Source organism: Phoca vitulina, unplaced genomic scaffold, assembly GCF_004348235.1.
Source record: "Phoca vitulina isolate PV1807 unplaced genomic scaffold, GSC_HSeal_1.0 scaffold1, whole genome shotgun sequence".
NCBI classification, from domain to species: Eukaryota; Metazoa; Chordata; class Mammalia; order Carnivora; family Phocidae; genus Phoca; species Phoca vitulina.
Genome location: NW_022589704.1, coordinates 68,308,129 through 68,452,307, shown reverse-complemented (window position 1 = coordinate 68,452,307; position 144,179 = coordinate 68,308,129). Strand labels below are relative to the sequence as shown.

General features: G+C 37.6%; 2 protein-coding genes across 2 annotated transcripts; both read right to left on the bottom strand.

Moving 5' to 3' along the window:
* Positions 1–18,327: 18,327 nt before the first annotated feature.
* Positions 18,328–27,648, bottom strand: GCG (glucagon). Its single transcript, XM_032423415.1, has 6 exons — positions 27,566–27,648; positions 24,438–24,538; positions 22,754–22,915; positions 20,958–21,095; positions 19,475–19,618; positions 18,328–18,802 (listed from the first exon to the last, which is right to left on the bottom strand). Exons 2-6 carry the CDS (start codon positions 24,527–24,529, stop codon positions 18,796–18,798), a joined length of 543 nt encoding a protein of 180 aa, XP_032279306.1. The 5' UTR covers positions 24,530–24,538; positions 27,566–27,648; the 3' UTR covers positions 18,328–18,795.
* Positions 27,649–50,641: 22,993 nt separating this feature from the next.
* On the bottom strand, positions 50,642–122,073 carry FAP (fibroblast activation protein alpha). Its single transcript, XM_032409389.1, is given in 25 exon segments — positions 50,642–51,267; positions 52,772–52,845; positions 53,108–53,180; positions 53,682–53,746; positions 54,788–54,887; positions 62,788–62,842; positions 67,965–68,159; positions 68,916–68,985; positions 69,454–69,552; positions 74,976–75,023; positions 79,131–79,255; positions 81,179–81,232; positions 83,013–83,083; positions 83,182–83,286; positions 89,278–89,322; positions 92,548–92,683; positions 95,067–95,170; positions 97,198–97,352; positions 98,257–98,377; positions 99,054–99,126; positions 102,489–102,541; positions 104,030–104,104; positions 105,048–105,142; positions 106,086–106,184; positions 121,983–122,073. Coding segments are annotated over 25 exon segments (2,283 nt in total). The 3' UTR covers positions 50,642–51,165.
* Between the last annotated feature and the right edge of the window lie 22,106 nt (positions 122,074–144,179).

The window sequence follows — 144,179 nt, the reverse complement described above, 5'->3', positions numbered from 1 at the left end:
GCTCACACCATGAACATTGGCAAAAACTACAAATTGAGTGTCTTCCCTCACTCCCCAACCCAGTCCTCTAGAGAATGGGTCCTCAAACACTTACCAAGATGCTACTGCTCATCTCCCACATTCAATTATTTCTATTAGTTCTCCCTTTAGACTATATTTCAGATCTGCCAGTGGATCCCAGATCCATTGCTACCTCCCTAGCCAAATCTCTTATGTTTCTTCTTCTTTTTATTATAAGAATTTTCAAACACAAGAAAAGTAGAAAGAATGGCATAAGAAACCTGTCACACAACCTCAAGAATTATCAATATTTTGCCAGTGTTGTTGTATCTATCCCCCTCCCTATTTTTGGTCATTTGTTTTCAGTGAGGAAAGGCTAGAGTAAACCCCATTATCATTCACCCATAAATTCTCAATATGCATATCTAAAGATGCATATATATATATATATATATATATATATATATATATAATTTAGATATACATACATTATCATGCCATTATACATGCCATTATCAGTTCCCCCAATTAACAACTATTTCTTAATATTATTTAACACCCAAAAATATTTTCAAATTTTCCCAATTTTATCAAAATGTATTTCTATTATTTGAATCAAGATCCAAGTGAGAACCACAACTGCATTTGATTGCTATGTCTTGGGGGACACGTGTCTTTATTAGGTAGGTCTTGTTAAAATTCTGTAACAGATCCGTTCCTTTTTTTTTTAAACAATTATCTGATAGAGACGCTGAATAATTTGTCCTATAGAATGTTTCACATTTTGCATTTAATGCACAGCTTCCCCCATATTTCTTAGTAACTGGTATTTAGATTAAGAGGTTTCATAGATTCAGGCTCAGTTTCTAGTTAAGACTAATCCAGGGTGGTTCTTTCTACTACATCAGATATTGTCAGCCTGATCCGTGCACTACACAGTTCTTCATCATATTTTCAGTTAATGGTTTTAGTATCTTTTGATGATGATTGTTGTCTGGATCTGCTATTTTATTAAAGACTGCAAAATGGTTAAATTTCAAACTCTGTAATTTCTTTTTTATTTTTTAACTAGAATTCTATAAAAAATATTTCATCAACTATTTAGTTACTCTGAAGAACGACCTGTGCAGGAAAAGTATAACAGATCCCTGCTTCTTTCCTTACATTTATCATTTTTTTTGAGTAATGGTGGTATCCTAGCAATCTTCACTGATAATATATATTTTAAAAATCCTTTACATAGAAAAAACATTCAACCTACAAAACAGTTGAAACAATAGCAGAATGAACACTCATATACTCTTCCCTTTCTAGGTACACTGATTGGTAACATTTTATCACGTTCATACCCCTCTTCCCTCAGCCTTTGAGCATTTCCTTATTTTCAGGCACAAGCTCGTCTTGCACATTACATCTCTCAGGGGAACCAAGCATTTCTCCAAGGAGCTCTTGATTTTTTGGTGGGAAATGGTATTTGAAATCCTCTGTGTGTGTGTGTTGTGGCTTTGTTAAATTAACATTTGTTAAGTAAAAACCCTGCGGTGTGGAATGGGGACCCAAGGTTCAAGAAAAGACCACAAAAGAAAGTGAAATAGAGAAGTTTATCACTCACAGGTCCCGGAGGAGGGGTACACAACATGCCTTGGAGAGGGCCACACAGGAAGTCAATGCAGGTGCAGGCAGACGGAGAGCATGAGGACCTGGGACACAAACCTTTGTTAGGTTTGAGGGTGGAGTGCTTCGGGGTTGTTGAATGATCAATTCAAACCAAAAGAGCAGGGTTTTGGTAAGCCTCATGGGGGTCTTATTTCGGTGGTGCACAGGGGGGAAAGCCCTGGGCAGTGGGGAGAATGTTTATCAAGAGAACTTTTAGAGTACACATAGCAGGGATTTGTATTTACTTGTAACTCTGCAGCTGCTATCTGGGCATGCACTCCAGGGAGGGCCTAGTGTATTATGTAGTTTAGCCAAACTCTCAGCAAATATATACATACATGTACACTTACATCTCATTCATGCACACACATATACTCATGCACACACACACATACTAATACCTCCAAGTCCTCCTAGTACTTGTTCACCTTTCTGATTCCGTAGTTGTTTCTCCTTTCTCATGCATGGAGAACCGGATTCCTAACAGTTTCAGAATTATTACACTAATAATACTACTAAAGACAAGCCTATCTTAATGAACTAAAATTCTTTCTTTTTTAAAATGACTATATTGTTCCCTACTTCATGGCTGTATCTTGATTCATTCACCCAGTATCCAATAGATGGATATTCAGATTGTTTCTGATTTTTTTTACAAAGAACAATCAATATCCACAATGAATAACCTTATTCATATGTAGTTTTAAAACTTTTGAGTGTGTATCTTTCTAGAACCAGGGCTGTTTGAGTCAAAGGACAAATGTGTAAGTAGTTTTGGTATATAAATAAGAGAATAGATCCAATTTCCAAAATGGAGAACTATTAAGATTTTCCAATTACTTGTGTCTATTTTAGTTACATTTTTAGAAGAAATTTGTCCATTTCATCTAATTGTCAAATTTATCAGGCATGTAATTTTACATAATATATTCTTATTACCCTTTTTTGGTCTGTAACATCTTTAGAGATGTCCCCTTTTATTATAGGTAATTTTCCCTCCTTTTCTTCTTGCTTAGTCTTGCTAGTGATATTTCAGTTTTAGTAATCTAGTCAAAGAATTTGTTGGCTTTGTTAATTTTTATTGCCAACTTTATTTATAATTATTTTCTCCCATCTTTTAAATTTTCCTTTATTTTAATTTTTGAGATTTGGTGTCCTTTTTGAGGTAAAAACTTAGGCTTTTGATTTTCAAACTTTGTTCTTTCCTAAAAAATCCATTTAAGGCTATATTTTAACCTTAAACACTGTTTTAGTTGTCTCTTCAGTCTATTTTTTGTATATTCATTATCATAGAGTTCAAAAACCTTTTTAAATTTCCCTTATGATTACTTCTTTAACCCATGTGTTATTTAGAAGTTATTGCCTAGTTTCAGGCAGTTATGAATTTCTAAGGTATCTTTTGTTTTTGATTTCTATCTTAATTCTACGGTGGTTAGAATCTTTGAAATTTATTGAAGACTTGATCAACATAAAGTTAATTTAGTAAATATTCTATGTGCACTTAGAATATTCATTCTATTGTTACAAAGCATGATGTTCTATAAATGTTAAAATTATTTTGTGATTTTTCAACTATTGTTCTGTCAACTATTGGCCAAGGTGTTTATGTCTTTCACTATGATTGAAATTTTCTCTACTTTTAATTCTGTCATTTTAGATCTCATCTATTTTTGAATAGATGCTTTTTGTTGCATAAAAATTTAGAATTGATATATATCCCCAATGGGATATTGATTACCTTATCATATTTAAATATTCCTCTTTATCTCTAATAATGCTGGTTTCTTTCTTTCTTTCTTTCTTTTTAATATTTTATTTTATTTATTAGAGAGAACGAGAGAGATAGAGCATGAGAGGGGGGAGGGTCAGAAGGAGAAGCAGACTCCCCGCAGAGCAAGGAGCCTGATATGGGACTTGATCCTGGGACTCCAGGATCATGAACCAAGCCGAAGGCAGTTGCTTAACCGACTGAGCCACCCAGGCGCCCAATGCTGGTTTCTTTAGAGTCTACTTCCTGTTATTAATATAGCCACACAAGCTTTCTTATGTAAGCATTTGCATGTTGTAAACTTTTAATAGTCTTTTTATTTTAGCTTCTTATGTCTTTATGTATAGAATAGTAATAGTTGGTTGGATATTTTTTTATCCAATTGGATAACTTAGGCTTCAATATGAATATTTAATTCATTTGCATTTAGTATAGAGCTAGTATAATTGGGATTATATCTGCCATCTTGCTGTGGTTCTCTTACAGTCGGTCCTCATTATTTGCTGATTCCATATTTGCAAATTCACCTACTGACTAAAATTTATTTGTAACCCCAAAATCAACACAGCAATTTCATGGTTATTCATAGACATGCACAGATTAGTGAAAAATTTGAGTAGCTCTATGCACACGTTCCTGAGATCAAAAAAGGTGATATTCTGCCTTTTTGTTTCAGCTCTCATACTGTAAATATGTCTTTTTTTGTGGTCTATTTAGTGTCATGTTCTTCACATTTTTTGTACTTTTGTTGGTGACTTCTCTGTTTATATAGTCCCAAAGTGTTGCCTAGTGTTCCTAAGTGCAAAAAGTAGCTAAATTTCCGGATTCATGAGATAATGAGTGACTTAATGAAAAAAAAAAAAGCATAGGGGATAGCACTGTTGCAGGACTGAAAACTAAAGAGCTGCATGGTCGAGTTACCCAGGGTCAAGAAAATGTTAAACCCTTCTCAGTTACTGCCAGCTGGCTCACATGTTTGGGAAGGAGATCTGGTACAGAAAATGGTAAACTTGTAAGTAAACAAGGCAGGTTGTAATCAGGGGACTGTAGAAAATTTTTTAAAATACCTGCTAAGTGTTATAAGGAAAAGAACTATATGGAAGAGGAGATTTTCAATGCTTATGAGAGAGAGTTGTTTTACAAGGGCACTGGCAAACAAACCTATATAAGGCAAGTGGTGTTTTGGTTGACAAAAATGGAGGCTTGTGGGAACTTAATTCTTTATTTCCCCTAGGAGTTCAGTATTCGTTAATTCAGTGTTCACGGTGATTTTATGTAACATAACTACAATGAATTAACAAGAATTGATGTATTTCTCTTGTTTTTTTTTCTTTCTGAAGGTTATTGATTTTGTATGTTTATTTTATATCTTCTAATATACTAAATTACCTTATTGTTTGTAGTATTTTTTCCATTTATTCTTTTGAGTTATTCAGATATACAAACAGATCATCTTTAAGTAGATATAGTTTTATTATATCCTTTTTTTGATACGTACTTTCTCTTACTTAATTACCTTAATTTTAAAAATTTCTTAGTACCTCCAAGACAATGTTAAACAGTAGCCAAAATAATGTGTAGCTTTTCCTTGTTTCTGAATCTAATGGGAATTTCTCCAATATTTATTTATTTATTTATTTATTTATTTATTTATTTATAAGATTTTATTTATTTATTTGACAGAGAGAGACAGAGTGAGAGAAGAAACACAAGCAGGGGGAGTGGGAGAGGGAGAAGCAGGCTTCCCGCGGAGCAGGGAGCCTGATGCGGGGCTCGATCCCAGGACCCTGGGATCATGACCTGAGCTGAAGGCAGGTGCTTAACGACTGAGCCACCCAGGCGCCCCCAATATTTAGCATTAAGTAAACTGCAAACTTTTGGGCTAGTATATGTTTTGTCATATTTAAAAATATCCATCAATTTCTATCTTACCATGGATGAGGATTCAATATTGTTATGTGTGACTTTTTGGCATCTATGCAGATGATATTATGGTTTCTCATGCCTATTAATATGATGAATTATATTAAGGGGCTTTCTAATATTGAACTGCTTTACAGCCAAAGCATAATTTCCATTGGTCATTACGCACACACACACACACACACAAACACACGCACACACATATTTATTGTGGTAAAATACACGTAACTTTAAATTTACCACCTTAACCATTTAGAAGCGTACATACAATGCAGTGTAATAAAGACATTCACGTTGTTTTGCAATCATCAACATCATCCATACCCATAACTCTTTTGAAAAACTGAAATTCTATACTTATTAAACAAGAACTTCCCATTCTCCCCTTCCCCCAGTCCCTGGCAACCACCATTACCATTTTTGTCTTTATGATTTTAACTACTCCAAATACATCAAGCAGAATCATATAGTATTTATCTTTTTGTGACTGACTTATTTCATTCAACATAATGTCAAGTTTCATCCATGTTGTAGCATACTGCAGAATTTCCTTCATTTTTAAGGCTGAATCACTTTTTTTTTAGGATTTATTTATTTATTTGAGAGAGAGGGAGAGCACACACAAGCGGGGGCTGGGGGGAGGAGCAGAAGAAGAGGGAGAAGCAGACTCCGCGCTGAGCAGGGAGACTGACACGGGGCTCCATCCCAGGACCCTGAGATCATAACCTGAGCGGAAGGCAGACACTTAACTGACTGAGCCACCCAGGCGCCCCAAGGCTGAATCACTTTCTATTATATGTATATGACACATTTTGCTTATCCATTCATCAGTCAATAAGCACTTGGTTGGTTTCCATGTTTTAGCTATTGTGAATAATGCTGTTATGAATATGCATGGACAAATCTCTTTGAGATCATGCTTTCAATGGTTTGGGGTATGTACCCAGAAGTGGAATTGCTGGGTTTTATGATAACTCTATTTTTAACGTTTTTAGGAACTGTCATACTATTTTCCACAGGAGCTGTACCATTTTACAATCCCAACAACAGTGCACAAGGGTTCTGATTTCTCCACATTATATTATTTTTAATGAACAGTTGGATTCTTTTTTTTACCCATTTTTTTTATTATTATGTTATGTTAATCACCATACATTACATCATTAGTTTTTGATGTAGTGTTCCATGATTCATGGTTTGCGTATAACACCCAGTGCTCCATGCAGAACGTGCCCTCTTTAATACCCATCACCAGGCTAACCCATCCTCCCACCCCCCTTCCCTCTAGAACCCTCAGCTTGTTTCTCAGAGTCCATGGTCTCTCATGGTTCGTCTCTGCCTCCGATTTCCCCCCCCTTCATTCTTCCCTGCTATCTTCTTCTTCTTCTTCTTCTTCTTCTTTTTAACATATAATGTATTATTTGTTTCAGAGGTACAGGTCTGTGATTCAACAGTCTTCGACCTCAGGCAAGGGAAGGGAAGCAGGGGCAAAAATGAACTATTGGGACTTCATCATAGCACACCATAGCACATACCCTCCCCAATGTCTATCACCCAGCCACCCCATCCCTCCCACTCCCCACCACTCCAGCAACCCTCAGGTTGTTTCCTGAGATTAAGAATTTCTCATATCAGTGAGGTCATATTATATATGTCTTTCTCTGATTGACTTATTTCGCTCAGCATAATACCCTCCAATTCCATCCACGTTGTTGCAAATGGCAAGCTTTCATTCCTTTTGATGGCTGCATAATATTCCATGTATATATATATATATATATATATATATATATATATATATCACATCTTCTTTATCCATTCATCTGTTGATGGACATCTTGGCTCTTTCCATAATTTGGCTATTGTGGACATTGCTGCTATAAACATCAGGGTGCACGTACCCCTTCGGATCCCTACATTTGTATCTTTGTACCTAGTAGTGCAATTGCTGGGTCGTATGGTAGCTCTATTTTCAACTTTTTGAGGAACCTCCATACTGTTTTCCAGAGTGGCTGCACCAGCTTGCCTTCCCACCAACAGTGTAGGAGGGTTCCCCTTTCTCCGCATCCCCGCCAACATCTGTCGTTTCCTGACTTGTTAATTTTAGCCATTCTGACTGGTGTGAGGTGGTATTTCATTGAGGTTTTGATTTGGATTTCCCTGATGCCAAGCAATGTTGAGGACTTTTTCATGTGTCTGGTGGCCATTTGGATGTCTTCTTTGGAAAAATGTCTGTTCGTGTCTTCTGCCCATTTCTTGATTGGATCATTTGTTCTTTGGGTGTTGAGTTTAATAAGTTCTTTATAGATTTTGGATACTAACCGTTTATCTGATATGTCATTTGCAAATATCTTCTCCCATTCTGTCGGTTGTCTTTTGGTTTTGTTGACTGTTTCCTTTGCTTTGCAAAAGCTTTTTATCTTGATGAAGTCCCAATAGTTCATTTTTACCCTTGCTTCCCTTGCCTTTGGCGATGTTTCTAGGAAGAAGCTGCTGCGGCTGAGGTCGAAGAGGTTGCTGCCTGTGTTCTCCTTTAGGATTTTGATGGACTCCTGTCTCACATTTAGGTCTTTCAACCATTTTGAGTCTATTTTTGTGTGTAGTGTAAGGAAACGGTCCAGTTTCATTCTTCTGCATGTGGCTGTCCAATTTTCCGAACACCATTTGTTGAAGAGACTGTCTTTTTTCCATTGGACATTCCTTCCTGTTTTTTTGAAGATTAGTTGACCATAGAGTTGAGGGTCCATTTCTGGGCTCTCGATTCTGTTCCATTGATCTATGTGTCTGTTTTTATTCCAGTACCATACTGTCTTGATGATTACAGCTTTGTAATAGAGCTTGAAGTCTGGAATTGTGATGCCACCAGCTTTGCTTTTCTTTTTCAACATTCCTCTGGCTATTCGGGGTCTTTTCTGGTTCCATACAAATTTTAGGGTTATTTGCTCCATTTCTTTGAAAAAAGTTGATGGTATTTTGATAGGGATTGTATTGAATGTGTAGATTGCTCTAGGTAGCATTGACATCTTCACAATATTTGTTCTTCCAATCCATGAGCATGGAACGTTTTTCCATTTCTTTGTGTCTTCCTCAATTTCTTTCATGAGTATTTTATAGTTTTCTGAGTACAGATTCTTTGCCTCTTTGGTTAGATTTATTCCTAGGTATCTTATGGTTTTGGGTGCAATTGTAAATGGGATTGACTCCTTAATTTCTCTTTCTTCTGTCTTGTTGTTGGTGTATAGGAATGCCACTGATTTCTGTGCATTGATTTTATATCCTACCACTTTACTGAATTCCTGTATGAGTTCTAGCAGTTTTGGGGTGGAGTCTTTTGGGTTTTCCACATAAAGTATCGTATCATCTGCAAAGAGTGAGAGTTTGACTTCTTCTTTGTCGATTCCAACGCCTTTTGTTTCTTTTTGTTGTCTGATTGCTGTGGCTAGGACTTCTAGTACTATGTTGAATAGCAGTGGTGACAGTGGACATCCCTGCCGTGTTCTTGACCTTAGGGGGAGAGCTCTCAGTTTTTCCCCATTGAGAACGATATTCACTGTGGGTTTTTCATAGATGGCTTTTATGATATTGAGGTATGTACCCTCTATCCCTATACTCTGAAGAGTTTTAATCAAGAAAGGATGCTGTACTTTGTCAAATGCTTTTTCTATTGAGAGGATCATATGATTCTTGTTCTTTCTTTGATTAATGTATTGTATCGCATTGATTGATTTGCGGATGTTGAACCAGCCTTGCAGCCCAGGGATAAATCCCACTTGGTCGTGGTGAATAATCCTTTTAATGTACTGTTGGATCCTACTGGCTAGTATTTTGTTGAGAATTTTTGCATCCATGTTCATCAAGGATATTGGTCTATTAATTCTCCTTTTTGATGGGGTCTTTGTCTGGTTTTGGGATCAAGGTAATGGTGGCCTCATAGAACGAGTTTGGAAGTTTTCCTCCCATTTCTATTTTTTGGAGCAGTTTCAGAAGAATAGATATTAATTCTTCTTGAAATGATTGGTAGAATTCCCCTGGGAAGCCATCTGGCCCTGGGCTTTTGTTTGTTGGGAGATTTTTGATGACTGCTTCAATTTCCTTAGTGGTTATAGGTCTGTTCAGGTTTTCTATTTCTTCCTGGTTCAGTTTTGGTAGTTTTTACATCTCTAGGAATGCATCCATTTCTTCCAGATTATCTAATTTGCTGGCATAGAGTTGCTCATAATATGTTCTTAGAATTGTTTGTATTTCTTTGGTGTTGGTTGTGATCTCTCCTCTTTCATTCATGATTTTATTTATTTGGGTCATTTCTCTTTTCTTTTTGATAAGTCTGGCCAGGGGTTTATCAATCTTGTTAATTCTTTCAAAAACCAGCTCCTAGTTTCATTGATCTGTTCTACTGTTCTTTTGGTTTCTATTTCATTGATTTCTGCTCTGATCTTTATTACTTCTCTTCTCCTGCTGGGTTTAGGCTTTATTTGCTGTTCTTTCTCCAGCTCCTTTAGGTGTAGGGTTAGGTTGTGTATTTGAGACCTTTCTTGTTTTTACTGTTACTGTATATTGTCTGTGTTCCTTTCTGGTCTCTGTTACTTTTAGGCTCTCTCTTTGCTTAGAGGACCCCTTTCAATATTTCTTGTAGGGGTGGTTTCGTGTTTGCAAATTCCTTTAGTTTTTGTTTGTCCTGGAAGCTTTTTATCTCTCCTTCTATTTTCAATGACAGCCTAGCTGGATATAGTATTCTTGGCTGCATATTTTTCTCATTTAGTGCTCTGAATATATCATGCCAGTCCTTTCTGGCCTGCCAGGTCTCTGTGGATAGGTCTGTTGCCAATCTAATGTTTCTACCATTGTAGGTTACAGATCTCTTCTCCCAAGCTGCGTTCAGGATTTTCTCTTTGTCTCTGAGACTCGTAAGTTTTACTATTAGATGTCAGGGTGTTGACCTATTTTTATTGGTTTTGAGGGGGGTTCTCTGTGTCTCCTGCATTTTGATGCCTTTTTCCTTCCCCAAATTAAGGAAGATCTCTGCTATAATTTGCTCCAATATACCTTCTGCGCCTCTCTCTCTTTCTTCTTCTTCTGGGATCCCAATTATTCTAATATTGTTTCATCTTATGGTATCATTTATCTCTTGAATTCTCCCCTCGTGATCCAGTAGTTGTTTATCTGTCTTTTTCTCAGCTTCTTTATTCTCCATCATTTGGTCTTCTATATCACTAATTCTTTCTTCTGCCTCATTTATCCTAGCAGTTAGAGCTTCCATTTTTTTTTTTTTTTTTTAAAGATTTTATTTATTTATTTGACAGAGAGAGAGATAGCGAGAGCAGGAACACAAGCAGGGGGAGTGGGAGAGGGAGAAGCAGGCTTCCTGCCGAGCAGGGAGCCCGATGTGGGACTCGATCCCAGGACCCTGGGATCATGACCTGAGCTGAAGGCAGACGCTTAAAGACTGAGCCACCCAGGCGCCCCTAGAGCTTCCATTTTTGATTGCACCTCATTAATAGCCTTTTTGATTTCGACTTGACTAGATTTTAGTTCTTTTATTTCTCCAGAAAGGGTTTCTCTAATATCTTCCATGCTTTTTTCAAACCCAGCTAGTATCTTTAAAATCATCATTCTGAACTCTAGTTCTGACATCTTACTAATGTCTGTATTGATTAGGTCCCTGGCCGTCAGTACTGCCTCTTGTTCTTTTTTTTTTTTTTGAGGTGATTTTTTCCGTCTTGTCATTTTGTCCAGAGGAGAATAGATGAATGAGAGAACAAAATGCTAACAGGGTAACAACAGCCCCAGAAAAATATACACTAAATAAATCAGAAGAGACCTGAAACTGGGGGAAAAGAAAGGGACAGAAAGAAAAAGAAAAAAAAAAAAAGAAAGACAAAGAAAAAGATAAAAACAAACAAACAAACACAAAAAACAGAATATGATCAGAGTAATCAGGCTGGTGCATAGATCAGTGGTACACACTAGATTTTGGGCATATTTTGGTCTGTTAGAAGAAAGTGCCTCCCAAAATTTTAAAGAAAGAAAAACTTATATATGTACAAAAATAAGGGTTAATACGATGAAGGGATGGAATATGACTGTAAAGATGAAAATTATAAAAGATTTCATAAAAGGAATTGATAAGATAAGAAGTTGGTTAAATAAAAAAAAGCAGGATTTAAAAAAAAAAGGGAGAGAATGTGATCATGTAGGAGACTAGAACAAAGCCATACACTAGAGATTTAGGGTATATTTTGGTCTGTAAGAAGAAACTCTATCCCAAAATTTTAAAGAGAGAACAACTTATATACCTGTACCAAAAATGAGGTTAACTACTATGAAGGGATAGAATATGACTCTAAAAGTGAAAAATAAAAAAAGACTTTTTAAAAACGGGATTGATAAGATGTTGGTTGAAAAAGGGAAAAAGAAAAATTCAAAAGAAAAAAAAAGAAAAAGAAAGTTAAAAAAAATTAACTTTGAAAGACTAAAGAATCATGGGAAAAAAGACATGAATTCTATGTGCTGTATTCCCCTAGCGCTGGAGTTCTGCCATTCTCATTGATCGCTAAACTTGGTCTTGGCTGGCTGTTCTTGCTGATCTTCTGGGGGAAGGGCCTGTTGCTGTGGTTCCCAAATGTCTTTGCCGGAGGCGGAATTGCCCCGCCCCCACCAGGTCCGGGCTAAGTAATCTGCTCGGGTTTGCTCTTGGGAGCTTTTGTTCCCTGCAAGCTTTCAGTGCAGCTTTGGAGGACGAGAGTGAAAATGGCGGCCTCCCAATCTCCATCCCAGAGGAGCCAAGAACTCAGGGCCCACTCCTCAGTGAGCCCCCAGAGAAAAGCAGTCAGTCACTCCCGTTTCCCCGGTCTCCGGCTGCACTCTGTGCTCACCCGGCATTTCTATCTCTGGCACCCGCCCCATGTGGAGTCTCCAAACCCAGCAGATCCCTGAGGTGTGCTCCCCACCACTCCTCTCAAGGGAGGAAGGGGACTCTCCCCAGATCTGCCACTTGTTGGGTCGCTGCTGGAAGAGCAGTGGCCCGACTGTGCCACGGATCACAGTTTATGGCAACCCAGTTTATGGCAACCCTGAGCTGAGAGCCCGCACCTCGGCTCCATCTCTGCAGCCGCTTTCCCTGCTCTGATACCTGGGAGCTCTGCCGCACTCAGGCACCCCCGGTCTTTCTGTGACCCCAAGAGTCCTGAGACCACATTGTCCCAGCGAGGGTTCCACCCCCCGCTTAGCCACTGGAGTGACGTCCCTCAGCAGAGCCGACTTCTGAAAGTTCCGATTTTGTGCTCCCTGGCTCTATCACCTGCCAGAAGCGGCTGATGGAAGCCCCCTCCCCCGCCGTCTATCCTCCCGAATATTGCCTTGGATTCACTTCTCTGCACGTCCTACCTTCCAGAAAGTGGCCGCTTTTCTGTTCAGAGAGTTGCTGCTATTCTTTTCTTCGATCTCCTGTTGAGTTCGTAGGTGTTCAGAATGGTTTGATCCCTATCTAGTTCAATTCCTGAGACCAGACGAAATCCAGGTCTCCTACTCCTCCGCCATCTTGCTCTGCCCCCCCCCAGTTGGATTCTTTTTTTAAGATAATTTGAATCTAGGTTTATAAGTGAAATTCATCTGTAGAATTCTGTGCAATTTGTTTTCATATTTGATTTTTAAAAAAAACTTTTTTTAAATTATTTATTTATCTTAGAAAGAAAGAAAAGAGGGGGAAGGGCAAAAGGAGAGAATCTTAAGCAGACTCCACACTGAGTGCAGAGCCTGACACTGCGTTTGATCTCACAACCCTGAGATCATGACTTGAGCCGAAATCAAGAGTCCAACACTTAACCAACTGCGCTACCCAGGTGCCCCTTGTTTTCATATTTTAGTATCAATGTTATACTCATTCATTTTAGAAAAAGAATTTACAAGCTTTTTGTGTTTTCAGTATTCTGGGATAGCTTAAATATAATTGATTATCTGATGCTTCAAGGTTAAGTAGAAATCCATTGTGAAATCATCTGGTTTTTTGTAGGGAAATCATGCTTTTTGTAGGGACATCTTTAAAACTTTTCTCTATTCTTTAGTGGAAAATGATCTCTCTAGAGTGTCCATCTATATTGGGAACAATTTTGGTTAACTGTATTTTCCTATAGTTTTATTTTTAAAATCCATTTTTAAATGCATTGACATAGAGTTGTTCAAATTAGTCTCAATTTTTAATTTTTTTTTACTTTGATAATTATTTACCGTTATCATTTCTTATTATGGTATTTATGTTTTCTCTTTAAAAAAACAGGGTTTTTAGTTATTTGTCAATTTTGCTGATTTTTCTTCCAAAGAACCTGTATTTTTATTTCATCATAAGTTCTATTATTTATTTTCTATCTCATTATTTTGCTTTTTTCTTTATTAATTTTTTTCCTGTTTACTTTGTGTCTTTTTCTAGCTTTTTGAGTTGCATGTTTAATGTCTTCAGTGCATGTTTTTGGTAATTGATTACAAATATTTAATAGTAAGAATTTCCCTTGCAGCTGTGCTTTAATAATGTTCTTTCATTCTGATGTATAACACTGTCACTGTTGTTATTTTCTATAAGCTCTGACAATTTTGTATTGTAATTTTTCTTTCACCCAAGAATTGCTTAACATTATGTATTTTAATGTCCAGGTGTAAAAAAAGCTTTTAAAAACAATTTTTAAAATTTGTTTCTAGTTGTGTTGCATTGTGGTCAGAGTACAATAATTGTACAAGTATTGATGTTTGCCTACTCTGTGGTCAATTTTTGTGAATTTTCCATTCCATTTTGGAAAACATGTATCCTCTTTCATAGAATTCAAAATTCAATTTAGATTACTGATTATGTTGTTTAGGTCTTTTGTATCCTAATTTTTTTACATCACTGCCTCTATCTTGGGTTAAGAGAGAAGGGTTAACATTTCCCATTATTAGTGTATTTCTGACTATTTCTTCTTTAATCTCATGTAGTTTCTGCTTTGTGAAAGTGGTTGATGTGCCATTGGGTGCATAAATATTAATAGCTGTATGGATCTTTATTATGATTCATAACATTTAGGATTTTAAAGTGTTCTTCTTTTCTTTACTTAATATTTTTTGCTCGAGATTTACCTTTGGATCACAAGAGCACAACTTTGCTTTCTTTTATATCTGCTTGGTTCATTCAATCTGAATCCTTGACTCCTTGATTCCCATTATTTAATTTTAGTTTTATAATTAAAGATATAGAATGCTTATATGAGTTCTATCTCATTATTCTCCAATAATTTCTTTGTTGGGTATTTTCCTTTTATCACATTGAATTCAGAGGGAGTCCAGGGTTTTGTAAACCTGCTTGGACTTCAGTTAGGCCAACAAAACCCCAAACTAAAAGGTGACACTCACTAAAATAAGGCTTGGGCATCTAACCCTGACTGTGGTAATACGCCTTCTGATTTTAATTCCCTACATAATATTCATTTTTTCCCTTTTCTTAATAAATATAACCCTGATTTTGTATGCTGCTGACAGATAACATTTCCCAGCCTCCCTTCTAGCCAGGATGTGGTCATGGGACACATATCTGGTCAGCAAGACATGATTGAAAAGCTGGGGATTTTTGAGATGTTTCACTTTTTCAAAACTGTGCATTCATTCTTGATTATTAGTTCTCATTTCCTATATGTCTTATTCTTTTTTTTTAAAGCTTTTTTTTTTTTTTTAAGATTTTATTTATTTATTTGACAGAGAGAGACACAGCGAGAGAGGGAGCACATGCAGAGGGAGTGGGAGAGGGAGAAGCAGGCTTCCCGCGGAGTAGGGAGCCTGATGCGGGCTTGATCCCAGGACCCTGGGATCATGACCTGAGCTGAAGGCAGACGGTTAACGACTGAGCCACCCAGGTGCCCCTCCTATATGTCTTATTCTTGTTTTCTTCCTCTTCCTCCTCTTTCTCCTCCTACTCTTTTTTCCTCTTCCTCTTCATCTTCCCTGGAAAATGAACAGGAAACTGGGAGGTGGACCAGTCATTATTCAATCTTAAGGTGACCATGGGAGGAAAGCCATTTGTTAATGATGGCAAAGCAGGAGGTTAAAGACTATGTGCTGTTGCTGACATGTTTACTTTTGGACTCCCTGCCTCTGGACTTCTTGTTTTGTAAAAAATATAAACACCTATGTAGCTAACTCTCTGTGACTGGGTTTGTATTACATACAGTTAAACATATACATAACTAATAAATTGAACTTCATTTCTACACTCACATGGCTTCTTCCTTAGCTTTATTTCCCACTGTCATCCCTGAGTTTGCCTCTTGAACTTAAGGGAAGATTAATTTTCTTTGCTTTCGACTTTTGGCATTCCTTTGGGCTTGACTCTCATTCTCTGTCGTATCCTCCCCCTTTCCATTCATCTCAACCACATGACAATTTTCTTAGCTGACTACTTCTCCTTCTTTGTATGAGGACATCCCATGGTTCTGAAGGCTGCTGCTTAACTGGAACATACAGAGATGGTCTCAAGCTTTTGACTCTGATATAATGAGAATACAGTTTCTAAACCAAATTTCAGTTCCAAATGGAGCTTTTTAAGTCATTCATGGGTACATTGGTTCTGGAGTGGTAAAGGCAACAATTTGCATACAAGAAAACATGGTAGACATTCCCCCCATCAGGTCCACAGGCACTTTCAATGCCCCAAGTGCTAAACCCACACCTCCCTCAACTCTGCCTGGTCCCTGGTATGTGCTCCTTAGTGCAGTGTGTGGGAGAGCCAGCTCTGGTAAATGGAGTGCACTCAGAAAATGAAACCAGGGTCTGTGAGCAAGGGAGAAATCACAAACCAGCTGTAGCGCCACCTTTTGGAAAACAAAAGCTAGGTTTTCAGTAGCCAGCCTGGTGAATCTTAAGAACCAGAGAAGACACAAAAGCTTAAGAATTCTTCCACAAGAGGAACTAAGAAGTGTGGAGGGGGTGTGCCCATAGAAGGTCAGAGAAGCCCCTCATATAATAGGACCAATGAACTATATATCCCCCCTGAAGGCAACTAGTAAAAATTTGAGAGTGTGTCTACTACCTCGAATGTGAAAGCAGCAATGCAAAACTCTAAAAGCATGAAGAATCAAGGACACATATCATCACCAAAAGATAATAATCCTCCAATTGTTGAGAACTCAAAGACACAGAATTTTGCAATCTAGATTATAAATTATTCTAAATTGCTGTTTTGAGGTAACTCAATGAGCTACAAGAAAACATGAAAAGACAATTCAACAAAATCAGGAAAGCAATATATGAACAAAATGAGAAATTTAGCAAAGAGATAGAAATCATAAAAAGGACGAAACAGAAATTCTAGAGCTGAAGAATTCAGTGAATGAAATGAAAAATGCAATAGAAAGCATCTACAGAAAAGTAGCTACTACAATTTAACAAATACAAAACATAAAAAAGGTAAATTGTGACATCAAAGATATAAAAGGGGAGGAGTAAAAGGGTAGAGCTTTTGTGTGCAATCGAAGTTATCAAGTTATCGCTATCAAGTTAAAATAGACTGTTCTTTCTATGAGATGTTTTTATATGAGCCTTATGGCAACCACAAAAACCTAGAGTAGATTCACAAAAGATAAAGAAAGGGGAATCAGAGCAGAAAAAGAGGACGAGCTTTACCTAATCCAGAATGGCTACTCTGATCTTTGTTGTTAAGTAAAATGGTGATCCAGGTACCTGTGTAGCTCCCAAGGATGGGCTTGAATCTGGACTTTAGTCAGAGCCTTAGATGGGAGATTTAGGTTTCAATGCCACATGTTGGCAAAATGTAATGATAGTAGGATACATAATACCCAAATTTCAACAATGGGCAGATTATCCAGACATATAATCAACTAGGAAGGGACTCCTGGGTGGCTCAGGCGGTGAAGCATCTGCCTTTGGCTCAGGTCATGATCCCAGGGTGCTGGGATCGAGTCCCACATCGGGCTCCCTGCTCAGCAGGGAGCCTGCTTCTCCCTCTCCCTCTGCTTGTGCTCTCTTTGTCAAATAAATAAAATCTTAAAAAAAAACAAAACAACAACAACTAGGAAATGTTGAACTTGAACCATACATTAGACTAAATTGACCTAAGACATTTCTAGAACATTCCATCCAACAGCAGCAGAATATACATTCTTCTCAAGTGCATATGGAACATTTTCCAGAATAGGTCATATAATAGGCCACAAAACAAATATCAGCAAATTTAAGAAGACCAAAACCATATCGACTATAAACTATCCTCTCTGGCATGAAACTAGAAATCAATAACAAGAGGAGAGCTGAAAAATTTACAAGCATGTGGAAACTAAACCACACATTCCTGAACAACCAATAGATCAAAGAAGAAATCAAAAAGGAAATTAAAAAAAAATCATGAAACAAATGAAAATGGAAACACAGCACCCCAAAATGCATGGGATGCTGCAAAGGCAGTTCTTAGAGGGAAGGATAACGTGACAAATGTATATATTGAGAAAATCGAAAGATCTCAAATAAACAACCTAACTTTACATCTCAAGATCTAGAAAAACAAGAACAAAGTAAGCCCGAAGTTGGCAGAAGTAAGGAAAACAAAGATCAGAGTGGAAATAAATGAAATAGAGACCAGAAAAACAATAGAAAGATCAACAAAACTAAGAGCTGTTTTGTTTTCTTTTTTAAGATAAACAAAACTGACTAAGAGCATGTGACTCCTCAGAAGGAGGGAGCTGGTACTTAGCTCCAGAAGAGAGTTGTCTTGTAGCTTTAATATTGCCTGATGATCTATTTTTTTTTAAAGATAAGCCAGAAGTCAATATATTTATATAAAATACATCAATTTTTCAATGTTGGCCCAAAATGTTAAAGCACTGTGCAGCCATTCAAATCATGAAGCCATGTCTGAGCACTAGATTTGGCTCATGGGCTATGAGCTTAGGAAGAAGGGGTGTTTGGAAGGAGTGGGGTCACGAAGAAGGAGAGAAAACAGACAATGGTAAAGAAGCTTGAAAATTTTATTTATCCACCTTTGATATATTGAAAGCGGAGCACTTTTATGACAAACGTTTTAAGAGGAATGTCTTTCCAGTTTTACCACTGTGGCTAGTCCTCCCTTATCCTACCATTACAATGCAGATATATTGTGATTGAAATAATTTATATGTACAAATTATACCACAGAAAAATAATTTCATTGTTGATGTAAGCAGGTTAGGGTACTTCATCCAAAATAAGAAAATGAGAGAATTCTGCATTTTCATATTTTAAAGTTGGTATTTTAGCAATATTTTGACAATGGTTTATTCCATGTACAATCTTTGGCTACACAACATTAAAAGAAAATTTATTTATTGGCATGCAAAGCAATATGGTTTCAGAATACACCTCTTAAATTTACAGAACTTAAAATTTCAAATATCCCACGTGGCTGGCAGGTGATGTGAAGATGATGTTGAAGAGTGACATACTTACTTCCTAGAAATTAAAAAAAAAATGGCAGTGATTTAGCATAGCTCTAATACTGAGATGATATAGTTAATTTATCCAGGAAATATTTCAGTGATACACTTTGATAAAACTTGTTTATCCATCTTTTCATCTTACAAATCCCTTAGTCTTTTGAACTCTTCAAACATTTGCATTCAGAGATGACTTATCCTAAAGTCCCCCTATCAAAAATATAAAGTTTATGAATAATTATCAAAAGCATTTATAGCTTATCAAGATAAGTGGTTAAGTTTTGGTGTTTAGATTTTTACTACGATGCTTATTACATTCAGTATCTAATACCGTGCATGCTGGTATTTTACTTTGTGCTACAATGTCAACATATATAGATAGCAATTTTTAATGTGACATTGATATGCGAATGACTTAACATCTCCATGTTTTATTCATATCTGTGTTCCTGATTCCTTGCCCCTTGTTGACACACAGGAAATGTTTTTGGAATAAATGGGTGAATGGAGAAGACTGTAATGGTCAAAAATGAATATAGTAATGTTTTCTTAAACGACTCCTAATTTTGATTATATACCAAGAGACTAAATAAAGACCCTCTCCCCCACATAGGGAACAACCCGTGGCCTGTCTGATACTATTTATGGAAGTTTTGATGGTTTTCAGAATTAACCAAAGTACAGTCACCTCTCGGTAATTTTGGTCTGAAGCAGCCAGTTGATAAAGTCGCGGGTGGCAAGATCATCAAGAACTGTGTTCATCTCATCAGAAAAAGAGCCGTCGGCGTGTCGGCGGCGTAATTCTTCAACAATGGCGACTTCTTCCGGGAAACTGAGGAAAAAGGGGTCAAATGAGTACTTGGTTAAATGTTTTAGGGTAAGTCCTTATTGATTGCCTATCCCTGGTAACTCGCGTGAGGATCACCGAGAAAAGAGTTTCTATTTTCCAGGGTCCTACTAGGAAAAAGCCTCACAGAAACCTGCATGTGGGAAAGGGAACGATTTAGGTCGGAAAGAGCAGAGCTGAGATCTGAAACCAAACCTGTGTAGCTTCATACCCTTTTCATAATTCCAGGCTACTTCGAATGGCAGCACAGATGTTATTACTGAGACTTAGTTTGTCTATAATTCAGAAAAATGTATTATGTCTCGTAAAACTAGTGATTATTTGAAGAGCCCTGCAAAGTGCAGTATGAAGGGATTAAAACTTAGTCTATGTAACATTTTCTTTTTGAATGGTTTAGTATAGCAGAATTTTTGGCATTATGTTAAAACACTATAAAATATCCTCAAGTATAAGCGACTATTTTACCATTAGTTTTATCAGTTTGATCATTCATGTTTTAAAAGTCAGCGACAATACTAGTTTCCTTTTGTCTTAAGATCTCTTTAAGTCTCAGTTAGCTTGTTTTAAATCTCACTAAAACAAAACAAACCAGAGTCGAACATGAATTCCCTGCCTCTCATATTTCAAGTGTCAATCAAAATGATCAGGAGAAAATGAGATGGTTCAGGAATCTGTTTGGTTGTGGTAAGTTCCAAGAAAGTCCCAAAAGGCTTTAGCTTCATTTTCAACTTTGACGATTTAGTGGTTGTCTATATGACAGCCCTATTAAAAAATGGGCATATTGTTAAATCGTTGGGTGTTTCCACCTACCCGTACCTTGAGTGGCATTTCATTACACATCTTAAGTTTTGTTCCCTTTTGTCTTCATCACGTTTTTACCTGAATCCTGACACACACGTATATGTGATCCTACAGGTAAATATTTACAGTCAGACTTTCAGTTTTCACTGCTATGTCTTCTTTTTCCTTATCTCCAGTTTTCCCAAGACAGTTCCAGTTTAAGCTTGTCGTCCTGGTACAGTTATCAAAAGCATTCTCTTTGTTATCAACAGTGTCCTGGGTTGACAAATGAATACCCTAATTATAACACAACTATACTAGAGGATGATTATTAATTATAAATATTATTAATATTTGCTATCAAAAATAAAACAAGACGACTTTTGTAGACTGTCTCCCACCAATTCAAGTTATTTCCTCACTTTGTGAGACTATACTAATTGCTTCTGTAATCCAGATCCATATATAGATAACTGTAGTCTAAGTTTTCAGCATCATGCAAAAAAAAAAAAAAAAAATGTTAAATAAGAATGTACAGACTTACTCTCGCCTTCCCCGGCCTTTCACCAGCCAAGCAATGAATTCCTTGGCAGCTTGGCCTTCCAAATAAGAACTTACATCACTGGTAAAGGTCCCTTCAGCATGTCTCTCAAATTCATCATGACGTTTGGCAATGTTATTCCTGAAAGAAATGTGAAAGTTAAGTTGAAGATCTGTCTCTTTAGCAATATGGTTCTCACCTTTAAGCAGTGCAGCTTTGGGTTCGGGATCCTATGTAGAAGGGGCTTAGGGAGATCCGGGAGATGAGGGTGGCCAGGGGATCATTCTGAAGCTACATGAATTACCTGGATCCAAGGTTGATGGGACAGGGCTAATAACAATTGAGGCGGCCTAGAGCCCCTCCACTCTACCCAGCACACCAATTTTCGCCTCCCCTGCTTGTCTGTGCCATTGATTATTAAAGCTGCATTTACTTCGGTCTCGATATATGTGGGCTCTGCACTGTGCTGTGCTACTTGCAAGCGAGGCAGCTGTTTGTTATTAGTCCATACGGGGTCAGAGTTAATGGAAATGATTCAGGGGAAAGCAGAGGACTATTTCAAAATATTGTCAAAAGGACCACATGATAATGGATTAAAGGAAATGGGTGATGGGCCGCCATGAAGAAAGCTGAGAAGAGGACTCCATTTCACCTTCAAGCGTGTGCAGAGAGCTTTGTGTAGGGGGTGACCAGCTGCCCTCAGTTTCCCCTACATATATTGCCCCAGAAGGTTGATCTTAAACACCCAACAGAAAACCGCCTGAGAAAAAAATTGTTTCCCGTTAGTTTATCACTTGTGGCATTCCCTTTCTAGAAATGAGGACAGTTGTTTTCATTTTCTCAAACTTGTGATTTCCCACATTTTACCAATGGTCTTATCTGTAGTCCTTGGCAGGGACTTCTCCCAGTGTCTGCTCTGGCCGTGACCGCCATCTTTCCTGCAGCTGTAACTTCCACTTTAAGAACTTTAGGTCAACCACTCTGTCGCTCCTGTTTCTCCTGCTGGCTCTGTTCACTCTCTTGCTCTCACCTCCTCTCTCCCTTCTCTATTCTATCCAGACAAATCTATGCCCTTTTCCTGATTTTTAGATTCCTTTAGCTACTTTGTATGCATAACTCCCTTCCCTTTGTGGGCCACCCTCCAAAGAAATTGTGAAATTCCACCATCTCTGTGAAACCCTTGTGGATGATTTCTTCCAGTAGCCTAGATGTAGCAAAAAACCCAACACTGTCAAAGAAAATCCAACATTAAAATGTATGCCTTACGATAGGCTTGTGTTCTTATTTGCCTTCTTCTCTCTTTATGCTGTGCAGCTAGGCTGTGATTTTAAATGTGTATCTTGGATTGTATTCTACAAGAAAAAGACTGCATCTGTTTCCAGTCCTTACCATGGATTAACTTGGCTAGAGGATACTTTGAATGTGATCACAGTCGTGAGTTTGAACCCTACAAGGGAATGTTGAATTTGCTCTATCTTTTGGTCAGAAATTAGATTCCTAACCTTGCAGGTCCACAGAAGTCAGCTTCCGATTTTAAAGGGAAATGGGCCAAGACCCAGTTGGGAATATCATTTAAAGTCCATGTCCCATTGGAGGGTGGGTAAGAGGATTGGAGGGGTGGGGGGACATTCAGAGGAATAATACCAAGGATAGCATCACCAACCTTGAAAATCATCAAAGTTGGAAGAGTTTATGGGCATGATTTGATGAGCATGATAAAAAAAAAAAAAAGGAGAAATTTAAGACATATTTATGTAGTACATTTGTGTGCAACTTTTGGACCAGGTTCAGACCCTTACTTGTTCCTCTTGGTGCTCATCAACCACTGCACGAAATCCTGAGCACGCCTGGAGTCCAGATACTTGCTGTAGTCACTGGTGAATGTGCCCTGAGAATGGCGCTTGTCTTCATTCATCTGATCCGGATCATTGAGCGGGTCTGTCTGAGGAGCTGGGAATGATCTGTGAAGAACAGTAATTGGTGCAAGTAAATCTCTTCTCAAGAGTAGAATCACTTGAACAGCATCTTCTCTACAAAATACAGCACTTTATGAAGCTGGAAGGCAGGTGCCTTGAGTATTTCAGTGGGTAGTTCAGAGACACCTTTAGCTTGCCATGGGAATTCCACAGTTTTATTGGAATTGAATACACTCTGATTCTGAATTCTAGTAGTAGATTTTTCAACTGGCTTCTTTTTTTCTGAAATGGGACTAAAGAAATTTTTTTTTTCACTTAATGCATCTACTCATGATTATGCTAATAATGACAGAAGAGATCAATATTTTAAAAGAGTAAAACTCTCCACCTCATTTGTTGGGCAGCAGCAGATTTATGTCCCTAATTGTGTTTATGCATATATTAATATAAAGAAGAAGCTCAGTTACCTGGTTATATGGTAGCTAATGGTGGAAGAAAGACAAACACTCAAAGACAAGAATAAGTGTACTTGGTAATTTGAAACTGTATAGTGGATCATATGCATGCCAATAATCAACAGTTGGTTGGCATGGCAAATATGGGGAAATATTCAATGTGATTAATATTCAGAAATAGAAATGAGATACTATTTTTACCTGTCAAATTAGCAAAGATTAAATACTGGGGAGGATAGTGTGAGAGAAGTATTTCTATACTGCTGATGGGAGTGTGTATGTGTGTGACTTTTCTGGAAAGCAAGTTGGCAAGATAATATAAAAAATTTAGACTCATTCAAAACCTTTGACATAGTAATTCTACTACTAGAAATCTATCCTTAGAAAATGGTAAGAGACGTAGGGGGAAAATGTTATTTGCAGCATTCTTTGTGGGAAAACTTGAAGAATTCTTAAGTGTTCAATAAAAGAGGAATAGCTAAGTAAATATTATACATTTATGAGATGAAATAGTATGCAGCCATTAAAGGGTCATACATTTAACAGATATTTTTAATGATGTAAGAAAGAACTAACAATATAATGAAAGAGAAAAAACATAGTATCTGGGATATATTTATATACAGTGCACATAAAATACAGGAAAGTAATACACCAAATTTTAGAATGATGAATAGTTTTCTCTGAATAGTGAAGCTTGAGTACTTGAAAAAATTTTGCATGTTTTAAAATATTTTCTATCATGAACACATATGACTTTCCCAATTAGCAACTAACCATTATTTTTTAAAAGGAGTAAAAGAGACACAAAATTGGTATGAATAATTAAAATAATCTACTCTACAATGTGTAATGAATGGATAAATAGGATCAGCTGAAGATTTAAAGAGCCGTCATTTCCTGTGTAACGGATTTTCAACATTGCCCACCCCTTTGGTTATGAGATAGCACATACTCTGATCTATACTGCAATAAAGACTTTATCACAATGATACCTTAAACATTTGGAAAAACGTACAGAGTATTTTACTGAGACCTAGTCACGATCATAGTTTTTACAGACTCTATTCTAACATTAATGTTATGTTAGTTCAAGCCTAGGGATTGCATACCTGGATTTCTCCTCTGTGTCTTGAAGGGAACGTTGCCAGCTACCTTGTACCAGCATTACAAACAATCCGGCCACAAAGTAAATGCTTTTCATTTTTGCTGCCTGTGGGAACACAGAGTCAGGGTCTGGGGTTGGGGTCAGGGGGGAGGCCAGCAACCATATTAAACCTGTCAGATTAAATTAGTTCGATTTTGACTAAGTAAATATTACAAATAGAATAAGCTAGTCATCGATTTTACTCTGACAATTTTTCCAGCTTAATTTCAAATAGTAGAGTATATCTTTCCCCAGATTTTGTTTGGTGACAAAAAGGATACAAAAGATATGTTCCCCCAATTAAAAAAAAAAAAAAAAAGATATGTACCACCAGCTAAGCTTTTTTATTAGTGTAGGACACTTGTGTTAATGATTGGAAGGCTCATTTCCAGACTTGAAATTAAAAATGTCCATGATAAACATTTAAAATATCTCCTGTAGATGGTATGCTACATATGGTTGCCTGAATGGCACCTTCCATAATGCCACCCCCTTCACTATCAGTCTGGCTTTCAATTAATAGTCCTCCTCTTCCAAGCATTTACATTATACTGCATTTCAACCATCTTAAAGCAGCCTCAGGCTACAACTTGGCATACCAGCTGTCGGTTCAGATGTATTATTCATTTATATTTTAAATAGTGTAACTTGGTCTAGACTTTGTAATTATAAAGCGACCAACAGATTTGAGGTATTTTAGGGTGCTTTGACCTGTTCTAAATTAAAGGGAAAAATCATTTTAAAGACAAGCAATTTGCAACAAGAACTAATGCTTCTGGCAACTTGAACAATCACAACCAAGAAACTAAGAGATCACTGTCATAAAGAAAATTAACGCTCGCTTCTGAAGTCTTGGAAGTCCCCAGGTTGTTTTATAATTGGACTTAGTCCAGGACATGTCATTCACTGCTACTGACACCCTAGGCCTGGTTGTATGATACACCTGATTGCTTGTCTTCATAGCTCAAGCAGATGCCCTGTGAAGCCACTGGATGCCAAGGACATGATGATGAAGCGTGGATGGGGTGGGGATCAATATGAGTGCGGGGCGGCCACATGCCCCACAGGGCAAGCTCCTCTGTTCACTGCGTGGAAACTTTGCACCCGGTGTTTGTCATGGACTTCTCTCTGCTACTTTCAAGACCAACCGTGTTTACTTTGAGAAGTGGGGAGTTCAATCCAAGTTTGATTATGCTTATCCATAAATAATTTGAATGAATATTTTTAGCACATGGCATTTGGTTTGAAATAGGATTTTACAAACATTATCATTTTAAACTATTAATCTTTTCTTTAACATCCTCGCCATATTTACTATCTGTCTTTGGCACTAAAACGTGGAGACCGTAGTACCTGCAGTGGTATTTTTTTTTCTTTCTTTGAAATAGTGTCTTTGTGGATTAAGTGGTCAATTAGACAAAGCAGCACAGTAGGAATTACATATTCGCCCTTCTTCATTCATCAGTATTAAGTTACTAATTTGACATTTTGCTCTGCTTCAGCTTATCTAGTCGGCAAACTTTGGAAACTTTGTCATATTTGCAGACAGCGTCTTCTGATGATAATTCTCAACTGTAAATTCAGGCTTTGGGGAATTTAAAAAAATTAAAGCAAGCATTTCTTTTTAGGGTTACCTTACTTTTAAAAGGTCAGTTTAGTCCTAAATAATTCCTTCTATGCCAAGTTCCTAAAGATTTGACAGTATTTTCTAGTATGTTCTACGGAGGCAGATTTAGAACAGGTGGGATTCTGCCACTGTGGGAACTAACTGAAAGAGAAGCAACTGTATGGAAGTGGATATTTGAAGTCCTCTACAGGCAATAAAATGAGTGCTACTGCAAAAGGAACTGATTTTTTAAAAATTTCTTTTATTCATTTAGTGGAAGCCTATGGAATTGTGAAAATTTTAAGAATAAGATTAATTGTTTGAAATCCACTACTGAGAAAGCAAATATTTATGTTATTTTAGGTCAAGCTCCTACTCAGTAAGAGAAGAATTTTAATCACCGCCCCCTTTCGGTAGTCTAAGGAGAGAATCTGCAGTTTTTTAAGAACCACACATTTCTACGCAAATTTAAAGGAAAATACCATAACAATAGTATTCTTTGTGTAGGAAGTCCTTTAGGAAGATAAACCTTAGACCTCGGCAAGGTGACATTTTATTATATCCCCAAATATATTGGTGTTGTAGGCCAAAAAGTACTTTTCAAACTGGTTGGCTCATTTCCTCTCATAGGTCCTTCCTATGTGGGGCAGAAACACACCACTTTATCATTTTTCCATTGAGGATCTTTATAAAATTGTTCTTTGTCCTTAAGAACTTAAATAGGTACTTTAGAACATCTGGTTTTTTTCTAAAGAGATTTACTAAAATTTCATTTCAGAATGTGTACATTTTAGATATATTATTTATTATTATTGGTCTTTAATACATAGTAAGGAGTTATTAATCTGTGGTTTTACTCCGTTCCATCCAAAGGCTTCCCAATAATTGACTATATTTTTCTCTGCACCAGATATGCTATGTCTCGTTTACAAAGAGCTGATTTCATGGACTTCGATTTTTTTTTGATAGACTTATCAGAAATTTGAATATTTGAAAGATGATGTTGATTCTGCTCTTTTAGAAAACCGTAAGTTTTCATTGGTAAGGAGCAATTGCTGTTATAGCTTCTCTAATGGACACATTTCTGCTGAATTTAAAAGGCGCCTTCTGTTCAAAGTAATATACACATTTATCAAACGCAAGGAAAATATTTATTTTTCAAAATGTTACCACTTAAAAATTCAGTTCTCATAACAGTTAAATCTTGTAACAAGGGCATTGATTCGAATCTTTGTTTTTCTTTCTATTTTATATCTTTGCATTGAATTATTTATCCAATTCACTTTTCAGCATCACTCTGTTGAAATAAATATATGTAAATGCATTTTTTATCACTTTTTCATTTCCATTCTGCCCCTTGAATTATTAGCAATAAGGTATAAGATGAAAGAACAGGACTTCATTCATCATACTTTGCTTCCTTAAAAATACCTAACTGTACCCCAAACAGGATTTACAGTCTTGCAATCCCTCACTAGTAATCTTACCTTCTGACACCGTGACTGGAACAGAGCAGGTGGAGAGAGAGTGAGCCCTCTTTTCGGACCTCTGGATGTGCTTTGTCCTGAGCTCTGTACTCTACAGCAGAGCACACTGCATTTATATACTCTCAGCGTTGTTCAGACTCACAGATATTATGCTGACAATATAAATTTCTCATCTGTAAATAATGAGTTTTTGTTACAAACGATTTCACTCGCCCACTCACTTTGCTCATCCGCATTCTATGCTTATATTGGGTGGGGCCTCTGAGACCAGGAAACTTTTTATTTACTCTCCTGCTTTTTTTTGTTGTTATTGGGAATGGAAAGGGCAGTTTGGAAATTCACCCTTCACTCTCAGTCAGGCATGAAAATCACTTAAGTACTCTAAAGTGAATTCTGATGCCGAAGACAAAAAAAACCCTTGAAATTACATAGTTCATGGCTAACCCCACTTTGAGCAAGGCCTCATTTGAGGGTCTTACAAATCCTTCCTTTTGCTGTCTAGTTATGATGACTTTATCTGAATGCAATAATTAGTTAATTCTGTCACCTACCCAAATAATAAACCATTCACTGAACACACACTTAATAAGAATCTTCTCATCCCCACCCTATGGAATTAATTTGTATTATTTTGGAGGGGAATTTTAAAAAATATCAATTAAGACCTAATGTATCCTGTTGTAGTAAATTGGATTCAGGCAGAAAGGATAAAGTAAAATGAGGATTAAACATTCAAGATAGGTGATGATAATAAGACAGGGACTAGTATTTCTTTTTTCTTCTAATGGATATATAAAGACTAACTGTGTTGATAAGAGACCCAGACACTAATTCACAAAAGAACGAATTTGAGGAAAACTCTTGACATGAGATGCATACTGTCACATTTCCTGAGTTTTGTGATCCGTCACTTAGGACTTTAATGATCTATAGGATTTAGCAGATGTGTTTGGCCATCTTAGAGAAAGAGAAAAATGCGAAATGACCTGGACAGACAGCATGAGAACAGTGTCAGTGTAATTAGATTTTGGTCTGGCTGCTATCAACAAACTGGGTGACCATGGTCAAGTCACACACTCTCCTTGTGCCTCAGCTTTTTCACCTGCAAAATGAGGGGATTGGTTACATGACTCTTGTAAGATGAAACTGTGATTCCATATGACAAAATCATTGCAATATCTCCTAGCTAGATTCCAGTATTTGAATACCATCAACTGCATGACAAAGCTGATGACTTGTACGGAAGTAAATCATGGAAGCAACCGGAGAAACATTCCTAGTGAACTTAAACTCTTCAATTGTGGATTGGACCCACTGTTGGATGTAGAGCCAGTTAAAGGCCATGGAGATCAGTTCTATGTGAAATTGGGAGACCCCAGGAAGAGGGTTTGTGCTGGTGGTTACTGATGGTGATTCAAAGTGTGGTCCAAAAACCGACATCACCTGGGAGCTTGCTAGGAATGCAGACTTCTCGGGCCCAAGCCCAGACCTACCCAATAAGAATCTGCATTTTACCAAGATCTCCAGGCAATTCATATGCATATTAAAGTCTGAGAAGTATGGTTGCATAAAATCTATACCTCGTTTTCTTCATCTTCTCCCCAGTGCTTGCTGGTATTTTCACCTGAGGATTTCTTCTTAGCACTGCCAGCAGGGGGGGAGAAAGAGCAGAGAAAGGTGGCCTTCCTCAGGACAGTATGGATTAACACTTTTAAATACAGTAATGGCTTGAAAGTGTGGATAAGTTTACTATCGAATTGTTCTTCCCTCTTCCCTCAATCCTCATGAGTATACTGGCTATATTTGTATTAATTGTTTGACATTCAGTTCTGTTTTTTCTCTTTGCCTATTTGAATAGATGTCTCTTCACCCCTCTGTGTCTGTCTTCTTTTCAGATGTTATCTGCTTGTGGAGCAGTGCTAAGAGGGGGGCTCTGTGGACGATGTATATAAAGCCCTTAACACAGCACCTGGCTTGGCTCTCCCCCAATATCTTACTACAAAACTTGTTTCCCTCCACTGCACTTGCTTTCTGTTATTTCAGAAGGGACTATTCCAAGTTCTTTGAGAAATTTCCTCTAGCTTCATCTCCAGCCCACCAACACTGATTCTTGGCAGTCCGCAACACCATTAATAATAAGCATTCTGGAAACGCAGAAGCATTCCAAACCTCATTGTACAGAGCACCGTTCTCCTACATAGCAGGGGCAAAGCAGGCTCCTGAATGGACATCGTATTATCAGAAATTGAGGCAAACATCAGTGCAATTGTGGACTTGTGGATCTTCTTCCAAAGACTGTCCCAACACCAGCCTCCACTTGGCCTTCAATTCCCATCATTGTAGTTATTTGGTCATTCAGATATGAGGCAGAGAAAGTGGGGTCCTTGTATTTAAATGACTAGTGTTAAATAGTTTGTTTGGAAGAAGGGAAATTCTGGGATATGTCATCTAGAGTTCTCCCATCAGACTATGGGAGGTATCTGGTGGCTGCCAGGGAGCACTGCCACATAATAGCTATGATACACCTTCTTGAAAGATGAATTTGACTTGATATAAGTAATATAAAACATAATTATTCTATGGAGTAGTACAAAAATGTGCATCAAGTTTTAAGGTAAAATAAGGTGTTTATTCAAAGATTTCTTGCTTTCTTTATGATGCTTAGGACCAGGGATAACTTTTACGGGCTTAAGACCTATGCTGTTACATGAGGCCACATGTTTAGAAGGGACCTGTGCTTGGCTTAATACTCTACTCTGATCATCTTGAAATTCTTAATAACTTTTTTTTTCTTAAAGATTTTATTTATTTGACAGAGAGAGACAGCGAGAGAGGGAACACAAGCAGGCGAGTGGGAGAGGGAGAAGCAGGCTTCCCGCCGAGGAGGGAGCCCGATGCGGGGCTCGATCCCAGGACCCTGGGATCATGACCTGAGCCGAAGGCAGACGCTTAACGACTAAGCCACCCAGGCGCCCCAGAAATTCTTTTTTTTTTTTAATTTTTTTTTTTTAAAGATTTTATTTATTTATTTGAGAGAGAGAGAATGAGAGACAGAGAGCATGAGAGGGAGGAGGGTCAGAGGGAGAAGCAGACTCCCTGCCGAGCAGGGAGCCTGATGCGGGACTCGATCCCGGTACTCCAGGATCATGACCTGAGCCGAAGGCAGTCGCTTAACCAACTGAGCCACCCGGGCGTCCCAACGTGCCCCAGAAATTCTTAATAACTTTTGAACAAGGGCTCTGCATTTTTGTTTTGCATTTGGCCCCACAAATTATGTAATGGGTTCTTCTTAGGACTTCACCTGACAAAATCATGGAGTATAAGATATTTGCATGTTTATTTTCCTCAGCTGTTCAGAATAGTTGGGTTGAAATGTTTGAGAATGGCAAAGATCACTACACTCTGGTAGTAAGACTATGGACAAGGGGATCTCTCTTGCATTGCTGTTGGGAGTACAACATGTTACAGCATGTTCGGGGGCACAATTTGACAATATTGCAAAATTACAAATACCTATAATCCTTGGCCTCATAAGGCTAAAACACCATTCTGAAAGTTTGTCCCAATTTTATTACTACATATATATGTAATGATGGAGGTACAAGGCTCTTCATTGCAGCATTATGTATAATAGTAACAAGTTGGAGCTAATCCAAGGAACCATCAATAGAGCAGGGTTTAGAAAAAACAACGAAGAAGCTTTTTATTCACCAATATAGAAAGACTCTAAGATATGTTGTTAGGTGAAAATCGGGAGGTGATTATGGATATATATAGTAGGCCACTTTTGTGTTAGGAGAGAGAATGGGACAAATATATGTTTATTTAATCATCACTACATTTAAAATAATTGGAAGAATGCACAAGAAACTAATGAAAGCACTTACTTGCAAGAGGCAGTATGGAACAGTGAGGTAGAGAGAAACAGGGTGCCAAGAATACTTCTCAATATATACTTGTTATACTTTGGGGTTTTTTGTCCACTTGATTTAATTATCTATTCAAAATAACAAAAAAAATATGATATAAAAAGAAGTGACAGCACAACCACTTTGGGAAGAGGTTAAACTTTAAAGCTAAATGAACAACTACCCTTTGACCTAGTAATTTTACCCAAGAGAAATGAAAACATTTATCTACAAAAGGACTCATACAAAAATGTTCACAGCAGCTTTCGAGCTATCACTAAAACTGGAAACAACAGAAAGTAAAATATTAGACAAGTTGCGGTATGGAATTTATACAGTGGAATACTACTAAACCACGATAACAAAAAAAGAATGAAAAACTGGTACTGGCAGCAATGTGGATGAATTTCACAGGTATTGTGCTGAGTGAAAGAAGCTGGACACAAAAACACTGGATACAGTATGAATCCATTTTTAGAAGTTAAAGAACAGGCAAAACTAAGGTTAAAAAATCAGATTCATATAAATTTGATTTATATAAATTTTAGCTAAAAGAAAAAAATTATATAATTTAAAAAGAGGGGGTGCCTGGGTGGTGTAGTCGGTTAAGTGTCCAACTCTTGGTTTCAGCTCAGGTCATGATCTCAGGGTCCTAGGATTGAGCCCTGCATCGGGCTCCTTGCTCAGTGTGGAGGGTGCCTGAGATTCTCTCTCCCCCTCTGTCTGCCCCTCCTGCTAAAATAAAATAAATAAATAAATAAATAAATAAATAGGCAAGCAAGTAAGTAAATAAATAAAAGAAAATATTTAAAAAAATAAAAAGAGCTGTTGGTGGAAGTATAAATCATACTAGCATGGCTGGATATTTATAATTGTTGAGTTGGCTGATGAGTAAACAGGGTTTATTATGTGATTCTGCTTATACTGTATAAGTATGAAACTTTCCAAAACAATAAGTTAAATGAAAACTGCAATAAAGTAAGTTGTGGGGTGGGGCATTAGCACCAATTAATCAGTTACTTTGAAAGTTAAAGAGTTTGACCCTTTACCCTGTAGGACAACATCACGTGAAATAATATCCACATTATAGTGGTCCCAGAAGAAGAAGAAGAGAGAGAGGGATAGAAAAATTATTTGAAGAAATAATAGCTGAAAATTTCCCTAAACTGGGGAAGGAAACAGACATCCAGCTCCAGAAAGCACAGAGAGTTCTAAAGAAGATGAACCCAAAGAGAGCCACACCAAGAAACGTTATAATGAAACTGTCAAAGTTAAAGAGAGAGACTGAATATTAAAAGCAGTAAGAAAAAAACAACTTGCTATATATGAGGGAACCCCCGTAAGATGATCAGCTGATATTTCAGCAAAATTTTGTAGGCCAGAGGGAGTAGCATGATATATTCAAAGTGCTAAAAAGAAATGTTCCATGTACACTAGAAAAGAATATATATTCTGCTGCTTTTGGATGGAATGTTCTGTATATATATATATTAAGTCCATCTGGTCTAATATGTCTTTTAAGGCCAATGTTTCCTTATTGCTTCTCTGTCTGGATGATCTATCCATTGATATAAGTGGGGTATTAAAGTCCCCTACTATTATTGCATTGCTGTCCCTTTCACCTTTAAGGCTTGTTAATATTTGCTTTATAGATTTAGGTACTCCTATATTGGGTGAATAAATATTTACAAATGTATATCCTCTTGTTGGATTGACCCCTTTATCATTATGTAATGCCCTTCTTTGTCTTTAATCATAGTCTTTACTTTAAAATCTCTTTTGTCTAATACAAATATAGCTACACCAGCTTTCTTTTTGCTTCCTTTTGCATGGAATACCTTTTTTCATCCCTTCAGTTTCAGTCTGTGTGTGTTGTTAGATCTGATGTGAGTCTTTTGTAGGTAACACATAGATGGGTCTTGTTTGTTTGTTTTGTCCACTCAGCCTTTTAATTGGAAAATTTAGTCCATTTACAATTACTGACAGGAATGTATTTATTATCATTTTGTTGATTGTTTTCTGGCTGTTTTTGTAGTTCCTCTCTGTTCCTTTCTTCTTGTCTTGTTTTCTTCCCTTGTGGTTTGGTGATTTTCTTTAGTGTTATGTTTGGATTGCTTTCTCATTGTCATTTGTGTATCTACTATAGATTTTTGGTTTGTATGTATGTATAGATTTTTATTTTGTTTCTTAACTAATTATTATAATTTTACTATTTTCTTTTAACTTTCATATTAGATTTATAAGTGGTTAATCCACTAACTTTATTAAATATTTGCATTTACCAGTGAGATCTTTACCTTTATATGTAGTTACTAGTTTGTGCTTTTTCTTTTCAGCTTAAAGAAGTCCCCTTACCATTTCTTGTAAGGTCATTTTAGTGATGATAAACTCTTTTATTTTTTTGCAGAATAGATAATATATTAGGTCAGAAAACAAGTCTCAATAAACTTAACAATATTGAAATTATATCAAACATCTTTTCAGACCACAATGGTATAAAACTAAAAATCAATTAAAGGAAGAAAACTGGAAAAATCACAAATATGTGGAGATTAAACAACATGGTACTGAACAACCAATGGTTCAACAAAGAAATCGAAGGAGAAATTAAAAAATACCTGGAGACAAATAAAAATGGAAATACAACAGTCCAAAATCTGTGGAATACAGCAAAAACAGTTTTAAGAGGGAAGTTTAAATATAAGCCTACTTCAACAAACAATAAAAATCTCAAATAAACAGTCTAGCTCTACACCTCAAAGAATTAGAGAAAAAAGAATAAACAAGGCACAAAGTTAGCAGAAGGAAGGAAATAATACAGATTAGAGAAGAAATAAATGAAATAGAGACTAAAAAGACAATAAAAAAGATCAATAAAACTAAGAGCTGGCCTTTGAAAAGATAAGCAGAATTGACAAAACTTTAACTAGATTCACCAAGGGGAAAAAAAAAAGAGGGCTCAAAAAAATAAAATCAGAAATGAAAGAGGAGAAGATGTAAGATACTAAAACAAAAATGAAGATACAAATAAATGGAAAGATATTCTATGCTCATGGACTGGTAGAATTAACATTATTAAAATGTTCATAGTATCCAAAGCAATCTACAGGTTCAATGAAATCCCTATCAAAATTCCAATGGCATTTTTCATAGACCTAGAAGAAATAATTTTAAAATTTGTATGGAACTGTAAATGATTCTGAATAGCCAAAGAAATCTTGAGAAAGAACAAAGCTGGTGATATCATGCTCCCTAATTTCAAACTATACTACAAGACTATAGTAATCAAACAGTATGGTATTGGCATAAAAAATGATAACATAGATCAATGAAACAGAATAGAGTCCAGAAATAAAATCACGCATATACGGTCAATTAATCTATGACAAAGGAGGCAAAAATATACAAATAATGAAAATACAGTCTCTTCAAGAAATGGTGTTGGAAAACTCAACAGCCAAATGCAAAGAATAAAACAGGACCACTATCTTACACCATACATGAAAATTAACTCAAAATGAACTTAAAACTTGAATGTAAGACCTGAAACCATGAAAATCCTAGAAGAAAACACAAGTGGTAAGCCCCAATATCTTGGCAACAAGTTTTTTTGGATCTGACTCCAAAGGCAAGGGCAACAAAAGCAAAAATAAACAAATAAGACTGCATGGGACTACATCCAACTAAAAAGCTTCTGCACGCTGAAGGAAACCATCAACAAAACAAAAAGGCAACTACTAAATGGGAGAAGATATTTGCAAATCATATGTTAATATTCAAAATATACAAACAACTCACACAACTCAACGAAAGAACAACTCGATTTAAAAAATGGGCAGGGGATCTGAATAGACATTTTTCCAAAGAAGACATACAGATGTTCAATAGGTACATGGAAACATGTTTAACATCACTAATCATCAGGGAAAAGGAAATCAAAACTATAAAGAGATATCACCTCACATCTATCAGACTGGCTATTATCAAAAAGGCAAGAAACAACAAGTTTTGGAGAGAATGTGGGAGAAGGGAACCCTTGTACACTGTTGCTGGGAATGTAAATTAGTGCAGCCACTATGGAAAACAGTACGGAGATTCCTCAAGAAATTAAAAATAGAACCACCATATGATACAGTTATTCCACTTCTGAGTATTTATTCAAAGAGTATGAAAACACTAATTTGAAAACATACATGCACCCCTATGCTGACTATTAGTTACAATAACCAAGATATGGAAACAACCTAAGTGTCCATTGATAAATGAATGGATTCCACACACAGTGGAATACACACACACACACACACACACACACACACACACACACACAATGGAATACTACTCAGCTATAAAAAAAGAAGAAAATCTTGCCATATGCCACAACATGGATGGACTTTCAGGGTATTATACTAAGTGAAACAAGTCAGGTGGAGAGAGCAAATACCATATGATTTCACTTATATGTGAAATCTGAAAAACAAAACAAATGAACAAAGAAAATAAAAACAAATTCACAAATATAGAGATTATATTGGTGATTTTCAGAGGGGGAGGGGATTGGGTTGGGGCAGGCGGAGGAGTGAAGGGGCTCAGTTGTAAGGTAATGGATGGTAACTAGACTTGTGATCACTGTGTAGTGTATACAAATACTGAATTACACTGTTGTACGCTTGAAACTTATATAATGTGAAATACCAATTTAACCTTAAGAAAAAAAAAAAGAGTTTGACCCCTTAGTTCCTAAGTATGAGCTAGGTAAAATAAATGTGGTTTGGAGACAGATGGTAGCAACAAAACCTGGAGGTGAAATGGTAGCACAGGACAGGACCTGGATAACAAACACCTGCAGGGAAGGCAGGGCAAGGGAGCCACCATTCACAGGTAAGGAAATGATGATTACAGCTCCCTCCTCCTCTATCTTCTCCCAGGCCTGTCCTGAGGGTATGTATGCCTCTGCTGTGTTATATAAGACTCAGGAGTGACGGATAAAATTGCCTTGAGTTTGAGGTTCCTTTTTGCTTCTCAGCATATGCCACGCTCTTCCTAGATGAGAACAATCTTTTCCACAACAAGGGTCTTCTGAAAATAGGTGTGAGCCTTCAAAAATAAATAAATAAATAGATAGATAGATAAATAAATAAAGTATACTACATGAGAGAAAAGTTCACATTAATTGAGGTTTTTTTTTAGCTTTGGAAAAAAAAATGTATAGTCATTTGACCATAGCCTTTGAAAATGTAAACATTGAGTACATGGAATGTGATAATCAAATGTCTTTACCTGTTTATGAGTGACTTGATGGGCTCGGGCATCCAGGGGCCGTAAAGGAAGAACTTCCAGGGATGTTCTGAGTTTGCCAGAGGATGTGAGAAGTATCCTTACTGAGGAACATTGAAGAAACAGTTTGTGACCCATCCATCTGGAAGGATTCAGAGGAAGCCTGCTGGGTCAGGGAATATTCAGTAGTAAGATCATCGGACAGTCTTCCTGCCCTGAGGCTCGGGGACCCTGTAGAGAGCCCCCGCTCACAAGTCTGAGCAGGGGACTGTGCATACATGGCTTTGCATACATTGATTTTATCTTTTGCTGGATCCCTGGTATAATGAGATGTTTAAAATTGTTCTAAGTTTCAGTTGTTATTTTTATTCATAAAGGGAACAAGAAAGAGAAAGAAAACAAAATCACATTTGTACAAAATAATCTTATCTCATAATTTATAAGCAGAATATATATTTATATGTATAAATACATATATATCATTGAATACATGTGTTATGCTTCTATTTTTCGCATATTGTAGCTATAAAAAACAAACCATATGTCATTACATTTATCCAACCTCTTGCTCATCTGGAAAGACTTTTTTCTTCAAGCTTCTAAGAGTCTTTAATGTGAACCAATTAAAACATTGCAATTTTTCAAAGGCTTCTGTAAAAGAAAGTAAGTTCAGCCATTAGAAAATTAAAATTTGAAATCTGTATCCTAAAAAAATGCATAGAATGCAAAATGGAGTTATAAACACTTTTTTCTATCCATTATGCCTTATAAGCAGACTTGCCCCCTGCCTGAAACTTGCTCAGTGCTGCCAATTCACATTTTATCTGATGTATTGTAAAGATATGCCCTGTTTTTTGGTGATACGAAAATAATAAAATCAGAGTGGAGGATAATTTACAAAGCCCTGTAGGCTATTATCCTATTTTAAAATGAAGTTTTATTTACTTTATTATAATTTGTTGTTTAGCTATTTTATTCTTCAATCACAAAGAATTAATATTTACAATTTCTTTTTATAAGAAATTACCAAAAATAATTTGTTTCTGTGCCTAGAAACAGTTCTATGACCCAGAAGTCTTCAGTACTGTGTTCTAATCCTGACTCTTTCTTGGTGAAAAAGAAATCATTTCTTTGTTGGCACATTATCAGAGGAAGTAAAGACTGGTTTTTTACTTTTACTTTAATGAAAATCTTTTTGTCTTCATAGAGCCTACCAGAGTATTGATAGTGGATGCTTTCTAATGCTGCAGAAAGATGAATTCTCCCCATGTCATAGATCTGGTCCACGATCACTAGTATCCTTCTCCCTAAACACTGATCTGCTAAACTCTGGAAGTGAAAGACCCTGGCTCTTACACCTTTTTTGGGCATCTTTCCTCTCAACACTAGGCACAAGGCATAGCAAAAAAGGGGATTCAATGCTATCTCAAAATTTGGTTTGATTTCGTAAGCACATTAAAAACATTTAATGTTTTGGGTGCCTGGGTAGCTCAGATGGTTAAGCGTCTGCTTTCGGCTCAGGTCATGATCCCAGGGTCCTGGGATCAAGTCCTGCATCGGGCTCCCTGCTGAGCAGGGAGCCTGCTTCTCCCTCTGCCTCTGCCTCTCTCTCTCTCTCTCCGTGTCTCTCATGAATAAATAAATAAAATCTTTAAAAAAAAAAATCTAATGTTTTTTCTGGGCACTTGTCCTATATAAATGTATCATTTAGGACAGTTGATGTTTATGAAAACAATCAAATATAAATTAATTTCAGGGCTACATTTGACTGAACACGTGAAAGTGTCGCAGCCATTCCTTCCAGTGGTTTACCATGTAGCACCAACCGCCTTATTAGGAGATAACTTTTTTTTTTTCATTTTTCACTTGGAATTCATATAGCGTCTTAATTGTAGGCAATCAATTTAGAAAATGACAATAATATGAATGAAATAGAAAATATTTCTATTGTTTAAAGTCAGTATTTTAGACTTGAGAAATGTGGGGCAAGTCCCTTAATATAACAGAAATAGTTGCCATGTACCAAATGCCGACTATGGGCAAAGCTCTCCGAATATATTATTGTCTAATCTTTACAAGACACAGTAAGTTAAATTTGTTTGACTCTGTTTTACAAATAATGAGATGGGGGCTTAGAATAAGCAATCAAGTTGCTTAAAGCCACATCTGGATCTGACTCCAGACCACACTGCCTTTCTAGAGAAAGACTGAAAAGAAGTGGTGGGAGTCCAGGCAAAATCTTGTAACCTCAGCAGAATCTGCCTGGACTGCTGTCTGAAACCATTCACAGCTACCAGGTTGGCTAAAATAGCACGACGTCTAAAGATTAAACAATTGGCAATTCCAGGTATTTTAGAGTTTAGCTTTTAAAGTGTATGAGTCAGTAGTTTTTAGTGCATTCACAGTGTTGTATAACTATCATCACTGTTTACTTCCAGAACTTTTTCATCACCCCCAAAAGAAACCCTGTGCCCATTAGCAGTTGCTCCCATTGTCCCTTTCCCAAATCTTAATGACCACTAATCTATTTTCTATTTATATATTTGCATACTCTGTACATTTCATATAAATGGAGTCACTCAAAATGTGGCCTTTTGCATGTGACTTCTTTTACTGTACTTCAAGATTAATCAACATTCGGGCACCTGGGTGGCTCAGTCAGTGAAGCGTCTGCCTTCAGCTTGGGTCATGATCTCAGTGTCCTGGGATCAAGCCCCACATCGGACTCCCTTCTCCATGGGGAGTCTGCTTCTTCCTCTCCCTCTGCCTCTGTGCTCACTCACACTGTCTCTCTCTCTCAAAAAAAAATAATAATAATAAAAAAAAGATTAATCAGTGTTGTAGCGTGTGTCAGTATTTCATTCCTTTATACGACTGAATAATATTCCATTAAATCTCTATACTACATTTTGTTTAACTATTTGTCAATTGATGGACATTTGAGTTGTTTCCACTTTTAGCTATTATGAATAATGCTGCTGTAAACATTCAAGTATGCAGTTTTTGTCTGGACTATGTTTTTAATTCTCTTAGGTGAAGCAGAATTCTAGAAGAATTCTAAAGAAGAATTGTAGAAATAAAATTCCTAGGTTATATGATAACTCCATGTTTAATATTTTGAGGGCCTTCCAAACTGATTTCCAAAAAAACTGGACATTCCACTTTTTTAAGAATCAGATCCATAGTTTAGGATATGTCACACAATAGAATTTCACCCTTTCAAAGTGCTGCAGATTTCACTTTCTGATGAAGCTGGGAGTATGAAAAGAGCATGGGATTCAGAGCAAGACATAAGAGTGGGACAGGTCTTGGTAAGGAGAAAAGCCCATTCTTACTGTTTTCCTGAAAACTCATGAGGAGGCAGGAAGGGAGGGACCAAGAAGGTGGCATCCTGAGATTAGGTATTTGAAAATGTTGCTTTGGAAGAGCCGCTGTGCCTAGAGCAGTTGAGCAAGAAGTTGGAAGAACAGAATTTAAAAGTCAGACAAGGGAATTTCTATTATTTGAGAGGTCTAAATGTTTTGATTGCTCGGGGTACCTGGGTGGCTCAGTCGTTAAGCGTCTGCCTTCGGCTCAGGTCATGATCCCAGGGTCCTGGAATCGAGCCCTGCATCAGGCTCCCTGCTCCGCAGGGAGCCTGCTTCTCCCTCTCCCACTCCCCCTGCTTGTGTTCCCTCTCTTGCTGTGTCTCTCTCTGTCAAATAAATAAAATCTTAAAAAAAAAGATTATTAAATATTTTGATTGCTCATGAGGTGTAAGGTATGGGTTTGTAATGACTGAGGGTGGTAGTGAATCTTACGGGTTTCCTCTCTTCTGTGTCCAGAGGTGTGGTGGTGCGAATGGCAACTGGTTAAAATAGATTTAACAAATTTTAATTTTTCTTTAATTGAGAATGAAAATATTCCTTGCATTAGCAATGGGGATGGACCAAAATAAATATTCATAAAACACCCAAGAGCCTAGTTTCCTGGAATATCCTCTTCTATCGAAAGCTTGAGTCTACTGATTCTAGAAATGATACCATAATTATTATAAATTACTTATACTGAAAATTATTACAAATGAAGTTTTCCAAACAAATTTTTAAAAAAATTATCGAGAGGAAATTCACGTAACAAAATCAGATCTTTTATAGTGAATGATTTAGTGGCATTTAGCATATTCACAATGTTGTGCAACCAACCACCTCCATCTAGCACCAAAACTTTGCCATCACTCCAAAATAAAACTCTCTATTATTAAGCAGTTTCTCCTTATTTCCTCCTCTATCCTCTGGCAACCACCAGTCTGCATTTTATCTTTGTGGATTTACCCATTCTGGATATTTCATACAAATAGAATCATACAATAGCCTATTGCGTCTGGCTTCTGTCCCTTAGCATGTTTTTGTGGTTCATTCATGTTTGTAGCATGTATCACTACTTCATTCCTTTTATAACTAAATAGTATTCTATTGTTTATAGCTACCACAATTTGTTCATACATTCACCCACTGATGGACATTTGAGCTGTTTCCCCCTTTGACTGTTGTGAATAGTGCTGCTGTGAATGTGTTTGTACATATATTTGTTTGAGAACTTCAGTTCTTTTGGGTATATACCTAAGAGTGGAATTGCTGGCTTGTACGGTTGTTCTACGTTTAACGTTTTGAAGAGCTGCTAAGCTGTTTTCCACAGCAACTGAACCACCACCAAAGTGCATCCTTGCCAATGCTTCTTTTCTTTTCTTTCTTTCTTTTTTTAATAGTCATCTTTGTTGGTGTGACGTGGTACTTCATTGTGGTTTTGATTTGTATTTCCCTAATGACTAAGGATATTGAGCATCTTTTCATGTGCTTGTTGGCCATTTGTATGTATTTTTTGGAGAAATGTCTATTCAAGTCCTTTGCCCATTTTTAAATTGTTATTGAATTTTAAGAGTTCTTTATATATTCTAGATACTGGACCCTACAAATTGTTATATATGTATATATTGTATTTATATTCAGAGCATATATGTATATATGTATATATTGTGTTTATATATACATATATATGCATATGTATATGTAAACATGTATAGAATACATATAAAACATATATATGTATATAATATATAAAATTCTTTTTCAAAAAAGAGTAAAATTCTGATGAAAAATTTAAACATTTTAATAAATTACACATCTTAACAATTGCATTCATGGTTTCCATGACTTATTTTCTGGGAAACATGGCACATGGGTGATGTGAATATTGAGTAGCTATTTATAAGTTTTTCCACAAATTTTTAACACTTTGCTAAGGATAAATTCTTAATATTCATGAAGAGGAAATACCATGCAAAAGGGTCTAAGTCTACATCAAAGAACTGATAGGAGGGTTTCCTATAACGGGTTTCACTGGGCATGGCTTTTTCTTCAGAGATTATGTAAACAATATTTTATGGCTCCTGATACTGTATCTTGAAAAAGTAAATAATAAAAGTACTCCAGATATGCTGACAGTGCTTTGGCAACCCGGAAGCACACAGGATTTTTTTTTTTTTAAAGCATACCATTGATAGCTACCAACTCAAAACAGGGGAGAGATACAAAATACTTATTTTACATGGACTCTTTTAAATTTTACTTTTTGCTTTTCTAAAAACCTAATCTGGAGGAATAAAGCCTTAGGTTTACACGTTCATTGTTCTTTATTTCTGGAGCCTCTGCTTTGGCAGCCTCAGTACTGTTGGCAAGACACAACTGATGCCAACTTGGAGACCATTCTTGTGTGATATTTTAGAAGCTTCCCCATCATCCTGCCCCCTTCTGTAGCTCCGTGGCCATGGTGTGGGAGTTGGTAGGAGAACAGGTGTGGGAAGACACAGAGCAGGGGTAACATTAGAGAAAAGTCATCTAGAGTGGAGACGAGGTGATGGGAAGATTGGAAAGCTAACATCATTCTGAGTCCAGACACGAATTAGATTTACATATTGGATGGCTTGCCTGTACACACACAAAACTTTACGAGGGCCAGAAACAAGATGCAAACCCTGTAGAAGTCACTAAGTTAGAGAGGGAGGCACAGAACTCCATTTTCAAAGCCACCCTGCAAATATTTACTTAAGCAAGCACTTAAAGGCTACTTCATTAACTGCACTTAAATTCTAATAATGACCAGTAAGAGCCCACTACCAGGGTTGTGTTTATTTATACTCTATATTGAACATTTGATTAATGATGGCCATGTTACAAAAGAAAAGGCATTCCACATCCTCCTTCTGGAATGGCGCTGCCCGTATTACATGGAGGTGTGGAAGTGGTAGGGAGACTGTGGTTGAATCCACAGAACCTTGGGTAAGTTCCATAACTTTACCTCATTCTCCGAAACAGAAATGCATATACTTTAATTTCTAATTTACAGGGTTTGGAGATTTAAATGGAATAATGTGTATGGAGTACTTGGTATATAATTGAAATCCAAAAAAAAAAGGCAATTAAATTATGACTTAAAATAGAAATTGATATCCATAGGCCAAATCTGGCACACAGATAAGTTTTCTTTACTCATAAATTAGTTGTTAAGGGTTCAAAATTGAGAGGGAGTTTCCATTTAAATACCCTTTTTTTCTGGTTTCTCTTCACAAGAATCAAGCTGGGAAGTAATAGGCCTGTATTTCCACATGGCAACAGTTTGAACCAGTGGTTGTTATGCCTTCAAATGTACTCACCAGCTCGCCAGAGTCCCACCCTTAGGTTCCCAGAGACCTTGCTAACCCCCTCCTTGGTTTGCTTCATTCGTTCTGATGGCCTTGTTGGCCTCAGTGGGTGCATGAGACTGGGGACTCTACTCCAAGGCATCCATTACATTTGTCCAGTACAAGATTCTCAACTATCAATTTAATTCATATAAAATCAGTCTCATCAAAAAAGATGTTGGATGGTAATGGTGATGACAATTCGTTTGAGAATGCTCTCATACCAGCATCGAGCAAGGTACCATGGTGGATCCCTGGTCTCACTTTCACCATCTGAGTCAGGGAGAACTCTTCAGCCACAGTGTTTCTAGGGGATCTAAGATTGTTATTCTACCCCATCTCTAAAAATAGTGCCCAAGAGACCTGTGAGAGAGAACTCTATATTAAACAAATCCTCAGCGTAACCACTACAATGCCAGAAGATGATGAGATACAGAGGAGAAAAGAGTGAATTAAAACGTGGGATTAACTCCTATTATCTGACCTGTGGATCTCAGTTTTTGGAAGATGATTTAGGGCTTAGGAATTACCTTGGCTTATTGCCCACTGGGACACAGAGGAATTCTTAGGGCTTGTGAAGCCATGAATCTAGCCCAGTAAGTGCAGCACACAGAGGGAGTAATGGAATCTCAGGAAGATAAAGAGCTTGCCAAAATCGCAAGAATTAGAATTCAATTTCCTTGATTCTGTTTGTCAATTTTGCAGATATATAAAGCTACACTTTGTTGTAACAGTGAGATCCTAGAAAGTTCAGTTCATCCATGTTGAGTTGTCCACTAGAAAATATGATCTAAAGTGTTCAACTTTTGAAGATATATTTCACTGGCTTATTTTTGATGACTGCAAGTTGATATTCTTGATTTAAAAGAATCAACCAACTTCCAGGGTTTGAACTTATGACCTATCTAACCAGGAGATAGAAACAGTATAAAGCATGGGCATCCTTGTTTTATTATGTGAGAGAAACTATTAGTACTTGAAACATATTTAAGATAAGAAATATTTTATTTATTTATTTTTTTAAAAGATTTTATTTATTTATTTGACAGAGAGAGACATAGTGAGAGAGGGCACACAAGCAGGGGGAGTGGGAGAGGGAGAAGCAGGCTTCCCGTGGAGCAGGGAGCCCAACGTGGGGCTCGATCCCAAGACCCCGGGATCATGACTTGAGCTGAAGGTAGATGCTTAATGACTGAGCCACCCAGGCACCCCAGGATAAGACATATTTTAAAAACTACTGTTTTTTTTTTTTTTAAATAAAAGCTGCTAGAGTAATCAATAGCAGTCCAGAGAATTGTATGACTTTTTCTGGCTGAACATTTTGTGCCAAATTTCCTCATTCTGCAGTGTCCTGGTCATTGATCTCAAAGCAGTGATATCAGGGGTAGGGCAGTGCAGTGGACTCTGTTCCATTTCGTGACCCAAATTATTTTTGTTTCATAGACCAGCCTCTTTTAGATCTCTGGCTGAGGTGCATGTCTTTCCTAACCCCATTCTCCTGACTGTGCGCTGCTTGGTGCTCAGGGATTTTTCTTTCTCTTTACTTTGAGGGGGATACAGCAAGTTCTTATCACATGCTAAGTTCCAGAAAGGAAGTGATCTGTTTCCATTGTGAGACCACACATAAGAGCGCTGGTTTCATGGGCCCTTCTATCCACAGAACATGGGAACACATTCAGCAAATATTTACCAAGCTCCTCCTACCTTATTCCAGGGCTATCTAGGCCCTGGGTGCAAAGAGGTAAAAAGACAGAGTCACTGCTCAAAGGGAGCTTATATTCAAACGGGAGAAATATATACCAGATGAACACATCCATAAATAAAATAATTTCTGATGCTTATAAGTGCTATCGAGAAAGCAAATTTAGATAATGTAGTTGGAAGTCTCTGGTTATGGTAGAAACAACATTAGATCCAGTGATGAGAGTTCTATTCCAGGCCCTGAAACAGAAATGATATTGGCCCTTACAACAAAACAAAACAAAACAAAAACAAAACAGAAAGGAGACTCGTGGGGCTGGCGTTTGGAGGACAATGGGAGCGTGGTGGAGACAGGACCAGGGTGGAAGGCCTGTGTGGTGCTTTGGAGGCTGTGCATGAAGCTGGGTGAGCAAACCCTTCCTGTCCTTCAATTGCACGTTTCCCAGGCTGTATGTCTTCCCCAACAGTGTTTCCATCACTGCTGGCAAATATTCGACTCCTCAGACAGGTAGTGAGATATGGGGTTGAATGACTCATTCAAGAGAAAGTGCCAAGGTCAATGAGCTTCCTTGGACATTCAGGATTTCTATATTAGTTATTCCTAAAAGGCCACATTGTTTCAGAGAACATAGAGATTCCTTTACAAGTGACTAATGATTCTCACACTTATACTAAATTCACTGATATGGAAAAGAAACTACTGGCTTCTGATTTAGACTATTAATTTCTTTATTTTTAAATTTTAATTCCAGTATAGTTAGCATACAGTGTTAATTTCAGGTGTACAATATAGTGATTCAACAAATCTATACATTTCTCAGTGCTTATCAGGATAAGTGTACTCCTAATCCCCATCACCTATTTCACCCATCCCCCTGCCACCCCCTTCTGGTAACCATCAGTGTGTTCTCTATGGTTAAGAGTCTGTTTTTTGGTTTGTCTCTTTTTTCTTTGTTCTTTTGTTTTGTTTCTTAAATTCCACATATGAGTGAAATCATATGGTATTTGTCTTTCTCCGACTGACTTACTTCACTTAGGATTATCCCCTTTAGATCCATCCATGTTGTTGCAAATGGCAAGATTTCATTCTTTTTTTATGGATGAGTAATATTCCATTATACATACCACATCTTCTTTATCCGTTTATCTATCAATGAATACTTGGGCCGCTTCTATAATTTGGCTATTGTCAATAATGCTGCAATAAACATCATACTATTAATTCCTTGAAAATGAATGAAAATGCCAACTAAAAGGGGTTTACCTTATGGATCTAGCAAACTCTTAACAAAGTGCTTACTATATGTCAGACACTGTTAGCTCTATGAATAGCAACTAATTTAGACCTCCAAACAACCCTATGGGATAGGGCCTATTATTATCCTCAACTTCATATATAAGGAAGCTCAAGCAGGAAGAACTTATAATGGCTGAGCAACATTACACAGCTAATATGTTCCTGAGTTGGGATTCAAACCAGGTAGTGTACTTTTGGATCTGTGCCCTTACCTATCAAAGCCCACTATCTCTAAAATGAGCTATAATGAACATATTATATTTCAAAGAATTGACATATGAACTGTCTTGTCTTTTATTTGATAGGAAGGAATTTGTAATGTTGCAAAATATTGCTTCAATCTTCAGACAGTAGCATTGTTTCTTTTGGTTATACAACATGCTTGTATATAGTAAAGCATCATTACTTTTTATCATTTCTCAAAGCCTGAAATTCAGCTTAGTGCTGGTGTGATATAAACACATTTTATGACATATTTAATATTTCTATTATGTCCATGAATATTGGAAAGGATGTCTCAATAACAAACAATATGTGTGAATGGATGGTAGTTTTGAACATATGAATGATTTTTCTACCATCTTAAATGTTTCATTAAGACATATATCTCAAAAATTCAGCCCCTGCAACAGTGAGAAAAATTCCTGCCCCCAATAATTAATGGCTAGCAAAGATGCTCCTGTTTTTGCTTGCCAATGGACAGTACTTAAGAAAGAAGGGAGATGAGTTGTCAAACCATGGCGTCATGCCCTTTGCTTCATTTTTGCTCTCTCTTATTCACAGGATGTAGATTCCGTATAACCACAGTGTGAGGGATGTAATGCTGTACCAACAAATATTTGTTCAAACACATTCTGTCAAAGCGATTTTTTTTAAATAAGTAGAGTAAGTAATGGAATATTAATTAGAGGCCAATAGAGTGAAATTATACTGTGCTAGCCTGTCAAAGATATTACCTGTGTGTCAAAAAGAAGAGTTTATGACCGGCATGTTAGTATTACATGCCAATATTCTGAGCAGGTGGTCATTAGAGATTTTGCTAGGAGCCAGATCGTTTTCCCCATGAATAGCTTGGTAAGGTCCAAGCACTTATTTTTCCCTGAGTTAGAAATCATTCCACTTCAAATTGCCAAGGTACCTGTCCATAATGCCAAGGGAGTTGTTTTAGCAGTTCTCTCACAAGCTGAGAATGATTCACCAAGTTCAGAATTTTTAAATCTGTTTTATTGGATAAACTCAAAATATCTGCTTTATTGGATAAATTTAAAATATCTGTTAGGTGTCTTCTTTCTTCTTTACAAACAGCATAATTGAAAGCATTGTTTTGGTAAAATCGTCTCAGAAGACCACATAATCACCATTTAAATTAGTCCTAATTCATTTTACATTTGCTTATTTTACTGTTAACTTTCCCAGAACTGTAATTTTTTTTTTTACAATTAGAACATCTGAATTTTAATTACATTACCATCAAGAAGCTCATTAAAGTCACTTAATTGGCAACATTTCCAAAAAAACCTTAGCTGGGTTTAATATATTTTAAAGAGTTACTGTCAAAGTATAATTTCACCATTACAAACAGCTTGGCAACAACATTTGCATAAAGATCTGTCAGTTTCTGAAAAATGCTCAAATGTTGGGAAAATCAGATTCGTTAAGTCGCCTTTACTGAAACAGTCTAGAAATGGAGAAATTGTACATACATTCATCTTTGTAAGACTCTTGTCCCCTGCAGGACCCAGAGTACTGCCAGGCACAGTATAGGTATTCAGAAAATGTTTCTTGAAGGAAATAATTCATACGTTTTAGGCTTTGGGGCAGACTTAAAATTTTTTTTAAAGCTTCAATACAAGTTCCTTCATTTATGTTAAATTTAACAAAATACCCATTTTCTTACTACTTTCTTATTCACGTTAGGATATAGGAGATGGTCACTTAGAATTTTGAAACCACTTAAAATAGCTCTAAGGTTAGCATTGCAGGACTAACATTGGAGATTATTTTGAGATGATAACATTTTTTACGGTTTCCCTCTTACCCATATTAGAATCCCACCCCTATATGACTGGTGTCATTTGAATTTGCATTGTAGTTACATTCATTTTTCACCTATACAAGACTTCAAGTTTTGCTTATAGACATGTATTTTGTTTAATATACATGCATTTTGGGGAGGTGGAGGGTCACCTCTAGTACCTAAAACAGTGGCTTATATTTGTCCAATGGACGAATGAAAATCTCAAGTTTGTGAGAGATGAAGCATGATTAATTAGGGTGCTGGGACACCCTCCTCCCCAAATGTCATATGCAAGAATAAAATGCAGTTAAAGGATAGTTATTGTTACAATTTGCTTCCTACAAATAGAAAGGTCAGATGTTTTTAATCATCCCTTTTGGTTTGGCATTTTTCTATTAAATATTTCCCCTTTGTAATTTATGTATCTTTTATCCTCCATGCCAAAAGAAGAATCTAGTAAAGCGGTACAAAATGCGAACATTAAAAAAAAAAAAAAAACTGCCTCTCAAGTTGCTGCCTTGCTCTTCACTATATCCTTAAAGTCTTGCACAGTGTCTGCTACACAGACAGACTCAACAAATACTTGTTGAATGAACGAATAAATACATAAACACATGCTGAATATCTGAGGCGCACCTGGATGACTCTGCCTGAGGAGGTCAGGGGAGGCTTTAGCAACAGTAATGTAGAAAAATGAATCTTCCACAAACACAGATGCATTCACTCATTTATCGATCGCTGAGCTTCTACCATATGCCATGTTCCAAGATATGGTCTGTGAAGATTGCTAGGACAGCACCATCCAATAGCACTGTCTGTGATGATGGGAATGTTCTACATCTAACATCTACAATATTATTTTGTAGACCGTGGAGAAGACTGGAGTTTTTTACCTGGAATAATGGAACATTTCGATTTGTCTTTTAGAAGTTGCCTCTGCAGCAGTGGGAACCAGAGGCGTGAGGCTGGAGACCTCTTATTGCATGCTGATAGTAAACAACAGCTTTGCAGAATTCCACAAAGGCAGAAAAGACGTTGAAGGAACAAGATTTTCTTATTATTTGCACTTGCCCTGTTGTACCCCTTGATAGAGGATTAAGAAAGAACTGTTGCTTATTCTCCTCTCCCCAGCTGGAGAGAGTGGATGATGAGAATATTATGAGGACATCTGGACTTGCTTCTGAGGCTGCTCCAGGCAAAACAAAATGGGAAAGGAATAGCTTCTCTCTGCCCCGCAGGACATCGGCAGTTGCATAGATGTGGGGAGGGGGGGCTATGGCCAGCCCTGAATCTGTGTGGGTGCTGCCCAAACTTCCTGACAGAGCACCCCTTCCTGACAGGTGCGGTGGGGCCATGTGGCGTGAGTGGGAGGCATGATTTCAGAAAGCGGTGGTGGAGAGAGCATTGGACAGAGAAATGTCTGACAATTCTAGAGGACGCTGTGGTCTCTGATCTTAGAGGCCCCTTCCTGCCGTAACGCTGCATGCCTGGATGGGTTCTTCTGGCTGTAGAGCATGAGAGATCTGAAGAGAAACCAGAGCATGAGAGAAGGCACGAGGGTCTTCTAGCTGCAACTAGGAAGGATCAAGCTAGGGATGGGAAGAAATCGTCCAGAGCCACCTCGGGCCAGGAAACACATCAATGAAAAGTTCCCTAGGGAGAGGCTTCATGGATACTTCCAACATTCATTTAATAAATATCTTCTGGTGACCTGGGTCTTTTTAATTCGGTGGCAGTTACAGAGATGGAAGCTGCCCATAAGTTTCTAATTGATGGGGACCCTTACTGTCAGAGAGTCACCTTCGGGGTTGCAAGCATTATGGCTTTTTTTTTTTTTCTTTTTCAAAATGAGCTCAGTAATGTCAAACTCAAACCCCAGAAAAATCTCATAGATACAACATTTTTCCTTTCTAGCTGTGGATGTCCTTTTTATTTAATTGTTTTGCTTGCTTAGTTTGGTGTGGCTTAGCAATCTGAAGGCAGTTACCATTGCTAATTCTTGAAAGGGATACAAAATAGGAATGTTTCTAAATTTGAAGCATTTATTAAAAGGAGCCTGAATTCAAAATTCTGATTTTATCCTTGTTGAGTGCTTTTGGCTACGTTGAAGAAATCTGGGAGAAATTTCATAAACATTTCTTGGAGGTCCAGCATAGAGTGCAAACATCAGGACGCCTCTATGAAATGCATCTCAAACTTGATTTCTGAACAATGCTTTTTCATACTCTGAGCTATTCATTCCAGCATTTGGAATCCTAATTACAAAAATCCAAACTCTTCTAGGTTCTTCTTCTCCATCCCCATCTAACGTGACTCATGTGCTTGCCTAGCACAAGCGTTTATTTTCTGTGATAAAACCGGAAGTTGAAATTAATGCACACAGACAAAATAACAGCACTTTAACTTCTGACTTTATTATTTTCCTCAAATGAACAGGTGATAAAACACTGTGTCCAAAGCAAAAGGCACGGTTCCCTTTTCTCTTCTTTCAGAGAGTGCCAGAAAATGTAAACAATATTTGAGTTGAACTTCTGAGTCTTAATCTTCCGCCAGCCTTTAGAACATCATTCATTTGTTTGTTTGTACCAGGATTTAACAGCATAAAGAGTAAAACAAGCAAGTGGTGTGAGGCATTTATACGAAGTGTTCCCACTGTGATACAAGCTTGCGTCTGCGTCCTTTTTAGTCGGACAAAGAAAAACACTGCTTTAGGAAGTGGGTCATGTGGGTGTACAGGTGCTTCGTGGACAGGCCGGATATGCCATGGTTCTGGTCCGAGTACCACTGCAAGGCAGAGAGCAGATGCCGGAGTCACTCCCACAGCCACACAAGGCACCCAGCTTTGACTTTCTAATGCCCGCAGGTCCCGACGATTTTTCTAATATTGTGATTGAAATTCTACTTAAGAGCACTTAATAAGATAGCTCACATGCAGACATTTAGAACAGGAAGACAAAAAAAGGTCTTTTATTAACCGGGACTATTCTTTCCCATTCTTTAAGCTTGTATTTTATTTTATTTTATTTATTTATTTATTTATTTATTTATTTATTTATTTATTTTCAGCTTATATTTTAGATCTCAGTGGCTGAGGTTTCACAATGGCTAGCATCTTGGGGGGTCAGGAGGCAGGTACGTGCTCCAGAGCTGGGTCTATTACTTTGCGCCTCTGGAGCTTGGTTTCCTCATTTGAAAAAATAAGGAGTTTGGATTTGATTTTCTCTAAGGCTTCTGCTAGCTCAAAAACTCTATGAGGCTTGTAGCCTCTGAAATCCAATTCCTCTCTGCTGCAGAAAATCCACAACACATATAACTGTAAACACCTTTCATAGGAGTTAAACATAGTATCATTAAAGTCACCCAGGAAGATGACATTATACATTTAAACTTCATTGTTGGAGAGATGCTGGCGAGATTATTGTTTTTACTGAATAAAGGTGGATAGTGGTCATGATGGAATGCTATACACTTAGAAGGTGAATTTACGTTGGGGGCGGGGTCACGATTAAAAAAGATCAGAAAAATCTCCCATCCCCCTTTGCAAATTATTTTAAAAAGCCCAATTTCCAAAAATGGGGGTTTCGTTTTCGAGGTTCTCATTCAGGAAAAGCAAGTGAGGGAGAACTTCTGCTCCCTGAGGAGGGGAAGTTGCTGTCAGGGGTTGTCTCTCTTGCCGTGGTTTTCACCTTCCTTTTCTCTCTGTTGTCATTTCCGAGTCCTCGTGCCACCCACCCGGACTCTCCGGCTAGCTCATTCATTCATTCGCTCGGGGAACACTCCAGTTTCTGTGCTGGGCCAGGCTTGTGTCAGGCACTGAGAACACACGGGTGAAAGGGTTCCCCAACTCTGAGTGGGGCTGCCTGACTTCAGGGAGCCTCTGTGGCCGCTGATAACATTCCCCAATCGCTCCTTACTGAATACACGGAAGCTTTTCGCTGCTTTGGGACTCCCAGCTTCTGTGAGGACGCTAAGCATGCAGCTACATTATGTAAGCAGGATCACAGAACTATTGGATGTTCGAGCTAGAAGATCATCAATCTCACGGATGTCTTTATTTCAGATAGGACTCAACCGGGATCCCCAGAGGTGACATGGCTCACCTCGTGTCCTTCAGGGAGTTCATGGAAGATCCAAGACCCACTTGCTAATGTTCTGCCTACTCTACCCTAGAGCCCGTTTGCCAGGTTTTTGTAAAAAAAAATAATAATAATACTAATGAAAAAATCAGATTCCTCCTTTGAGCTTACGGGTCTAAGGCCGTGAACGGGAGTAAAACGAAATTATGTACCATTGCCTGGAAATCCACTTGTGCATTAACCAGAGCTTTAGCAATCTGTGCTGAGTTTTGAAAGTGCACATTATCTGCAACAAAGAGAGAGAGTTAAAGTGCTGCTAAATACCAGAAAGCATAGAGTGACAATGTACTGCCTGCAAATGAACACCGACAATTATCTAGTCATGCGGTTGACATTGTCAGCAGTGAGTCATCGCACTCATTTGTGGAAATGTCCCTGACTCTTAGGTACTGACCCTGAGCACAGGCATAGGAGGATGCTTAATGTTTCTTAAACAAAGTGATGTTGGCTCAGTATTTTTATGTGTAAGAGTCTTGCTTAAACCTCACCATCTGCTGTTCCGTGGATGAGAAGATAGTCTACATTTCTGAAATATTCTGCTCTTGCCATCACAGTTGAATTCTGGAAAAGAGGAAAAATTAACATTTTAGTTGCTGCAAGTTCTAATAGAAAACTAGCTAAATCATTGTGCGATGGACTTAGCACCAATACTGAAATTATGTATTGCTTTGGTTGATAAATATTTAAGAGTCAGAGCAACACATTTTCATCATCATTTGCATTACTTCCATCTGATTCTTCGTTTGAAAAACGGGAAGTTTATGTGTCATATGTTACATATGAGTGAGACCTTAGGCATAAATGATGCCCGCTCAAGCTGTGTAGGGGTTGGGGGTGGGCAGGAGGATGCGGAAAAGGGAGGTGAGGGAAGGGAGGATGGGGAAAGAAAGAAGAGAATCCTAAGAGAGTAAATGTCTTCCTAGTGAGGTGTTTTGCAGCTAACAAAAGATCAGCGTATTTGCTTGGGGAGCCAGCAAAAGTATAAACTCTGAATGACTGCTTCAAAATTATGTAGCGCGTTTGCAAGAAGTCAATGACCTAAATGAAACAGAAAACGCTTACTTTATAGTGCTTGAGGTTATCGTTCTTTGTTGGGAGGCCCATGAAGCGCTCTGTGTAGATAGATGCTATAAAATATATGAGAATATGTTGTTTACATGTGATATGGGTCATTCCATTAACCAACAAGACCCCCCAGTTTGAGAACTGCTCGTCACCTTCCCCCGTGGAGCTGCTGAGGAAGGTTCCTGCTTGCCTTTACTGTAATGCTCCACCCAAGTCATTTGCTCTGCGATTTGCCTCAACAGGGCTAGAGAAGCAAAGGAGGAGACAGGAACAGCTAACATTAGAAAGGACTGATCTTAAGCTTTTTCTCTTCCACCCTTTGGTGGGGGAGATGTTTAGCTAGGAAAGACCTTATGGAATGACCTCATTGTATTTTTTAAAAAATCACAAATGCAGCCACCTCTTGTACTTTTATTGGTGTCTTAATTAATCTGGGATGGAACTATATGCCCCCAGTCCTCCTCTCCCAACACACACACACACACACACACACACACACATTTTTTTTTTTCTGAATAAAGATTGCCTGAGAGTTATAGTTGTCTCATTTCTACCCCAACCCAGGGACGAGGATCTGATGAAAGCTAATTTTTGTGCAATTATTAGAGTTAATTCCAAATAATCATCCTGCATTAATGTGAATCATAAAAATAGGCACCCACGGGAGGTGTACTTCTTAACAAGTTTTTTTGTGGCTCTGGTTTCTGGAGCAATGGACCTGGCGGCTGCAAACTGTGACTTGGAGGTGAATAGTTTGGCTCCGCCCGACTTTGCGTAAAATGTATTTACAGGCCACCCGTGTGCCTGCAAAAACACAGACTCGGCTCTGGTTTTAAAGGTTTGGTGTATCAGGAGGCACCAGGTTTCGGGGAGAGGATCACATATATTGGGTTTTGGAAGAGTCCTCCCTCACTCTTAAGATTTCTTTGATTGTTGCAACATGATTACAATGCATCATATAAACCACCTCGCTTCTAGATTATGCTTTCCCCAGTGAAGCTGGGGTGAATTTTACTGCATAATTTGTTTTCCTAGCAACCTCAAATATAGAGTAATTATGTGTTAAATGTTTTCGCAGCCACAGTTATGAAATGTTTCCATACCGTAATATTCCCAGCTGGAGACAGGAGCCACTGCTATCCCACATTTGAAAAGACCGGTTCCTGAAGCAAGGGCCAGGGATGAAACATAGCCTCCGTAGGACTGTGGAGACATCATTACAAGTCAGTCCCAGATTTGCTTTCAGAAAGTCTCCAACATCGTTTTACAGCAACTCTGCTCACAATAAGTACTGATGGGAGCTGGGGATATGCATGGGGCAGATTAAATGTCTATCTTGCACCCTTGGCAGCAAGCTCCACCTGACACAGCATCATTTCACCCCCAGTAAACTAAAAATACTTGGTGTGCTGATTGGAGCATGGTAGGGGCAGTTGAAGAGATATTTATAATTGCAACTTTTCTGCCCAAATTTTTTTTTCCTCTCTATTTTTCCAATGAGGACCTTGCCAGAGCAAAACCAGGATTTTACTTGAGGGCCTTGCCAGAGCAAAACCAGGATTGTACTTGAAAGAAATGCACAAAGAAAGGAGATTATTCCCCAAATGTAAAAGCGGGATACTTCCCACACTCTGCAAAAGTCCTGTAAGACAATACTCACATCTGTGTATTTACTTATTGGTTTTCATAATAGAACAACAAGGGTAAGACGTAAGAACCTTTTGGATGGTTAAGGACATGGCCAGAGTTTGTGTCTAATGTAGTGTTACATATTCTGTTCTGAGGGGGGATTTCTGGCATAGCAGCTCAAAGGAGGAAAAGCCATCGGTGTCTTTAAAAGTCTTACATAGCCCCCCACAAATTGAATGGAAAAACAAAGAAATACAAAAGGAGTCAGGAGTAGGGTTAGCTCTCATCAGTTTTCTTCCCCAAGGAATCAGGGAGATGATTCAGAAATGTGACCCTGATAACAGGAGCTGTCTGCCTATGTCACTTGGAAATTTGAACCTTGTCCTAAAAGTGAAGAAATGAACACAATAAGGTGGCATCTCCCCCGGAAGTGAAATTTGGGCTGTGGAAACATGCTTGAGAGAGAGGCTTCTCCTGGGAATGTGGACTAAACAGTGCTCTGGGTCCTGAACCCCCAAAATGTGTGTGCTAGATCAGGAAGTGATTCTCGGTGCATATTCTTGCCCCAACACAGGAACGTTCCCCACAAGTCACCAGAGGACAGTGGGACTTTCCAACTAGGAATGGGCCTTGTATTTAGGACCTTATTGCCACAAACCTCTGGGAGCCATTTTCCCTTAGGTCAGCAGAGATCATATCACCCTTTGCCACAGAAAAGTCAGTCTTCAGAGAGGGTGAAAGAGTGAGAGGGAGAGTTCACAGAGTGAGAGACAGATAGGCAGACAGAGGACAGACATGCTAATGAGGGCAAATCCGTGGGAGGGCTCTATTCTTAACCCACGAAATACATGGAATGGGGGGATAAGTTAAACAATCTTGCTGAATTCATGAGGTAAAGGAAGAATTTTTTAACTAGTGTACAGTTGTATGTTTCCAGTTCTGGGGAATTTTATTGAGGACCCTTGGTGACAAAACACAGAATAGAAGAAGCAGCTCCAATTATATCATGCCCTCCTTTTATTATACTTAGAGAAGAACTAAAACATGTTCTAATAGGGGAAAATATATTTTAAAAACGGAAGGAACAGTGGGTTTGAAAATCATTTTGGTAAGTGAAAATTTTCACTTATAAAAATGATTTGCTTTGATTCGTAGGTTAGCAATGACTATTACTGAAATGGAAGTCCTCTCCTTCTTTCTTTTAGGTTCAACTGAGAGGAAAGTAAGCTGAGTTAGAAATATTATTGTTTGTGGTTGTGTTGGAAAAGCGTGTTCACTACCAGTAACAACGGTGGGTCCCGCTGAAATAGCATGAAGTGAGATTTGGAATGGAAAGCATTTACACATAGTAAAAAGGGTTTTCAACACTTCTGTGCGAAATCTTACAAATTATTAACCTGTATCTACTCAGTGATTAGAGAGTATTGCTGTCCCTAAATACAATTTCCGTGTTTCCAGGATGAATACGAATTGTCTCTAGGAATTTGTAAGAGCAAAACTAGTGTAGCAACAGCACAACAAAAGTAGGTGTTCTTTAAATTCTCAGGCGGCTTAGAAAAGCGATTCCTATTGTAGAAATGAAGAGGAAATAAAATAAACCCGTGTTGACTTTTTTCTGCTCTCCCATGGGTGGGGCTCCAAGGCAGAGTGGGTGGCTGTCGCAAGAAAGGAACCCACGGAGCAGATTGGCCATGAGAATTCTAGAATTTTGTCCTTTGCACTTAGATGCCTTGCCATTTTGTTTAAACGAAGGATATCTTTAAAAACATTCTTAGAAGGGCACAGAATTTTGAGGGGTTTATAGAACGCTCTTATGTGAGCCATAATGCACACTGGAACATTTTACCTACAGGCAGTTATAATGAATAGCTAATGTTTGTACGGCCAAGGCTCTTGCAACCTTCTTGGAGGACCCATACTCTCTGTTTCCCTTCTCCCTCCTTAGATGTTCCCCTGCTTGTCGGCTCTCCTGATGTTCTCTGGACTCTCCAGGCATGATCTAGCCCCAGGACTTTCACAAATGCTGCCGCCTTCCGCCTAGAACCCTCTTTCCCCAGGATACAGCCATGGCTCGCTTCCTCCCCATTTCAAGTCTTAACCCAAAGAGAGTCGCACCTGTCCTTCTCATCTACGATGCACCAACCCTGCATCATGCTCCTATCTTGTTGTGTTTTGTTTTTCACCAGAGCACTCGTCATCGTTTAACATCCTGTTCATTGTACTTATTTTTCCTGCTTATTGTCTTCCTTCCCAACTGTTCCCAACTCCATAAAGGTAGACATTTTCATCTGCCTGGTTAATGAATGTATCCCCATCACTGACAACGTGGCGTAGAACACAGAGGGGAATAGAATCAATATTTGTCGGGGCGCCTGGGTGGCTCAGTCGTTAAGCGTCTGCCTTCGGCTCAGGTCATGATCCCAGGGTCCTGGGATCGAGCCCCACATCGGGCTCTCTGCTCAGTGGGAAGCCTGCTTCTCCCTCTCCCACCCCCCCTGCTTGTGTTCCCTCTCTCGCTGTCTCTCTCTGTCTCTCTCTCTCTGTCAAATGAATAAATAAAATCTTAAAAAAAAAAAAAGAATCAATATTTGTCAAATATATCACTTTCCTGTTAACTCAGCTCATCCTCACAGGGCCCCGGTCAGGAAATCACGGCTGCCTTTCACGACAAGGAAGCCGTGGCTGGAGGGAACTCAGAGGGCTCTGGGAGTCAGGAAGCAGCAGAGCTGGGACTCAAAGCCAGGACACTTGCCTCTACAACCCATGACTTTCCTCTCTGTCCTTGCACTGGGGCAAACCTCGTCGGGGAACTTTAAGTTTGGAGTCTAATGTAGTCTCATTAGAGGTGCATTTGTCCTACTTTTACATCGTTGATCGCACATAGCAATTCAAATTGCTTATAATTAGTCACTGGAAGAGAAAGGAACTAAGATTAAATCATGAACTAATGCTTATTCAACACCACCTGGCTAGGCCTATATTAACAAAGCAAGGCCCACGAATGAGGTTGTTATTCTAATAATTTAGGCAAAACCCCTGCTGCTCTTCAATTGTCAGAATAATTACTTCAATTTTTCTTCGCATAAACCAGGGTTTTGCAACCTCAGCACGGTTGACATTTTGGGCTGGGTAATTCTTTTTTGTGGGGACCTGTCCTGTGCATTGTGGGATATTTAACAGCATCTCTGGCCTCGACTCATTAGCTGCCAGTAGCACTCCCCCAGTTGTGACAACCACAAATGACTCCAGACATTGCCAAATGTCCCCTGAGGTGCAAGATGGCCTGGTGAAGAACCGGCTCTAGCAGACACATCCTAGGCATGGTGCTGGGGGCCTAGTGGATATCTAATAAACAGCCAAGAACAGAGCTACTGCATTTTGGTTTGTGTGAGCCAGAAATATAAAAGGGTAAGATAAAAATGCTTCCTTTCCCCTTCTTAATCAGGATTATGGAGGCAAACATAAGATTTGCAGCTTATTTGCCAACTGACTACCAAAAATGTATGGGGTCAGCTTTAGTATATGTCTCAGACTGCTAACCTGCCTAACACTTCATGGAAACAGATACTTTCTTCCTTGATATGAGACACACTAATGGCTAAGTAATGCTCACGGTCATTCTCAACAGCTTCCTCTTCCACATCTCCAGTTTCCCACAGGTCCCTGTTTATTATACTAGAAAACAACACTTGAAGCTCTGACCTCTTCCCACCTCCTACTTCACTGTTTGAATTCAGGCCCTTGGTATTTGTGGCCAATATTACTGCTCCCTAGATCCTTGGCCCACTCCCTCCCCCACCTCAGACCATCCTTCGCCCTGTGGCCAAGAGTATCTTTCTAAGACACCAATTCTATTCCCTATTGACTTCAAGAGCACGTTTCAAAAAAGGATCCATGGAATCAAATACCTTTTGGTAATACTATATTAATCAAAATTTAACAGGATTCTTTACTGTTCTTTCACCAAGCCAATATACACTATTATGTAGAATTCATGATTTACCGTATTATTAGACCCAGAGGACCTTTTCCTGAAAAAGTCCTTGGTATTAATAAGATACATTTGGGGGAACACTGACTTATGGGATTAAATTTAGTTTAAATAACATCATTGGTGTATGGGATGGCCAAGTATTATGCTAAACATTTGAGAAAAAAAATTAAAAAAAAAATACAAAGTCCATTCCCTCGGTGAGCTTACATTCTCATGGGAGAAATCAATAGATAGACAAAATAAAACATGATAATTCCTAGAAGAGCAGTATAAAGAACTACTGGAGCACAAAGAAAGTCATATCTGAGTTGGGTTTTAAAGAGTAAGTAGGAGTTTTCCATTTTGGAGGCAGAGGAGCAGAATGGGAGAAGATGGACACATTTCAGGTTGCAGGGAAAAGTCAAATTATTCATAAGGCGTGGGGGAAAAGTGGAAAGAGATGAGGCCAGAAAAGCAGGTTACAGCCAGATTGTCAAGGGCTTTGCATGCAAGGAAATAAGTTTGGGCACCAGGTCAGGGTCAATATGTGGCCTTAGAAAATATATAAGCATATAAGCAGAAAAGCAACATGGTAAGAATTGTGTTTTAGAATAGCAACTTCATTAGCAACATTGCAGCTTGTGAGGTCAAAGCAGGAAGGCTAGTTAAGAGGCAACTGGAATAGTTAAACCGGTACCACCCAATGGTCCATGGACCAAAAGAATCAGCATTACCTGGGATCTTGTCAGAAATGCAAATCCTTGGGGCTCACCCTGGACTACTGAATCAGAATCTCTAGTGGTAGGGCCCTGGAAACTGTTTCAACAAGTTCTCCACGTGATGCTTATGTAAGCTAAATTTTGAGAAGGTCTGATCTAAATTACATATGAAGAAACTTGAACTAAAGCACTGGCAGTGGGGATGATGAGACCAGATTTAGATGTTTGAAGGTAGAATTGACAGAACTTACTAAGCAATGGCATGTTGGAGTCAGGGAACAAGAGAAGTTGAAAATAGCTCTGAATTTACTAATTTGGGTGACTAGGTGTGTGGTAAGGTCCTTTAATAAAGATGAGGACTTGTTTTAAGTAGACTATAACAAGTTTAGCTTGTGTAGGTTAGGCTTGAGGCTCCAGTCAGACATTTGGGATAGATGGTCAGTGAGCATTTGGAACATGGAGCTCAGAAGAGAGATGGGGGCTAGTGACAGGGATCTGAGAGTCAGCACCATCTTTGAAATTACATGGGTTTTCCCAAGGAAGTGAAAAACAGTGAGATTCATGGCCAGACCCTGAAAAACACTGACATTTAAAGAATGAATGGAAAATTTAAAAAATAAATAAATACAAAAATAAAGAATAAATGGAGTGTAATGATCATGGAGACATAGAAAAATAGGAGAAATGTGTCACAGATCCATAGATAGAGCCCATTCTCCTTTATGCAGTCTAAAAGGCCTCCTGTTAATCTGGCTAACTCCCAACCCAAATTCCTTTCCTTCACCTTCCTCACTACATGCCTTACACGTCTGAAGTTTCCAGCATCCAGACCAACCACACCTTACTCATTGTTACCTCAGGACCCTGTCAAGGCTGTCTTCATTCTCTGGAATGCACCATTATTGACCTATCTTCACTACCTCATTTCTGAATCTCCCCTTAACTCTCACAGCCAGGATTAACTACTCTGCTCCCTCGTGCTTTCCACCACAAGTTGTATCTGTCTTAACAGTTGGAACATTGCTGAGCAATTGCTTTTTTGCTGTTTTATCTAATAAAGGGCCAGAGCTATAACTTATTCATCTTTTCATCTTCCAAAGAACCTAATATAAGACCTAGTTGAGATCCAATAAAAATTTACTACATTGGTGTAAGAATGCATCAGTCAGTGATCAGATGGATGGATTAAATAAATCATAAAGAATTGATAAAAAAAAAACAAACCAGTATAGTATTAAGGTCTTTTTCCCTCAGGATCTTCTGGGTCCTGCTGATTTAGGGGCTGCTCGAATGTTGCATCCATTGGCAGTTCACTTATTCCTTCTTCTGTGCATGCTCTCTGGATTTACCTCACAATCACTGCCTTGTTGGAAAGTAAGCAATAAAGGGGACCTAATATACAACCTCTCCTAGAAGCATTTGCATAGACATGGTGAGAATCTCTTATTGAAGAATTTCAGACTGATATGGATGTATTTTGGGGTGCTGAGTGGGTTCTTTAAATCATCCCACATAAATGGTTCTCTACCAAACTAATACCAGGATGTTCTAGAAATGAAATTAAAAGTTCCACTTTATGGTTATTTCAAAGCCTGCAGTAAAAGCAAAGTAAAACTGTAAGAGAAATGTTAATGATTATATGTAAGTGTTCAGCGTGAAATCTGAATCTTTCAAAAATTTACTTTAGGAAATTTCATAAAAATGGATGGTAGAAGAGATCTTATCTGAAATATTTCACTATAAAAATATTTCATTTATTTCCACCCATTTGAATTCCATTCTGTTTAGATATTTAACATTTGATAGTTTTAAGAAGGACCAAATGGCTTGAAGTAACAACTTTCCACAAATTCATAACAGCTCTTCATCTGGTCACTGAGCTGAGAGCTGAGCCGAAGCCTACAGACTCCCTTCAATATTGGGTTTCATTCCCTCCATCTTGTGCAGGCCGCTCTCAGAGAAAACAGCCAAGAAAAACAACCCAAGCACAAACGGCTGCAAATTGACTTGCAAATGTACAAATTCAGACCAAAAAGTGAAACAGGAAATCTTCTTTGAAGGGTAATTATCATAATTTATAATGGGCAAATCTAAACTCTTTCCAATATTTCTCTAAACTTTCCAGTGACTTCATTGCCCATGATTGGGAAGTTTTGTCACTTCCTTTTTATGTGTATTTTGAAAAACTGCTTAGCTCCTCAAATATGGGCAATTATCTCCATGACCTATAACTCAGAAACTAAATTATACTTCTCTCCCATTGGTACAAATTAATATCAGGCCTAGTAAAATAATTTGATTACAAAAAAAAAAAAAAAGAAAAGAAAAAAAGGAATCAAAACAGCCAAGATATGCCTGCGGTAAGCTAGGTACTAGGGAATTTATATTTTAAAAGTTCCTGTGATTTCAAATGTTAGCTTAGCTTTTCATAAAAATGAAAGGATGAAATAGAAAAGATATATATTAACTCTAAAATAACAAAAGAAATTATACCTCTGATGAATATAGTTCAGTTCAGTATACTATAATACAAAAAAAAAATAAGTAAAAATGTGTCAATTATGAGTTAGTTTGCTATATGAGGAAGAAACTAAATGATTGGAAAAAAGGAACACTTAAAGCCACCACTTTGAAGCCTAGATTATCCAAATTGACTGTTTCCATTGACAGATTAAATGATGTTGCAACATTAACATTTCATGAGAAACCTTATAAGCACACACTTTAGAAAATTATGATTGCTGAACTGAATAACAGGCATAAAACATATAAAACAACTCACCCAGCCCCATATGGCTATTCTTTTTTCATCAATGAAACCCATTTCTATGAATTTTCTAAAGTAAAAGAAACAAATTTTTAGAATTTTAAGTGTGTACACATGACATTTACTTCATTACACAAGCATATTTAATCCAAAGATTTAATAGAAATGCTCCATTTTCTTTGTTTAAACACATGCATAATAACACTGCACTTACAAATAATTAAAAGAATATTATCGTGTTTTCTGCAAAGGATAAAATGGATCCTTTAGACTCTACTGTACATCTGTTGAGTAGTACTTCTAAGGCTGCAGGTCTAGCATCCTGATTGTGTGAGCGAGTTACTTGGGACTCAGAGAGGTCAAGGCCCAGGCTTACAGTAACACAGGAAGTCACAGCACCACGACTAGGACCAAATTTCCAAATCCCCAGATTTGAGGAAAAAAAGATTTTTGTTGTTGCTGCTTTAAATTTTATCAATCTTAAATGCTTAGATCTTAATGATAATCACCACCTTGTTTTGGCATCCATGGAATAATATCCATCCCTCTCCCATTTCATACTTAGGGACCCTCAATTTATCATGGTATGGATAATTATGCGTGTCTTTTAGGATATGGACATGATTAATTTGAGTTCCATCATAGAAGAGCCTTCCTTTGAAAACTATTTTGAAAATAGATACCTTCTTAGGAGCAAGGGACCATGCTGAAGGGCAACCTTTAAAAAGTCATGGGAAGCCCTCAGAAATGCAACTTTGCAAAGCTGGTACGAGATAGGAATGTTTTAGGCTAATTTATCCCAGGCCTCCTTGAGGGTTGGTGTTCTAGAGCAATTGTGATTTATTTTGGGAATGGTTTGATTCCCAAAACTCAGGGAACTCTAAGAAAAACAGAAGCAGTGGAAGAAAAAAAAAATTAGGTGGATGAGCCATTGCAGAGACCCGGATGCGACAGTAGCAGGAAGGAGGGGAGGAGAACAAAGTAACACACAGGGAGCCAGAAAGATACGATTTTTTCGTTCCCTTTAGATATGTTAATGCCCTTTCTCATTCTTCTCTGGAAGTAAAATGGAATGGTTTTATTAGTTGAATAATGGAGTTTCTTATAGGGATTTCACAGCAACCATTTTGCTCGTTGCATTGATTCAACATGCACGTTTCCAATGCACAGAGGAGTTGGGCAAATGCCCGGGACCGACAGATGGGAAGAAGCCCCGTCAGTCACAGCTTACCCTACACCGATTCTGAGGGACACTGAGGAGTCTACGGGGAAGAAATGCAGCAGCAAACGGAGAGTTGTTACCTGTGTGGATGCTGTTCATGGTAAAACAGAGAAAATGTGCAGCAAACTGTGGCATTTCAGCAATTCTTCCATTAACTTCAAAAGCCAAATGAAAGAGGGAAAGGTTCACTTTCTTTGTTAGGAAAAAAAAAATCTTTCCACTACTGCTGGAAGACAGTTCTGAGCCATAAAATCAATTTCGATTTTATGATCTCCCAGAAGCTAGCAATCATATTGCCTTGCACCTGGGGTAAAAGCAAATAGCAGGTGATACATGGGAGCAGGAAATTCTTAACAGCTCCCTTCCTCGCTTTATTCTGGAAGGATGACATTTACAAGAAATGATAGTGCAATAGTTAACATGGAAATGAAACATTAACACTTAACGTGGCAGGACTAGGTTAAAGGTTAGCTAGATAATCTGAGCACTTTGAGGCCAAAAAGGCTCCATAAAATTTACCTCCAAATTCTGAAGCGCTCTCAGAAGGGTTATCAGAAACACCGTTGATAATGTGGTTAAATAAAGAAAAATGTTAGTAACAAATGAAAAAGCATTTTGGAGCCTGGACTGAACTTTACAACTTTTCTCGCATAAGAACGGCCCTAGACCAAAGGTCAATTTGGAATCCTAGGGATCAATTATTATTCTATTTTGGAATTGTTCTTATTGATACCATGTATAACAGTATGACATGATATTTTCTCACCAGCAACCTTCTAGTTATTGTGGGAAATGTGGGAATGTCAAAAAATGCCAAATATACCCCAAATGAGTAGAACTGACCCTATAACTAACAAAGTTTATGGGTCCTACGTATGTACCATTTGCAGGGAAGCCTGATGAAAGCAGTTCCCAGTTTCACTTACGCTTTGACCTCACAAGCATCTCCTTTGAAGCATTCTCTTTTGTGTAGTCAGAGTTGTGAGGTTGTCTGGCTTCTTCTTCTTCTTCTTCTTCTTCTTCTTCTTCTTCTTCTTCTTCTTCTTCTTCTTCTTCTTCTTCTTCTTCTTCTTACCCTGCTTTGCTTTGTTTAAATCTATTTATTGATCCTGACTAGTATTTACTGCTGTTTCCAAATATGCACACATGATTTCTTTTTGGTATGTAAAAAATTTAGCCAGATTGCATTTTATATGAGATTGAAGGGGATACATTTTATTCTTTTGTGGGAAGGTAATTTGAGGGTGACCATAAAGGGATGACAATCCCAATTCCCATGTCAGACATTCAGTGTCTGATTCCTAAAACACTCCTTGGCAGACATGTGGTTGAATTATTCCCAGGATAATCATTATAAATCTATCCTTTTTAGCTTTTGTTTTCTCAAAGCATCGGGTTCCAAGGCGTCCCTTTCACTTTTGCAGAATGATGCTTTCAAGCAAAGCAAGGCCAGCCCCCAGTGCATCTCCACTGCTCTGTATATGCTTTGCATGGGCCACACAGCCTCCCCTGGTTCACCAGGCTGTTTACTAAAAGTCACATCTGACAGCAATGTCATCCCTTCAGAGTGCGGGGTGTGGGGTGGGGGTGTTAACCCTTTTACGAGGATTGTAAGTGCACTGAAAGTAGAAGTTGTAAGTTGCACAATTTCATGCAGAGTGGATTGCAATGGCATATATTAATATTTGATCTGCTGTTGTTCAATGGCTGAGCAAATGAGTGAACATATGCCTGCTCTCTAGCAGGAAGACTTCCTTCAGATTCCATCCTAAAAATGGCTCAGAGAAGGTAAAGGTAGCCAACTACTGCCTCTGGTCTATCTTCAATTTTAAATGCCAAAGACATTTATATTATTGTGAAAATTGGTACAATTTGTGGCTTCATGTCCTATATATTGAACATCAGAAATAACAATTTTCGTTAAGGCCTCTCCATGGGTTTCAGGTTTAAATTTTCATTCCATGCAAGAAACACGATAAGAAGCTATCTGTTCTGTTTCTTGAGGTATTCTTAAATTCAAATGCTGCAATTTGGGTAGTAAATAAGTGCCCTCAAAGGCATGATGATGTATTGTGCTGTTATTAGTAGATTGTGATGATGATGATGATGATGATGATGATGATGATAAGTTTGTTTTTCAACCAGTGCCAAAACAAACCACTTTTTAGCTCTACCAACTTTGGAAAAATCCAGTTGAATTACAAATGAGGTGTAATCCACATCTGGCTTTTGATGTAGTCCCACGGTTGCATGCCCTTGGTGTTTATTGCATGGTTTAAGTACAAATAGATGTGACCCACAGTGCCGAAAAAAAAAAAAACTCCTTAAAGAATTAGGTCCGGGGCGCCTGGGTGGCTCAGTCGTTAAGCACCTGCCTTCAGCTCAGGTCATGATCCCAGGGTCCTGGGATCGAGCCCCACATTGGGCTCCCTGCTCAGCGGGAAGCCTGCATCTCCCTCTCCTACTCCCCTGCTTGTGTTCCTGCTCTCGCTGTGTCTCTCTCTGTCAAATAAACAAATAAAATCTTAAAAAAAAAAAAAAGAATTAGGTCTATAACACTGACAGCGGTGTTCATATTTCCATCAAGGCACACCACAGTCTTTATGTGAGAAACTGATCTCTTGGTAGATTTTTCTTTGAGCTATCTCTTCTATGCCTCTCCATCAGCAGAAGATTCTCCTAAAAAGGTTAATAGCAGACAGGCCAAAAATCTGGATCAGCAAGAAAGATGGAGCCTCCTAGAAATCAGGCATGAATAATGCCCACAGATTGTGCAGTGTTATTTAATAATCTACTTATTTATTTGTCAGATTTTACTCAAATAGACTGGTTTTAATTGAATATTGTATATAAGTGTGTGTATATTACTGTTCACAGAATGGAAGGAAGATTTGAAAACATATGGGTTATGATTACTTTTCCATTTTTAAAAATAATTACTTGTGAGTCTAAACTCTTCTGCTGTGATTAGAGACAAAAATACAGAAAAGTATTGTCTGGGCCTGGCTCCTAGCTGTCAAATTCAATCTTCATTGAATGTGTTATATTGAAATCAGTAACTATTAATGACATTAAGATGATCAAAGGAATTTACTAATGAATTTTCTAAATTGCTCTTTGCTGTGAAACAGTGTTTGACCTTAGGCCGTTACACACACATATACATCCATGACTAAGGGTGCAACTGGCCTGTGTTAGCTTTTACATTTATAAACTACTGTTCTCTAACTTCACGTATGCACAACATAATAACAGAAACCCAACAACTGTAGAGAAATATCCAGAAGAATCCTGCAGAGTACTTCCAAATAAACAATGATTTTGGTGACTATATTCTTTTTGTTTCAGAAAAGATGGTGGAGACACGAATTATGGTTGAGAATGTAGTTGGATAAGAACTCAGATTATGAGTCTGTCTTTCCTATGAATGTTTGCATAATATAATTTGTATTACATAAAATGAATTTTTTTTGTCAAATGAAAACAGGAAAACACTTTCATACTAACACAGCCAAACTTCACAGCTAGCTTAATTACAAAAGAATGCCCAGTATCTATAAGGACAGAGTGTTGATGAAATCTTGAGGCATTTCTAAATTCATGAGCTAGAATCCACAACGCTTGAGCAAATTCAGATGTTTGATTGCCTATAGACCATCCCTAGAGTTATACAATTTTTTGTGTGTGAACCATGTGAATAAATGAAAGGATATCAGAATGACTGAAATGTCGAAAGAGAGTTATTTGTCATTTATCAGTATAAATCATGTTTCTACACATTTATTAGCTCTTTTCCATTGGTAATTCTTTTCTCATATTGGGACAAAATATCTCTTTAAGATTAATGGTAACTTTAGATGAAGTGAGGAAAATAGACAAAAAGAATGAAATCATTAAAGATGGAGAAACCCAACAATGATTGCATGACTTTTGTTGCACACCAATTTCTGTTTGAATGAGAAGTGCTCACCTGACAGCTGTGATCTGGTCCTCAACTTCATAAACACCCAGCTTTCGATATACTGCATACAGGAGTCTGTCACCTTGGAAGGCTGTTCCTCGGCCATCCACCAAGGCAATGACTATCCCCTCCTTACTTGCAAGATAAGAAATCCAACTAATAGCGAATACAGACCTTACGCTCTGACTGCAAGGACCACCATACCTAAAGGAAAAAAAAAAAAACAAAACACAACAAAAAGAATCTTGGATTCCTTGGTAAAACTCAACTTCACATCATGGCTAAGAATTGCCTTTAGTATTTCCCAGTACATTTGCATGATAAAATTTCAATAACAGTGGCATTAGAACTGGCTCAAAATCAAGAGAGGACCAGGCTTTTCCCAGAGGTTTGCTACAAGGAAGTTGTTTTGGGACACAGCCTCTCCTATTCCCCAAAACGGATACATCTAGGGTTGGCATTTCAAGGAATATGTGTGGGTTTTTCGTCATTTCTGCCACCTGCCACTTGCTAAAAGCAGGCATAAGATATACTAAAAAAAATGCATGGTGTTTTAAGCAAATTGTGTGTAGGTCAGCACTGATTTTGGGTGTGATTCCACTAAATGTATTCCATTCCCTTATTTCATTTCTAACTCACTTACATAAGACATTAAGATGATTTACAATATTTTTTGGCTGCAATTTCTCTATCTCAAAGGTATTCTGACACATTCGGCAATTTGCCATACAAAGGAAATTCAAGACAGCGAATGCAAGCCAGTCCATCTAAAACCCCCAAACTTCCTCAATCTATTTTAAATAGCCATATTTTATTTACTCTGATTAGTTGAGGAATATATAAAAACAGCATCAATAGGAACTGTTACCAAGGAGAATGGTTCATTCTATCTCATAAATGTGTATTTAATTCAACATATTTTCAGTAAATAGTTTTTACACCAAAGAAAATATTACATACACTTGAATTAGCAAGGGATACTTCTTTGATCTGTCAAATTGAGGAGGAAGAATCATCTTGTACCATAAAGCTTAGGGGAAAAAAAAAAGAAAAATCTTCATTCTACTATATTCATAGCATTATTTATTTTCTTTAATAACAAGATAAGATAAAATTAATTCATAACTAGTAAACTGTAAAAAATCAAGACTATATTTTAAGTTGATTTTTATTACATATTTTTGCCAAATTTATAAATTACTAGCAATCTTGAGTTATTGTTTCTCTAGAAGTGCACATTCTAAAATTAAAATTAGATAAACTTTAAAAAAAAAAATATCAGTGTTGAAATGGAGCTACAGCAAAGTATAAGATCAACTCTATTTACAAACATATTAAAGATCTTTTGTGAAACTCTATTGTTACAGTAAGATTGTTTTACTTAAGACCTTTAGTATTATAGGGTTTGGACTATATTTACCCTATACTTTTTTTTTTAAAAAGGAAGATAAGTGTTCAGTCTCATATTTGTAAATGAGAAGTTTTTAAAAGATCTTACTGATGTCATCCACTTCAAGTTTCTTAATTTCCTCTTTAGGCAGCTGGATATTTTTCAAAGCATTTTCCAATTCTTTGTTTTCTTCCAGGATTCTAATTTCTTTAAAAAAAACAAAATGTTCATTTTCAATTAATAGCATTCCATAAGAAAATTCCTTTCTTAAAATTCTTTTGGGTTTAGTATAGATGAAACTGAAACTGTATAAGGAACTGTATAAGAAATTTTATATTGACAAGCATATTTTTAACCCAGCCTTTAAAGCAGGTATGAGTTTATGAGGACATTAATCATTGCCTCCTGAACTGATCTTTATGGCATCAAAACACATTTTGAGCAGAATCACAGAGGCAACAATGTTTATTCACCATATTTTCCCATCTCCAGCTTTTCTAACATGAAGCTATGACCTGAGTAGGTGACTATTTTTTATCATCTACTAAGAAAAAAAAAGTAAAATCTATATTGCTGAAACCTCAGATTAAAATAGCGGTGCCTGGGTGGTTCAGTCGGTTAAGCATCCAACTCTTGATTTTGGCTCAGGTCATGACCTCAGGGCAGGCTCAGCAGGCAGTCTACTTGGATTCTCTCTCCCTCTCTTTCTGCTCCCCCACCCTGCCCCTGCTCATGCGTGCACGATCTCTCTTTCTCTTTCAAATAAATAAATAAATCTTTAAAAAATAATTAATTATATAGTCACAAAATTTGTTTTTAAATTTTCAATGTGTAAAGTCAAATATTCTTTCTGTGATGTACTTTTTCTGTGATATATATATGTATACATATAGGATATATATAACTTTTTATAATATATATTAATATAGGACATATATATATATTTTAGAGAGAGGGAAGGAGAGAGAAGGGGGGAGGGGTAGAAGCAGAGAGAGAGAGAGAATCTTAAGCAGACTCTATGTCCCGCGTGGAGCCAGACACGGGGCTCCATCTCACAACCCTGAGATCATGACCTGAGCCGAAAGCAAGTCAGACACTGAACCGACTGAGCCACCCAGGCACCCCAACATATATTTCTTTTTAAATCTTTTCCTGCTGTACTTAATTAATATAGGATATTCTTCCTTTTTTTGGTAATTGAATTATTGCACATCATATCCCTTCAGATCATTTTTGTCAGGGTAGTTATACGTCTTAGTAAAATAACAATATATGCACGCTCTGATCTCTTTCTGCTTTTCACCTTAAAGGATCTTCAAAAAACCTGCTGCTTATATTTGAGCTTAATTATGTTCACACTTGAATCTTTGAAACTGAACAATCCATTGATCTCCTGATGCTGTAGTTCGGTGGTATATGCAAATGGGTTTCTAGCAATTGAGGGTTTTTTTGCAAGTTTTATTTTGAACTAAAATTGATGCTAGTTATCTGCTAGAGAAAAGTTAGACTTTCATGTAACATGTGGAGTTTGTCGATTTATTTTTCTTAAAAGAAGGTCTGGATGACTTCTGAGATATGACAGTTTTTACAAAAGACATCCTGTGAACTTCTTGTTTTTGTGCCTTTTTAAAAGTGGTCCTTGAAGACAGGGAAGTGGAGAGGTACTCGTAACTACAGTAAGTTTGCCAAACCATTTCCCTTGTAACTCTCAGTTTTCATATACTCATGGCATTTTGTTCCAACATGTTATATTTAATCTTAGAACAAGTATAGATGTTTTGGTATGAGTTGTATAAGATACATAATAAATTTCATTTTAACTTTGGATAATCCATCAGGAAAGAGATACTTGTGGCATCTTAAAAGTTAAAACAAAACAAAACAAAAAACCCCAAAAAACAAGACAAAAAAACCGCCACCTAATATACAATTCTAAGTACAATGGAGTCAGCTCTTCATTCTCCTTGTGTGGGTTCTGTGTGTGGAGCTATTACGGATGAAGGGAATCCTGTGTGGAGCAAGTACACAGAGTGACTGCATTATAATTGCTTATTTATTTATTTTCATATTTTACTTATTATTATATTTATTATTTACTTATTTGCTTTTATCATTTTACCAACAGGTACCGGAAGTTGGAGATTATACATAAGTGTTGCCGGGTTGGTTAGACTTTGATTCCTCCATTCTTTCCCTAGCTATTGAACTTTCCTGATTCATGGCTTACTGAAATGCCAAAGTTAATTTATAAGCTTATTAATGCTCTATAGTCCAGAGAAGCATTAGTAAATTAACTTGGCAATTTTCCCACCCCTTGGAGCAAAATGGGATTTCATAGGACTGTCGGCAGTGGGGGTGCCGACTGGGCTTCTCTATGTAGCTTTGCATTAAAAGCATATAACATGGAAGGAGTGCTACCGCCCAGAGCACCTTTCACCTTATTTCACTCATCATTCTATACTCAGTACCTAGCATACTTAGTACCTAGTACACGATATATATGTAGTATATGCTCTCCATTTATTTGCGGACTCTTCATTATGATGAAAGAAAAGAAGAATGATGGATCATGTAAGAATTTTTTGTTTTAATTATATGAACTACTATATGTTACTCACTAATTATATTATGTGAAGAATCTGTGGAAAAGCTGATAAATGAGGTCATTCGATCAGTTGGGTAATTGTAATGAGCACTTGTTGTGCCTGAAGCAACTAAGCCTCTGTTGGGATGTCTATGTCAAGTGCCTACCCTTGTGGGTTTCTAAAGCACCTGGTTCAGGTCCTATGTTATTTTCAAATGACCTTACTCTACTTTGCCGATAAAATGAAGCCATTGCACTGTTTTCTGCAATGTCTACACACTTTCATACCATTACATTAGTAATTTCTCCGTTCTTGCTCAGCACAATGCCAGAGATGAATCTCCACCTGCCCCTGGACTCCATTTTTTCCCAACTTTTTTGGAGACCTCCCTCCTTTATGTCCCCTTCTGGTCTCCTAATTTCTTCCATCAGCATTTAACCATGCTCAAATGTTTATTATCTTTCAAAAGCAAAACTAAACCTCTATCAACTGCTTCCAGCCATCATCCCACCTCTTTCCTCCACTCCTCAGGCAGACCTATTGAAAATATTCTTTTTACTTATGTCCTATCAAGCCTAAACTTGCTTCCCTCTGGCTCCCACCTCCACTGTTTCTCTGAAACTGGTCTGACCAAGCCAATGGTAATCTCCCTCTTGCTAAATTCATTGATTTAGAGCAGGTGTCACTGCACTCTCTGTAGCACTTGACACAGATGAGTCGCCCTCCTTCTGAGATCCTCTCCTCCCTGAATTCCATGATACCATACTCTCAAGGTTAGCCTCCTTCTGTGCCCCTCTCTGTCTCCTTCATAGGCTCCATTTTTCTCTTCCCATTTCTCATGTTGGTATTCTGCACAGTTTTATTCCTACTCTGTGTTCTTATCCACTTCCACGGTCTTAGTAACCATAGATTTCATAAATTAATGACTTCTTGTTCCTCATCTTCAATCCAATGTCCAGATCCAAAACTCCGTCACTTCGGACAGCTCCACTTGGATATCCCATTGGCACCTCAAGCTCAACATTAAAAACAAAATTCATCATCTCAAACATTCTTTTGGCTATGAATCCCTCCTTCAGTAAAAAGCATCAGTATCAATCCACTTGACCAAGCCAGACAACCAAGCAGCATTAATCCCTCCCTTATATTTGGAGGTTTCCAGTTTGATGTATCTCTCATTAGGAGACATTTCCTAACCCCCATCCCCCAGATACAGTACCCTGCTTATGTGCTTTCCTGCTCTATTTCCCCCATCCTAATCGTGTCCTCACTGTATTACCCACTCACAGGTTTGCATTCCCCATTGATCTATAATCTCTTTGAGGACTTGGACCATATCTAACCCAGTATCTGTTAATTTTAAGGATCTAGTATCTAGCACAGTGTCTGGCTTAATGTGATAGGTGCTTAATAAATACCTATTGAATAAAGATTTCTGGCACCAAATGCAAAGGAAAATGGGTGAAAAAAAAAAAACCCTACAAATAAATAGAAGACCCAGCATCCGCTCTAAAAAGCAGCTTATCTGGGAATTTATTAAAGATTCAGATTCTGTAGCCCAATCTAAGATCCACTGAACTGGAATTTCTGGGGAGGGCCTGAGCATCTGTATTTATAATAAATATCTCTGGAGAATTTCATCACGAGGCGAGTTTGCAGAACTGTGTTCTAAAAAAATCGCATTCTATTCGAGGGTTAGAAAACATATAAATACATATGAGAAATGAGAGTGACATGAGCACTGCACCTATTTTGTAAGTATTGGGTGAAGTAATAACACTTTTGTATGCGGTACCGAAATTGGTATCTGGCAGGAATAGGAGAAGGATAATAAGAAAGTGGAAATTCATGCTCTGAAAAAAGGGAGGCTGACCTTTAGCAGTCATGATAAAATGGAAATCATACAGTTATGGGAATTTCCATTAAAATAAAATCTTTCAGATCTGAATGTAGTATTGCTTTACAATGTCTCTTACTCAAGCCATACTGAGAAATACAATCTTTTATTCTTTAAAGGTATTTCATTATTAGACATGAGGTAAAAAAAAAAAAACAAAAAAACAAAAAACAAAAAAAACCCCTTCAAAATGGCACTAAATTCACAGTCCCTGTATTACAATGCCTGTCCTGCCCAGAGCTTCTGAATTGACTGTTTTTTCTCATTACCTTATTTTCACCTATTTTACTTGAGCCATTGAGCTGGCAGTCAAACTAATCCCGGAGCAGTCTCCTGACTTGTCACCAAAGCTGTCTGGGGAGGATCACAGGCACGAGTCCTGAAGTCCCTCATTGTCCCTCGTCACCATCAACTTCAACCCTATAACGTTGTTCAATAGTAAATCAAAGACAACAGGGGAACTGCAGGGAGAGTATGGGGGCAATCACACACTCGGATCACTCTGACGAGAGCAAAGATGGTCATCTTTGATCTGTGAGCTATTTTGAACCAATATCACAGATATGGGATGGAGGAGGACCGTCTTGATAATAGTTGAAAATGGGAAAAGCCTCTAAATTTCAGGGATTTCATTTGTAGCAACAGTGTGATGTAGCTGTTAGAACAAAAAAGCCAGCGTGATAATCAGACACCCTCTGCTTCGAACTGGACTTAGATCTGGAATTTGTCTCTAGTTTGGAATGCTGCAACAAAGCAGGAATTCTTATTTGGGAGGGAGGTTGTACTAAATATCCCGAGTTTCCTTCCAATGCTAAGCTTCTGTGTTTTTTTTAAGGCTGACTGGGGAAGACAGCATGAATCCCTGTGACATAACTCATCTGTGTTATGCCAGGTTCTTACTGCAAATAATTATTAAATTTCAGAGGATCAGGTTTGACTCAAAGAATATCCAAGTCTGTGTGACAAGAAGCTCTATGACCACAGGATTCCATCACCGTTCCCCCTGTTGGTGTGGGGAAACTGTCTTGGTGTCTCTTGTGTAATGTCACCCAGAGCGAGGCCCTATAGCTCAGGGGTTAGAGCACTGGTCTTGTAATGTCACCCAGAGTTCAGGATTTCTTTAGACAACAGCATGCAAGTGAGCGTACCTTGATCAGTGTGGCCATCATGAAGGGTAGAAATGGGGAGGCCTGGGCCTGTGCACAGGATGAAAACAAAAACATGCTTAAGCTTTAAAATAACACTGAGTTTCCAATAAGAAACTGGTCATATTTGTGTCAAGCTCAAGTATATCTTAATTCTACAGCTGTTTTTTTTTTTCCCCCATGGAGAAGCAAATACCACATTTTAAGTTACATTTAAACAACACATGAGATCAGAACACAATTGAAGAACAGATGTGAGAGAAGAGTTGCCTGTGCACTTTTCCAGGAGTGATCGGAATAGTCCAGCTCTCATTACACAAACGGCCCCCAGGATCTGCCATGATAAACGGCCCTCTGAGAAGACATCGTGTTGTATGGGCTAGCGTTAGCTGTGTCTTTTTTATCCGATAACCTTCACCAGCACCCAGATGATACTCTCAGTCTGGCTTCTTGGTCCAATGTTCAGTTTATTTTGGTGGGTGGAACCCAGCATCTTTCCCCCCACCCCAGGTAATTAATAGATGCAGAAATAAATTTGTATAGAATCTGTTACCTGTATGCTGTGGCAGGTGACATTCCCTGGGAAACAGACCCAGAAGTTTTGTGGGCCAGAGATTTTTCTGCGGGTAGTATTAGGATGCTCACTTCTGGGAGAGGAAGGATGAGGTGGTAAGGGAAGGTGGGCTTTAGTGCAGTCAAAACACAAACCTCAGCCGGCCCCACAGGGAGCTCTGGATGGCCTGCAGAATGGCCTCCATGTACAGGGCTGGCTTTTATACCCCAGGCTGGAGCAGTCATCGGATGTGGCAGGGGACGAGAGCAATTCCCAGGGTGGGAGCTCAGCTGCGAGCTGTCGGCGGCCACCAGCACTCTCAGCAGCTAGCAAAATGAGGGATTCGGCCCGGAAGTGGGGGGTTCTGGGTGACACACCAGTGTCCACTACATATTACAGCGTGGAACTCAGGTTCTCTGTGCAGAAACTGGCCATTTTAACAAGATCTGCACATAATTACACACTAATCTCCAACTCACTTGAACCACAGGATAAAATAATACCTGGAAATATACGTTTTTAAAATTTTTAATTTTTTTTAAGTAGGCTCCACACCCAGTGTGGAGCCCAACGTGGGGCTTGAACTCATGACCCTGAGATCAAGACCTGAGCTGAGATCAAGAGTGGGACGCTTAACTGCCTGAGCCACCCAGGCGCCCCTGGAAATATACTTTTAAAGGATAAATTTGCTCTGACAGTCGATGGGTTAAAAGAAACAACATGGAAGCTGGGGGTAGAGGTTCATTTGCACTCCTGATGCTTCTTCCTTCTTTGTGGAACGTAATTAGAGTAGCACCCTAGATCCCAAGCAAGCTGAAGCAAGGGTAACCTTTTTGATGAGTTCTCAGAAGACCTGGATAGAGAGAAGTACTTCCTTCTTCTGCTTTGTTCTTGGCATCTTTCTGCCTGTTCTTGAATGGATCCTCATGCTCTAAGTGGGACAATGCTGGGGCCTGTGGGGGCCACCAGTGTCTTTCTAGTCGTACCCATATTTGTGTAATTGTAATTCTGAGTAACCTTTACAGGTGATAAAGCTAATATTTTAATTTCCTCCCTGACCCCTCAGGTGAACTTGAGAGTAAGAAGAAGGGATATTATTTATTAGGCTCTCTCAAAAAATAATTCTCTATTGTGTGGAGTTTCAAAATTTTATAGAATTTCATTTTCAGAGATTTTCATTTTGACCAGCTTTTCCTCAAAGTTATTAGAAAGGACAAACACATATTATATTTTTGGTCAGAATGTAAGGAACTGAAACATGAATCTGAATTTCTTGACTTCCGTCAACAAGCATCCACCCTATGGAATTTTCATGGGCATGCAGCTCCAGGAGTGACAACTAGCATATCTGTTTTGGCCAAATTCTGAGACAGACTAATGACTGGCCACCCTGGGTACAAATGGCCTGAGCCTGTGGTCACAGAGGCATCAAAGCACCAGTTGTCTGGAGTCCCTCCTTTGCATTACTTCAGTTCCATCAGCATCAGGAAGAGGATTTTTACCTATTTAATCCTATTATCTGGGATTTACTCACCATCTCTTGGAGAGTTTGAAGTTACATAATGAGGCTTTACTCTTAGTCCTAAAGGGAAAGATTTCAAGGTTTTTCTTATGATGGCTCAGTGACTCATTTTACTGGAGCTTCAAAAACACCAGACGATGTGATGCTTCCCACACAGTATATTTTTTGCTAAATGGGAAATTACCATACTGCCGAGCAAGAGTGAGTGTGGAAAAGTCAGGCGATTCAAGTTCTAGAAAGGACTCTTCCACCAACTTTTGAGGAGAGCTTAGTCTTTGCTTCCTTCTCTTTTCAGTGGGCACTCAGACTCAAGCAAATATTAGGAAGACAAAGTGATATAAAAAGCGGTAGAGTGCTTTCAGAAAGGGTTGAAACATCGTACAAATGCAGAATGTGTATAAACATAAATGAACGTATGCAAGTGTAGGGTCACTGAGGTCTCTATGGGTAAATATGTCAGCATAAGAACAAGTTTTTTGTTAGGCTTTGCAAAAGGCAATAGTGCTTTGATCTTCTTTAGCACCGATGTTCATTTAACAATTACGCCTTATGTGTAATTATTGTGCAGTAGCCATTTTTCTTGGCCTTATGAATGTAAAGATGAAAAGAAAGCAGCCTCTGCCTTCAGGAGAGAAAGACAAACAGATGACTCAGTATAGTTAGTTCAATGATACTATATGCTTGGCATGTAAGCTTTCAATATATGTTGCATAAATACATAGCTTGGGTTGAAGAATGTTGCATATAATTTGAGAAGGACATTTAATATATATCTTTAAGTGACATAACCACAATCAGCACATACAGTCATGAACAACAATCTCTTGGCTTTTCAAAGATGTCACTGACTCAACACACTGTGTTAAAGTAATTGTATCAAACTGACATCTTGTGCCATCTTAAAGGGAGCATTTGGGTTAAAATGTTTATCCACCGCTGCAGTCAATTGAGCCTGGGCTCGGGTTCTGGGGCCAGGTGATTGGGATGAGGAAAGTGGAATGACAGGGCAGCCTTCCTTCTGGGAATTAAAGAACCTGGGGTCTTCTGCAACTGGTCAGGGATCTCCATCAGCCAAAGATTCCATTTGTTGTCTGAACTGCTTTCCACTGGGAGTTGATACTAGAAACAGTAGAGTGGCATGTATTTTGTAATAACATTCTCTGTTTGCTGTTCCTCACCAGGGAGACTCAGGGATTAATTATGGGGGTGGGATAGAGAATGGGAAAGTAGATATTTCTCAAGTCCATTTTCCAAATCTCCACGATGCCTACCAAGACCCCAATATATTTCATTGATCTACTGACACGTAACCAATCTGAATCATGGCTTGTCATATGTTCAAGATATAGATAAGATGTTATGCACAAAATAAAATTATTTGGATAGAAATTATTAACTAAATGTACACACGGCCTAAAAAACCAGGAAGTATTTGGTGTATTTTATTCCCTATGACTTTTTACTATTTGAATGAATTACTTATGTTATGTTTCCCAAATTTAGAAAGAACATACGAGGTGACAAAAGTTTACTTTCCATCCTCACTGAAACTATCATTCGAAGAAATATTGGCCTCCGAGGGAAGGAGTTCAGGTTTCCAGGACATTATTCTTTCCCCTGGCTGTCGGAGTTTGACATTTCTCCAGGCAAATGGGGCCAAAGTCCAGCAACCGTTTTAACAGACAATGCTTCTTTCTGTGACACTGCTCGTGTCTTGCTGTGATAGCGAGTAGATGGTGTTTGCATATAACGTTAACCTCACGCTGCTGCAGCACACGGTCGGTACGAGCTTGGGATTGACCGTCAACACATCCCTGCTCCCATCCTGGCTCTGCTGCTTACCAGCAGTGTGGATCCTCTGCAAGTCATTCTATTTCCTCAACTGCAAAATACCGGGATAAAAATGCTCTCCTATCTTCCTTTCATTTTTTTCCCCCATAAACGTTAGATAAGATAACATAGGTAAGATCCTCATATATAACAAGTGTTCGATGACCTGAAGTGTAGGACTGATCAGGGGAAGATGATGATGAGGACACCAACATTGGCAGTGTGGTGGTGGAGCTCGGGGTCCGTTACCTACCATAGCAGACAAGCGCATAGTACTTGGCGTAGTCACTGAAACTTGCTGTGTAATATTGGCACCTTTCTTTCCTTAGATGGCAAGTAATGCACTTTTTGCTTGGAGGATAGCTTCCAATGCTAATTCTAGAGGAAAATGAAAATAAAACTAAGCTGAAATTTTGAGATTGTATTTATCAAAATGTACTACTCCATGTAAAATGACTAATTTACATATTGACATCAAACCCACTCTATTTTTCTCTTGCCAATATCATTTAAAGTGAAGGGGAATTACAGTATTTTGATGTAGCCTGATTTTTCAATCATCTTTGCCTGAAGAGGCACAAGCCTTGAGAGAGAAGCCCTTCGGTTTCTCTGGGGTGGGAGAAATATCTAACACCTTGAATGGGAGTGAGGTAACCACTTCCCATAGCCATTCATCCCTTACATCTTACAGAGTGCTTGGCAATGCATAGTTCTTCATCTTCCCATCTCTCTTATTGTACTCCCATGCAAAACAGGCAAGGAAAATCTGGCAGGCTCACCAAGAAAGGGGTCGCTGTTCTTATCATATATCTGGAAGGGGAAATCAGTCATAAGCAAAGTGGAAATAAAAAAAACCATAGTTTTTAAGTGCCTCCTGTGCCTTTCATTCCTTTCTAAAGGAAGTTTAGGGTCAGAGAAGCTCTTCCTGGTAATGCTTGCTCCCCACCACACTCCTACACAAGCCAACCTGTACCTACCACGTCGGACCCACCCTCTCCCCAGCAGAGCCTTCTGCATGGCTTCTGAATGGGGTGATTGGCTTTAATATACAGACTTCCAGACCTGACCCCAAACCCTCAGAATCAGATTCTCATTTGGGCCAGGCTAGATGGTATGATGCCAGGGTAGGGTCAGGGTCAGAGTCTGCTGTGGCTGGTGAAATAATCTGCTGCCGCAGTGTTCCTTCTGCTGCTGCCCCTGACCTTGCCCAGGCCATGGTAGATGGGAACCAGAGACATCGCTAGCACTACAGAGGGATTCTCTCCAATAGATAAGAAGTCACGATCCAGGAGGCAGCAGAGGAATGCAGCAGAGGAAAAATTCCTTATTTCCTTGGTTACAGTTCACATTCACGTTCACATTTTGGTGTAACTCTGGAAATGTTAGGTAGGCAGTTAACAGTAAGGGGGCTAGGTCAGCATGCCCAGGTACAAAATTCTGGCTCTAACAATATCACCTGCCTCCTGAAGTTGTGGGGATTAAATGAAATTACATATGTAAAGTAGATAAAAATGTGCCTGACATATAGCAGACTACCAGCCGATGGTAACTATGACTTTTACTTCTATATCCGGAGAGGGCTGTTGAGGGCACCATTCCAATCACCAAGGGTACAACTGGACCAACTTAAACACTAATTTAGGAACAGAGATGAATTCCTTCCAATAGTAATAGGCTTATGCCAAAGTGAACCATATTAAAAGAAATCACATGATATGGCAATAACCACAATGCCTGGTACACAGTAGGGACTTAATAAGTGGCTCCTAAATGGATGAATGTCCGCAATTACCTCTAAATTTAGTTGAAGTATTTAGTATCATGTTTATATCAGCATTAGAATTTCTTGACTTTTTTTCTGAAAACATTTTGAGTTAGCTAATATTTGGGGGGTGTATATATTTTTTAAAGATTTATTTATTTGAGAGAGAGAGAGAAAGTACGTGTGCATGCATGAGCAGGAGGAGGGGCAGAGAGAGACGGAGAGAGAGAATCTCAAGCAGACTCCCCGCTGAGCATGAAGCCCGAGACAGGGCTCCATCTCACAACCTTGAGATCATGACTTGAGCCCAAACCAAGAATTCGATGCTTAACCACCTGAGCCACCCAGGCACCCCAGGGAAGTGTATATTTTTATACTGATGTGGTGTACAGCATTCTCTCAATGTTTTACCTTGATTCATATATAATTTTTGTTACATTTCAGGCTTTAAAAAATATTCTATATATCCACAGGCCTCTGACAGATTTTCATTCATGTATTAACATATAAAAATATTAGAATGTATTGACATAAATTACCTATAGATATTTCTTCTTCCAGGGTAGCCTTCAAATTCATTGCTAGAATAAAACCTGAAAATATATCCAGAAGTTATTAAATAAGTATTGATAACTAAATAGTGACAGAATTGTTAGTACTAATACTAATAGAATAAACAATATAGTCCAATGTTTGTCTAATGAAACTATATTAATTGGCACTTAGGTTGATAAGTCATTGCTGTTTATAACACTGAATTTTATGTACTTACTCTGACTCTCAAATCATAGGAGAAAGATTAAATTATGCTGAATATTCCTTTTTTTATTATAGGTATATTGATTCATTAGTTATGAGTTACACAAAATAAGGTAGGATATTGATTATTATCACCCTCTTCCTGACAGTTTACTGGTTTCTCTATGCTATATTGATTTTGTCCATGATTCCGAAGACATTTTGAATTTGTTTTACAGAAGCTCTGACAATAGATGAATTTGTTATAAATCCAGAAATGCATCCCCACTATGACACCACACAAAGGGCCATGTTAATTCACCGAGATGCAAAAGAAGTCACAAGAGAACATACTTGTTACTTAAGTATCTGGGTCCCAGTTCTAACCTGTCTTAATATAGCTATGAAGTGGGAAATCCAATTTAGTGGCATGATTTTCACTCCTCTGTGAGTTCATCTGAATATCACGAAGTAACTGTCTTTTTTTTTTTTTTTCCTTTTTGGAAGAGCATAATGGAGTGTAGAAAGTCGGGTTCGGTTACCCATTTTTAATTGTTAGGACTGTTCAGTGGCCCAGGTGGTTTTATGTCTTCACTGTCATAAACACCTCGTTATCCCCAAGTAGAAAGAAAAAGTAAGAGAATGCAAATCACTCCTAGGATTGACTGTGTCTTCTAAACCAGCAGCCTTCCGCGTGCCTTGACTAACTTCACGTGACTCCGACCGAGGGGACGGTCACTTGCACTTGTCTTCCTCACATCATCTCAAACTACCAGTGAATAAACTACTCCATATCTTTTCCAAGCGGCCCCCCGCAGGTGTCCTGTTCTGTCAGACGCTTCACGGTTGCCTTCCTCTAACCCTGGCAACCGAGTCCACTTTGCCTTTCCTTCCCCTTTTCCTTCAGGACCACGAAGTCAGCAGTCTTGTTCGTCCTCTATCTGTCCTTACGGTCATGTACCCTTCCTCTCACTCATTTAACAAATATTTACTGACTTCCAGCGCTGCATCAGGCACTATGCCAAGCGCTAAGGACACAAGAAAAAGGAGGCATAGCTTCTCCGTCCAAGAGTCCGTATTTCATTGGCACTGTTCTAGTTCAGGTCCCCATCATTGCAGGCTTTGATTAAGACCATCGCTGGGCCTTCCTGCCTTTGGGTTTCCCCTACCTCTGCTTCTACTTCACAGTACGTGGTAGGAAGTAATTGCTCAAAAAATGATAGCTGTTACAGATAATGATCTTAAATTCATATAACATTGAATCACTACAAAAAAATGTCTGTATCTATGGGCTGCCCTTCATGGACTTTTGAAGCTTGCTCCTTTCTTCAAGTGCTGAAGTGTAAAATTTGTGTTTAGAAGTAGTTGTTATTTTTAAAATTTTATACTTTTAATTTATTATCTACCAGGTATCAGAAGAGACATGACCACTTACTAAATATTCTTTCCTGAAAGAAATCATGTTAACTAGCTGTTAAAGAATGTGCAATCTTAATGAAACCAGAGCTATCTGCACTAACCTCTAGAGTAAGTAACCAAAAATGCTCTTAACGAAGAGGTGGTACAGTATCATTTGTGTGTCCATCAGTGCTAATTAAAACCTGAATGGTGCATCATGCTTCATGCAATACTTACAGTGAATCCTGTGTTACTCTGAATATATTTATGGCCTCCCACTTGCCACTTGTAATTTGAATAGCATTTTCCTATAAAAAGACAAACATTATGTTGTGTGAAGCTGAGCGTTATTTGAGCAACCTCAAGTGAATGATCTTTGAGGAGATAAATCTTGGAAGGAACATACCACAGTGTCTTTGATATAGTGAATATGTTTGTAGCCATCCTTGTCGCTAAATATTTTGTAGTATGAAATGGCATCGTAGCTGAAAACTGGTGTTGAAACAAAGAACTGAAAGAAATGAACAGAGGTTATGTGCAAAAGACAAACCAAACTAAAACTATAGATTTTTTTAAAAAGCAGTGGATAGTTACGATTATAGGAACCAGAACGCCTTGCCTCCCCTGCCTTCCATCACTCACATCTGAAATCCCATTCTTTCAGATAGACAGCTTTTCTAGGGATTCCAACAGGCATTTGCACATTCCAACTGCTGCTTAATTGCTACTACATACCACTGTGTTTATAATGTTTAATTCCATTGAACGTCTATGCTTGGAGATAGTGTGGTTTGAAAGAGAGTTAAAAGAATCACAAGTGAGTGTTGATATTTAGCCAAGGTCAAACTTCAAAATGTGGTATATGACCAAAGTGTGACTCATGAAGGCTGATAGTTCTGATTTTTGATTTGTCTGATGCCAAGCACCTAATGCCAATGATTCAATGAAGACATTTTAAAGATGAAAACATCACGGCCTGCAAGCCACCATTTTTAACATTGGAAAGAAACTTCTAGAACTTCTAGACTTGAGAGAAAAATGTTTTCCAGGACAAGCTAGTAGGAGGTTTACTCCTTGAGCTCAGGGAGCGAAACAGGCCTCATTGCCTGTCTCTGGCCTCTTCCCAGGGCCCCCACTGGCCACTTGCTGGGAACTGCTGAATGACCCAAGGAGTCTCTGACACTCAGCTTTCCTGCACCCTGGAACAGAGCAAGTTACATCTCTGTATCCGGAATGGTATAGATAACTCAAATCCTGCAAATATCCTCACATAATTTTTAGCTAGTAGTTTCGCCATTAAAAAAAATTAGCCATTAACTGAACATAATAATAAAAAGACCCCATTCATTTCAACTGAAAAAAAAGAAGACAAAAAAAATAGCCTTATCTTATATTTGTTGGCTTTGTTGTCATTGGGTTGTAAAAGAAAGGCAAAGTGGTAAAATGGCTATAGGAAGAAAGAGCTGCTCTGCATCATGCCCAGTAGAGATTCCCACAAATAATCCCAAACCAGCTGTCTCTGGCCAGAGAAACAAGTTGTTCAACTCCTTCAGAACTGACCAAGGGACAACAACCGAACTACCAGTATCTTTTAGTTGCCATAGGCCTTTTTAGTGATGGCTCCATGTGTGATCTGATAGTTGATGCTTTTTGATAAAAATTTATGGTTATGATTACTTGATATTAAAATGTAACTTATTTGGGTATGGTGTCTGTAGTGGTCTGAATAGCATTCTCCAAAATTCATTTGAACCCAGACCTCCGATGGTAACTATGATGGACTGGGATTGTTTCTATCTCCTCCCAAATTCATATTTTGAAACTCTAACCCCCACTAGGATGGTATTAAGAGGGGGGACCTTTGGCAGGTGATTAGGATGAGATGAGGTCACAGGTGTAGAGCCCCATGAATGGGATTAATGCCCTTATAAGAATTACCAGAGAGCTTGCTTCCCTTGCTCTGTTCTCTACCATGTGAGGATCCAAGAAGTTGGTGGTCTGCAACCCAGAAGAGAGCTCTCACCAGAACCCAACCAGGCTGGCACCCTGATCTAAGACTTTCCAGCCTCTAGAAGTGTGAGAAATCAACTTCTGTTGGCTCTAAGGCACTCAGGCTATGGCACTTTCTTTTAGCAGCCCAAAGGGGGAAGATAATGACCCTATTTGCAGATATAATCAAGGTAAGAATTGAGATGTGATCCTATTGGATCAGGATGGGCCCTGAATCCAATCTGGCTGGTGTCCTCAACAGAAGAGAGGATACCACTAGACCCAAGGGACATGGGGAAGAAGACTTCGTGATGGCGGAAGCAGAGATTGGAGAGATGCAACTGCGAGCCAAGGAAGTCCAAGGACTGTCAAGAGCCCCTAGTAGCTGGAAGAGGTGAGAAAGAATTCTTCTCTGGAGGCTTCAGAGGGAGCAGGACCCTGCTGACACCTTGACTTTGGACTTACAGCCTCCAGGATGGTGACAGAGTGAATTTCAGTTGTTTCAAGCCACCGAGTTTGTGGTAGTTTGTTGCGGTGGTCTCAGGAAACTAGTATGTCCTAAGTCTTATCACTCTGGCACAGAATGCATGTCTTACACCAAATGAAAAATGGAATAAGGAGAATCTATCTCCTTACACAATTCCTTTGTTAGTTTCATTAATCATAAGACCAGCCTCGGTGGGATTTGGGGTATTGAGACTAATGCCTCTAAATGAAATTGAAAGTGAACTGAGTGAAAAAGAGGCCCAGGGAAAAGAAATTCTGGCTTGTAATTTTGTGGATGGAGTTTCATTAGCATAGGTCATCATAACAAGCCATTCTTTCATTTTAGAAGAAAGCTTTGCCTACTTAGGCCAATGATAATATACCTACTTACTAGTAGCCACTTTGCAAAGCCTCCCTCTCACTCCTCAGGGTGAAAGACAAAAAACAGAGCTACGTTGTCTTCACTGCTAAAATGGAACCAGGGTCACAAAATATTTTAACATGCCAGAGTAAAAACATATTCTCCTCATACCTCGGGTTAGTAAGGAACTGTAAAAAAGGTTTCGTTCTAGATGAAGACTTAAAATTTCATTTTCATTGAAAACAAATAAGAGGGCAGGGTGTTATGTTTTAAGATATCAGAATCAGGCGAACAGGAAGAATATCTCTGCTAAGCGAAGACTGTTATCTTCTCCCTTTTATTGCACACGGTGAAGACAGCTGCTTTAGATGAATAGGTAACTTGGGTGAGCTAAAGAGAGTGTGAAATATTTCCGCCTTCACTTTCCCAGAGCTGGGTCCATCGTGCATCCTGAGTTAAGTGCTTCTGGCGGCAAGTCACGCCTGGACCCTAGATAAGCACCCATAACTAGGTGGTCCTCAGTTTTAACAAGGCCTTTTCACAGCCCCTTTATCGTGCTTAGATTTTCTGATAAATTACTCACCTCTATGTGCAAAGCCATTTCAAATATTATACTTGGAAGGTAAGATTATTCACCACCTGATAATTTCTTACCATGGTTGGGAAACAACCCTGAGGTCCTACTTAACAAAGGCTGATGCCTGAACGGAGTCCACATTTGGTGAAAAGCACAGACTTCAAGCATTGAGTAGAAAACTCATTTTTCTGGCAACCAAATTCAGCCAGCTTTATTTGTGAAACAAGGAAATAAAGGCTCACTTAAAAGTTAAAAAAAAATACAAACCCAAAACAGCCCTCATTTTTTTGAACAAAGGGATTTTGCCAACGGCTAAGGGAGGTGTAGTGTATTGCCTACTTATTTTTAAAATAATTTAAATGTGGCTTTGCACCCTAAGACATATGCTTTTAGTTAGTGCTTGTTCTCCAAATTTTACTAACTCAATACTAGATCCTTTGATTGAAGGCTTCTTTTTTTTTTGGTCTGTTCTCTACAGGGTGAGAAGAAATTTGTTTGAAGTGAACTCGTGGTTGTTATTTTTCTGATCAAATACCAAAGGAGATGTTAGGTTATTTCCCCCAAATTAAGACACCGAATATCTCGTGCTGGAGGACAGAAAATGAGAGGTAAAGCTCATAAATGTGCCAGTGCGCTTCCTGCAGCTGACAAGTGCATTGCTTTACACAAGTCATCCAGTCTCACTCCTCTGATTCACAGGCGGTTTCCAAGCGTTTTTCAGTTTAAATTTCCTTAATAAATTCTAAAGGAACAACTTCTCTAAAATTGCTCTCTAATTTTATATTGATATGACTAGCCTGTACACTTCCTCTAAAAACTTCGTAAATATTACTTGAACAAATGTCTGAAAGATATACAAATTTCTAGGTTATTTCTGGGTAATTTTATGAAGCCATTGGTTTGATTATAGGTCAAAGGAAGCTATCCAGAATATTACGACATAGGAGTTATGAGCCTATAAAGTTATGGCCTGACTTTCAAAAGACATGTCAAAACTTATAAAATCTAATGAATGACCTCTTCAAAGCAGCTGCCTTGGGAGAATGTGAGCTTACTCTTGAAAGCTATCACTGCAAAGATTTTTCGATGATACCTCTTCTGGTATTTAGAAATTTACTGATTATTGGGTAAATTTTAGGAGATCGAGATGAGGACATGAAAAAATAATTTTTCCCAATAGAATTCCAGAGCTATAGACATTAAAATGATCTAGCACAAAATCATGTTGAAGATAAATAACGCATTGTTCGCTAGATTTATTTTGGCATGTTTTTTTTTAAAAATAATTTTTGATTTCATGTAGGGATCTCATCTTCCCTCAAAGGATATGCATGTGCTTCCACTGAGGGTATTTAAAACAATGTTCTACGGCTTTAGAAGGCAATTAATTAATTAATTGATCCATTCATCCAGCTCATGTTTGCTGAGGTTACAAGGCTGGTGCTATACAGACTGTAAAAACTGATAAGGTACAAATAACTCTAAGATGCTTATAAATAAGAGATTTCAAAAGATGCATTCTAAAATATTTAGGTGTATTTTGAATGCTGGTGGCATTTTCAGAATAAAAGTGTGTGGATTCCTAAAATCATGTCTTTGAGAAGACTGTTGGTATCATTGTTCATCTATTTGTAAAATCATATCATCCATGTCATTCTGTAGTAACTCTCGCTATGTTATCGTAATGGAGAACACAACCAAAGGAAGTCTTCAAGTATTCTTCTTTGCTTTCATTCTTTACTGGAAATTTTATAATGGGAGTGAACTCATAGATTAACTTCCCCTTTCCTCAAGTTTTCAAATAATGATCTAGGAATTACCTTTTTGGAAGATGAGCTTCGGATTGACCAACATTTCAAAAATTTAGAAAATCCTGTCCTTTCACTGAATACTCCTGATTTTTCTTGCGTTATTTAGTACAGTGGCAAAGAGTGAACGCAAATAGGACTTGCCCATTTTTTTTTCTCAATTGCACACCCATCTTTGTTACCTTGCTACTTTAGAGTATAACTTACACTTAATGTATATAATTAATAAAGTAATAACTATTCTCAAGTTAATGAATAAAACTGAAATATCTCTAACTGAAGACAGAATAAATATATGTAAGCTAATATCGCTAAATCCAGAAAAGTGTACAAAAAAGAGTTTTTAATATCTGATGATTTTTACTTTGTCATTTACCCACCTAAACTTTGAATTTTTATGAGTTATCATCATACAATTGACTCTGAATTCTTTATTGTCCTTGTATCACGGGTTAGTGTGTTAAAGGTACTAAGAGTTTCCTTTTTCTTTGCATGTGCCACTCAGAGAAACTGTGTGTGTGTGTGTGTGTGTGTGTGTGTTTAAATCCAAATACTAGTTGAATTCAATATGTTTGTAATAAGTGGCAGCAACCACACAACATTCACTTATTCTCTGTCCTATTGTGTATTCTTCATGGGACATTAGACACAATTGATAATTTTGTAAAACATGATTTTTTTACACTAAAAATTCTCACAAATTACTGAATAAACCTATCCCCAAAATTCTACATATAAGTGATCAAAAACCATAACAAAACACATGTTTTCCTATTTGATACCACTTAAAGACTGGAAAAATATATAATTCATTTATTCGTTTCAGTCTATATAAAATTTATTAAGAGGTAGGTTGTCTTTAAATGACTAAGAACACCAGTGTATTTGGTTCTTCTGGCTTCAAATGGTTAATAATTATTATTTTAAGCTGATCAGGAATTGTGATCCCTTTTGAAAAATAATCTTTATTTTATTTGCTTAATAAGATTATTAACTATGAATATCAGAAAGTCAATTAAAAAGCTAAGGTTGGGACATGAGGAATATGATTTGTTCTCAACAGAATTTTAAATATATAGACATTAAAATTGTCTGGCACAAGATTGCTGAAAGGATCACTACCTTTGTGTGTAGTATTTTTTTTTTACCTTGTTATTTTTTCTATGAAACAAGTAGTGTCAACAAGTAGTGTCGGTTTGGATACATTTGAAATAGGTCCTTTGATAGCTGAGAATCTGTCAAATGACATTAAAATACAAGGAAAAGATAGCAAAATCATACTCCACCAGCCCATCCAGTTCTGCTTTCTTCTATATGCTCCTGGGTCTAAAAGAAAGAAAGACCACATCAAGCATACCATTAGGAGAACAGTTTTTTCTAGATATGACCTGGGCATTTGAACCAGTTAAGCTGTTTACTCAAACTGTACTATTGTAATTGAGTAACTTCACACTTGAGTTTCAGATGACCATATGCACAACCTTATACATCAGCCCTATGGCATACACATGAGTAATCTAAGAGCTGGCTCTTATTGCAAACTTTTAAGAATCCTGGTTTAATTTTCCATGAGGCGGTGCCTGGAATTATTACATCTACGGAAGCCTAGCACAACCCCTAAGCACTTGGTGTCATGTAGTTTAAAAGAGCATTTCACAGTGGAGTTTAGGTTAATTTTTTTCTTTACTCCATCTTATTAAGTAGGTAGGAATCTTAAAATGTGCACTGGATCTTATTTTGATGCCTATTTTTGCATAAGGCAACCAATCACTTATTGAACAAAATTTAGTAAGCCTAAAAGGATGAATAAGCTTTCCTAGACAGATAATTAGAGAAAGAACATTCTAGGTGAAATGAACAACACAGAGACCAGGCCAGCTTAATAGACCACAGGCGTGGTCTACTGAGGGGAGGGTGACTATTGAAAAGAGCTGAAGATGAGGAAAGATGCAGGGGTATCAGAAAGATCCTGGAGAAACTCTAATGCCGCCCTCGGAAGTTTGGACTCCCCCTCTGGGTAAATCCTTTGAAGGATTTCAAAATCACAATTTGGAAAATATAATTGCAAACATGATACAGAAAATGGATTAGAAGTGAGTAAGATAGAAGGAGGCAGAGAGATCAACTGGAAGGCTATTGTAGTTTGGAAAAAAGATGATAAAAGCCTGCATCTAGGTATTGATATTAAGGGCAGACCAGAGAAGATGTAACCAGAGATACTTAAAAGTTCAAATCCTCAGAACAAAGTTGAGGGGCAAATGGTAACCAAAACCTCTGGTATAGATGAAAATCACCTAAAGAGTAAGTTGAGAGTTGTGGCAAAGACTATAAGATTATCAGCAATCTTTTGCTGATGTCTTTTTGCTCGGACTAGCCAGGCTCCATTTCGCAGGCCTCCTTCCTGATTAGGATGTGGTTATGTGATAAGTTCTAACCAATGATGTGTGAGCAGAAGTGACTCATTCCACTTTTAGGCCTAACCTATAAAAAAACCTCTTGAGCATGATCCTCCATTCCCTTTTCCATCCCCCAGCTGGATGTTGGTGGTCAGGTTTGAATGACTTTGGACTAGCCTTGGAAGTCACTAGATAAGACAGCAGAAATGCCATCAACCTGAGCACTCCATCTCCCACCCTTCACCATTCCCCACTCACCTGGACTCACTAGTAAGTAGTTACATGAATGTGCAAAACGTTTCTATTGTCTTAACCCACTGAATTACTGGAAGGGTTTTATTGTTGTTATAGCAGTTAGCCTATCTTGCAAATACATTAATTTGGAGAATAATAAGATTTCTAGAGAACAGAAAAAGAAGAGCTGGAAACAAAAAGAACAGCCAGTGAAGAAGAAAGAGAACCATGAGTGAGGGTACTGTCATAAAAAGCAAGGGAATAATAAATCTTAGGCACAGCTTTGTTACTGAACACTTTGTCGTTCTTAAATCTGAAAATGTGTTCCATGTACTTATCAAATTATTTTGAAACTGGGGTTGTTTTGAAATCCTAAGGTTAATTAACCTGGTATTTTAAATTTAATCACTGTTTTGGGCCATTAAACTAAAGCTTATATTCCAAGGAATTCCACATCTCCTCGAATAAGCATCTTATATATTCTGTCAGTTTGGATTAAAGTTGCCCCTGATTTTGATAAATTAGAATTTCAGATTCCAAAGCAATTGCTGTTTTTAAATTCCTTTTTTTTCTGAGAACTAAAAATTGTGTCTAAATGACCGATCTTATAGTTTTAAACTAATAAAATTAAAGCAATAATTCCTCATACCTAGCTTCAATAAAAACAGTCAAGATATATTCCTCCAAAGCTGATTTATCACATGAATGGTTTCTAATTAACTGCCACAATCAAGTTTATTCTTTTCTTCCCCCCATGCTACTGCATTAAAGCCAAAATCTTTCTGTTTTGTATATCAAAATATAAATAAGATAAAAATAAGCTTCTAGCATATTCCATCAAAATTAGTCAAGCTTCTTACAGAGTAGTGATTTAAAAAATATTTTTAGCCCGAGTAATGTTGACTATTATAGTCCTGATATATTTCCAAATAGATTCATATGACTCTTTTCTTGCAAAACATAGTGTCCTAATTTCGAGATGGAATTTAGTGATTTACTTTGATTGCTCTGTGTTTTTTTTCTTACTTTAAAAAATAGGTTTATTCTATATTTGGTTTAATGAAACGTGTCTTCATAATTAGAAGTCTTATGAAATGTATCCATCAAATTTCATATTTAAAGAAAACATTTTGTATTTCTTAGTCTCTAATATGAGTACTTCTGAACAGGCTCATTTTAAAGCTTTTAGATTGCTGAAGTACTTGTCTAACTCATTAATTAAACAGATTATGTTTGATTTGAACAATAGAAACAATTAAAACTCAACAATAAATCTGTGCCTAATTTTCAAGTTTTTTTCTCCCCAAAATTAACACAGTATAGGGTACTCTCAAGGTAACAAGAGAACAAGATAATTTGATCTGATATTTCATGTCATATTCTCGATTATCTACTGTTAATTTTAAAATGGGAATATTTGGCTTTCTTTTGATAATATCCATTTCCTTTGAAATTTTTATTTTTCAATTTTGACACTGAATAGAACATAGCACCATTTGCATTTTCTCTGTGCTTTTTTTTTTTTTTTTTTAAATAGAACACATTTATTTCCATAATAGACCCATCTTATCTTTTCATCCTCCTTATTTTGGGTTTTTTGACTGCCATTCGTACCATCTCAAAAGGATAGATTTCCATCCTAACTCAGAACCAGATGCCTTATTTCTCCAATGTTACATTGTTTCAGTTAGTCTTTTTCTCTACAGAGTACCGGTGCTGAAGTCATTCAAGAAAACAAGGGTATCTTACTTATTTAATAAAAATAAAGGACTGTGAAGAAAGAGGGGTTTTTGTTGCAAAGCAATCAAGAGTTGAATGCGGCAATTCTGGCCTTATAATACAAAACGTTAGCTACAGGTAAGTCTCCCCTCATGTACTTTCATCTTCAGGCATATACCTCTGTGGTTTTAATATAACCTACCTTTGGACAATCCCATGTCTGCCAGCCTTCCCTAAAATCACATATAGACAGAACTGAAACGTTCTGGATTCTTTTTAGCCACTGCAAACATATTCGTTCATCAGTAACCCACGTGAGCCAACTGAAATAATAATCACTGCAAATAGAGCAAAACAGAGAGTCACAACCATAAACCAGTATCACATCAAATAATTTAAGTTCTGTTTTCTAAAGGATGTATTTTATTACTATAAAATATTTATTCCGTAGATAAGGAAGGCAAAGCGTTCCCTTCCCTACAGAGAAAGAAGGCTTAAATGTATCTGCTGAATATTATTTTATTATTTATTTATTTATTTATTTATTTATTTATTTATTTATTTATTTTTGAGAGACAGAGTGCAAGTGAGCCCAGGGCAGGGGAAGAGGTAGAGGGAGAGGAAGGGAGAGAATCTTAGCAGGCTCCACGCCCAGTGCAGAGCTCGATGTGGGGCTCCATATCAAGACCCCGAGATCATGACCTGAGCCAAAATCGAGTCAGATGCATAACCGACTGAACCACCCAGGCGCCCCATACTTGCTGACTTTTAAAGAATACCTATAAGAGAGCTCATTCATCTAAATGGGATTATTTTATGCTTGAGTTTTCTCCTCATTTTGGATTTGTACATCTTAAGAAACATTTTAAGACATGAGGCCAAAGCTATTGGTCAATCTAGAGGGAAAAAGCATTAAACTGGTGATTTTTCACAGGTAAACTCAAGTTTTCAATTTTTAACTAGCTGAGAGAGAGCCAAGTGTGCTAAATGCCCATCTTTCTCTCCAGGCAAGTTTGTGTTGGAAGCCGAGTTTTAATGGTGACCATGATCAGGGATTGAAATTCAGGTTTACTATAATAATCAGAGGTGATGTATACTAAGTAACTCAAATGATGCTTGGCACGTAGTTGGTGTCAATGAATGGCAGCAATTATTACTTGGCTCTGAGGATGAAGCCTCAGAGAGAGAACATCGATGTAAATAAACCACAGAATTTTGGACATTGATGTAAAAGCAATCCCAGAACTGGAAGGGTCTCTGGCTCAGATTCTGGTTTTACCTCCTACTAGTTGTCCTATTTAAGGCTACTTACTTAACATATCTGTGCCTCCGTTTCTATATAAAATGGGAATAATAATATTACCAAATTTAAAGCTTGCTACAAAATTTGTTGAGAGTGCTTAAAGTTCTTGAGAATTCTGTCTGCTCCGTGGTAAGTGCCGAGAAAAGGTTAGCTCTTACTATTAAACTGTTAGTATTTTACAGACGCCCCAACAAGCCTCTTGACTCCTTCTACAGTACCCTTTCTATCATTCCATTTGCCTCCTCAGGAGAATGACACTTCAAAAGAAAAAAAAAAAGATGTATTTAGTCAAGTTTTCATCCACTAGATTGGGGTTGGGGGAGTAATGGATCATCCAAAAAAATAAAGCCATTTTAAATTATCCATGAGTGGATTCACCTTGGCCGGGCCCAGCAGAGGCCTCTGCTGAGGTTCTTTTCCCTGGTAGTGATCAATCGCTTGGCCCTGGCTGACTCACCTTCATGGGGCAGCAGGAGAGAAGCCAAGCAGTGGCCTGCTGGGTTTGGGAAGTGGTAAGGAGGCCCGCCATGCAGGGCGTAGGGGACCTCTTACCTTTATCTGCTTCAACCAGAATGACCACAGAGGACTGATGGAGGGCTGGAGGGTTGCTATTATCAGGGCTCATCAGCCAGGATCTATATAGGGCACCATGCTGGGGAAGTGAGACTGCTTCATGTCCCTGTCTACCTATAGTTAACCCCAAACAGATAATTGGACAACCAGATAATTGCGGATAGACTGCATCCTAGTAAAAAAAAAAAAATGCTAATATTTGGAGAGGGTTGGCTTATCTTCTCTTGTTTGTCATGCATATGTGATCAAGCATGACGTATAAACCCTGGGTTGGAGAGAAAGTAGACCAGAGTTGAGAGAAGCCATGCTGAGAACACATAGGAATTTTACTATTTGCCTACCGATCCCAAGTTTACATTCACACATCTGAGGGAATTATCACTCAGATTGATCACTATGATCATCTTTATATGTGCGAAAGAGGCTAGTATTTTAAAATCGATTTAAGAAATGTATTTGTGATTTTTTAATTTGGTTATGTATTTGGGTTTGCATGCCAATTTTATTTATTTATTTTTGCTTAGAGTATACACATCATAAATTCACTAGAAAGGAAGTGCAAATCCCAATTAAGAAATTTCAGTGTTAGGGGCGCCTGGGTGGCTCAGTCAGTTAAACGTCTGCCTTCGGCTCAGGTCATGATCCCAGGGTCCTGGGATCGAGCCCCGTGTGGGGCTCTCTGCTCAGCAGGGAGCCTGCTTCTCCCTCCCCCTCTGCAGCTCCCCCTGCTTGTGCTCTCTCTCCTCTCTCTCTCTGTCAAATAAATAAATAAAATCTTTGAAAAAAGAGAGAAATTTCATTGTTAAAATTCAGTGGAAGGTAGGAAGCAGCTGAGCTTACTATACCTTGATGCTATCATTGCTGGAACTGGTACTTCTCTGGGACCTACATGCTCAGGAGAAGTGGTATCAATAATAAATAACCGAACAACAGGATTCTTAGCGCCAGCCTGCCAAAAAATTGGAGATATATAAGCTCATAAAATTCTAATGATCACCAACATATTAAAGACACTTTAGGAATTTAGGCATATTTTTATAAGCTAGTGATATTAAGTATATTACTATTGAAAACATTCTAATTATAACATGACCAGGAATCTCATTTCAATTTTACTTGCAGAGCAATTACAAATATTGTGTCAACCAGAGTGAAAAACACGTATTTTAAGTGATTAATGAGGGAGCTTTGATTCATAGGGAAGAAAATATTTCGGATATGAAAATGCAGTTCTATAATTGATATTCTCTTTTCTGACTTTCAAAACGGGTATTTCCTATTATTATTATTATTAGGATAAGTATAATAATCATTTCTCCATGTGCTAGAGGGAGTGTAGAGGGGAGGACAGTGTAAAGAATAAATAATGAAAGATACTTTTTGCTTTGTACCTTGTAATTTGGTCTAGGACAATCATCACTCAATCTCCTAGCTGGTTACATTACTACTGTTATCATCCCCCCCCCCCCAAATTAGGGAAATGTCACCTCCAAATAAAGTGCCCATGGAATTTGCACTTTTCTTGTTTTGTACTTTCTGTGCTATTATACACCCTAAATGTACATGACAGTGTAGTTCACACCCAGACAGCTTCTTAGAGTTCCTGTTATTTTAACACAGAAAAAGAGAGTCTTATAATTGTTAAACAATTTAAGTCCACAAAGTTTAGGTTCACAGCCTTAAATGACTCCATGCTATTTGGATTTATCTAAAGAACTGTCCAGGCCCTCCTCTGACCTGTTTCCCTATGAGGTTTAGCTGGGACTTTTGGCTTCTTTCAAGTTGTCTCACCTCTCGGTCTGATGTCAGATGTTTCAACAACTTCGGTCTTCAAGAAAACATGAAAATTTGGATCCCAACTTCTCAGCCAGTGTCAGTTAGTCCTCAGTTATGGGTTCCTCCTCTCTTCTTTCTCCCTTACACCCTCCTAAAGACCCAAGTTCTTTCACATCTCGGGTCCCAAGTACCACACCTCTCGCTTCCAAATATCTCCAGCTTTCAGACTTTATACCCAGCCATTGAGGGGTCTCCTCCCTAAACATCCTTCTCCTATCCACTGTCTTTTCTCATATGACTTCTAACATAAATTTTAGACTATCTGCTCTTTCTATTTCTCTTACCACAACCACTTAGACTTGCATCAAAAGCCACTTGTGTGTATGCACATCTGTCCATCTTTGTCACATATAGGGACCCACTGGATCCATCCATAACAGTGCTCTCTTTGGCAAGTAAACACTATAGTGACTAAAGAACAAAGAACTATTTTCTAAAAGCACTTCCACTCCTTGTGAGAGAGGAAGATTTATGATTTGATCCCTTTTCAGATTTTTGTCTGAATCAAATCGGGATATGGTGCTTCTCCACTGTGATCTTGCTGTTCTCCCATTACAGACACGGAAGCCCTCTCTTCAGACATGGGACTGAATGAAAAGTGTGTACACTGAGAATTCTAGGATGGTTATACAAGAAACTTTGGGCTCACTCCATGTCTAATTTCCTCAAGGAAGAAACTAGGCTTACAAACTTAACCTACCTTGTATGTCCAGAAAAGATCATAACTCATGCCTGCTTCTACCTGACAGGAACATCAAGTTCAACATTTGTATTTTCCATTCTAGTTTGCATTTACATGAGAATTCAAGAGGGAATTGCAAAACAGAACTTTACCCTGAATTTGGAGCATGAAATATGAAAAATTAAAATTAAGTTAAGCTTGTTTTTCCTCCATAATCTAGACCATATGTTTTTCAAAGATTCTGCGATGGATTTTGCAAAGACTACTTCATCCAGCACAACCAGATGTCCAAAGCAACAGATGTCCACATAAATAATAGAGCACAGTACAATGTTTGCCTTACAATGCACAAGGATAAGAAGCTCTCCAAACTTGTTGATCCCACCTCTATTCATGGTATTGGTTGCTCATTTTGACACCGGAGAAATGGAAGCATCTGCTAAAAGTACTCAACATACCTTTGGGTATGGAATATTTATTGTTCTAGGATATTGTTCATCACCATAATAGGAATATGCAATAACTGGTATCTCTGTATCATTAAATTCTGCATATGCCAAAAATTTTCCATTAGGAGACCACCAGAGAGCATATTTTGTAGCAAGCATTTCCTCTGAAAGATAAATACAAGCATATTAATTACAATTATAACTTACTTTTAAGATCATTGTAAATGCTTCAAAATTCATTGTATCAGCCATTTATCGACTGAAATAATTTATTTAATGTGGATGTGACATGCCAAAATTTGGTTATTCAAAAAGACAATCTGAGTTTAAAGAAATAGTTTAACCTTATACCTCATATCAAACATCAATCAGTGTTCTTAGGAATTGATATTAAATCAGAAATGTAATTATTTAAGTAAATTAATTAAACATTTCAACAATAAATAATTTTTCCCTTTGGGGCAGCTTCTATTTTTTATAGTCACCTAAAGTAGCCCAAACAAGGGGAACTGTAGTTATACTATAGAGTGACGTAAATGTTGGAAGTTGAATTTTCTCCTAGGAATATTAAAAAAAAAAAACAACAATGACAATTCAATTATATATTTTTTAATAAAGGCAAAGACTACAAGACCTTTTAACGTCCAGGTGAGTCCTGGATCCTACATGACCTAGAAAGGGGACGCAATTCACGAAAGCATCAAAAACTAGGAATATTTCCCTGCAAAATTATGTAGACTGCTGTTTCGTTTTGGAAGAAGGCTTATTTCTCAAGAAAAAAGAAACCTGAGGAAATGTACTAACATAGCATCTAAGGACCATATACTACTTGAAATATAACTTATTACTACCACTTTATAATGCTTATGAAAATAAACTCTCCCAGGCCGATTACTAGATTTTGCTCTTTCAGAACAGGCACACCCTGTTCCTAACCTGATTAACAGCTTTCAGAAATGCCACCATTCATCTCAGTAACATACCACTCATCTCCATTTTACTAAATATATGCAATTATTTTCAATTAAAAGCCTAAAACAGCAACAGTAGAAAAAGAATACAGCTTACCTTCATACACCCAGTCTGGGATTCCATTGAATATTTTATTTTCTTTTCCATTATATGTTATTTGAAAAGGTGGGTCTTCTGGTCTTTGTTTCAAATAGATATTGTTTTGATAGACATATGCCTAGAAGTGGTGGTAAGTTAGTTAATAAGGAGAATTCCATAAGAAATACAATGAAGTCTGTAAATTTGTATTAACTATTTACTTAATACCTGCAAAATGAGTGGTAATCCAGATGCAAAAAAGACTCACAACTAAAGTATCGTTTTAATAGGTCAAAAAACCAACCAACTCACATTAACATCAATTACGATTTTTAAAGTCTATATCAAATAAAGCATAAAGTCTACTATTGTATTTGTTGTTTTATTACCCAAATAAATAATTGTGTATATTAACAGAAAGTCAAATAAATCTTTGAATATTAATAGCTAGCCAGATCTAATCTTTATTTAGAGTCCTTAAATAAGAGCTTGGACAAAATTTCATGTTGTCTGAAGCTAGTCTGGGAAACTTGTGAAAACCATATTTTTCCTCAGCTTTCTGGCACAAAGCATTCTGGCTGAGTATGAGGATAAAGTTTTTGACTGCGATATTTAAAGAAGTCTATCCATGAGCTTGAGATTTTGCGGAATTCTCAGATGAGTTTCAATTTATCAAAACTCTTCCCGTTTTTAACCACTAAAATAGTCATGAATTTTTTTTTTTCCTTTCAGGCAGGGAAATTTAACAAAGGCCAAAATCAAATGGCTCCTCTTTTATTTAAATGATTAAACACTTCTATAATTTAAACACTTACTAATTTACTCCCAACAGGCGACCAGCATAAATACTGAATTGGACGAGGAAGCTCATTTCTTCTTATAAACTCTCTAGAAGGAAAAAAAAAAGAAAGAAAAAATAATAATAAACCTTGCTGTTCAATGAAAAAAACATCTTTGTAAACAGAAAAAAGTAAACAACAACAATGAAGAATCATCCTCTGCTTCTTCAAACCTAACAGAAAGAATGTGGTAACAATGGCACTAGACACATTGAGTAGTAGTTAGGGTTCTTTACTAGTTACTTAAGTCACTTAACTTCTCCGCGTCTCAGTTTTCTGACCTTTATAGTGAGGTGAATTAAAGATTTATTAAAGATTTTTAGGCTGCGAAAGGGGGGCCATCTCTAGAAATTATCTAAGGAATCCCCTTGTTTTATAAAAAAGGAACATGAGGTTAAAGAGATATGACTTTTTAAAATCACATTGCTGGTTCTTGGCAGACCCCTAACCAAACTCAAGTCTCTTAACCCTCAGGACTATAAGATTTATACACATCAGGCTGAGATGGTCGATGAAGTGCCTTCCAGCTCTCAAATGCTATAATTGTGCTGAAGTTTAATATGTACTCTTCCACATTCTCATTTACAACCCCCATCTCTGTGAATGCATATGCATTTCAAATTTTTGAAAATAAGATGCCATTTGACAATCTCCCCAGGGATCTGACTTGAAATCAGAAAAGGAAAGGAACATCTGATCTCAAGCTAAACTGAAAAACAGATCATACACTGGGCAGTATGCCTTAAGCTTGCAAAGTTCTCCACCCATGGGGAAATTTCAAATATCTTATTGGGCCAAAATCTCACTTTGATGCCTAGAGTCACCCTGCAAATACTCAATTGACTAACTTGCACTGTGGAGCCTTTGTGGTTCTATAGCAAGAATGTGTTCAGATTTTTATAAGTGCTAAAGAGTCATAGGATGCCATGCTTAAGTTTTGACTATGATCTTCTTAAAGATTGCATCAATGGTTTTGTTAGGAATGCTTTTGTAGAGACACAAAACCAGACCTGCCTCCAATGTATAAATTGGGGAGCCTGAAGAAAGACCCTTTGGCTTCCCCTTCCGAAAACTAACTTCAACCTGGATCTAACATATGCCTGAGATTTCTACTTTTCTCATTCTTTTAAAGTTTGGACACCCGTGAAGCCTTGACTTCTTCGGTCATGCAGCCTGAGGCCCAGCAAACCGTGAGGGAACGTGGGCAGGTCAGTTTTGACTGGGGAAAGAGTAATGCCCCTGGAAAAGAGAGACTATTGGTGCTGCAATGAGAATCTTGCCTGCCAGAGGACAGTTTATGAGCAGCAGGCTCCAGGAAGGGCCAGAATATATTAAAGGACATGAGGGCACAGGCAAAGGAATGATCCAGAAACAAAGACATTCTTCACCTGGTTACAGTTCTCTGTCAAGCCAGGGTTCATGCTACCTTTGACATTGTAACACTGTCTTAGGTTTCGATATGCTGTGGAATCATCTATGCAGGCATGCAGACAGTGCCAAGCTGAAAATCTCAGCACACAGTCTCTTCATGACTGGCAAGTCACTGCAGCTGCCATTTTCTGTTTTCTAAATAACTAACACTATGAGAGAAAGTGGAGGAGGCTGCTTACAAAGGCTGTCATCTCCTCAGTACTCCTTCCCATGCCTGAAACCAGAAGCATCTTCACTTGCTCTGTGGTAGATTTTTATAGACTCTTCAGAGGCACATAGAAAACTTGGAATTAGTGGTATGTGGTCTTGCCTTGAATCTCAACATATTTGTCATCACTCACTTCCTAAATTATGCTATATTTACCTGACCAACAAAAAAAAACAATCTGGAAAATTAGATAGTTGTGCATAGAAGAAAGAAAGAAGGGAAAGAAAGAAAGAAAGTGAGTAAGCAATGGTATGACTAAATTCACTGCACAAAAGCTAGATATTTAAAATGATTCTGGTACATAAAGCTTCTACAAGCCATAATTAAAATAATAGTATTGCCATCTTCTTTTGGAATGCTGTTTAATTTGTTGAACCTCAACATAGATAGGACGTGGAGAATTTCAAAATGATTAATAGAAAAATAAGGAAATGTTTAAAGCCTAAGAAATTGCACTGAAAGAGTAAGGTTTTTACTTCACTAGTTTCAAGTTTTCTTGAGAGTAGGGTTAGTGCCTTGAGTTCATGTGTATCTCTCCCATATATGCTTCTCACATAGTAGGTGTTCAATAAATACTTTTTGAATTTGGTGATGATATGGATACAGACAAGAAAAAAACTCAGAGTACATTAGATGAGTTCAGATTCTACTTTATGTAGCAGTTCCTATTTTTTAATTTGACAGTTTAAGATCAGAGTTATTCTTTTCTGAACATGTAAAACAAGTAGATTTTTTTTTGAATTTTTGTGCTCTTGCTGGACAAAAGATGAAATAGACCATAAAATTTTCCAATACCTCTTCAAGCCATAAAATTATTTTTCCCTTTTACATAACAGCAATAGGATATCACATTAAGATGAGTAACTAAACCAATTCATTGTCCATACTTAGAGTGATTTTTCTAAACTGTAAATCTGATTATGTCATTTCCCATTTAAAACCCTTCAGTGACTCCCTATTGTCATCAGAACGACATCTAAACTCTTCTTAATGGCTTCCTCATTATTATTTGGCCCCTGCTTCCTGGCCCTAGCTCCTTCCTAACCTTACACCACCTCTCACTAGTCAGCATGCCCTTCTCCAATTTTAACTCAACTGACCTACTTTGAGTTTCTGGAACGCTCCATGCTCTCCCTTCCCTATGGGCCTTTACATGTTATTCCTTTTGCCAGGAGTTCTTTCACTAGGTCATTTGCCTACCTACTCACTCTTTTTTTTTTGCAAATATTTTGAATAGTTAAACATTACAAATAAATAAAGAAAATAATATAATAGAAGACAATTTATCTACAACCTAAATTTAAGAAATATTTACATTTTGCAATTTTAAAAACAATTACTTTTAAAATAATTAATGGAGTATATGTTCAGGTACAACTAATATTGCATCTCCTTCCCTCTGCTTCCTTCCAATGAGGTAGCTACTCTCCTGAAAGTAGCATCTCATTCCCATTCCTGTGTTTGTACTGTTAGTGCATATGTTTACTTCCATAAATGGTGTATTTATAATTTGGTGTTCTAAAGTAGGGAAAATAAAACTGCATTGTGCATAAAAACACAAAATATTAGTCAAATAAAAAGAGGTAAATATTCCATAACAGTATTTCCTTAAATTTCTTAAGTTTTATGGGTACAAATACACTGTAAAGAAGTAAGAAACTAAGATCAGTAACAAGATAATGTAGTCTTAACTTCAAATCAGAATTTGGATTGAAAAACTATAATAGATGTAAGTAGTATGAATAAATAGACATGAAATCATGAAATTTTACCCATTATTGAGGTTGTAGATGTGATATGTTGCTGTGTAAGAGTATCTCCAGAGCTGTCAGAAAGAAGAGAGACGAAAACAAATTACAATTCTTAAAAAGCTTATGTTAATAATGTATAATCACAAATCATTCAACTCAAGATTCGGAATTATAAAAGGACAATTTTCACAAGGCACTAGGAAGGATATGTTTCAATTCCAAAAGAGTCTTCATTTAAAGAGTTTTACTGTGGACTTTTGTGCTGTTTGTCTAAGTTCCAGAACTAATCTCAGCAGTGATTCAACCCTCACTCCATAAAAAGCATATCCGAAGACATTTCTTAATATAAAAAGCTTTTCTTTGACACACTCTCTCCTAAGAATTTTCCCTTTATGCTTTACCTTGATTGAAGTGAAACCACTATGATCTCCATGGCAGTAAGGATTACCCTACACCTGTGTTCATTACAATGATACCCTCTAAAATTAGGTAAAGAATTTCATTCAACACAGAGTTTTGTTACAAAATGTTTGCCTTGTTCAAATATGATACTTTTTAAAAATAATAGAAATTGAAAAATAAATAGAAACTATGCAGTTTATAATTCCTCCTGAAAAAAAAAACAACTGCTCTTTTTCTCATTAAGTATATTTGTTCGGTGGTTAGTGAATTATACAAGTATTATTTTGGATTTTGTTTCTTAAAAGAGCTTTCAAACTCTTGGCAAAGAAACTCCAACTGGTTGAAACGTGTCTTCCTAAAGATTGCTAGTGACCAGGACCTGGTCCATTGGAAAATAATCAGCAGACAGAACAGCTGGCGAGAGGAAAAATTAACTATTCATTCTGTATATTAAGAGAGTTTTACATCTCACATAGGATATGAAAAATGACAGTTAAAACGTTGTCTATCTAAAAGTAATTACTAGAAGTTTAATTTGATAATAAATTCTTTTGCCTTCTTGCAAAAAAATAAGTATCTTCAAGTTGTATAAGTAGAAAAAATAAGATAATTAACTTCCCTGTACAACTTCAATCAGGAACGGGAAATTAAGTAAGGGTAAGTGGTTTGGTTTGGTGGGGTACTCCCACTCCAGGCTTGTGAACACATAGATTTAAACCCTGGTCTACCACTGCCTGGATATTATCTTACTTGAACAAGTGAGTTAAATAAGCTACACCTTGATTTTCCCATTTTCAATAATAATAAACTTTCACAAAGTTAAAATGTGTGAGAATTAACTAATGGTTTATGAAGTCAAATAGCTTTAGAAATACAAGTATAGTTCTCCCATTTTCGATAAATATCAGCGTCCCAAGATGCAGCCTCCCTCCCCCCAGAGGAAAGTAGTTTCTGCTACTGGGTAATAACCAGACAAGTACACCAAATTCTGAATTATTTGTATATGTTTCAGTTATGTTTTGGGGGCTCATCAAGAACCCACATTAACTTCTTGAATATTTAGATATAAAGATGTACTCTTGCTTCCTCTTACTTTTATAAGCCAAACTGTGGAGTAGTAAGAGATATAGACAGATATACCCAGATTAAATAGTCCATACCTTTGAATAATCACTTTCTAGATATGCAAATTGCCGATCAGGTGATAAGCCATAATTTGAAGCATTCACACTTTTCTGAAATTATAAAGACGTTGATTAGAATACAGAAAAAAAAAAATACCCAGAGCCATGTAAATGTGTAGTTCTAAAAGGGTATCATATAACTGATATACTCCTACATACATATGCTTTCGATGCAATTTTTAAAAATGTTTACATGGTGCTTACTGTATACAAAGAAATTTATTAAACACTATGGGAGGGAGATGTGAGAAATAGGACATACTCTGTGATTTCTAGAAGCTTAACATGTTAAACTTGAAAATAAGTAATGTATTGCAAGTTAGAAAGTTCTATTAAAGAGATATAAATACAGCATTGGAAAAGCATTAAAAAAAGAAGTGTTTAAATCCAAATGAGAGGATCATTGATTGCACAGAGGAGGAGAGTATCATCTGAGCTTGATTTAAAACATTAGCCGGCTTTTGAGGGTGGAGAAAGCAGGAGGACTGAGAGCCCGGGAGATAGAACAGCATGCATCTACATTTCATAGCTCTTGTTTATTGAGCATGTATTCCGTGTTAGGCGCCGTCCTACCACATTCAAATGTTACATCACTTACCTCTTACAGTAACCCAGGGAGGGATTATTCTTCCTACTCTTTAGAGAGAGAAAATGAGGCACACCGTGGCTGGCGTAGTGAGGAACCTTATGTAACTTTTCCATAACTAGGGAGTTGACAGAACCCGGAGCCTCAGTTTGCCTCTTGTAAGGACTGAGTTCTTGACTCTTGTTTCTTGCTACACTTTTTCCACAGAGAAAGAAAGATGCTAGGCGATTGAGAGGAGGCAAGGGCAGTTGTCTAATGTGACTAGAAGAGAGAATTTGAGAATTTAGTGGGAGATGGAGCCAAGAAGGCAGATCAGGTCCAGATCAAGTGCTGAGTGTTTGGACTCTGGTCCTTGATCAGTGAAGAGATGGCAAAGTTTTGAGGAGGAAGATGTTGCTGGATACATACCATGGTGACATTACTTAAAATGGTATATGATTCTCCTGTTTCAATATTGTAATATACTATATCATTATCTGTAGACTGATGAAGATATTCTTGTCCTTTAAACAAGAAGGAAAACAAACTTGAAATGATCTCCCTTAATATAAAATACATTTATAAGAAAGAGAAACCTCTCTTATTTCACAGAATTACTTTGTTTTTCTTCCCTGTCCAGGACATTGCTTTGACAGATTTAAAATAATAAGTTTGACAGTGGAAGGGAGGAAAGGATGCTCTTTTCCACTCTCCACAAAAATGCCATATTTACTCGTAGCTGCCCTATTATGACCAGTTCAGGGTGCTTGGGGATAAAATTTTCTCTGTGTTACAAAGAAGATAAACAAGTTTAAAATGGTATGTTTGTTTTGCAATAAAAAAAAAAATACTTTACATTTAGGCTGTGTTTGATTTAGTTTAAAACCCATTTGATGTGCATTTTATTTTTTAAAGAGAAAAATTAAAATATTCAGATTTGTTTAGTTGTACTTAGATATAAACTATAATGTCATAAACAACTTAGTTGACCTTACTATTTGTTTGATTAGACTTATTTGACAACATCCTATTTTGGAAACTTATATGAAAATATCAATTTTGTGGCCCGGGAAAGACGTTTTATCAGGGTGGGATTTGTCCATTTCTCAGATTATCCAGATTGACAATGGAATTTCTCTTTTGGTAAAATTCTTATGACCTCTCTTAAATAGGTGCATATCTCCCATTCTGAAGAACCATACAACATACTCAGATTATTCTAGCAATGTACTCTCAACTTTTACTTTCTTGCTGAAACTCCAACTGGCATCATTACTGTTGGGTAAGTGCAGTCCAAATGGTTCTGTCAAAGGTGCTTTGGTGGCCATTTGACTTATCTAAATAATTGCTCTTTCTTTCCATTTCAATGGATATGGCTTCGGTTACCATAGAGATGTGTTGGCACTAAAAATAAAAACAACACATATTTTTTTAAAACCCCAAAAGGTAAAGAAATAGTTCACTTACCTGAAATCCAGTTTGGGAAAAATGTTTTATAGGTAAATGTCCCATTTAAAATATCCTTCAGTGTGAGTGCTCTTGTTGTACTTCCTTCAGAGTCATGAACTTTGGGAGAAATGAAAAACATGATTACAAAAAAGATGATTAATAACTTAAATAAATCCTGAGCCTGTCTCTCATCTGTTCTGTCTCATGTCATGAAAAAGAACTGTCCAGGCACCTGGGTGGCTCAGTGGGTTGAGCTACCGACCATTGGTTTCAGCTCAGGTCATGTTCTCAGGGTTGTGAGATCGAGCCCCAGGTGGGACTCTATGCTGAGTGTGAAGCCTGCGTAAGATTCTCTCTGTCCCTCTCTCTCTGCCCCTCCCCCTTGCATGTGTGTGCTCTCTCTCTCTCTTTCTCAAAACAACAAAGAAAAGAAAAGACTTGCCATTGCTAAACACTTGTTTAACTTCTGTCTTAAGATCTGTGTTATCTCCTTAGTAGATAGGCTAATGAAGGCCTGGAGAGGCAGTTTGCTTGCCTGGAAGAAGTATGATGGTGTCCAGGAGCAGCCAGGATGCAGGCAATGCAGAGTTGTCAGAGAGATGAGATGATGATCCAACAACTCTAGACCTTGCAAAGCAAGCAGACTAACCTAAAAACCTAGTCTTTTAAGCAGTTCATTGCATTTTGTCATAGATGCTTGGCTTCGGTTACTACTGGTTTATCAACGACATATTTTAGCATCCCCTTTGGTCAGAAGCGATCAGCCCAAATCTTTACCTTCAGACATCTCAAGAGAGGAGACATTAATGAACCTAGATAATTTCTTATCCTGACTGGGATTTTTATAAAGAGAAAGTGGGCCAGAAAACCCCCCCACAGAAGCTATATCATCTATGCAGATGATCTTAAAAATTCCAGAAGTAGAGGTTTGCCATATAAAGCCTCACCTAAGGTAGCTCGCAGACCACAAGCAAATTTCACCTATATTTGAATCTTCCAAAACAATTGTGTTTTTCAAACATGACTCTATTCTCAGAACACATTCATTATAGAGCTCCTAAACAGTCAGATACGCCAGATGGATAGTATGGCAACCAACTTCCAATCCTCCTTCATATCCATATTGCCATTCTCCATCCCTCCCACCCTACCTCTTCTCCAGGCCATCACTTACAGAACCAAAACTTAGAAAAATGTCCTATACCTTGAATAGCATTTGTGAATCTGGTATTTGCCCATGCAAAAATAAAACTGTTGAAGATGAGAGCTATAACTTTATCCTCCTGCTAAACTCTCTCATAGTTTTCCATAACTCTTGAGACAAAGACCAAAAATGTTTGTCCGACCTGTAGGCCCTAGCTGGTCTGGGATGGCCCTCCTGGCTCTTCTTGCCTCTCTCTCATTACTTTTTAGAATCCAAACATACAGGGTTTTCTGTTATTCAGATACTCATTTCTTTCTCCAGGGCTTCTCCTCCTTTTTCCATCTTCTCCCCTCTCATTGCTTCTATTCAGGCTCTAATGCTTAATATAAAAGACACTCCTCTGGGAAACCCCTTCTGACCCCCTGGTTTAGATCTGGTTCCCTTATTATACATTACCACAAACCACATTCTTTTTTAAAAAAGGCATTTGCCTTGATTTGCAATCTTGTATGTATTTGAGTGATTATTTTATTAATATTTCTCCATCTTCCATGGTATTCTCAAAATAGTCACTGTAAGGCCAGGGACCGTGTCTAGTTTTGCTCACCATCACATCCCTAGTATCTAGAACATAATAGGCATTTAATTACTGCTTGTTGAATGAATGAATACATGAAATGAAGAATGGATGGATGGATGGATGAATGGAGGGTGGTTGGGTGAGATTTATGCCCTCTTTTTTGCAGGATCATTCTGCTACTAATATCCTGTAGGGCTTTAGTAAGTCAATCCTTGTCATCACAGCTTGCTCACCTGTACTATTATAAAGGACTGGACTAGAGAATGGTGATAATACTTCCAGTCCTACCACACTGGCTTTTGAAATTCGAGACTCAACATGCTCTATGAGTTTGTAATTACATAAATGTACAGCCGTGTGGCAAGAGTTAATTGACCAACTGGATAATAGCATCTTCAGCTATTTTAACTGATTCACACTGAAGTATATATGCTCCATATGCTTAATTAAGACCCTGAATTATTTTCTTCATTTACTAAATATTGTTCTGGTGGCTATAAGAATTCTGCTGGCTGGTGAACCCTTTTGCAACTATAGACTAAATAATAACACTAAGTTATTCTGTTTTTTAAGATATTCATCTTCTTACATTTTCTTTGAATTCTAAGTAAGGTTATACATGCCATACAATTATTCATAATAAAAGTTTTTCTTTTTAATTAAATGTTCTTGTGTAAAATATGTACCAGTGATTTTATAATTGCTATTCAATGAATAAAAGACCATTTTACTACAATAACATTAGAATACTTGTGAAGTATTTTAATTAAATTTTATTTAACTCTTCTAAAAGTAAATTGCAATCTGTTTCTAATATAGTTAAGGGGAAATTCTAACACTATTTGCAGTGGAAATTACTTTCCTTTGAGATACATTTATGTCTACACAATCCTGAACATACAGATGAAAAAAATTTTCGATTTAGTGAATACCAAAAAAAAACCTTCTTAGATAATTTCTTTTTAGAAAACTTTTTTTATATTAATTCAATAAATAAATATAACCTTGGTGGTTTATTTATTTGCTTTTATTTATTTACTTTTTTGTCTAGCATAAGTTATGCTTTGATTATGGCTAATGAGTTACATAATAGATTTTCCTCTTTAAATATCCTTGCGTATAATTTTCCTTACTTGCAATTATGCTTAATTGAGAAATTCATAGCAGTTAATCTTCATTCCTATAGAAGGTTAAATTAAGTGAGCTAATTGAAATGAAACATTAAGCTCTATGCTTGGCACATGGTAATCAGTGAATAAATGTTAGCTTTTGCTATTATCATAACTTATCAGTATTCTTTCCATATTTTTTCCTTTTTAAAAAATCTGAATATAGTTGACATACAATGTTACATTAGTTTCAGGTGTACAGCATAGTGATTCAACAAGTGTGTACATTCATTATGCTATGTTCAACACAAGCGTAGTTACCATCTGTCCCCATACATCGCTATTACAGTATCACTACGTTCCTTATGCTGTGCCTTTTACTCCTGTGACTTATTCATTCTATAACTGGAAGCTTGTATCTCCTACTCTCTTTCACCCATTTTGCCCAACCTCCTACCAAATAAATATTCTTGATCAATGTTTCCCAAACTAATTTGACCACTGGAACTGTTTTTGTTTTTAAATATCTACTCAAATCACAGTAAGGAGGGGCGCCTGGGTGGCTCAGTCGGTTAAGCGTCTGCCTTCGGCTCAGGTCATGATCCCAGGGTCCTGGGATGGAGTGCCGAGTCAGGCTCCCTGCTCGGTGGGGAGCCTGCTTCTCCCTCTCCCTCTGCCTGCTGCTCCCCCTGCGTGTGGGTGCTCTCTCTGTCAAATAAATAAATAAAATCTTTTTAAAAAACAATAAAATAAAATCACAGTAAGGGAAATGCTGTTTCAGATTAGACTATTAGTATATATAATTAATGTTCACTTTCATTTACTATCATGAAATTCATCAGTTGTGCTTGAACATTTTGGTCATCTTAGAGCTCCATAACCGAAATATCACAATTATGATCATAAATAGACTTAGTACTAATATCACACATATAGATAAATGAAATTTATAAAACAACAAGAGTTTCAAATTATTTTTAGAATACCTACTCATTTTCCTTTTCATATCATTAAAAATCATGCTGATTCTTGTCAGATTTCTCAAAAAGATTTTAGGGATTTGTTATTTACTCTGTTAGAACTTCTAATTCAGATTATCCGGGAAAGTTACATTAAAGTGTATTTACTATTACTTCTTAGTTAGTCATTTATTTTAAATGGGTGCATAGTAGCTAATAAACGCCAATAATCTATGTATAGAACTTAGCATATGTCCTATTATGACTCAAAATATCTGAAAAGCAATTTTAAACATGTATTTATTATACTACTAATTACTATAATGATAATAAGCCCCAGCAGCACCCAAGAAGAGATGAGTGGATGTACAGAAAACATATCCAGAGGAGCCAGCTATATTGATATGGAAATAAGTAAGGTTCATGGCATAGATTTAGGGTAGGCAATTGCTCTTAACCTCCCATGTGGTATAGCCAAGGCTCGGAAGCTGTGATTATACCAGAGCCAGGCTGGGATCAGAGTAATACCAAATCAAATTGGAAGAATTTAAATTAGGCATTCTTTTCTTTCTCCTGAAAATGACCAAATGTTCATCAATGCAATGGAGTAATGCATCTGTTCTGAGAAGCTACATTAGGTCACATATTATGAGTTATGAAACATGAAGTTTACTCAGAAATTCCAATCCAGGCTTTGGTTCTTTGACATCTAGAAAGGCCATAAAAATAATTACGTTTCACTACACTATCAGTGTTAATCCCTATATCAGCTACCAGCAGAAATGACCTTCCATTGGGCTCTATGAAAATGTCATTGGCTTATTGCTATCTCAATACTTACCTGAATTTATTGTACATGAACCGTTTTCATCTCTATATTTATGCAAGTTGTATAAGGCCTAGGTCTTTACCGATGACAGTAGTCTGTATTTGGTTTTTCTCGCTACTATATGCCCAGTAGCCAGGACAGTACTTGGCATAGAGTGGGACCATGATAAATACTTGTTGAATGAAGAAATAAATCAACTGAACAGATTTTATGTTAACTTACTTTCATTAATTCTCCCACAAAAATATGCCTGCCCTTACTCTTTACCTTCCTGTCCATGTTGTGAATTTCAAATATACACTCTTCTACCTGGACATGTCTTCATTTACAGAATGTATAAAAAATTTAGTCCTTGGAGTCACTTGGAGTGTTTTTGAAAAACAGATTCCTAGTCTTTATCCCAAACCTATTGGTTTGGAATCTCTAGGCCTTGAGGCCCTGGTAGCTTTTATTTTTACCAAGCCCTCCAGTGGATGATTCTGCAATTTAGTGATTTCATTCCATCTACTTGTTTCAGTGAACTCCTGTGCCTATCAGTGAAATCGCTCCTTGCCTATAAACTCCTGGTACGTGGGTGGGGCTGGCCTGCATACCAATCCATAGATACCCTACAACCAAGTGTGGATCCTGGCTTTCAAGGAATGTTAATGGTCTTCCTTAACATTTATGCCCCTATTCAGTCTTCTTGCTCATTGTTTTGAGGCTATGTCCAAATGGACTCTTCTTTAGGTATGTTCCCTCTGCTGATCCTTGAAGAATGAAGGAAAGGTAAGGAGACTGATTCTGCCCCAGATTAGATTAAAGGAAGATTGCAGGGAAAGCATGGAGGTCATTGTTTTCTAATGGTTTGAGTGTGTGTGTATGTGTCTAAATCAGTATAAAGTGCCACTCCATGACATCAATCACACTAAACAAGTTCCAGTCACTTGAAAAATATTCCACTAATAGTTATGGAATGAATAAATAGATTTTCATGCTTTTTTCCAAATAATGTTTTAATTTTGAAATATAATCTTCTGATTATTTTGGAAGTTTAGTTTTGACATCCATAATTTTAAAACTTTAAATAATTGAGCAGAAGCACAAATGAATTCTGAAAGCATATCTCTTCTATACGTAACTGACACTCACTTGATTAACACTGAATTCCTGACAGTGCCCTTAAATTCATTTTGGCCTATCTTTGGCACAAGTTACTCATACATTGCTTAAACACTCTAATTAACTGTACTTTAATTATTTGCATTTTCAACTTACTAAAGCAAAGCTGAAAATTATTTCAATTACAAATCCAAGAAATTACAATTCACAAAAATGATTCATAAGTAGTGATTCACTATTTTCGTAATTCTTTCTTAAAACTTTGTGTATTCATTATTAGGATTCTGTTTCTATTTCTGCCATTTAATTTTCCAGTCCTGAAAAATTAAGAATAAGTGTCAGAGTGGAGACATCTGATGTTAGCTCTAATATTCATCATAAACTAAATGAGAAAATATGGTTTATTAGGTGGGCACACAAATAGGTGGCAGCTCATTTTGTTCTCACTCCCGAACTTGATTTGGAAGTGTTGCTTATGAGCCACCTCAAGGAAAGTGACCAGCGCTCCCGGGCACACACACCCGTGTTTCTGTGGGCTCTGCAGACTGTCTGGGAGGAGGCGTCACCTCCAGACATCACTTCATATGGAGTGAGCACCGCGAGGGCGAGTGTAGAAAATACTAGCGTGTGAGATACACTATTTACAAACTAATATTATATTTCAGCAAAGGCTGACCACTCTGAAAAAAAAAATAGATCTGAGGCAGCTTTAGACCAGTAATAATTTACTAAGTTCTTATAAGTAACAAGCACGCTACACGCGTTGGTCCCGTTAAATACTCACAGCAACTCTTGGACATAAGTCCTATTATTAACACCATTTTACTGATTAGGAAGTGGAAATCAGAGAAGTAAAGTAGCTTGCCTAATACATAACAGAGATGGAGTTTAAATCAACTCCATCTGATCTGAGAGGCTGGCATTTTATTATTATACTATGATTTAAAGTGAAAGCACACGTCAGAGCAACAACAACAGAACAAAACAAACAGAGAAATAAGGCCAAGAACCAAGCAACACACAAGAGGTTAGAATAATTATACCTCAAAATGTAGGTTGAGAGAAAATGAGGCAATTTGAGCTTCGTCAAAGCAAAGAGGTCACTGAAGAACGTAGTAGCTCCCAGTTTCTGAAAGCAATTTTCCATGGTTCTCTCTACAAATAACACTGTACAACGTAAGTCAAAGGAATTGTCAGGGTTTTTTTAAGTCCATTTGTGTATTATATGATTGTCGTGCTATGTTATTTTAATTAGGGCATTTTTTCATGATCTCTAAAGCTTTGAAGATCAGAAGATATGATCAACATAATGTATAAGAACAGGAACAGTAGATGCCATTTGGGTGACCCTGAAGGTGAAAGCAAACCTTGTCTATTTTTTCTTTTAATTTTATTATGTTATGTTAATCACCATACATTATATCATTAGTTTTTGATGTAGTGTTCCGTGATTCATTGTTTGCGTATAACACCCAGTGCTCCATGCAGAACGTGCCCTCTTTAATACCCATCACCAGGCTTGTCTATTTTTGAAGGCTCACTCAGTCTCCTTTGCCAGCTCAGCTTCCTCTAGTCTCTACTTCCGATTTTGGTGTGGCTCATATTGGTGTTCCTTGGGGTCTGAGGAAGAACTACTTTCCTCAGCCATTTCATTCTCCCAGGATTTCTATTCCATATCCTTGGGCTGACTCACCGCCACTATCGCTCCCACACCTGACCTCCAGTGGATTTCTTCTCTGGATTCCAGACCTGTTTATTAAACCCCCTCCTTAACATCTCTGCTTGCACGTCTCTCGGGCATTTCAAAATCAAAATGTTGAAAGCTAAGAATAAAAGAATTCCATGCTGTCCCTCCAGACTTCTCTAAGTTAATAGCAGTATCATCCATAGGGTTCCTCAACTCAAATACCTGGGAGATATCCTTGACCCCCCCCTTTCCTTATTGCCTTTGTCCGACACCCAAGCCTGATAACTCAGTCTCCAAAATCTCTCTCTCTCTGTCTGCTTTTCTCCATTTCTATTGCATCCCCAAGGCCAAGCCATTTCTCAATAGATAGACTATAATGGATGCCAAATTGTTCCACCTACAACTTCATTCCTGGTATTTCATTCAGGTTTTGATTTACATTTTCCTAATGGCTAATGATGCTAAATATCTTTTCATGTGCTTATTGGTCATTTGTATACCTTTTTTGGGGGGGATGTTTATCCTTTGTCCATTTTTAAATTGGGTTATTTGCCTTTTTATTATTGATTTTTAAGAGTTCTTTATGCATTCTGGATGCAAGTTCCTTATCAGGTATATGATTTGCAAACATTTTTTCCCATTTTGTGGGTAGTCTTTGCACTTTCTTGATGGTATCCTTTGTAACCCCAAAGCATTAAATTTCAATGAAGTTCAATATATATACTTTTTCTTTTGTTGCTTGTGCTTTTGGTCATATCTAAGAAACCATTGACTAATCCAAGAACATGAAGATTCATTCCTATGTTTTGTTTTAAGACTTTTATAGATTTAGGGGCACTCGGGTGGTTCAGTAGGTTAAGTATCTGCCTTTGGCTCAGGTCATGATCCCGGAGTTCCAGGATCAAGCAAGCCCCACATTGGGCTCCCTGCTCAGCAGGGAGTCTGCTTCTCCCTTTGCCCCTCACCCCACTCATGCTCTCTCTTTCTCTCTCTCTCTCAAATAAATAAATAAAATCTTTAAAAAAGACTTTTATAGATTTAGCTTTTACATTTAAGTCTCTGATCCATTTTGAGTTAATTTTTATGTATTGTGTGAGGAAGGAAGTCCAGCCTGGTTTTTTTGTTGTTGTTGTTGTTTTTGCATCTGGATATCCAGTTGTCTCAATACCATTTGTTGAAAAAACTTTCCCCATTAAATTGTTATGGCACCCTTACCAAAAAATCAATGAAATATATATATATATATATATATATATATATATATATATATATATGACTTAGTTTTGGACTCTAAATTATATTCCGTTGATCTATATGTGTATCCTTATGCAGGCATCACACTATTTTGATTATGTAAGTTTTGTAGTAAGTTTTGAAATAAGCAAGTGTGATTCCTCCAACTTTGTTCTTTTTCAAGATAGCTATTCTGGGTCCTTTTCATTTCCGTATGAATTTTAGGTTCAGCTTGTCAATTTCTGCAAGTTATTGGGATTTGGATAAGAATTACATTTAAGAATTATACTTAAGCCGTAGATAAATTTAGGGAGTATTGCCATTTTAAAAATATTTAGTTTTCTGATTATTAAGTTTACGTAAGATGTCTTTCCATTATTTAGATCTTTTTGTATCGTTTATCGCTAATGTATAGAAATGCAGTTGATTTTTATATATTGATCTTGTGTCTTGCAACTTTTCTAAAGTTATTAGTTTGAATAGTTTTTTGGTGAATTCCTTGAGATTTTCTATAAACCAGATTATGTCATCTGCAAATAGAAATAGATTTACTTCTTCCTTTCCAGTCTGAATACTTTTTATTTCTTCTCCTTACCTAATTGCTCTGGTACAACCACCAAAAAATATTGAACAGAAGCGGCTGAGAGCAGAAATGCTGTGTTGTTCTCAGTATTAGGGGGAAAGCACTGAATCTTTTATCACTGTGATGTTAGCTGTGAGTTTTTTGTAGATGTCCTTTATCAGAAAGAGGAAATTCCTCCTATTTTTAGTCTGCTGAGTGTTTTCATAATGAGAGGGTGCTAGATTTCGTTAAATCCTTTTTCTGTGTCTGTTGAGATAATCATGTGGTTTTTGTCCTTTCTCCTATTAATGCAGTTTATTATAGTAATTGATTTTTGGATGTTAAACCAATCTTGTATTCTTTGGATAAATTCCACATGGTAATGGTATACAATCCTTTAGATGTTGCTGAATTTGGTTTGCTAGTATTTTGTTGAGAATTTTTTCATCTATATTCATAAGATATATTGGTCTGTAATTTTTTTTCTTGTGACATCTTTGTAGCATAATACCCTCTAGCTCCATCCATGTTGTTACAAATGGCAAGATTTCATTCTTTTTGATGGCTGAGTAATATTCCATTGTATATCTATCCTGTTCCTTTAAAGAGTTCTATCACATCAGTTTTTCTACCAAGTATAAAATCATAATCTGTACGAAAAAATTTAATTTAGATACTAAGCAATCATATTCTTCTTATGACTAATAGAAATAAAGATTAATAACAGCTGTAAGTTATTCTGTTTTTACTACATAGTTTTTATTATTTTGCAAGGATACTGAAATGAAAAATAAGTTTTTTCCTCTACATATAAATAGGGAATAAATTTTAAACAAAAGACTGATTAGTATTTGATTATCTTATGGAAAGATCATTTCAATTTGTGCCTACTGTGTTAACTATTACAATATATTTTAAATCTCATTTTGACTGTCTCTGGCTCTTAAAAACTTTTATCCCAGATTACACATCCCCGATTTGAGCTTTAGAACTTTTTTTTTTTTTCAAGGTGTGTCTATGGCTAGATGTTCTTGTGTAAGTTGTAACACAATTCGCTTTGGAAATCAGAGACAGGTAAACTCCTCTGCATTATGGGATTCATCCAAAGACTGGGATTATTTTCTATATTATTTAGAATTTGGCAAAACTTGGAGAAAGTTTGCCAAGATTCATCTTCTGTGATTTTAAAATCCAAGTGCAAATTACGGAAATATAATCTGCAAAGTTGATTTATTTACACTCAACTCAAAAGCTCCTTTATGTCTGTGAACTTTCTGAACCTTTTCTTCAACCCTTCAGACTTCCCCAGATTTCCTCCAAAAGAACAGTGAAAAAATAAGCTTAAAACCCTTAAGATGTTTGAGGGAGTCTGTTTCACAGTTCTGAATGTTGATACTGGGAAAATTTCAAGCCTTAAAAACATATTCACTTCTCCTTTGAAGACGATTTTGTCTCGCATGTATCTTATTTTACAAAAAAGTGATGACTGAGGTTATAGTAGTAATAATAATCATAACAACAACAATAGATTTCTGCCTAACATGCAGACATTCTAAATTATATTTCTTCTTGCAAAATATTGGTTTCTGTTCTATCTAAATTGTCTATGGTTTCAGATAGCTCCTGAAAAGAATTGTATAGAGCATTACCTAGCTAAGTAAGCAATCACTATACATTTTTTATATGTGTGTATAATTGTAAATACATATGTATATACATATTTTCCTGTGTTAACTTGTTTATGTAACTCGACCTCACAGCTATCATTCTCTTTTTGGCTCCTTGAATTCACTTTCCTGCCTCAGGGACTTTGTGCCTGCATTTTCCTCTGCATTGAGAATTTATCCCTGCATTAAGGATTCTGTCCTCTCTGTCCTTAAGGTCTCAGCTCAAATATCACCTCAGAGAAGCCTCATGGACAAGCTTCATTACAGACTGAATTGTGTCCCCCAAATTCAAAGACTGAAGCTCTAACCATCAGTGTGACTGTGTTTGGAGACAGTGCCCTTAAGGAGGCACATAATTAAGATTATATAAAATATAATAGTGGAGCCCTAATCCAGTATAACTGGTGTCCTTATAAGAAGAGGAAGAGGCACCAGGAGTATGTGTGCATAGAGAAAAGGCCATGTGAGGACACAGAGAGAAGGCAGGCATCTACAAGCAAAGGAGGGAAGCTTCCAAAAAAACCAAACCTGTCTGCACCCTGATCCTGGACTTCTAGCTTCCAGAACTGGGAGAAAATAAATGTCAGCTGTTGAAGCCACCCAGTCTGTGGTATTCTGTTCTGGCAGCCTTAGAGGTCTAACACAACCCTCACTCTACTTGTTCTATGTAACACTTTAAGGAATTTGAAATATCTTACATATTTGTTTACTTGCTTATTATCAGACTGCTCTTTCCTAAGGGTGGAGACCTTGTTATTCATGCCCTAGACCAGTGGCAATTTTTTGGAAGGTGCTTAACAAATAATTGTTGGACAAATAATCGACATGTCTAGGAACCACAGTGGACTGGACATTGTGGATATTGGATAACTGTGGGCTGTTCATCTCAGGCTTTTCATATTCAGTAGATTGTTATTTTTAATCCAGGAGGAACCATATACCTCTTCCAGTCCAAGGGTTAAAAATCAAACTGTTTCAGGGCGCCTGCATGGCTCAGTCGGTTAAGCATCTGCCTTCGGCTCAGGTCATGATCCCAGGGTCCTGGGATCGAGCCCCACATCGGGCTCCTAGCTCAGCGGGGAGCCTGCTTCTCCCTCTCCCTCTGCCCCTCCCTCCTGCTTGTGCTCTCTCTCTATCTGTACCTCAAATAAATAAATAAAATCTTTAAAAAAAATCCAACTTTTTCTAGAAATCAGGTAGATATTGTAAATGAATGTGGTAGCTTGAGCACAATAAAACACGAAGTTGTAGGGTCTGTGGCAGGCTGGAGAATGCATTGCCCATCTAAAGATAGCACGTACTTCTCAACTAACTATTACCCTGGGCCCAATGCTGCCAGATCTAATATTTAAAGAGGAGTCAAGAATCTAAGATTTTTATGTGAAATCTGCCAATTTTTAAAAACTAGCAACTATACAAATTTGTATAAAACACTGCACACCCAAAACAACAGAAAAGGCAAAATGTTTAAAGGTAGACAAAGGATTTCAGGGAGATCTGAGGCTGGCCTTACAGTGGTTCTCCTTTCATTGGGCGGTCTAGAGGCACCGCCCAGGAGAACTTCCAATTCCTCTCCACTGCATTTCCCCCCTCTTCTTTTTTTTTTTCCTTCAACTTTATCCTCTACCCCCATCTCCAGCTTCCTTTATCTTCTCACTTTTTTCTCTCTTGCTTTTGCGTCAGAGCTGCCAGTGTCCTGTATGAGTGCCTTGCACGCAAAAGTTTCTGAAAAATATTTGTTTTTGAGCCAAGGTGGTGGGGGTTAGGAACAGGACTGATACCCAGGGGTAAAGACTCCATACTCTCAGAATTGAGAACATTGTTGAAATTGGAATACATCACACAGTAGGGCCTACTTGCCATCTTTGTGTTATATGTATAGTAGGATGAAGACCACAATAAAATTCTAGCTGTCATTATTTCAGCAGCTACTTATGTTAAATTGTAGAAAAATAATAGCTAATATTTATGGAACATTTGCTTATCTTCATGTGGGAAGCTCTACACTCAATAGAAGTCAAGGGGAGTGCAGTTCATGCCTACCCGTCCCTTCACACACAAATTTCACAAACTCAGGTCCAGGAATTCAGAGATTGTAAATTGTGAGGCAAGGCCATATAGAATTTACTTTTGAAATTCTGGAACGTTTATCACTTTCCAATTCCAATTTTTTGTGTGTTTGTGTTTATCTCCGGAAATCTCTTGGAACAAGATCTGTGCATTTGTCTTTGGGGTTGGCAAAAATGAGGGGAAGGTGTGGAGGTTAGTTTCTGTTCTTGGCCTGGTTGCATCTTCACAGGGGAAGTGGAGTGATGCTTCGGAAGAAAAGAGGAAGTGAATAGAGGCAGGAGAATAGAAAGGGCAGCCATGGAACAGGGGTAGACTGAGGCAAAAGGGGATGGCCTGGGACTAAGGAATAGAAACCCATGTGTGTTTCCCATTTGGTGCAAATAAAAATGGGAAATTTTGGAAGTTTCCAAAAAAGTTGTCCCTTATGTGGGTGAACTAAATGGATCTTTTTCATTTCACCACTACATTTTCCTATTTGTTCCTAAAATCCTGCCTAATTCTTCCACAGCTCTTTTATGAACTGAAGCTGGTGTTTCTGGGACCTTCTCCCTTTGTGGACAAGCCCATATCTCCCCTTCTTTCACTGGGACCTGGTGGGGATGGACCAGCAGAAATCCCTTTGGTGGTGATGACCATGCTTCCATGGGGGGTTTTTACCTTGTCTTTCACAAGGAAATCTAGACCACTGCACCTTTGTTTCCCCGGCAACTGGCACAATGATGGGCAGGTCATTGGTGGGATTTACTTCGATAATAAATAAATAAGTAAACCCAGGTTTCTTAAGCAGGTCTTTAAGTTTCTCAAAGGAAGACTATTTATACGCTGGCGCAGAGATCCTGGGCTAAGAATATGAGGCCACCTCAGGCCAATGTGAGGTAATGGGATTTCTGAGGAAGTGTGAGAAGGCTAACTGGAAGCTAACTTGGCGTTGAGTTCTCTGTTCCTCCTTCCCTTCTCCTGCCTTAGTACCTTAGATGCTACTCTCACCAGGCACTGGGCAGAGGTGAGAGGGAAGCTCCAGACCTGGGGTGATTAAGGAGTGGGGTGAGAAGTCAGGAGGGGAGGTCAGAAGGATGCACTGAGCATCAGGGCTGCCTGTACACAGATGTGTGGGAAGGAGGGCTTTGACCCTGGTCCTGCTCAGGAAATGGGACAATGAGTAGTCCCATGTACAAATTATTTGAGTGGCATTCTGAGAAGTTCTTCAGCCAACTTAGAATAGACAGAGAATATTATAGATAGAAAAGATACAGTTCTCAGCTTTTTTATGATTTTTCTGTTGCTCAGAGTAATAAAATTTCATCTAAAGTTTAATTTGATTATTTGACTCTTTTAGGAAATTACTTTGCCCTGAGAATAATCCTGTTGGTTGAAACAGAAAACTGTTATAAATGACAGGCATTTTATACTATATGTAGTTTATAACATATATTTATGGGTATAAGATACATGTCTAAACTTGGGAAGAAAGTAAGGATTGAGATTGTGTATAATTGCACAAATTTCTATGTGTCGTATACTTACATACTTTTTATAAATGTGTAACTATAGTATGTTGCTCATGAAAAATTATGGCTTAAATTCCAAAGTGCTATTGCAATCCAGTCTTGCCTGTGGACATGAGGTAAGCTCACAATAATTTCCATACACTTTTGTTCTCAGAACATTAATTTTTGAGGGAGCAAAATGTTAATTTCAAGTGTTGGTGATTTTCTTTCCAAAGAAGGAGTTAATTTTGAATGGATTAGCATTCAATAGGCCAATTGGACTTAATCTGCCATCTGACAGTTACTTATATGAGGGAAATATGGCCCAAAACCATTGAGGTGAGACACTGGTCTGAAAACAATTTTAACCTGAAAAACCATGAAAAATATGGACGCGCACACACATCTCAGCATCCTAAGAGTAATCAAATGCCAGCAGATAGCAGAAATAAGGACTAAAGATTAACACTGAAGATATAAGAACACTGTTTTCATCTTATTGATTAACTTCTCCATTTTGTAATTCTGTGAAAATCCCACTAGCATGTTGAACTTTTCAAAATATTTTTCTATATTTCATTTTTTAGAACAACAGATCATTTTTTAGCTAAAGGCTTACCATTGGTCTTCCTTTACTGTCAGTTAATCTGTAACCAAAAATATTTCCCATCTTAGCTATCATAAGCTTTTTTTTTTAACATTTATTAGTACAAACTTTCCCCCTTCCCCTAGACCCCAAGACACAAGACCTGTTTTTGTTGTAATTTTTCCTGTTTTAGAATTTGAGCTTCTCTTCATCAACCATTTCCTAAGAACCTATTCCCCTAATATCACTGGGTTATTTGTGGACAGAGTCTTAATTTAAATTCAAACTAGCCCCAGTATCAGTTCATAGTATCTTCCATCTTACAGCAAACTGAAATCAATGTTAATCTTCTAAAAGGATTGATTTATCACTTAATGCTTTCTTGATAATAGTCTTCTAATCTGATTTTTCATTGCTACTGCATCTAGAGCAACAATTTCACCTTTTCTGTAGCTATTCCTGGGATCTCTATTTGCTGCTGCCTCCCTACGTTTTTGGAAAGTCTCATAATACAAAACTCCATAGGTTCTGTTTTGACTTTTCCATTCTTACTTATCTTTACAATAATGAAAAGAAATGTTAGTTAAAAATATTTTCTCTAAAGGCCTGTCCAGACTTGTAATTTAGCAGATATTGTGGGGGGTGTGGGGGTGATACGGAATAGTGCTTAGGTTTTTCTATTGCTGAAGTAATCCTGGGAATCTCTTCCTACTCGTGCCTTAAATTCCTCAGTATTTCTGGTTGCTCAACAACATATCTGTGAGCTTATATGTCTTCTTAGAAATAACAGACTTACTTTGGGAAATAAGCACTTAAGAAATGTTCAATCACTTGTGACCATGCATTAGTGCACTTTCCGAGCTATCCTAGGCAGATAGAGCAAATCAGAGAAAATTCTTACCTCTTGAAGGACGTAAGACAATGCACATCACCAATAAAGCAAGCACAGCAGAAGTGGCAACTCCAAATACAATTTTTAACCATGTCTACATAAAATATAGAAAATTGACATATACACAGATTCTGTTAAATAGTAGAAATGGCAAGATTTTGTTTACACCGAAATCCTATTTCTCCCTCCCCACAAAGCCTTTGATTGTTTTCCACTGATCTGGCTATAATTGCTGGAATTCTCCCAGCTCTGTAAGGACAAATGTTTCTACAGTATATTTAGAACAATCTCCCAATCCCAACCCACTCCAGGAAGTACATACTTATGTACAAATCCTCACCTTCTAAACAATAGAAAACTGTGATCGAACTCAACTCAGCCAGTCCTCCTTCTTTAGCAACACCTGAGGCTGCATATACTAACCTTCATTTTTCCAGATGTTTTTGAAAGTTAGCTAATTCTGACTTCAGAGTGTAGGTCACCGGATCTGTGAAAACCGTTGAAAGAAGCAAGTCTGTCTTCAGAGTTGGAAGCTGAAGCTAGGACAAGGTTTTTTTCTTTCCACGGACTTTTGAATACCGGGCCAAATTTCAAAAGATTTCTGTAAAATTAGAAACAGATTTTGGGGGCGTTCTTGGCCTTGAAATGAACTGTGAGTGGCTCAAGGGAGGTTTTATAGCCTTCTCATCCTTGTAAATTCTACACCAACATCTGCTTACGTTGACATACAGAGGTTTTAGTTGTCTTTTTTTTTTTTTTTTAACAAGGTTGGGTTTATGTTTCATTTTCTTCTAGAAATCACTTACGGATCACTTTGGCAAGCGATCACATTTTGTGTAACCATTTTATTTGCAACCAAAAGAAGAATTTAAAATAGTACAACCTCCAGGTACACACAATACACATATATCTATTTTTTAGCAGAGAAAGAAAATTAAAGCCATATAAGATTTTGTGAGACATACACCACATAAGTGCACATTTTTATTCCTCTGGGAAATTATGAGGTACTTGCGGACAGAAATGTTTTTCTTTCAGCACAATTTCTTTGTCCATATAGCACCATATGCACTTTCAGTAAATACAGAAGTTTAAAAATTCAACTGTCTAAACCCACGACTGCTTTACTTTAAAGAAATAAAATGCCATCTGGTGAAATTTAGTATGGGTTAGGTGTGTATGCACAGGCCAGAAAGATGGAAAGATCAGTAAGAATAATTTACCAACAGACCTTTGGAAGAATGGAAATGGCTTTGCAAAAGTGATATTTTTGCTTCCATCTCAGAATATATTCTGAGAGAGAAGACCATTCAGTAATTATAAAGCCTCTAAAACAAATAAAAAAGCATTTGAAAACAGAGGTAAGTCTTAAGTACAATTTCATTTTGGCTAAATCCATACAATTGCAAAGCAATTGGTCAACCTGATAGATTAGAAAAAAAGGTTGACTGAATTTTTAAAAAATACATACATACAACAGTTTCTTGGAGTATTCTGGCTGGTTCAGTGCAAGACACTCGGATAGATTGTGGTTCCACATAAACACAATTGTTAACCTACTGTGTCTTTAGTTTTTCCACTAATGATTTTCTTTTCTGGAAGTTTATGATGTTCTCACAATGACTAAAACAAACTTCATGGTGACATCTCCAGGGTTGTTCATGAAAGGTAATGAGGAAACAATACTGAAATCTGTTGCTGTTTGCTTTAATCAACTGGTCTGGCTACCATAGGAGGCTTTCTCCAGCAAACAGCAGGACAGTGGCTTGCGAACTTCCTTTCAGACATTCTCCAGACAACCCTCCCTGAATTCCAGTCTTATGAAAATTCTGTTGAGGAAAATGAGTCATTAAGCACTTACTGGCAGAGAGATGTAGCCACCCGGATTCTAGATGAGCCTCCCTCTTTGGCAGTTGATGGGACCAGCTCTTTACAAACTGAAGCAATGATTAAAAGTAATATCCAGGGTATGCTCTAAACTTGCATGTCTATTGATTGTGAGATCCTCAAATCCAAGATAAAAGCCACCAGCTAGGTTCCAAATGAACAGCTCCCATGTATGTCCTCTCAGATTGATTGCCTCCTTTGGAAAATTCACACAGCATGTTCTCAGAAGTTCTGTCCCAGCCTGCCAAAGCCCCAGAGTCCACAAGTACTTTTTAGTGTGTTATTTCCAAGACTTCACATTCTGAAGAGTGACTGTAATAAATGATGAGGGTGTAATTAAAATGGATACTATTTGCTTTAGCAATTAAAAATGCACTGACATGTGTCTAGTCTGAGTACCATTTAGGATTGCAGCCAAGTGTGGGTGTCCACAAGAGACTCATTTGATAAGTTTTACAGAGAAATTGGGGTGCTTTAAGAGGAACAGATTTAAGTTGAAACTGTTAGTGAGTGGGGGAAATTTTGAGGCTGAAATATGTTTACTTAGTTTTGTTTATTTTTTCCTTGGAAGGTTGGTGATTCAAATTCAACTTCTGGAAAATTCTTACTGGTTTAAACTGTTTTTAGAAAAATGGGGCTAACTACAGAAGTAAAGATGTCAAGAGTTTTTCCATGTGATTCCATAGGTTAGGGACATGTTGCTTTAATAGAGCTTCACATGTCCCTCCCTCTGAGATACTGTGTAAGTGTTCTAGCTTTCATCCAAACAGAGACTCCCACAAAAACTTGGATGCTTTTAATATTATAACATCTTTACTGGCTTTTTCTTCTTTCAGATTGAATACAAAAATGCTTATGCTAACATTTTTTTTAAACATTAAGGAAACTGACTACCATTCTTATTTTATACAGTGAATCAACATCCAATCAGTTTGTCTGTCAGGAAAACACATAGGAATAAGCCTCAGCCTGTGTCCTCAGGGAGCTTACTTTCTAGTACAAGCAGGGCAGGGAAGTTCTTACATATTTGTTTCTTTTCCCTTTCTGGAACACTGGCTGAGAATGAGCCTCAGGTTGGGTTCGTCCTTAGTAGGAAAGAGACTCGTGATTGGCTGTTGACTTCAGCATGGACCCAGGAGGAGAGTCATGAAATCCACATACCATGTTTGTAAGCCATAGAGTAGGTCTAGTTTTGGTCAGGACCGGGACTTTTTTCAGAAAGTGACTCTGGATCTATTCAAATGTAACAAAAATGGAAAGTATGACTTCGGCCTGTAAAAAACTAAGAGCAAGAATTAGGATAGTAGAGGTTCAACTGAGCTTTTCCCAAAGATGGGCCTTCTAAGGCTTAATTTGGAATATGACTACATTCTGGTAAGCCCACTGGGAAAGTTAACTATAACATAAATCTTTAGCTTACTAAGACAGATTTCTAGAACTATTTAGCAATAGCTATTGTGTGTCTGCCAAAAATGAGTTTGATTTAGATGTTTTCCTAGAAAACACATCCAGTGATATACTCATAGAGAGTGAATGGGGTAAGACCATGCTGAAGGCATAAATAGGGATTCTGTCTTTTTATTTGGAGGTAGAAGAATAAAAAAAGAGATATACATTTATGAGCCAAAATCTAAGACTAAGATTATTTAAGGACAAGTGATAAGTAAGGGGTATGAGGGCAGGAGTGGAGCCTACAGAAACCTTGATTTTTATAAAATAAGAATTTGCACTTAAGAAGTCCATGCATGCCCATCTGATTCCTTAGATTCAATAAATATTTCCAGGTCAGGGTATATACAAAAAGCTTTAATACACTATTTCATTTAACTCATAACCAAAACTCATTTTACTGATTAGGAAATGGAGCCCAGAAAAATTAGATAACTTGCCCAGGATTCCAACAGAACCCAATATTATCATATTACATTGCTTCTCTGTAATACCTCCTGAAGCTGATTCAATAGTAATAAATATTTTTTAATTTAATTGACATCTCACTGATTTTCTATTCAGAGATATTTTAAAGGTATGTGGTAGAATCATTATCATTAAAATATGCACAATCTTCACATCTTCAGAGAACATTGTTATACATGTCTTAAAAGACCACAGTCTCACTCTACAAGGATAGTGTCCAAAATATTAATTCGTTAGAGTTCTGTTACAATGGGGGTTTAGTAATCAGAACAATAATTATACATTGCCTGGGGTTAAAATGTCTTCCTCCAAGGACTTATTTAAATTAAGGGATTAAGCAGAATCCCATCATCAAAGAGATTTTGAGATCCAAGCTGAAGGATTCCTGAGATCTTCAAAGCTCATAATAACTATCACATAACTATAGATCTGAAAGAAGTGGCATAAAAGTGTCAATGAGAATTGACAGAGTTTAAATCACTTTTTGAATCTGGTCTATTTCCTAAAACCACAATTGTTATGTAAGGGAGAATATGAAGCAACATGCCTCCGAGTTTGTAATTGGTACCTACTACCTTAATAGATGTTATAATTAGATGTCAGATATAATTAGATGTCAGCTATAAATAGATGTCTAAATATAATAATTAGGGCAAGTTCTCCTTGGATGTGCAGAGAGTTAACAATCAAAGTTAGATTAGAAAAAAAATTAGAGAAATAACCCATTTCTTTGGGTGCCTTGATGTACCTTAAATATGTAACTACTACATCTCCTTAGAAATGCTTAATCAAGAAAGACTGATTAAATGGTATAAATTGAATGTGTAAGCATTTTACATATGTTATTATAACTTATTAAAGTACACTGGTATTTCATTAATGTTTTTAAATTAGAGAATATTATTACTACTGATTAATGTTTATTGAATACTTTTATTGAGCCTGAGTCTTTTTTTTACATTTTTATTGTTATGTTAATCACCATACATTACATCATTAGTTTTAGATGTAGTGTTACATGATTCATTGTTTGTGCATAACACCCAGTGCTCCATGCAGAACGTGCCCTCCCTAATACCCATCACCAGGCTAACCCATCCTCCCACCCCCTTCCCCTCTAGAACCCTCAGTTTGTTTTTCAGAGTCCATTGTCTCTCATGGTTCGTCTCCCCCTCCGATTTCCCCCCCTTCATCCTTCGCCTCCTGCTACCTTCTTCTTTTTTTTTTTTTCTTAACATATATTGCATTATTTGTTTCAGAGGTACAGATCTGAGATTCATCAGTCTTGCACAATTCACAGTGCTTACCAGAGCACATACCCTCCCCAGTATCCATCACCCAGTCACCCCATCCCTCCCACCCCACCCCCCACTCCAGCAACCCTCAGTTTGTTTCCTGAGATTAAGAATTCCTCATATCAGTGAGGTCATATGATACATGTCTTTCTCTGTTTGACTTATTTCACTCAGGATAATACCCTCCAGTTCCATCCACGTCCTTGCAAATGGCAAGATCTCATTCCTTTTGATGGCTGCATAATATTCCATTGTATATATATACCACATCTTCTTTACCCATTCATCTGTCTATGGACATCTTGAGCCTGAGTTTTTTCTAAGCACTTTATATATAACTGTCTCATCTCATCCTCAGAACATTAGCACTATCATTATCCTCATTTTAAAGAGGAGGACATGGATGCACAGAAAATTTAAATAACTTCTTCAAAGTCACACAGCTTATGACTCGTGCTCATAAGTCATGTGGGTGGTAGAGATGGGACATGAACCCGGAAGGTCTTATTCTATAAGACAATTTGATTGGTTCATGTTTAAGATTCTGACAGGGGGGCATATATAGGTACAGTGATGGGATATGTAATTGAGGCTGGATCTAGGAGGAGGTGAAACAAAGGGAAGAAATTAAATGGGCTAACAAGCTGCATATCTTGATGAGGCGAAAAGCAGATTTTGTAGTAGTATCTGAGTGATAGAGTGGTAATTAAAAAAAACGTTGTTATCAGAAAGCAACATGTTTCAATTTAAGATTTGAGTCCAAGGTGCTGACCAGGCCTGGTGTCCTTGTGCAGATACAGAGGTGGGCGGCTGAGGTGGGTGAAAGGAGTGAAAGTCACTAGAGATGCGGTTGGCAGAAGAGTGAGAGGCTCTGGTGCCATTTGGGATGTCTATCTGGCACTTAATTCACCTCAAATTATGGTAATACTTGGCGAGGGGGAAGAAACACCCTGAGTCACATTCTGAACATTTTATAAAAAAGTTGAGGAAATTTCCAGTTCAAGATGGTAGACTGAACATATACATCAATTTCTTTGCCTTCTGAAACTCCGTTAGACTGATTATAAAGGCAGGAAAGGATAAGACATGCAACAAAGGAGGAAATGGAGAGTGTCATCAGTGGATGAAGCAGAAAAGAAATAGTGACACTCTGGGACACACCTAGAAAGGAACTTCCATGGAACAGTTCCAGAACTGAGATAGCACTTACCACTGAGGGTAGGAAAGAGAATGGGGTTGTAATGAAGGGTACTAACTGGTTGGACATCCATACATAGACTCTTCACCTTTGGATGCAGAACAATTCTGCAGCTGAGCATTTATTCCAGGCAAAAACATAGGAGATTGCATTTTAAGCCACATTAAACTCTTACTGGAGGGTACTAGGGGGGCTGTCTTGGAGTCAGTGCAACAGAATAAATCCAGTCCTCCAGCTTATTGGCTTCCCGACCTCTTTTCCTTAAACAAAACCCATCAGCCAACAAGCCCTGCCTGCATAGTAGGGTCTCTCTATTCTTACATCATTCCTGCATCTGCTATAAAAACCAAGAAGCAGTAGACAAGAATAATATCTTTTTTTTTTTTTAAAAAAAGAAGAATCAAAACCCTAAAACATGAAAAAAAAAGTAAAGACACTAAGAAGAATAAATAGGGGGAAAAAAGTCAAGGAAAATAGAAAAAGTGACCACGGAGATAATTCTGAGAACAGAAAACAACCTTTAAAAAAGCTTGAATTCAGCACTTGCACTTCTGGCTACATATCCAAAGGAAATGAACACAGGATATCAAAGAGATATCTGCACCCCCGTGTTCATTGCAGCATTATTCACAATAGCCAAGATATGGAAACAACCTAAGTGTTCATCCATGGACTAATGGTTAAGGAATTGTGGCATATATGTATAGTGGAATATTATTCATCAATAAGAAAGAAGGAATCCTGCCATTTGCAAAAACATGGACCTGGAGGGCATTATGCTAAGTGAGATAAGCTAGACAGATAAAGACAAATACTTCATGTTATCACTTATATGTGAAACTAAAAGAAAAAAAAAGAGGGGAAAAAATTCAAACTCCTAGAAACAGAGTTTTCTACTCTGTTTCTAGTAGAAAAGTGGTTGCTGGGGGAAATAGGGAGAGTTTGGTAAAGAATATAAACTTTCAGCTATAAGCTAAATAAGGTCTGAGGATCTATGTAAATCGTAGTGACTATAGGTGATCACACTGTGTTGTATAATTGAAATTTGCTAAGAATAGAACTTAAATGTTCTCACACACACAAAAAAAGGTAAATGTGTGAGGTGATGGATGTATTAATTAACTAGATAGGAGGAATCCTTCCACAATGTATACGTATATCAAATTACCATGATGTACACTTTAATATTCTCACAATTTTACTTGTCAATTATACCTCAATAAAGCTGAAATGAAAAACAAAAAATTTAAAAAGCTTGAATTGGCATCCTCAGTGAGATTCAACTGGATGCCAGTTTATGAAAAAGTAACATTCAAACAAACTTTTTTTTTTTTTTTAAAGATTTTATTTATTTATTTGACAGAGAGAGACATAGTGAGAGAGGGAACACAAGCAGGGGGAGTGGGAGAGGGAGAAGCAGGCTTCCCGCGGAGCGGGGAGCCCGATGCGGGGCTCGATCCCAGGACCCTGGGATCATGACCTGAGCCGAAGGCAGACGCTTAACGACTGAGCCACCCAGGCGCCCCAACATTCAAACAAACTTTAACATAATAAAAATATGATTGCCGCATTAGAAAAAAAAATCATTACAGGCTTTGGGGAATAAAATTGAGGAAATCTCTCTGAACAGAGAAATACAAGATGAATAATATGATGTAGAAGATAAGAGACATAGAACATAAACCCAGCCAGTTCAATATCCAATTAGTAGGAGTTTGAGGAAGAAAGTCAAAGAAAGCAGAGGAATAGGGGTTATACAGAATAAATACAAGAGAATTTCCCAGTGCTGAAGAAGAAAACATGTCTTTAGGGCCCACAAAAAGCCCAGCACAAAACATGAGAAAAGACTCATACCTAGACACATAACTGTGTAATTTCAGAATATTAATTTCAAAGAGAAAATTCTGAATTCTTCCAGAAAGAAAAACAAGTCCTCTACAAAAGAAGCAAGAATTAAGCTGACAACAAACTTAACATCTCCCAACTAGATGCTGCAAAACGACAGAGCCTTGTTTTCAGAGTCCTGAGAGAAAATGTTCATCAAGCTAGAATCTACTTCGGCAAGAAACCAGTCGAACATGAGCATAAAATATATATATTTTCAGATGAGTGGGAACTCAGAAAGTTTCCACCCCAAATATCCTTTCTTTGGAAGAAGCTTGAGGGTGTATTTCAGCAAAATGAGGGAGTGAAGTACTACAGTCACCATTCAGAGGAGAACAAAGCTGAACCAAGAAATGGTGAATCGGGTCTTTGGAAACCAGACGCTAACAGTGTGTGAGTGCCTGTCTCTTGCCATTTCTTAAGTCAGATCTATTCTTTTGAGTAACTATTTTTTTTCTAAGTTGGAGTTGTTTTTCATGCCACTTATAAACAAGAGTCCCGATAGTCACATAACAGGTGGAGGCGGTTGACGGAATGTAAAAGTAGAATCTTAAGAAAATTCTCTACTGATCAACATAAAAAGTACTATTGGACCCATAGAGGATGAAACATAATCTGACCAAACTATTTAGGTCAAAAGCAATACCTACATATTCACAATAATTTGAGTGTTTATTGGTTTTAAATTTTTATAATTCACTATGGACAAATCACAAAAGCTTTTTTTGTAGTCAGAAATTATCAGTCAAAATTATTTATTATGTGTATATGAACAGAATTGTTTTAAATAGAATAGAAGTTGGAAAGTGGAGGAGGGTGAAGAAACACAGAGAGAAGGGCAGGGAAACTTCCGCCCTCATCTCGCAAAGCAAGCAGTTGAGAGATCTCATCTCGGATGAGCAAAGTAAGAATTGTAGAACACATAACACGTTTTGCCCTGTCACCTCCATACAGTATTGAGGACACATTGTAGGAGAAGAATATTTACAGTAGTAGAAATATAGAGCCATATGATTTTTCATATAATTTCAGAATAAACTTCTGCAAATTCGTATGATGGATATTAGTAGGTCTTCTCCACTAAGTAGTATGATATAGTAGGTGACATCTATGTTCAGTATCTTCCCCCCTTTTTTGGAACATTTGTTCCATGGCACAATAGAAAAAATGGGTAAAGGGCAAAAATAAAGTTTATCCAGGCCCATCTATAAATTATAAAGATGTAAAACAAATATTATTAGAAATTAATAAAGTAGGGGCAGCTGGGTGGCTCAGTCAGTTAAGACTCTGACTCTTGATTTTGGCTCGGGTCATGATTTTGGGGTCCTGGGATTGAGCCGCCTTCAGGCTCCATGCTCAGTGCAGAAGTCTGCTTGTCCCTCTCCCTCTGCTCCTCCTCCTCCTCTCTCTCTCTCTCTCACACATAAGTAAATAAATAAATAAAATCTTTAAAAAAAAGAAATTTATAAAGTAATGTTAAAGGTTGCTAGACATCAAAGAAATGCAAAATAAAATACAAAAATGTGATATTTTTCATTTCTTGGATTGGTAAGGATTTAAAAATGGCAGCAGGCCCTTTCCCAATCAGCTGATAACAGAGGGAAGTACTATAAACTTTCTGGAGTGCAGTTGAGGAGTAAATATAAAAAGTATGCATCCCCTTCAAGATAGTGATTCTACCTCTGGTAATGTACTTTAAGGAGGACATTAGATAAGTGTACAAAGTTGCAAATACAAGACTATTGTTGAAACTCAGTTTACAATATTGAGAAACTGAAAACATCTAAAAGCCCGTCCAGAGGGAATTAGACAAATCCATATGGAACATATCAAAATGAATGATGTAGGTCTACATTTATTGACATGGACAACATCCACAATCTATTGTTTAGTTGTATAATCCCATTTTCGTGAAGAAGAGGCAGGAAAAGTTTATGTAGATATATACATAATAGAAACTCTGGAAATATGTGCTTCAGAGCATTGGGTTCCCAGGTGGGGTTTGGTGAGCATAGTCTTTCCTGGAAGCAGAAAAGAAAAGGAAAACATTATCTTTAAAATATTTACAAATAGTAATAAAAGCCACTAAAATCAGTCTGCTTTTTTATTACCACTGTGTCCAGTAATTCTAAACAACTTTAGTGATACAGTACTCCTTCATCCTGAAGCGGACCACTGCGCTCCCAGTATACCCCACACTTGGTATGCCATTCCATCACGAGATCATGACCTGAGCTGAAATCAAGAGTAGGAGGCTTAACCCACTGAGTGCCCAGGCACCCCAAGAAGCAGATTTTAAAACAGTAAAGGAACTGGGAGAGGATACGGAACTTTCAGTAGCACATCTCATGTCACATCATTCAGGAACCTACCTATTGTTATCATGAGTAAGACCAGGTCTCTTAGGTTTTCAAGAGATAAATCCTATTAACATAGGATCACAAAAAAATCACTGGCCTTGACCTGAGATCTATATAGTCTTAAACCTACACATAATTTTTGTTTATGTGTCTAGTAGATGGTATCAGGAAAGATGATAGCAGTGATTTGTGGATGAGAAAATAGGAACGACATTACCACCATGGACTGAAGTTCTCATTCAACTGTTATCTTCTCAATGAGAGTGAATCAGTCATTCAAAATTGACCCCCCTCAATGTCCAGGTTTTTTTTTAGTTTACCTGTCTTTTTTTTCTTTTTTTCCCATAGATTTTACTACTTCCCAACATCCTATAATCTGGACATATGTACGTATTATTTCTACTGTTTATTCCTCTTTCACTCACATATAGCTCCATTTTGGTTTGTTTCACTAATTTATCATAAGGGTATAGGAGCAATGCTTTGGATAAAATAGGTGCTTAATAATATTGCTGTCTGAATGAATGAATGAATGATACAGATGATATGGAACGCACCTGCTGCTCACAGTGGGTCCAAGCTAGATAATGCTCAAGGAGAACACCTCCAGGTGTGACCAGTAAAGGGTCAAGCTCATTATTGTTAAACAATCAGATATTAACCATTGTTATCTAACAATGGTCATTTAATCCTTGTGCTACTGCTTAAGTGTGCTTTTCAGTGTTGTTCATTATAACATGGAGAATTAGTAATAGGAGACTTTACTGCAGCAATTCAGTCATTTTTTCCTGAGAACTGAGGAAAGATTACTGGCTCTTTATAAGAAGTATCTGTTTTATGGATTAGTAAAGTAGAAATTAGTACAATTCCATGTCCACTTCTTTTTGACATTCTAGTTGGTGAAATTTCAAAGAACACGTAATCTAATCAATGTTGTGTTCCACTCTGATAATTTTTCCAGTAACTTGTAGTTTAAAACACACACACACACACACACACATGCATGCCAGAATTGTGGACCTATTTTTTGACAAGTGATCTGCCATGCTCTCGGTGAATGGCTTGGCATCACAAAATTTGAATGACAAAGCTACGCTGATGTAGGCAAGGAGTTGTATGGGTTCCTGTGGGCTCTGTCTGGACCATCAGATGTCTCCTCATCCAGGTTCACACTGATGAATCATCACAGAGAAGGGAGCTGTAAAGAAGGATGAAGGAAGCTGCGGGCAAGAGAAAGGAAGAGCAGATGAGGGTGGATTCTGTAGAACCACACAAGCTACTCAGGCATTAATTTATTGTCCCACAACGTAGTGCCACAAAAACTGGCTACAGTGAGGCATGAGCTCAAACCCACAATTTCTCTTTTGAATACCGAAGGCTAAAGAAACTTTTTCTGTGATACTGAGGAATGCTCCTTTATTCTTTAGTAACCTCATTCCTACTATCACAGGAAAAAGGAAAAACATTCCCTTCGCTCATCTCCTAATGGACGGCAAAAGAAAAGACCCTTTGCTGAATGCAGGAGGGGTCATGCTTGAGTGCAAGCCAGCTTGCTCTAGTTTTGCTTTTAATCAACTAAGAGAAATAGCTGATGTGTGTTATTACATACTCTCAAATATATTTTCAGGGCCTGAAATATTACTTATGCCAGAATCTCCTTATCACTGTGATCCCCACAATTTGTACTTCACTAAATGTGAGGTCCCTCCTTTGAAAAATCCCTAGTCACTGACCTCTCAGTGCTGTGTATTGGGTATCACCATAGTGTCAAAACTAATATTTCATTGAAGCACAGAAACTTCCATGGCTTCAGTATTTCTAACATAGTTATATCTTAGTTATAGACACAATAAAAATACTCAAGAAAAAACATATTTTCTAGAATACTTTAGGAAAATACCCATCTGCTCTACAATTCTTTTCTACCACCCCTCTGAATTTTACCAAGACCAAAGAGGCAGCAAGCTTTTTGAAGCAAAGAAACATTGCCTACCTTGTGTGAGATTTTATCCAATCTTCCAACTTGAATGTACAGGCTAGAAAAGTTTTTCGGGAACACAAAGCACTTTAATCATTATATTGTTACAGTCTATGTAACAATTAAATAGTAGAATACTTCAGATATTAAACCAGCCACAAAAAACTTCAGTAAGAGACCAAATGAGATGGAGAATCAATGTCTCCTAACTCTCAGTTCACATCTAAGAACTGACTACCTTATCTTATTTATGGGACTTATGATGTAGGGGAAATAATGGGAATGACAGCTTCCTTCTTCCACTTTCTTTGGTTATAATGGTCTTACCTATGATAATAATCAATTTATTATGATTTTTTAAGGTCTGGAACAGAACCATCAGCCATCCTGTGCAGAATGAATTGTCATTAATCTGAATGAATATGCGTGTGTGTGTGTGTGTGGGTGTGTGTGTGTGTGTGTGTGTGTGAAAGACAGAGGTATGAAGTCATTGAAGAAGGCTAAAGCAGAAATAGTAAAAGCCAACATCCCCCAGGAGAATAATTTAGATATTTGAGAGTCAAAGACCTTAATGTGGCAGACAAACCCAAGTTTTAAGATGAGGGGGAATCTAGATTTCTCTCTTCAACAGGATTGATTTTTCCCTTCTCAACCCAATGAGGATTAGTCCCATTTTTGACCATACCTTTGATTCAGTTGTCACTTTGACCTCTGTGTGAGATGTGATATAGGAAAAGAAAAATAAATGAGAGTGAACAGACATGAAAGAGAGGGAGGGTCAGAGAGAGCTCTGGCCTTGTTCACTTGTGAGGCAGTAGAGTTGTAATACACAGAAATGAACCAAAGTCTGACTCCTGCTTTTCCCTCTTCTCCCTTCAAACACTGCCTATAATTTTGTTTTTGTAGAAGAGAGGCTACTACTTTATATTCTCTCTTAATGGAAACAGGTTCTGAGGTGGGGAGATGCAAGCAGGGTTTAGTTTGTGGATAGGGTTGGAGGTAGAGAGAGGTTGCTCTCAGGAGATAGCACCTGTAGGGAGGGGAAGAAAGCAAGATGGGGCAAAGGGAGACACTGACCTGTGGAACTATTGCAGAGGAAGGCCAGTCTACCCTACAGGGGCCTCAGGAGTTGGGATGGCCCTTCAGAGTTGTCCCAAATGGAGTAAAGGGGGACAGGCTTGTGTCTCCTCATCAGTCTGTGATTTGGCTTTAGACCACCACCAAGAGGACATAATCCTTGAGAAGGCAGCTCCCCATAGCTTAAGGTAATACCCAGGGAGGGAGGCAGCCATATTCCCAAGCCCAGGGGCATGAGTGCCCTGGCCCTGAAGAAGGGATCTGGGCAGAGAACCATGGTGTTTATTATGTATTCTCACAAGTAATTGTTTTCATCAGATAGAAAGATAGGCATGACTGCAGAGATAAGATGTCAGAGAATTAAGAGAGAATAAGAGAATTCAAAGTTATGTAGTAACTTGCAAGAAGAAATTGGAACTTAATGTTTAAACTGCATTTTCTCTATATCTGTCTTAAAAAATAATTTAGAATTGCTCTATTCACTGCAGTGGCTACTAGCTACATGTGTCTATTGAGCACTTGAAAATGTGGCAAGTCCAAATTGAGATATGCTAAAAATATAAGATACACACCAAATTTTGGAGGCTTGATAAGAAAAAGATATGAAATATCTTATCAACAATTTTTATATTAGTAACGTATCAGTGTAATATTTTAGCTATATTGAGTTAAGATATGTTATTAAAATTAATCTCACCTGTTTCTTTTAGCGTTTTTAATGTAACCATTGACAAACTTCAAATTAGTTTTGTGTTTCACCTATACTTTCATTGCACAGAGCTGGTCTAGACTAATCTTAAAGTCTGACAAAGGGGTCATTATCTCAGGCCACAGCCTAAGACAAAGCATTATTGGAAAGGGCCACAGAATGAAGAGTGCAGAAACCTCCACATTCTCAGAAACTCACTTCCTGGCCTTTCTAGAATGGCCATCCCAAAGCACCGTACTTAGTTCTTGAGAGGCCAAGATAGCACCTGGGGTGTATAACCAGTTTGCCCCCATCGGTAGAGTGAGAATGGATGTAGGAAGTAACCATCCTTCTTGAGAACCAGAGTCTCTGGGAAGTAAAAAAAAAAAAAAAAAAATGCTTGCTTTACTCACAAATTGGGAGATTCTGACTCATTTTAAACCCTTTCCTCAGGACAAGGGAATCGTACCCACCACAGCTCAGTGATCAGTGTGGGTGGATTAGAAATCAACTGGAGCCCGGGAGCCAGTTCTTGGGTGCAGTAGAATAGTTCCCCTGTATGCCGGGAATATGACCCGCATGAGGCACTAGGTGACGACCAAGCAGAGGCATGAGTCAGAATGAAAGGCAAAAAGAAGGTAACGTAAAGAAATTACTTGTAATTTGTTTCTATCACCAACTGTGCTGTACTTTTGTATTTATTCTGTTTATTGCCATCAATTCCATACGAGCCACGATTTCTCCAGCTCGTGATTTTATTTCAACATCAGCCAGAATCACTCATTGCTTCCACTCTCGCTGCCAATAACCAAGTCCAGATGTTCATCACCTCAGACTCACTGGCTCCAACTTCCTCCCAGTTTTTCTCTCTTCAATATGATTTAGTCCACTAACCCTTTGTAGATCGTCTTTTCTACAATGTGTTGCTCTACTGCTCAAAAAACTAGAACGGCTTCATATTGGTTACCCAGTCAAGCCCAGATTCGGTTTGGCATTCCAACAGACATGCAAAGCACGTTCATTTTTCTTCTTCCTTCTTCCTTATTACCTTCACTTACAATACACTTCCTTCTCTTCTTCCCTTTGAAATTACTATGAAATATGAACATCTACTATACCCCAGGCATTATTCAAATTCCTTACTCACTCTAATTCAGAAGCTTTTCTCTGTTGATCCCTGACTTTTCTGAATTCTATCATACCTATAATTTGCATACCACACGATTACTGCATGCTCATATTTTTTTTTTTTCTGATTATTTTGTGCCTATCATCATTGAACTTTCAACCAACTGGTTAGTTCCCCAAGGTCAGAGATTACACCTTATACTTCAAATCAGAAAAAGAAATTAATATTTACTGAATGTTTTTTTCGTGTCAGTCACTGTAAAATGTGTTCAACATTTGTTATCTGGAATTCTCTGTAGTCACTTTTCCTTGTGTGTGTGCTTTCCCTTCATTGTTTCCATGTTGCTCTGCCAGACTGCCCTGATGGCAAATATTCCAACTGAAGTATGGAAGTAGATTTACTGGTGCTTTGGGACAATGATGGTGGAATTTCCGCTGGTAATTTCTCCTTGGGCTGTAGCCTCCTGCCTTGCTCCTGGGATTCTTTCTCACATTAACAGTTTCTCCCTTCCTCTCTAGCTCCTTCTAACTGATCCTGTTTTATGCAAAAAACAGTTCAGCTATTTCTTTGATTAATTTGCCAATGGAGCTATAAGGAGGTCCCATTTTCAAAAATAAGCACACACATTAGGGGGCTTCTAAAACAAAGATAGTTCTCTTTCTCTGAGAGGTATTATGAGAGTGTTAAGTCATTAAAAAATCTATCATACAGACATTTTCTCATTTAATCCTCTCAACAATCCATTACATGGTCTTTCATGTAAGATAGGATTTTGTGGTTCAGCTCTTGGCATTATAAAACTGATTGTTTGGATTTAGGAAATGAAAGTTTCTAGTTATGAAATATATTCTGTCTTGTTTCTAAGTTATTTGGTTAGAGAATAGGTCAGATGCATTTGAGTCATTTCCTGTGTGAAATACAATGTTTATACATAAGAGTAGCTTGATATTTGAAAATTGTAACTTCTTGCGGACTAACTCTCATATTTATTTAGATATGATTGCATGACTAAGTCCAGTCTGGTGGGAGAAACCACAGAGTAATTTGAACAGGTAAAATTTAATATAAACAATTATTAACTACAATGGGATTAGAGTAACAGAAGATTAACTAATAAGTAAAAAGAACTCTAAAGAATACAGAAATAGGGGCGCCTGGGTGAGTTGGTTAAGCAGCTGCCTTCAGCTCAGGTCACGATCCTGGGGTTCTGGGATGGAGTCCTCCATTGGGCTCTTTGCTCAGCGGGGAGCCTACTTCTCCCTCTCCCTCTGCCTGCCGCTCCCAGCTGCCTGTGGTTGCGGGCTCTTTCTCTCTGTCAAATAAATAAATCAAATCTTAAAAAAAGGAAAAAAATACAGAAATAACAGAGCTATGAAACAGCCACTTCCCTTGTGCCTGAGATAGACCACCCAAGGCTGAGATTCAGATGTTATTGGAAAGAGCAGCCATAGGTAATTGAAAGCAAAGAATTTGCCAGGGTGCCACAGGAACTTGCTGGAAGTCTGTCTTCTGGAGCTTGCTGGAAATGTGCCCTCTGGGTCCCAGGGACAGCTGTTCATGGGAGTGTTCATGGAGACACTGTACACATAACTGAAGAGATGCAGCGGCTGGCCACTGAGTCCTGCTGGCTGCCATATAAGCCCCTGGTGCTGGAGAAAGCCACGTGTGCCACAGGAACTGGATGCTGGAGAAGCCACCCACACTTGCAGAAGCTCGCGACGCACCCGCACGAGAACCAGAAAGCAAACCCCTTTCTTTCCGCGTTGTTTCTCCAGCACCCTCTACAGGCAAAGTTTCATGTCAATGCCAGCTGGCAAAGCAAAAATACTCGAAGGGCCCAGATGCATGTTTAGGGACCATACAAAAAAGTTGAATTTGGAGATGACAGATAATAAATTGATAACAAAAAAATTACATTCACAAAAAATTCCCCACTTTCCAATGTATACTTCTAAGGTGGAAAACGCCCTGTGTGGTTCAGGCATCTATAAAGCCTAGGATAAATGGACAGAGAGAGGAAAAGAAATGAGCAAGTAAAATCATGTTGATTTACATTATAAAAGGAAGAGTTTGAGAGGAAGTGTGGGGGAGATAAAAAAAGAACACAGGATGATTTCAGGAAGATAATTTTGAGGAGTTTTGAAGAGATATTGATATTGGGTTTCTTACAAATACAACCCTGTGCTGAGAGGTCACAGACAGGACCAGCTTTATTTGGGGAAACGTAACATTTTTAAAGCTTTTCGAGTCCATCAGACTTTTAAACATTCTGATTTTTTTTCTTTAACATATCAAAGAATAAATACAACAAAACGTAGTCTAATATCCTGCACATTAAGTATTTACTAAATCATTGGTGTTTTATTTATTGTTTCTAAACCAGCCAGTCCTGATACTGCATGATAATCCTCTTACTTAGTTTCTAATTAGTCATTTTCCATTCATCAAAGCATGTTAAAAGTCCTGACTGCTTTCCTTAAGTCCCCATGTCCATCCTGAAATCTAAAGCCCAACTTGGTGGGTAGTCTAGTGGTTGATGCCAATAGAAAAACCTCACCAGCCTCCTACTTTTGTGCCTTTCCACTAAACTGTATCTTTTATTCGTATTTATTTTTCCTGCTTCAACAGCAGCAGAAGTATCTATCCTTCTATCCAATTGTCATCCTTTCTTTTGCTCTTGATTTCATGCCCTTTCTTCTTCCTATGCCTTCTGTGGCAACAGTTATGCCCTCCCCTCTCCCTTTGAGTCTTGAATCTCTCCCTGTTTCTTGGCTCTTGCTCCTTAGCCTGTCAACAGGCTTAAAACTTTGGACTCCCTTTCAAAATTTTCTCATCTTTTTCACAATACCCATTTAAAGATCATCTATGCTTATTGCATCCATTTCCTTACTTACCAAAACTCACTCTTTGTTGAAGACTATCTGCCAGACTTGCTTGGGAGACACTTTCCTTAGCCTAATCGCATAGTGTAGTCAAATTGAGCCCTCATTATAAAGCATATTTTAAACCTTTTTAAAAAAGTACCCTGATCACTGAATATTGTGAACAAAGATGGACGTGGTACCAACTATCCATCCTTCCATCTGTCCCCGAACAAACAATGATTGTCTAAGCATTCTTTTCCTCAGATGGTTACAAGGTAGTGACCTTCCCTGGGCCAGAGAATGACTTGCTGGGCCAGTTGCTGAGGAGAATGTTGGAACAATAAGATTGAGTCTCAAGACATCTTTTGACCAGGATGGATGTGACCAGAGCACAGGCATCTCACACTCTTTCTCCCACCTCTGGTTCCATCTAGAGAAGTCTTGACCTTTTCTCATGACGATTACATCAGAAGCTGGCATCCTTTTTCACTCGTTTATTTCCATCTCAAACCCTTATAGTGGAACTGAACCTAGTTTAACTATTTTATAATTATTTGGGTGAATAAAGCTTAGTAACATTTTAAATCAAATGGCATGTTTATCTGTGAGATATTTCAAACTTATTATATACTTTAAGCAAAAATATTTTATTCTAAACAGAGTTAAAATGACTTTTCCTTTTCTAACCATATTTAATGGTAAAATTTTCTTTTACGGATTATCAGGTGTTCTCCTTTTTCTTATCTCTAGGTACTATCCATCCTCAATGCCCCCACCCCCAAGATGGGAAAACTCTAAAGAGGACTTTGAAAAATCTCCTGGACATGCCACAATCCAAGGCAATCTTCTGTCTCCCATCCCTGTTGGAAGTAATTCTCTCTTTCCCTTCTCTTATAGCATCGGTCATTGTCTCCCCTACTGGTATTTATGAACATGACTAATCTCTGTATAAGTGACTCCTAAAAGCAAGATCCTTATTTTACTCATTATTGAATAAAAGATCCTCACTATTAGGTAAAAAATCCTGTGGGCAAGAGCCTTATTTTAATTATTAGTGCCTAAAATACAGTACCTTATGAATAGTAGGACTTAAAAATATTTATGAATAGAAAAGAAATAATTGGTCATTTATTAGATGTGTGAATATCCCTCAGTTAAATTTGTTTTTCCTTCTTCATTTTTATTTCTTTGTCTATGTGTTATAGTGTTACTGTCTTTTTAATCTCTTTGCTTCTGTTTCATTTGGCTTCTATTTATTCCTTTATTTTATCTTCTTTTTCCTCTCCTGCATGGAACACAGCATTCTACATGGAATGACATGTTTTGGTTTGTTTCTTGCAGTTATTTGAGTTTTGCATTTTGTCCCAAAATAAATGAGTGATAAAAATAAAACATCGAACTAAGTTGTCCACTAAAAAATTCAGGGCCTTAACTGATCTTTCTTCTCCACGAGGTTAGTAGCTTTCAATAGAAAAAACCGTATAGTCTAATTAAACACAAGAAACATCACTCTTAGGGAAAGATTTGGGATATGCTTGTCAAATGAGATAAATCCCTTAAAAGTTGCAATTTTGAGCTCAACAGGTTATCACAATTATTAGCATAAATTGTGCAAAGTACAGTCATGAAATTATAAACCTGGGTAAAATGCTAAGAAAAAAAGTAAATTCGGCAGTGGAAACATTGGTGTGGTATTGAATTGTTATTAATCTCAGGTGGGCAACCCTGTCCAAGATAACATAACACTGTATCATTTGTTTTGGTCCTTTTCGTACTATACAAATCCTTTCAGCTTGATGAATTATGATCATTTTATGGCCTGTTAAGGATTCAAAATTAAGGAACTAACCATCCAACAGTCCACTCATCCTATGTGTTTATACAATAAAATACAAGCATATTCATAAGAGGCAGCAGAAGACAGGGTTTGAAGGAAATACTTAAGTTGAAAAAATGCTCATCTTTGGCTCAGTATTATTTTATATACACAACCAAATTAAACACTTAAATTTCTCTTGTGTCAACATCATGCCCATTTATGAAATTAGTATGTAAAAAAATAATATGCTTCATCAAATATATTCAACTTAAATAGTGGTCCAAACGTATTCTAACAACTGCATGGTTAAACACTACTTCCTACAAAGTCTGTTTCTCTTCCCATTTAGGATCTGGCCTTTAATTTGGATTTAAAAATTATGAACAAATAGGGCTCACAGCCAATTTCATCTTCAAATGAGATACTTACGGGATGACTAATTTCATGTAAAGAGGAACTTGGTAATACTCTGTGTGGAAAATATCTAAAAATTACAAAAAACATCTGTAATGCTTTCCGTCTGTATTTCCTATTTTATAACCTATGACCTAAGTAAAAGGTTTAAGGATTTAGAAACAAATAAAATCACCATTTGTGTTGGACAAAAATTACTGTTGACATGCTACAGCCCAATCTCTCTCCCTCATTCTTTTCATTGCTGACCAGTTCAGTACAACAACATTGTCACATTATTCTTGAAGGTAAAGACAGAACCTAATTAAAATTATAACTACATAATTCACCTCTCTTACAGTGTTTTATGCTTTCAACATCTGCTTGTGACATGCCCTCACGGTCCTTTGGAAAGCCACTTCTTACTCATTTAGGTGCTGCCTCAATGCTTTACAGGCAAGATGTTTGTATAAACTGTAAATTATTGTATTTTAATTTCATATGGCCTGAAATGATCTCAAACTTTTGGTATAAAACCTTTACAGTCTTCTGTCCACAAGGTTGGCCAATGATCTACTGGCTTGGAAATGCCTCTTGTTCTAAAATTTCCTGACACTTCCAGGCTTTTCAAGCCTGCCTTGAAATGCATGACTCCAGCCAATATACCTGTCCTGTGAGACCCCAGCGATGCCCTTTAGCAGATATGAGCTACCTTCGAATGTGTAATGTGCTTGCCAGGTATTTAGTTCACAGCTGATATTACCACAAGTCATTAGACAAGTTCTCCAAATGAAAGCAGCCAGGGAGCCAGAAGCATAGACTAGGGCAATGCCAGAGTTGTAAGGAATCTTTGACACCACTTAATCCAGTTGCTCATTTTCCAGGAGAGGAAACACAGGACCTGTGTGAGATGAGGTTGCCCAAAGTGCCCCAGCCAACTTAAGGTTTTGTGGGGATGAAAACTAGACCTTAGAACTCCAGGTTGATGTCTATATGTCATGAGCATATTCTGTAAATTATCCCCGAATATTCAAAGTATTAAACTGTTCAGTAATGTTCGATCAAAATGCTGCAATTATTACCTGCACCATAGTTTGAGTTTTCAGGTATCATCACATGTTAAGTTTTATACTATTTGAAACACGTATTTTAAAACTTTGAGGTAGAAGTAACACTTCTTTATTGAAAAAGAAATTACTGGAAAACACAGATGAAAAAACCTGATATTTGTTGACACCTCAAAAACAGTCTACATATGTTACAGTAGTACATTTAGCTATTTTATGCATTTGGTTTCCTGCATAGTTTCCAAAATGTTCTAGAAGACAGCAATGCTTTAAATGGAGTCAGCTGGAGTTTTTAAAAAGTATTTTAAGAAAACCACAATCTTCTTTTGTCTTCTTGCATTCCCAAGAGTTCTGGTTGGTTGATATTCATCTTTGTTTGGTTCTTATCAACAAAAGCTAATGTTAGACTGAATGTTAATGAATCCATCAAAACCACAGAAGAATTTTCTTTTCACTCCCTCTAAAATTTTGTTTCTCCTTAGTCATAGGAGGTAACACTTTCCATGCAGCGGACCATCCGAATAAGTGTGGGTTAAAATGGTCAGTTGTGGCTCTGTGTCAGTCATGTGGGTCTTCATGCTAAAAGCGGCTACTTGTCTGCTGGGAGAATGTCTTGAAGGCTGGGCCCTGTGTCCATCTCCAAGTGGTCA

Bases quoted from the DNA above. Each gene is read 5' to 3' on its own strand.
- GCG (XM_032423415.1), bottom strand. From the start codon at position 24,529: ATGAAAAGCATTTACTTTGTGGCCGGATTGTTTGTAATGCTGGTACAA. The intron at 22,916-24,437 runs GTATGCAATCCC...TGTTCTTCACAG, and splicing joins GACACAGAGGAGAAATCCAG to ATCATTCCCAGCTCCTCAGA. The intron at 21,096-22,753 runs GTAAGGGTCTGA...CATTTCTTTCAG, and splicing joins ATGAGCACCAAGAGGAACAA to GAATAACATTGCCAAACGTC.